Below are 144,179 nucleotides of genomic sequence, written 5' to 3' on the forward strand. Positions count from 1 at the left end.
TTAATTGTGTCAGCAAACCCATGACATGAATATCCATAAAGTGTTTCAAGTTACCCATTAATTAATCTGACTTGATTAAATAGTCACGATAAATTGTGCCTGTGTTCCACAAACTTTGAAGTTGATCACAGGGTGCATGTTGATTCCTGACCAACGCACAACAAAAATAAAAGCCTTGGAGGATATATGTACCATAACTCTGAAGTCAATTATAATCAACAGCGAGGAGGCATTTTTTACATAATTGTTGAAAATTTGAATAATAAATACTCAAATAGCACAGAACTCTTCTGTGCTTCAATAAGTTGACTTCAGAATTAGCATCCTTACTTTTAATTCCCTTCATAATCTTGTCCCACTTGACCTATTTCTCCAGACCTATTTATCTGCACGCGAGCTTGTGTCCCATGTAAATTCTAGCATTGGTCCATCACTGCTTACGTGCCGCATAACCCTCTGCCTTAGCGCCTCCTCCTCAGAGCCTTTCTCTTCAACTCCACCTATAGCCTCCAGTCCCTTTCCTCTCTTGCTTAACACCTACTTTGCCTTGTCCCTCTTCAATGTAAAGTGACTGCAGAGGGGCTCCTTAGACATACAAATAGTTTTTCAAATATCTGGTACTGAAGTGAATTTGTAACTTCCGCATGGCATCCAATGGCTCAGTAGCCAATTGTAACTGTTTGGTGAGATCTGAAAACAAATTGAGTATCGGGAAATGTATGCTTTTATTTTCTTTTTGAAGTGTGTGGGTGAATTGTTTCAGGGCTCAGGCTTTTACATTCTTTCGAACAGCTGCATGGGAACTTCTACGTTGCTGCAGGGCCATGTAATCTTGTAGTTTAGAAGGGGTTTGCTGGTCTGCCAAGATAATCACCAATGCCATTAGCTCAGTTGTGGAGAGTCCCCACTTGGTCTGTGCATGGAATGATTAGCAGTGCCTGTGGGATCATGAGGCACCATGAGGCATCAGATTCAGAAAAGGATGGAAGCAATTGGAACAAAAAAAAGGTAGTGATTATTTCTCATATTCCAGAATAAGAAAGCACTTACCGTAGAGTAGTTTCCGATATTATGAAACACTGGGCGGAATTCTCCACTTGAGAGACCTTGGGCGCGATTCTCCGCTGCCCACGACGGGTCGGAGAATAGCGGGAGGGCCTTCCCGACATTTTTCCCGACCTCCCGCTATTCTCCCCCCCCCCCCCCCCCCCCCCCCCACGGCCGCCCCACGATACGAATCGCTGCTCGCCGTTTTTTATGGCGAACAGCGATTCTCCCCAGGCCGATGGGCCGAGTTCCCAGGCCTTTACGGCCATTTTCACGAACGCAAACACACCTGCTCTCACCGTTTGTGAAAACGGCCGCAAAGTGCAGTTCCGGACAACCATGGATGGCATGGGCCTGCAATCGGTGGGCACCGATCGCGGGCAGCGGGTCCGATACCCGCGCACTCTTTGTTCCTCCGCCGCCCCGCAGGATCATTCCGCGGGGCGGCTGAGGGGCATGACGGCCCGCGCATGCGTGGGTTTGACGCATATGCGTGATGACATCATCCGCGCATGCGCGGGTTGGAGCCGTCCAATCCATGCATGCGTGGCTGACGTCATCGTGCGCGTCAGCCGCCGTTACGCTTGGCGCGCGGGCTTAGCGACGGTCGGGGGGGGGGAGAATCGGGTCCCGGGAGGGGGCGCGGAGGCTGCCGTGAAACATGGCCAGTTTCACGGCAGCCTTTAAGACTCTCCGCATTTGCGGAGAATCGCGCCCTAAGTACTGCGCTGGGACTGAATAGTGGGTGTTTCATGGTCCTGATGGGAGTGCCGGAGCCATTCAGGACAGGCTGACGGGCCTGCACTCACGCCACGTGGAACTAGTGCAATTCTAACGCACGCTGGCGTGTGATCTTTCTGGGGTGGCAAATGTCACTCGAGAGCCTGACAAGCTGCAGCTACATATAAGCACTCCGCTCCCCACACACTCTCTTCCAGCAAAGATGGCACCATGGAGAGCGGCCCCGAGGTTCGCAGACGTGGAGCTTGATATTCTGCTGGATGCTGTCAACTGGGCTTGGCCAGAGGTGGCGGAGGCCGTGAGTGCCATGGGCCTCATGCGAGGATCGGACAACATTGCAGAATGACATTGCACAACCTCCTCAGGGCAGCCCGGGGGAATCACCAGTTCCATGCTCCTTGCACCACCCCCGTCCAAGCACCCCAACAAAACACCCGCCCTGCTCCCTGCCCCCCTCCCAAAGATCCCCACTGATTGGCAGTACTGGGTGAGGATGGGCAGCCTCCAGGCCAGTCAGGGTGAGGAACCAGCTCAGTGCCCTTGACACCACCCCCTCCCACACTCCTCATACCCATCACCACCTCCTGGAGGGTGACCAAAGCCCACCATCGGCAGTCTGCTCACACCCCACTCTGTACCCATATTGCCCGCCATGGCCGGGTGCCCTTCACACAGGCCACTCGCTGAGAACTTGCTTTGCTGCCCGTGTCCGAGTGTCTAACACAGTGCAAGATTTGTCCCCGCAAGAAAAGGTGGCCCACAACCGCCAGGAGTGTAGAAGAGTGCAAGGGACCCACCGGACCTGCGGCCTCTCACCATTGCGGAGCAGGGGAGATGAACCTGGTCAGCGGGGTGGGAGAGCCGGCAGTCGCCGAGGTCGATGTTGCCATGGGACATCAAAGTGAGCCCTCAAAACATTGCGATGTCCCTGTGGCACGTGATTGACCCCTCCCCCCACACCGTGGCTACCAGCGATCTCATATGCATCTTGTCTTGTTCCTTGCAGGGTCATCTCTCCACGGCCAGGCCAGTCCACGGTCTATTGTCACCAGTCGCAACAGCGCGACACCGACTTCTCATCACAGATGCCACCAGCACCCTCCACAGAGACACTCACTTCGATCGGCACTAAAGTGAAGAGCTTCCTGGGGCACCATCTGGTGCTCGACACATACATGCAGCGGTGCATCAGGTAGAGGAAGGAACACACAAGGGGCGGATGGTCGTAAGGTGGGCCCACTGCAAGGACTAACTGCCTTCCAGACAGATCTAGAACTTCTGGAACGGGTGGTCCCGCCATTGTTGGAGATGCAGTCACAGAGCCAGGGACTACATGAGGGGGTGTCACCAACCATCCAGCATATGGAAGTGCTGTTGGAGGAGTTCGACCGCCTGCAGGAGAAAGAGCCAGTGCGAACATTGCGTGCCACCCAAGCTAGAACCGTACTTGCCACACAAGGAGATGGAGTCCTTGTGTGATGGTCACGGCCGTTGGTCAGGATGTCCAAGGCCTGGGGCCTAGTGTGCGGGCCATGGCTGAGGGGTAGGACAGGGTAGCCATGCTACAGGCAGCCAAGTAGCAGGGTCACATGGACATTCCGGGTCTCCAGGAATGGCAATGCCAGGTGACAGCAGAGACCCTGGACCTCAGTCTGGCCGCATCCCTGTCCCAAGGAGTAGCCCGGAGGTTGGCAATATGGGGTGCGGGTGTTAGAGGAACGCACGGGTCAGAGCCCCAGGACAATCTGGGGTAACCCCTGGGGTCACCCCATCACCACTCACCACCCCAGTGATCATGGCCGCCACCGCCTTTGACCCCACCCCTGCCTCCCCTGAAGGGCTGTTTGCCCATGTGATGGAATGGCCAGCGCATATGCAAGGGTCACCCAGGGGGGCAGTGGAATTGATACCAGGGTTGGAGTCAGACTCTGTCAAATGATGCGGAACACCAGGGCTCATCATGGAGCGGGTCATCATCATCCTCCATCCCATGGACCAAACCGGTTGATACTGCCAACCCAGGGACAGCACCCTTTGGTGAAACTGGTAGGAAGCTTGGAGGGTGGTGGAGGTGCTGTGGTTGGGGGGATGGAGTGCAGGAAAGGAGGATGGGGGAGTGGGGCGGTTATGTAGAGCTGGGATGGGATGGTTGAGCTGGCAGTGGTCCAAGCCCACTAATCGGCGAACCGAGAGCCGATCAGGATGTCCAGTGTCCGGTTGCCCAAGTACACGCATAGTGCAGCCTCCTGTGCCTGTCCGGGCCCCGTGTCCTGTCCATCCTGGCCCTCATTCACATCTGCCTCATTGTCGAGGCATGGCGTTCCTCTTCCTCCTCCTCCACCATATCCCCGCCCTGTTGCACGATGTTGTGCAGGATGCAGCAGGCCACCATGATATGGGAGAACCTCCATGGGCTATACTGGAGGGCCCCACCAGAACGGTCCAGGCACCAAACTGTATCTTCAGGACACAGATACACCACTCAATGTTGCATGGGCATCTTTGTAATGGTTCTCCTCATCTGTCTGGGGTCTCTGGATAAACATCATTCGCCATAACCGCAGTGGATGCCAATAGCCAAACCCTCACCCGAGGGAGCATCTCAAACGTGTCGGGCGCCAATGAGTGTCATGTAGATTGCCTGGATACTGGGCACATACGTGCACGATGAACATCTGGTGGTCACACAGCAGCTGCACATTCATCTAGTGAAAGCCATCCGGCAGAGATGTTGCATGGTCTCCCTGTTCAGCCACAGTCGTCAGCGACACGTTTGGACTGGGAGGTCCTTGAAGTACAGGCGCTGCTGACATACCCGAGGTCCGATGCGACGCCTCCTCCACACCTTCTCTTTGGCCTATTGGATGGCCGGCTCTCCAGGCTCACCGGCTTGGCCCTGCTCCTCTGTGCAGCTCCTGTTCTGCAGCGTCCTCCTCAAGTAGCTTCTCCTCATTGCATCCACAAGGGCCAGGCAGTTATCAATGATTCCTAACTAGACTCCAAAATCCATTGTTTGCAGGGGGCAAATGGTGAGTACTCTCGTGCCCACCCAGGTCCAACGGGCTGCATGGTGGGCCTGGCCTGCACTACAGTCCCAGCCCCCACATGCCACCCCCCCCCTCCTCCCCCCATCTCACTCCCACCCCCACCTCCTCCCATTCCCACTGACTCTCTGCTTCTGCCCATGCACCTGGCCCCGTCTGTGCCCGGCACTGGGAGGCCTCTAACCCCGCCATCCTTCCCTGCAGGCAGGGGTACTGGTGGCTGACCTAACCATGCCAGCGACACGCTCTGCGGTCCCTGTCCTGTGCCCTTGTGTGAGGTCTACTGTGGCTGTCCTTCTAGGATGGCCCGTCTACTACCTCACCAGTAGGGTGGCACCTGCTGGTGGGATGGGGGGAGCATCGTGTATCAATGACTGGTGCAATGCTTGGTGGCATGCATGCAGACAGGGTCCACGGAGGGTGCTGGGTGAGGGGTGTGGGCACCTGTTGGGAATGTAGCCTTGTGTCCACTCTGCAATGCACGACATGTGCCTACCTGTTTGGATGGATAGGAGCAGGGTCATAGTGGGCAGGCAGGGCTTGGTAACCCGGTAACCCCATCGAACATCTTTGGGCACTGAGGGCAATTTTAGCATGGTCAATCCACCTAACCCGCACACCTTTGGTCGCGGTCCAGGAAGTCTGAAGTGCAAGATTATAAGATCAGGAAATTCAGTCTACTCAAAATTGGGATCAATCTAACATTCTTCCTGTACATTCAAGGATGAGATTTTGCATGCTTCCTTGTTGCATGACAACATTGACTAACTAGTCTTCAAAAAGAAGAGCTTCGGGAAATCCTGAGGTCATGAAAATGTACTATGTAAAAACAACTTGTTTCATCTTTTTTCCTCTGTAATTCTGCTCGCATCATTTGCACATTTTTGGATCCTTGTCTCTCGGAATCTCATTTTGCCTTGTTTTTCAAAATGTTTCTCATTTAATGACTCCTGCCCTCCATTTTATCTTCCTCTCAGTTTTGTCCCACCACCACATATCCTTCCCCAGTTTTGAACTTGCTTAAAAGCTGTTCCTCTCTAAAATCTTCCTTATCTGATGAAATGTCACCAACCAGAAATGTTGGAGGTGCCTGTAACTGCTCTGTGCCCCCTGCAACATGTCCTGCCTGAAAAAGATGGGACGGGAATTAATTCAGGAAAGCCATCATTAAACGTAAGCCATGTTTAACTAACTCGGTTGAGTTTTCTGATGCGGTGACGCAGGAGAGTATTATGAGGATGGCATCAAGAATGAGAGAGTATAAGTATGTGGATGAATTGGAAACACTGATGCGGTTCTCCTTGGGGAAGAGAAGGTTGAGAGGAAATTGGTAGAGGTGTTCAGAATAATGCTGTTCTTGACAAAGTAGGTAGACAGAGAGAAACTTCCCATTGGCAGCAGGATTGCGAACCAACAGACACCGATATAGGTTATTGGTAAAGGAATCAGAGATAGCATGCGCAAAAACTTCTTATGCAGCGAGTCATGATCTGGAATGCATGGCCTTGCTTTTAAAAGGATATTAGATAATTGCAGACTCTGGTAAAAAGGTAGGAAGTGAGACTAGTTGAGTTTATTTTGCAGAGAGGCAGCAAGGACATGGCAGATCAAATGGTCTCTATATCTATTTGTAACCATTATTTGATTCTATAATTTCAAGTGCAACATAGGCTTGACATCTGGCCCAATTTTAGTGGAGTAATGAAGAGTAATATCATGAGGGAGATAAATGTTCCAGCCAATCCTATGGGGGTTTCCAACCTGGTAATTTAGCTTAAAAATGACTCCTGTTTCTCTCTCTCCACAGTCACTGACTTGTGAAAGAATCCAGTTGTAACAAGGAATTAAATAGAAATCATAGAGACCGACAGTGCAGAAGGAAGCCATTTGGTTTTGAGTCTGCACTGACCCTCTGAAAGAGTACTGAAAGGTCCCAACCCCCACCTATCCCCGTAATCACACCTCGGGGCAATTTAGTTTAGCCAATTCACCTAACTTACACATCTTTGGACTGTGGGAGGAACCCAGGGCATCTGGAGTAAATGGTACCTTAAATGTTGATGGACACCCCAAACATCTCTCTGAAAAGACTTGGATTGTCAATTAGAAATAGCAGTATGATTCCTTTCCCTAGAACTATCAGTTTTGTGATTGACTTTCCATCAAATGTGAATTGCTTGTTCGTTTCTTAATAAACTTTTATATAATTTAGAAAATATATTGGGCCCGAACTAACCGAATTGCAACAGAGTCCCATGTCGAGCACGTTTAGCACATCATAATTGAAGGCTCTTTTGTTTTTATGCCTCCGTAGATAGTTCAGGCAGTGTCCTATTGGGCCCTCCTCCCACCAACACCCCGACTCCCTCCCTCCCCACCGCCCTCCTTTCCCCTCTCTCCCCAACACCCCCCTTCCTTTCCCCTCTGCTGGCACAGAGGCGAGGGTATCTGGTCTCACCAGCGCAAAGTTTAGTGCTTGTACCATTTGTTTTTTGTAGAAATGTGTTGTGAACTTTTTTAATAATCAGAGTATCCCCCCCCCCTCCCCGTACATTAGTACTGAGGGGAGGGTACCCTGTTTCTCCAACACAAAATTAGTGTTTGTATCGTTTGGCCTTGTATATATTTTTTACTGTTTTCATAAAAAGTTATAGCCAGGTGTTTACCGGCGCTCGCAGCGGCGAGAAACATCATACTATCTAACGGGATTTTGTTGCTATCTGGGGTCTCAGCAGCGAACGCCCCACAGAGTTCGCAGAAAGTCCCATTTCCTGAACTGAGGAGCTCCGCTTAAAAATGGAATCCTGATCTCTCAACCCCTCCCGAGGCAACCCCCGGCCCCCTCAAAAGCCCCAACCCATCTATAAGGGAGTGTTCGGACCTTCCCCAGGCCCAAGCCCCAGCAAATGGCAAATACCAGCCTGGCATTGCCAGCCTGGCACTCTGCCAGTTCCCCCACAAGCCTGGAATTGCCATTTAGGCCTCTCAGGTGGCACTTCCAGGTTGCTAGGCTGGCAGTGCCAAGGCAACATCAGCAGTGCCAGGGTATGACTCTGCCCAGAGGGCAACCACCTTGGGGCTCGAATCGCTTGGGAGCATCCCCAAGTTCTGTTCCATGTGGCCCCTGTTGGGACCAGTACTGAATGGCACTCGTCTGAGGCCTCCAAGGTGAAGGGGTTAGATCCCAGGGCCTTGGTAGATCAGACGAGTATATATTAGTGTGAGACTTGCTCTCACTCCAATATGTAGATTTTCTAAATACTGATCCCGCCCACAATGAGCGGGATTCAGATCCCAATGCCTCGCGAGATCCCGTTAGATCTCACGAGGCGTGGCATTCTGGATAGGTCCCGGAGGAGTTCACCCAAATGGGGTGCGCTGCCGCTAGATCGCGCCCATTGTCTCATATATTCTTCGAAATGAGAGCATCCCCTTGCACTCTTCAGTGGAGAGTTACAGTATTGAGGAAAAGTTGTATCAGGATTGTTCAAATCTGGCTAAAACTTGTTAAAAATCTAATCTGGAAGACAATAATGATGTTTGGTGGTTCTGTTCCTCCACGGAGAGTTAGATTGATGTTTCAGATCCATTCAAGTATTTGTGAGTACGTCTTTCTCAAACTTAAGTAAGAATGATCATCCAAGGAGTGCATCTGATCTGGAATAGGAGGATTTTATTATCTAGAAATGTCGATCATAATCCTTGAGCAAAAAGAAACTAGGATTATAATTCACTTCAGACTTGCCTGTTGCATTTTTCAAACATGTCTTGTTTTCATTTCAGATTTCAACCGTTCATCTTTTCCCTTTTGGTTTACTCAGAATGACATCTAGACAAGGTCCAAATCATGATAGAAACGTTTATACATAGCTCTCAAATTAATTGTCTGTCTCTAGCTGGGATTTTTGTCTGTTCAGACTGACATTCAATCAATTTGACAATAATCAGGAACTAGGAAAACCTGCTTGTAACTGGAGTTTGCACACATTCAAATAGGCTTAACTGTGGTTCTTTTATTCAATCACAGCAAATCAAAAAGTCATCAACAAACACCTGGGAATGTGACCCAATTGGAGTGTGTTTTCAGACACATGATTTGAAGCAATTCATTGAACAGATTAATCCACATCACATTAGCACAAAACTTACCTTTGCACCACGACACATATAAACAGTTAAAATAACAGCTGTGGGATTCTCCATTGGCGGGATCCTCCACTTCGCCGGCAGCGTACCCACGCCCATGGGTTTCCCGACGAAGTGGGGTGGCCAGGGGTGGCCATAATGGGCAACCCCATTGGCCGACGGTGGCAACGGGGAATCCTGCTGACGGCAGGGGCATGATGCACCAGAAAACAGGGCTAGCGGGACAGAGAATCCTGCCCCAGAATTTTAGCACACCATTGATCACTGGTTTCCATAGGTGTTACAGCACCTCCGGGGGGGTCTCTCAGGCCATTAGAGCCCTCCGGGTGGTCAGGGACAGAATAGGGTAGTACCCTGGCACTCTCCCTGCCATCCGGGCACTTTGGTACTGCCAGTCTGGGTGGCACTGCTCGGGTGCCAGGGGCTGGCAGTGCCAATGATGTTGGATGCCAAGTGAATAGCGGGGTGAATCTTGCCGCTGCAGCTGCCAAGAAACACCCCTCTAAACCCGCCCGAAAGTGGACTTGGTTCATATGCTGAATTGCGGCCATGGTATTTTTTAAGTACTCAAGTGTTTCAAGGTGCTTTGTAAGAACTTACGAAACAGGAGCAGGAGTAGGTCATTTGGCCCTTCAAACGTGAACTGCCATACAAAAAAGATCATGGCTAATCTGAGACCTCAACTCCACCATTCTGAATTATCCAAGTATACTCTCATTCCTTTATGACACAAACATTTAATCGACAGGTGTCTTGAATATACTCAATTATTAAGCATCTGCAGCCTTCTGGGATAGCAGTCAGAAAGATACTGACCCATTTGAGTGAAGAAATTTCTCTTCATCCCAGTCCTAAATGGCCAACCCATTATTCTGAGACTGTGACTTCTGTGCTAGATTCCCTGGATTCCCCATGGTTCCTCAGCCAGGGGAAACATTTTTTCAGCATCAGCCCTGTCAAGCCTCTAAGAATTTTACATGCTTCAATTAGAACTTCTGTCATTCTAATAAATTCCAGTGAATCTCGGCCTTGTCTACTCTACCTCTCCTCATTGGACAATCCATCCCATCCGAGGAATTGGTCCCTCGGACCTTCATTGTACTTCTTCTATGGTAACTACGTCCTTCTTTTGGTAAGGAGGCCAAAACTTCCCTCAGTACCCGACAGCATTACAGATGTGGTTCGCTAATGCTCTGCATAACTGTAGTAAGACTTTAGACGTGATTTACCCACCACGTTGTGCCCAGCGCCAATCCGGGCGTGCTGAGTGCACCATGGGGAACGTTAAACCGGGTAAACCCTTGCACGAGTCACTGGACCCATGACGCCCAGCACAATCGGTGTCACACCCTCACTGGGCATGATCCAGATAATCACATTTGAATAAGCCATTAGGCTCATTGAAATACGCAAGGCCAATGTGAAGCCAAATTGTCCCGGCACCCAGAGGTCACCGATTGTGTCAGCATGCCTCAAATGGGTGCCAACTAGTACTTATCTCCACAAGCGGAGACCAGTCGTGATGACCATTTGGGGGTCATGGAAGCCATGGAGGCCATTTGAGCCACCCTGGTGCCCTGGAACTCCAGTGGCACCCGAGCACCTTCCCTGGCAGTGCCAACCTGGCACCCGGCAGTATCAACCTGGCATCCTGGCGGTGGCAGCCTGGCACTGTCTGGGTGGATCGGTGACACTGCCAGGGTGTCCGGTACACTGACCTGGTTCCAGGCTGGCAGTGCCATGGTGTCCAGGTGCCTGTTTGGCTCATTCCAGGGCTCACCGTGAGCCATGCCCATGAAAAGGGAATGAGTCGGGGGGGGGGGGGGTTTAAGGGGGTGGTTGGGGGGGGGGGGTTTAAGGGGTTGGTTACAGGGATAGGGTGGAGGTGTGGTCTTAAGTAGGGTGCTCGTTCCAAGGGCTGGTGCAGGCTCTCTGGGCCAAATGGCCTCTTTCTGCACTGTAAATTGTATGATTCTATGATAAAGGTTGGGGGAGTAGAAGGGGTGACCTGAAAGGGAGAGGGTTCTGAAAGTGGGAGTGGGGAGGCCTGAAAGGAGGAGGGCCCTCAGCACCTCTCTGCACATTACGATGGCCCTCAATTTCTCTACGACCTCTTGGCACTCTGCGGGCCATACCACTTTCACTTGCTTCCCTAGCACATTGGTTAAAGGTGCTGCTGTAGTACTGCAGTTTGAGACGAGTTTCCGACAGAATCTGCACATTACCAGGAACCTCATAATTTCCCATTTTGTTTTAAGGATGGGAAAGTCCATCAGTGCCCTGGCTTCACCTTTCTGGGCACCACTTGCCCCTGTCCCACTGCATGGCCCAAATAGGTGACTTTTGCCTTGGCAAACTCGCTTTTAGCCAAATTGATTACGAGACCGGCCAACTCCAGTTGTCTGCATAGCTCCTCCAATTGCTCCATATGTTCTTTCCACGTGTCACTATACATTGCCACATTATCCAATTAGGCCACACAGTTAGGTAATCCAGTCATTACTTGGGACATAAGCCGTTGGAATGTTGTTGGTGCATTTTTGAGTATGTAACTGACCCTCGCTCCACAACCACAGGAGCGGGTGACCAAACTGTCAAAATAGCAACCAAAAGAGGAAGAGGCCCTCTCTGTGTTTCACTATCTGAGACGCCATGATCAATATGTAATCACGAGTGTTAAGAGCTGATTGGAACAATGTAACCTAATGTGTAAGGAATTGATTGAAGAAATGTGATCTAAATGTTTTAATAAGGGAATTGATTGGCTACATGTAAATGAGTACACAGACTAATTCCGCTTTTTGTAAGTGTATATTGAGCCAGCGTAAGCCCTGGCTCGAACGGAAAGGTGTTGCCACAGACCGCGGGGTCGAGAACTCTTCTCCCAGAGTTCTGCAACAATAAATTGCTTCTCTCGCTTACCGGAAAAGTCTATTCATGAATATTTTCACCCTACACTTCCATCCAACTTAGGCACACTAATATGAGCTCCAATTATTCCCACTGGGCTGAATTATGTCATTTTCAAACATATATTGAATGTCTGCCTCTAACTGAGTCAGTTTACGTGGATTCAGCCAATATGGGTGTTTCTTTCTCAGTCCGGAGTTTCCTCTGTCTGCATCATGATCTATTGACGGAGTGCACCATGGGGGTCTCCCCACAAGTCTGTCAATATTTTTCCAGTGTCTTTATTAGATCTTTCCACTGTTCTTCCTCTAAATAGGCAAACTGGGTCCCTTATTGTCTTAAGATGTCTGTATTTGTTAGTCGTACTACCGGATGGTAATTCTGTGTACCATTTACCTCTTCTCCTACCTTACTCATCCCATTACTGTCTTCTTCCACTACTTGTACCACCTGAAACACTTGTCCCTTTCCATCCCTACGATAGTGTTTCTTTAACTTGTTTATTAGGCACAACTGACCCGGCTTCCTAAGGTCTGGAGTACTGATTAAGCAAGTCATCTTACTCACTCTCCTAACCACCTGATAGGGTCCACTGAATTTTATCTTCAGAGGTTCGCCCTGCAATGGCAACAACACTAATATCTCGTCCCCAACCTGGAAGGTTTGGGACCTAGCCTGCTTGTCCACCCACAGTTTCATTCTGATTCCAGAAACCTTTAAATGTTCCCGGGCTACCTGACAAGCTCCTGTGAGTCTTCCCAGAAATCCAAACACATAATCCAACATTGGCGAATTGTCCTCTGGGTTTGGAAACTTCTCCTTCATCAATTTTAAAGGCCCGTGTTTCATGGAGATAAACCAACGCAAAAAGGTGAAACTCAGTAGAATCTCTGGTGGAAAACAGTAAAATTCCAATCCCTTGTCCCAATCTCTTGGATATTCATGGTAATAAGCTCTAATCATGGTCTTGAGAGTCTGTCGATACCTCCACAATGCTCCCTGAATTTGTGGATGATAGGGAATCGCTTTTAACTCTTTGATACCCAAACCACAAATCATGTCCTGGAAAATATTTGACATTAAGTTAGAATCCTAGTCCAATTGTACTTTGAAGAGTAGACCATAGCACGTGAAAACTGCATCAGTTTTTCCACTACTCCTTAGCTGTAATGGTTCACAAAGGTATGGCTTCAGGAAAACGAGTAGTCATATCCACGACTGTAACAATGGTCCTACGCAATGTACGAATACCCAACTAAACGGATCTTCAAAAATTGTATGGGTATTAATGGTGCGGGTTTAATCACATGCTGTAGTTTACCCATTACCTGACAGATACAACAGGTTCTACAGAATTATACTGTATCCTTGTGCAGTCCTGTCGAGGAAAAATGCCTGTTGACTAAGGCCTGAGTTTTCCGTATTCCCAGATGTCCTGCTATAGGTGTCTCAGGAACTATCTGCAGTACTTCCCTACGATCCTTGGGCAGTACATGATGAAGAACCCTCCATTCTTCATCCACAGACCAATGAGGATGTCTCCACTTCCTCATCAGAACTCCATACTTAATATAGTTGCACTCTGGAACTCACTGAGCCTCAACCTCTGTGACAGCTGACTGTGTCAATCTCAGTATCTCTGGATATGTTTTCTGGGCCTCAATTAAGGCATTCCTACAAAACATTTCATCAGAATTATCCTCATTCTCAAGGATAGTTTTGGCTACTCTGTCATTTGATTCTGGTGTGACTTTAATCTTTGGTGGGAAACCTAGTTTAGCCATCGCCCTAGTCACCACACAAGAGGGAAACATCTCTGGAAATTGTTCCTGAAACTGTTCTGTCTCCTTATCATCTATCAGACTCTCTGTAATCATGAGTGAAACTACAACCTTCACTCCTGCCAAATCATTCCCCAAAATTAAGTCTACTCCATCCACTGGTAATAACTCCCTCACCACTGGATCTGACATTAAATCACACTCCAATTGTACTTAATATAATAGAACTGGGATATAATCTCCACTTATCCCAGTCACCAATATGTCTGCTTTCATTAAGCTCTCTGGAGGGAAAACAAATTCCTTCTCCAGTAAGAGAGTTTGAGTAGCACCTGTATGCCTTAAGATAGTTGTAGATTTGACTACATTAGTTGAGGAAAAGGGGGTGATCTTTCCCTTAGACACAATCCCGGCATATCTCTCATCTATGTCATTCCTCACATCTGCTCCCTCAGCAGTTTTCCTCAGGTCTCCTTAGTCTAATTAAAGCTACAATCTGCCCTCTAATACTTTCCACTTTTATTCCCCTTTTGGAATCCTCCTTTTGAACTCCCACCAGCCCTATGGGTTTTCCTTGCAACTCCCAACATGATGAATGAACTTGCCCCACCTTGTTACAATGGTAACACCGAGGCTTATAAGTCTCACCTCCACCCTCAGTACCTTCTTTTCTGGTCTGAGCAACAGATTTCGGGGCATTCCCAGCTATCCATTATCTACCTTGACTAGCTGCCTTCCTTTCACTCTCCCACTTCTTATCCTTTTGAATATTATGGGGGTGACAGAACAGAGGTTTAAATTTATGGATTAGCTCATAATTGTCAGCAATAATTGCCGCCTGGCTAATGATCTGCACACTCTGGTCTTCAACATGGGTTCTTATTATAGAAATTAGGGAATTCTTAAATTCCTTTAAGAGAAGGACATCTCTCAGAGCCTCACAGGTAGTTTCAACTCCCAATGTTCTTACCACCCTATCAGAATTGTTCTGCTTAACCCTTTTGAATTCGGCATATGTCTGTCCCGGCTGCCTCCTTAAATTCTGAAAATTTGCCTCTATTCTTCGGGAACCAATTCATATCCATCATACCTTTTTTTACCTCGTCATAATGCTTAGACACTCACTCTGACAGGGAAGCATAAACTTCCTTTGCCCACCCCATCAATTTACTTTGCATGGGGAATGTCCACTTTTCTCTTGGCTCCTCCATTTGGGTTGCAATTTTCTCAAAATCCCTAAAAAAGATTTTCATCTCCTTCTCTTCGAATTTTGGGAGGGCCTATATAAACTTAAACATATTGCCACTGGGTTCTGTTCTAAGATTAAGCTCTCCTCTAATTTCCAGTGCCTTAAGCTGGAAGTCGCTCTCCTTTGCTTTTTCCTCTCTCTCTTTTGCTTTTCCTCCCTCTCTAATTACCTCACCATTTCCATCTCCGTTTCTCTTCCTTTTTGCTTCGTCTCAATTTCCTTTTGCTGCATCTCCGTTTCTTTTCATTTTTGCTTCAACTCCATTATTTTTCTAGTCTGTTTAATTCCCTCTCAATCTTGGAATGCAATCAAATTCTCTCCAGGTCAATTTCCCCACCAGAAAATGATCTTCATGCTACACTACTTCATAGGCTCCCCTGTGTTTCTGACATCTCTTTCAAGTTTAAATGTTGAGCAGTCACATCAGTTGTCTCCACCCTCCTAGATCTAGCTGGTACCTCTATGTTTTAATTCTCCTGCCAATTCCACCAGTTTGACTTTTGGAAGCTCTTTTAAATAAACTAGAGATAAGGCATTCACCTGAAGAAAACATTTAGCAGTTTCCAAAACATCCTGTTATATTACTACAAACCTGTTTTTTTCAGTTTAATATATAGTGTAAACCAAACATCACCATCTATCATTGCAAAAATCCCAGATGAGCCCTCAAATTATGTCATGGCAAACATGGCTCATACGTGATCAATTCTCACCCCACTTGACCTGGAGTCAAAACACCGATAGCGAATTCACCAGTAATGGTTAGGAAAATGCCGAAAGACCTTTGCTTCCCAATAATTGCAGTCACCAGGTTTGTAAATATAAACACAATTAGCTTTTATTGATAACAATACAAAGAGAGGTGGTAGCGTAGTGATATTGTTACTGGATTAGTAAACCAGAAAGCCAGAGTAATCCTCTGGGGACCCAGGTATAAATCTTGCCACTGCAGATGATAAAATGTAAATTCAATTTTTAAAAATCTGGAATCAAAAGTCGAAAGACGACCATTGTCAATTGTTGTAAACACCCATCTGGTTCACAAAGAAAATCTGTCATCCTTACCTGGTCTGGCCTACATGTGACTCCAGACCACAGAAATGTGGTTGAATCTTAACTGTCCCCTCAAGGGCAATTAGGGATGGGCAATAAATGCGGGCTGTAATGAAATATGCAGAAAATACAACCGGTTAAACTATTATCTAGTTCTTAATCCCCCGTTTTAATTCTCCCCCCCCCACCCTTTACACACACAAACACACACACAAGACAGACAAATACAGAGGGAAATAAAGGGGTAAAAAAAAAATCTGTAAAAGGGAAAAAGAGTCTTTGTTTCAGATGGTTGTTTCCAGGACCTTACTTCTCTTCAAACTCTACTTTCAGTCTGAGGCTTTACTGGAGATTCATTCAGGCCTTTTTAGATTCAGAAATACAGCACTTTCTGGAGAGTGGAAGAGGGTCTTGTTCTTTGTGGCCTGTATTGGTTTTCATGTAGATTCATTCATTCAGATTTCTCTGCAGTTCCAGAGGTAGAGGACCCAGAGCCCTTCTGAAGAAAACATGGAGGAGAGAGAAGGAGTCCTTGTCCCTCTGCTTCCAGGATTCAAACTGAGCTCCTTGGGACTCTGAAAATCATTCCACTGGAACATGATCCATTCACCACCAGCTACCAGGCAGAGTACGGCCTTTTGGGCCAATTCATTGGCCCCAAGCCAATCAATCAAATAAAGTCCCACCTCATCGCTCTCTCTCTGGTGCCGAAAATTCTGAAGCACCTGTTCAGACCAGCAGAGACTAGCAGAGTTTTCTCTCCTGTAACTTCGGAATTCCTCATTCTCTTTTTTTTTTTTTTTTTCGCTTATTGTCACGAGTAGGCTTCAATGAAGTTACTGTGAAAAGCCCCTAGTCGCCACATTCCGGCGCCTGTCCGGGGAGGCTGGTACGGGTTTACTGCTGACTTAAAGGTACATGTCCATTAATCACCTATGAATCACAAATGATAACGGCAAAATTAAAAGAGGAAATAATGGAATAAACAAGAAGGATCGTGTGAGAAAATTAGTTACCAAGTTTTGAACATTAAAAAACTTTTTTTTAAATATTTTATTGGCTGCAAAATATTTTGAGACGTGTCCTGGTCATGAAAGGTGCTTTATAGATAAATGCCTTTTCCTGTAAGAGCAAAAGTAAATTTAATTATAACATTTTAGTGCAAATAAAATCAAGACTGATTTGGAGTACAATTGTCAGAAAGCTAAAATATGACAAGCGCACAGTTATTCAGAAATAATTTACTGACACAGTATCGGAAACAGCAGGAAAATAGCAAATTAATTCCAGTGGTATTTGGTGGGTTTTCTCATCATATTCCTTCTAATGACAACTGATAGCCACTCATTTTGTAAATGAGACAATTACTTGTTTGATGGTGTTTTTTTTGCAAAGCTTGTTCCAACTGTTTCATTAATAAATTATTTTCATTCACTACCACACTTTGAGATAATAAGTATGATTTTTTTAATATTAATTTATGTGATGTGGGCATCACTGGTTAGGCCAGCATTTATTGCCTATTCCTTTTCTTCGTGAACCGCTGCAGTCCTTGAGGTGTAAGTACATCCACTGTGCTAATAGGGAGGGAGTTCCAGGATGTTGCCCCAGCGACAGTGAAGGAGTGGCGATATATTTCCAAGTCAGGGTGGTGAGTGACTTGGAGGGGAACACGGTAGCACAAGTGGATAGCAATGTGGCTTCACAGCGCCAGGGTCCCAGGTTCGATTCCCCGCTGGGTCACTGTCTGTGCGGAGTCTGCACGTTCGCCCCATGTCTGCGTGGGTTTCCTCCGGGGTCTCCGGTTTCCTCCCACAGTCCAACGGCTAGGTGGATTGGCCATGCTAAATTGCCTTTAGTGATTACAAAGGTTATGAGTGGTTATTGGGTTACGGGGGTGGGGTGGAAGAGAGGGCTTAGGTGGGTCAGTGTCCAAATGCAGTGAGTTACTCGCGATAGAAATCCTAGTCTTTGATCTGCTCTGGTAGCCACAATATTAATGTGGCTCGTCCCGTTCAGTTTTTGATCAATGGTAACCCTAGAATATTGATTTTGGGAGATTCCGCAATGGTAATGTCATTGAATGTCAAGGGGCGGTGGTTAGATCCTCTCTTGTAGTAGATGCCCTTTGCCTGGCACTTATGTTGCGCAAATGTAACATGCCATTTGTCAGCCCAAGCCTGGATATTGTCCAGGTCTAACTTCATTTGGACATGGACTGCTTCGTTACCTGAGGAGTCACAAACGGTGCTGGACATTATGCAGTCATCCGCAAACATCCCCATTTCTGACCTTATGATGGAAGGGAGGTTATTGATGAATCAGCTGAAGATGGTTGGGCCGAGGACACTACCCTGAAGAATTCCTGCAGTGATGTCCTGGAGTTGAGATGATTGACCTCCAACCACACAACCATATTCCTTTGTACCAGGTATGACTCCAACGAGCGGAGAGTTGTCCCCCTGATTCTCATTGACTCCAGTTTAGCTCGAGCTCCTTGATGCCATACTCGGTCAAATGCTGCCTTGATGTCACCGGCAGTCACTCTCACCTCACCTCTAGCATTCAGCTCTTTTGTCCATGTTTGAACCAAGGCTAGTATGAGGTCAGGAGCTGGGTGACCCTGGCAGAACCCAAACTGAGCGTCCGTGAGCAGGTTATTGCTGAGTAAGTGCCACCTGATAGCACTGTTGATGATTCCTTCCATCACTTTGCTGATGATCGAGAGAAGACTGATAGGGCAGTAATTGGCTGGGTTGGATTTGTCCTGTTTCTTGTGTTCAGGATACACCTGGGCATCTTTCCACATTGCCAGGTAGATGGCAGTGTTGTGAACTGTACTGGAACAGCTTGGCTAGGGGTGTGGCAAGTTCTGGAGCACAAGTCTTCAGTGCTATTGCTGGGATATTGTTAGGGCCCATAGCCTTTGCAGTATCCAGTGCCTTCAGCCATTTCTTGATATCATGTGGAGTGAATCGTATTGGCTGAAGACTGATGTTGGGGACCTCTGGAGGAGACCGAGATGGATCATCCACTCAGCACTTCTGGCTGAAGATTGTCACGAATGCCTCAGCCTTGTACATATGTGCTGGACTCTTCCATCATTGAGGATGGGGATATTTGTGGAGCCTCCTCTTCCAGTGAGTTGTTTAATTGTCCACCACCATTCACGGCTGGATGTGGCAGAACTACAGAGATTCGATCTGTTGCGTTCATTGCGGAATCGCTTAGCTCTGTCTATTACGTGCTGCTTATGCCATTTGGCACACAAGTAGTCCTGTGTTGTAGCTTCACCAGGTCGACACCTCATTTTTCGGTATGCCTTATGTTACTCCTGGCATGCTCTGCTGCGCTCTTCAATGAATGTGCCCATTTCATAAAACTGGCTCTTGAATCTTATTAAAGAAATGAGTGAACAGAAACTTCAAAGACTTTCCTTCCGCTGTATACTTGAGAGCTAACATCATTTATTAATTTGTTTTCTAAAAAGTGACAGTAGTCTTTTCCAAGCCAGGTTCTGGGATCAGTGCACTATAGTTTCAGCCCATCTATTGGAAAATCAAATGGGATAGAAACTGTTAAGTGCGTGCACATTTGTCAGGTGCAAAGCACACCAGTTTAGCAGTTAGTCAGCCAGTGCACAATCTGTACAAGCACTGGTCTGATGATTAAATCCGTGGAGCCGCCTTTATTCTTAGACCTCCAGAGTGGATCAAGTGTTAGAACCCTGAATAATTAAATGAGGGCTCTGATATGTGAGACAGGTGCACGACAGCCTCAGTGGCAGCAAAATAATTTATTTCAAAAATGCTCATGTGGAGCTAAAGCAGAGGAAGGTGCTCAATTGGGTGAGTTGCCTGTGGAGGCGAAGCAAATGCTGACAGCTTGTGTCAGGTAGTTGCTGAGACTGGAAGGTTCACTTCCTATTGAAACTTGAGCCTTTTGCTTGGGGCCTGCTCTATGTCATCTACACTGTGTCTGGACCTGAGAACAGGCCAATTTGTACCCCAGTGCTTAGACAGCCAAGTGGCACGTGAAATTTGCCATTTGTTGAAAATATCATCAAAATGCATTCCTTCACATTTCATAAGAAATGATTGCCAGGTAAGAGTTGAAAACTTGAAGAAAGGGAAAAAATAGAACAGTGTCTTTACCAATATAATCTATTAGTTTATATTCTTGAATATAGATATCATATTAATAACTCCATCTAACAGGAAGATAGTTTATGAAAAGCTTCATCAATGCACATGCAAACCTATAGGTTACTTACAAAATATAGCCAACACGATGCAGCAAGTATCTACAATAACAAATTTCTAAGTGAAAGAGAGTCTGTTGCACACATGTCCACTGTAACAAATAGTTCCTTAATTTTGCCAGTTGCCTTTAATAGTTTGCATACTCTTCAGTTCTGTTGCTTACGAGCAGACCCCCCCACCTTTATTGTCCATGATTTGCAACTGTCCCCACACTCCCCGGTGTGCTTGTATGGGATCATGTCCATTTTTTTTCTTTCATCGGATGTAGGCATCAATGACAAGGCCAGTACTTGTTGCCCATCCTTCATTGCCTTTGAGGTGAATGGCTGTCAAGGCCATTTCAAGGGCTGGTTTAGCACAGTGGGCTAAACAGCTGGCTTGTAATGCAGAACAAGCCAACAGTACGGGTTCATTTCCCATACTGGCCTCCCCGAATGTGGCGATTAGGGGCTTTTCACAGTAACTTCATTGAAGCCTCCTTGTGACATTAAGCGATTATTATTATTATTATTCAGAGGGTGGATGAGATTCATGTGCTTGCCAGACCAAGATGGCAGATTTCCATCCTGAAGGACGTTAGTAATCAGATGTTTGTTATAACAATCAATGAGTTTTATCATTTCCATTACTGAGACCAGGGCCCTGATTTTCCCCAGGACTGAGAGTGTCTCCATCATGGTAAAAATGGTGGGAAAGGCTGAAAATTCTCATTTGTATCTCGAAACATGGCATTTGGGGATTTTTGCACAGGCACATTCATTCGGCGAACATTTATCTAGCAAAGAAAGAAGAACACAAGAAATATGAGGTGGAGTAAACAATTTGGCCCTTCGAACCTGTTCTATCATCCAACACAATCATGGATGTTCTTGGGCTTCAACTTCAGTTCCCTGCCCACTCCTCATATTCCTTCATTTCCTGAGCAATCATAAATCAGTCCATCTCCACCTTAAATGTATTTAGCAATGGAGCATCAACAACCGTCGGAGAATTCCAGAGGTTCACAAGCTTTCGGGTCAAGTAATTTCCCCTCATCAAAGTCCTAAATGTTAGGCCCCTTATCCTGAGACTCTGCCCCCACATTTTAGACATCTCAACCAGCATAAACAATCTCACATCCACCCTTATCAAGCCCCTTCAGAATTTTGCAAATTACAATGACATTGGCTGTCATTCATGGAAACCCCAGAGATAATAAACCATGGTAAATCAAGGGAACTAAGGATAGCATTAAACTGAAAGTAAAAAGCATACAATGTGGCATATATCAGTGGTAAATCAAAGGATTGGGACATTTCTTTTTAAAAAAACAACAATTTACCAGGACCTGGGTGCAGAACTGGCGAAGAGGAGGGCCGGGTCTAATCGGGTAAAGGCTGCCCTCTTTAAGGGGGTGGAGTTCGGGGCGCTGTGCCCGGTCTACCTCTGGGTGACTTTCCAGAAGCACGAATATTATTTTGGCACGCCAGAGGAAGCGACAATAGACTGGCAGGAGAAGGAGGCTGTTGACCTTTGGATAAGTTTGTGCGACTGTTTCTTTGTTCTCGGGAAACCATTCCCCTTGAAGTATTCCTTTTGTTTTGATGGTGGGGTGTTTGGAGGGCAGGCCCGCTGTGATGGAACATCAAGGGTGAGTGTACTTTTTCTGTTTTGCGGGGGAGCGTGAATGGGGGGTGGGGATGAGGTGAATTGTGGGGTAAGGGGTTTCGAGGCCTTGGGTGGGGGCCATCATGCTAGCTGGGCAGGTAGTTAACGGGAGTGCAGTGGGGAGTTGTTAGGAGATAGACATGGGGGAGGGGGATGGGGTTGTTGTTTTGTTTCGAGGGGGGGGAGACCATAAGACATAGGAGCAGAATTAGGCCACTCGGCCCATCGAGTCTGCTCCGCCATTCAATTGTGGCTGATATTTTCTCATCCCCATTCTCCTGCTTTCTCCCCATAATCCCTGATCCCCTTATTAATTAAGAAAAATGGAGGGTTGCTGACAAGGGTGTGGTTGATGTGGCACAACTGGCAAGGGAGTGATGACAGTGAACATCCAAAGGTGTGCCAGGAGTGTCACGTGACACGGGCTGGGGCCTGGCCCAAAAAGGAAGATGGTTGATCGAAAGGGGAAGAGGGCAAGAAGCCCCCCCCCCCGATCCAGGCTGGTCACATGGAATGAGTCGGGGCTGAATGGGCCGATCAAACAGTCACGTGTGTTCGCGCACCTGAAGAGTCTGAAGGCGGACGTGGCCTTTTTGCAGGAGACATATATAAAGATAGGGGACCAGACAAGGTTGAGGAAAGGATGGATGAGGAGGTGTTCCACTCGGAACTGGATATGAAGACGATGGGGGTGGCGGTGAATAAGCGGGTGGCATTCGAGGTGTGGAATATTCAGGCAGACTTGGGAGGAGGTTCGTATGGTGAGTGGGAAGCTGGAAGGGTTGCCGGTGGTCCTGGTAAATATTTATGCCCTAAATTGGGATGATGTAGACTTCATGAGGCGACCTCTGGGCACGATTCATGATCTGGACCTGCAGCGGTTGATCAAAGGGGGGATTTAATATGGTAATAGAGCCAAGTTTGGACTCGCCAAGCCCGAGGTTGGGGAAGGTGTCAGCAGTGGCGAAGGAGCTGAAGGGGTTAATGGAGTACATGGTGGGGAGGGGGGGGGGGGGGGGGGGGGGGGGGGGGGGGTGTGTGTGGACCCATGGTGTTTTGGGAGCTTGAGGGTGAGGGAATTTTCATATTTCTCCCATGTGCACTTGGTATACTCCCGGACTGACGATTTTGTGGTGGACAAGGCATTGCTGATGGGGTGGTCAACCTGGAGTATTCGACGCACTGGGTGGATTTGTGGGTGGAACGGTGTGGGGGGCCCCAGTGCCCTCAATGGAGGCTGGATGTGGGTTTTTTTGGCAGACGAGGAGGTGTGCCAGCGGGTGAGGCCCACCATTTATGGGCTTAATGACATGGGGGGGTCATGGCCATCACACTGTGGGAGGCACTCAAGGGGGTGGTTCGGGGGGGAGTTTATTTAAATTCGGACGCAGAGGGAGAAGGCAGAACGAGCAGAGATGGCAAGGCTGTTGTAGGAGATCCTGAGGGTAGGCAGGAGGTAAACGGAGGCTCTGGAGATAGGGCTGTTGAAGGAACGGCAGTGGCTCCACGTGGAGTTCGGAATAGTGTCCACGGGGAAGGCGGTGGGGCAGCTATGGAGGGAGTGCCAGAGGGGTAGTATATGAGTATGGTGAGAAATAGAACAGGATGCTGGCCCACCAGCGAAGGAAGCAAGAGGTAGCAAGGGAGACTGGTAGAGTAAAGGACAAGATGGGAAGGGTGGTGTTGGACTCGAGGGGGTGAATGGGGCAGTTAAGGCTTTTTACAGGTGGTTATATGAGTCAGAGCACCCGGCCGGGGGCATGGGAATGCAGCATAATTCCTGGATGGGCTGGAGTTTCCCAGGGTGGTCAAAGAGTTGGTGCAGATAATGGGGGCCCATATCGGGTTGAGTGATGGAGAGTTTTGGGGGGATGCAGGCAAAGGCCCCATGGCCCAGATGGACCCCCGGTGAAGTTTTATAAAAGGTTTGTGGGAGTCCTGGGCCCACTTTTAGTGAGGGCATACAACGAGGCTACTGAGAGGGGGGTCTCCCTCGACACTATTGCAGGCATCCATCTCTTTGATGGTGAAAAAGGATAAGGATTTGGAGCAGTGTGGGTCGTACCAGAGATATCGCCATTGAATGTAGATGCCAAGTTGCTAGCAAGATGTTGGCTTCACTAATTGAGGGCTGTGTCTCGGGATGATAGGTGAGGACCAAATGGGGTTTGGGAAAGGCAGACAGCCGTTGGCGAATGTGAGGAGGCTGCTCAATATAATTATTTTGCCTCTGGAGGGGCAGGAGGTGCAGGTGGCAGTGGGATCGGGTGGAGTGGGAATATCTTTGGGAGGTGGTGGGGCCGTTCGGGTTCGGGCAGGGGTTTGCGGAATTGCACCTGTCGCAAGTGTGCGGATGAACCAAGTGAGTTTGGGATATTTTGGGTTGTATCAGGGGATGAGGCAGGGGTGCCTGTTCTCCACGTTGCCCTTTTCTTTGCCAATAGAGCCACTGGCAATGGCGTTGAGGGATTGGAAAGGGTTTGTGTGGGGGTGTTGAGCACAGGGTTTTGTTGGACGCAGATGACATGTTGATGACCTGTTGTTATACATTTTGGACCCATTGGGTGGCATTGGGGGCATTATGGGGATCTGGAAGAGTTTGGCCAGTTCTCTGGGTTTGTGTGGGCGTGTAAGAGCCCACAGGTCAAGAGGACTTTTTTGGCGCAGGGGCTGATGTTGCCGAATATAATGAAATGCGACTGGGCAGTGAACATCGCCATGGTTAGGAAATGGGTAGTGGGGGGAGGGTCGTCATGGAGGTGGATGGAGGCAGCTTCTTGGAGGGGAACGGGTTTAAGGGCATTGTTAACAGCACCTCTGCCATTCTTGCCAGCCAGGCATTCTCATGAGCCAAGTCGGCCTTGAGGGTGTGGCAGCATCGGAGGCAGCATTTGGGACTGGAGGGTGCCTCGGTGTGGGTACGGATGTATGACAATCATAGGTTTGCACCAGGTTGCTGGATGCGAGGTTTCAGGGCTGGCGCCAGGCAGGGATTGCGCGATTCGGCGACCTGTTTATAGGGGGCAGTTTCGTGAAATTGGAGAACCTGGAGGAAGAGTATGAGCAGCCCAGGGAAACGGTTTCAGGTACCTGCAGGTTCGGGATTTTGTGAGGAGAGATGTCATCTTTTCCTGGGTTACAAGACAAAGTGCTGTCAAAGGAGAAGATAGGGAAGGGGAAGGTGTCTGAGGTCCAGAAGAGCTGATGGTTTGGGAGCGGGCCCCGGTGTGGGATATAAAACGTAGGTGAGAGGAGGAATTGAGAGCGGATGTGGAGGCTGGGACATGGACTGAGGCCCTGTGAAGGGTGAATGAGTCCTCATCATGTGCGACGCTAAGCCTCATTCAGTTTAAAATAATTCCCAGGGCACATATGATGGTAGCACGCATGAGTAGGTATTTTGAGGGGGAAGAGGATAGGTTTTGGTGGTGCGCGGGGAGGCCCGCAAATCACTTCCATATGTTCTGGGCATGTCCGAAGGGTAGCACGGTAGCATTGTGGATAGCACAAATGCTTCACAGCTCCAGGGTCCCAGGTTCGATTCCGGCTTGGGTCACTGTCTGTACGGAGTCTGCACATCCTCCCCGTGTGTGCGTGGGTTTCCTCCAGGTGCTCCGGTTTCCTCCCACAGTCCAAAGATGGATTGGTGGATTGGCCATGATAAATTGCCCTTAGTGTCCAAAATTGCCCTTAGTGTTGGGTGGGGTTACTGGGTTATGGGGATAGGGTGGAGGTGTTGACCTTGGGTAGGGTGCTCTTTCCAAGAGCCGGTGCAGACTCGATGGGCCGAATGGCCTCCTTCTGCACTGTAAATTCTATGATAAATTTTATGATAAAGGAGTTCTAGCAGGGGTTTGCTGAGGTAATGTTCAAGATGCTGGGGGTGAAAGTGGCCCCCAGTCCAGAGGTAGCGATATTCCTGAGGCTGGAGAAGATCAACTTCACCCTGAAGGGGTCAGTTGCTAGGTTCAATCGGAGGTGGAAGCCATTCATTGACTTTTTAAGGAGGATTGAGGAGTCAGCAAAGCAGGAGGTGGGGGTGTAAGAGGGAGGAAGGGAGGGATAAGGGGAAATGCAGGATGGGAGAAGGGGCTTGAGGGGGGAGCGAGGGGTGGATTGGTTGTTGATTATGTATAATTCTGCTTCTGCTTCGATTTGATTTTATGAAAATGCCTGAATAAAATATTTTTTAAAAAACAACAAAAGCTGGCCAAAAAAGAGGGAGAAGATAAACTATGATGACTAGGGTGAACTAGCAAGTAATATAAAATTAGACAATAATACCTTCTTTAACTATGTAAAAGGAGAGAGATCAAGGTGAACAAAGTAGTGAATGAGATTGGGGAAATAGTAATGGGGAACCAGAGATTGACACAGGAATTAAGTAAATACTTTTTGTCAGCCTTCACAGTGGAAGAAACTAATAACATTCCAAAAATGCTAGATCATCAAGGGGAAAAGGCAGGGAGGAAATACAATAACTATCACTGGAGAAAGAGTACCAGGGAAGGCAATGGGACTAAAGGCCGATATGTTCCCTGGGCTTGAAAGGTTTCATCCTCGGATATTAAAGGAAGTAGAGTGGATGCACTGATAGTAATATTCCAAGTATACTGAAATTCTGGAAAAGTCTCAGGGAATAGGAAACCCGACAATGTAACACTCTTATTCAAAAAGGGAGGGTGACATAAAACAGGTAAATATAGGCCAGTTATGCACTTTGGCAGGAAGAAGTTAGGATATTCCACTCCCATTTCTGTTTAGCCGGTTTGCCGACGGGGGCAGAAAACTCATGTGATGTCCAAATCGCATTATATCACGGCAACATATATGGTGATGTTATTGTCCCCTCCCCTATCAACGATGGGGAGCATTTCTTCTATGTGGGGAACATCACTTGAATACACTATCCTCTCATTACCAGGCTTCATCCCTCTCGCCACGTCAGAAAGCCCATTCATGTCGGCATGAGGGGAAACAGAGTAAAACCTGATTGCTCTCCCAAGGTGTGCATCTGGTCCACCCAGAGGAACTCAGGTGAATGCAGTGTTCAGGGGTATGAGGGCCATGCCTGAGCTATGCCCAAGCACAGCACCCTGGCAGTACTATGGGTAGCTGCGGATCTTCCAAGTGAAGTAGCATGTGCTGGGGGGGGGGGGGGGGGGGGGGGGCTTTAAGAAAGCAATCCTGTCTTCAAGGGACTAAGTTACTTGTGCAGAGGGCTTGTCACATCAGCATTACATTGTGGGTCCTACCCCTCTATGGTTTACAGATTAAGCCTGGGATGCTCTGAAAGTGAAAGCGGTCATGGGTGTCGGTGACGTCAATGTTACATTTCCCACCTACTATCACCCTTTGCCGATATCTGGGAAAATTATGCCCAGAGTGTGCATATTAGAACAGGAAAAGGCTGATCTGAACTTTGTGGATTCATTTGGTGAGGTAAGTACCTCTTTGTATATATCCCTGAGACACCTTTGTAAGAGGTAAAGCACCATTTGGGATTACCAGTGAACAGGATCATGTGTAAAAAATACATAAGTTCATTGGAGCTCTCAAAGCTCTCAAAGATCCGGAAAAAATGTCAAATAACTGTCAAAAAAACTATCAAAGCTGGCAAAGGATAATAGGTGAGTTGGTATGGAGGGGGTAAGGGCAAGGGTGGGGACATGGATTGGCAATGAGTTGGCATGGGGGTTATACAAGGCCTTGGGGAATAGGGAGTGTGAGGGGTGGGGTGGCATCAATGTATGAGGAGCCACGGAGGTGGGTAGAAGGGCATGAGGTGGAATAGATGGGCCATAGGGAAAGTCTAGGGGGTGAAACCTGGAGGTTTTTTTGTTTTAATCCTTTTAAAATTTAAATTCAGCACAGTGCCAGTGGACAGAGGCAGGCCTTCTGCCTATCTCACTTCTGAACTTATTCTAGGGCTATTGAGTCCAACTTCAATTTGGCAATTCCTCCCCGGCAGCAACTGAGCATCAGAACTGTGGGTGGCTATTTTTAAAGGTCAGGTTTGCAGAACTGAGAATTCTCCTGTTTCTCCGCTCCTGACCCATGATTGAAAATCCGAGCCTGACTTTCAATTCCAGAAAGTGAATTAAGTTCCGCCAGCTACCATGGTGGGATTTGAACCCCCATCTCAAGAATGTTAGGCTGCTTCTCCAGCTTGGAAGTCCATTGACATTACCACCACACCATCACCTCCCCAATAACTTGCATTGAATAATGGCTTGAGATTTGGTGAAAGATAACACAGGTCCCTGTGTTCCCGGTGGAAGCTACAAATATACTAACAAATCTTGGACCTCAGCAAACAAAATGTTAGTTTTTTATTTGCTTAAACCATAGCTAACTCTCAGCAGCATAATAGTTATGTGTATAAACCTGTCTGCTGTGAACAAGCAGTCTTGAATATGAAGGCATTGGAGGCATCATCAGTTGATGGGCTGAGTGTTATCAGACTCTAATTCATCCTCTATTGAGGAGGTGAATGGTCCAGAGATGCTGTGGCTGTGCAGAGCTCCAACAGCTAGAGGAAGCCATTGTACGTGAATGAGGGGGTGCCATGGGGAAACCTGGGCAACTTTGTCACAGAAAACTCATGGGTGCACTGACAGAGGTTCAGCTTCATTGAGATATCCAAGCAACAATGCCTACGCTAACTGTGTCTTTACTGGGAGGTGTGACGGAGCTATGTGAAATAAGGGGACAGGAATTGAGGCTACTGGGATGTGGCTGCCACCCAATGTGTGTTACCTTAAAGGTGACAATGGCAAGCAATTTCAACTTCAGCAGGCCATTACAAGGATTGTCTGGAGGTCTATGTGACTTCTCTCATCCCATCATTACATGACATATATCATTGAGTTGGTCAATACATCAAGTTCACAGATCAGGCAAGTCAGACTGAGAGGACAGTGGGCTTTGGGCCCGTGGTTGAGTTGCCCCCGGTACTGGGAATCATCAAACCTACACAAGTAGCCTTCAATTATCCCTCACAGCAGCAAGGAACGTTCATTAACAGAGGTCCTGTCATCGTTCAATGCTCAGGCTGTGTGTAAGGTTTCATGAATGTGTGCATGAGATTTCCTGAAAGCTGATGAGAATCCTACCTCCTTAGGCACTGCTTATTACTTCAAGCTACCTGAGAGCATTCGTGATTGAATCCTGGGGGACAAGCAGTACCCACTGAAGACATGGGGGTAGATTTCACAGCTCCCCTCCCAGCATATTTTCGATGCTTGAGCTTCTTAACAAGCCAATTCACCCATATAAAATGCTGTCCATGCTGTAAAATGGTTGTCATAGTCAGGTGGGTGGGAGTGGACAGTTTCTTTTTTTTTCCAAATAACCTATCTAAGATGGAAAGAAAGTAGGGGCACACATTTGGGGTATCTTTTGTGCATGGGGGATGCCCCAAGAAGATGTTACCCTCCCATTTTGATTGTCCTCACCTGGTCTCCAAATGGACAGTCCCCAGTCTCCCTCTCTCAGGGTGCCCGGTCCCTTCCCTTCCAAGACCCCTGAATTACCTGTGTCCAGACACCATGCCTGCCCCCTCCATGTGCCTGCTTGCAGTCCCAGCAGCACCCACTGCTGATTACTGGCACGGCTAAGGCTGCTTGAGCTGCCAGGAAATCAGATTGGATGGTCGCTCTCAAGGCCAGGACTGAGGGATGGTAGTCCTAGAAGTGAATTATGGCTGCGTAGTAGGTTTTGTTTAGGTGTTGCAGCTGCTGACCATGGTGGTGGTGGTTGGGAGAGGGGAAGGGGGTTGGCGGGGGGTGGGGGGGGGGGGGGAGGCGGTGGAGAGACGTACAATGGGCTCCTTCCTTCTGCCCTGTGAAATCTAGCCCATGGCTTCTGACCCCTGTATACTACTCCAATGTGTAGGCAGGAGACAAATATAACTACACTCACAGGGGCTGTTTAGCACAGGGCTTAATCACTGGCTTTGAAAGCAGACCAAGCAAGCCAGCAGCATGGTTCGATTCCCGTAACAGCCTCCCCGAACAGGCGCCGGAATGTGGCAACTAGGGGCTTTTCACAGTAACTTCATTTGAAGCCTACTCGTGACAATAAGTCATTTTCATTTCAGAGGACAAGGGCCATCATTGAGCAGGCCATTGTCACCTAGAAGATTGTGCTTTGAGCCTCAATAGTTCTGGGGAGCCCTGCAATATAGACCCTAAAAATAATTTCATAACATTGCCATTTGCTTTGCATTGCACAACTTGGCACTACAGAGACAAGCAGTGCTGGGAGTCAGAGAAAGATCCTGAGCAAGCTGTGATTTCAGAGGAAGAGGATGATCATGAGTTACCCCAAGAGGTGCCATTCAATGAAGGGAGCCTAGGCAACAGGAGACTGACACAGGTGGCAAGGTATGCAACTTTTTCATCAGCAGGCGTTTTACTTGAACATAATTAGCTGGGGACAATGAGTCAGCACATTTTCCCCACAGACCTATGTTACTAACCTGTAATAGGAAATGCTCATTATCTATGTGTTCCTGTGACTGTGCTGTGCATTCATTAAAACAGATGTTCTTGAGTACCACATCTTTACAGAGCATAATTTATACATCTGTACAATGTCAAATGCTCTGTGGAAATAAATGTACAAATCATTTCAGTTCACAGATCAACAACATTCTCTTTAATTAATCAAAATTAAAGCATTTCTGTGAAATATTAATATCACCAGTGAAACTCAGTGCTAGTCCATGCATCTAGGTGCATGCTTACAGAAACTCCTTTGAGGTGTTCCCTCTGCAGTTTGAGCAGACATGCAGGCAGGCAGGCCTTTCTTGCTCCAGTAGATAGTCATGACTTTCATCCTCCAAGTGCATGACTACTTCTGGGGTCTGGCACCTCTTGTTCCACCTGCATCTTTGCTGGGTTTGACTGAGTCATCTAAGTGGTATCCAGTTCCTCTGTGACAATGCAAGAGACTGAAAATGTGTCTCCAATGGTGGGAGGGCTACCACTGCTGGAAGACTTCCCCTTGCCTGCTCTTTGGGCATCACATAAACTTCCATTGTTGCCTGGATTTGTTGATCTCTAGGCAACGGGGAGACACATTCCTAGTTCATCCTACTCATCCATAGTTCCGTTGATCTCATGGATGTGGCCATGGTTTGGATGTCACCTCACAATCTCTGTATTCAGTTGGTGGTGTCCTCAGTGTGTCTCTCCATGAGGCTTGCCACTCTCCAAATGGAGGATGCCATATGTTCGCATGTCGGGGAATATTGTCATGTAAGATAACATTTAAGAACTGGGTGTTTATTAAATAGTTGTAGTGGATGTACCTTTAAGAAATGGGTGTTTATCAAACAACTGCAGTGATGTCAGTCTGTGGGTGGAGCTGGGCTGGCTGTCTTCACTTTCGTTTTTGAACAGGCAGCTACAGTGTGTTTTAGTTTCATTTTCAGAGCTGAATAGCTGCAGGCAAAGCAAGCAGCTTTATATTGATATCTCTGCAATCTACAGACTGTCTTCAACTCATTTGACAATTTCAAAGTAATACATGTTTCTGCAGAGAATTTAAACCTGTTGTCTTTCTGTAAAAAGGGTCTTATGTCTTATGGATGTTGTTAGGAAAGTTATGATGGGTTACTTATAGAATATTGTATCTGTGGGGATTATTGGTGTTGATAGTTGTTCAGATGTTTACTGTGGGTTTATAAAGTGTTAAATGGATTCATAAATAAACATGGTTTTGCTCTAAAAGTACCTTAGATCTCTGTTGCATCACACCTGTAAAGTAGACTCTTGTGCTCCCCATAACCACAATCTATTAAAGGTTGAGGATCAGGTGAACTCCATGATACACTTTGGGGTTCTCTAAATCCTGGTCCATAACAACATGGAGCCACTAATGTCGTGGCTGGATGTTTCGGCATGCGATTTGAAACATCAAGGCATCGTCACAGTTATGCTGCGTGAGCTAAGGCCTTTTCCAAGTGGCTCATTACACCCCAGGCTGACTATTCGTTTGGAGCTGAGTATCACTGGGCCTCACCTCACTCGCCTGACAGAAAGTGGCTGCCTCCACTCACTTCCCTTGCCCGGCTGAGAAGGCCTCACCAGATGGTGCCACCAATTCTACACGCGCAATATTGCCCATCAAGATTTATCTATGTGCAGTGATGGGGGTGCGCAGAAATAAAGTGACAAAATGGTTGGATTTTATATAGTCCCACCTGATGTATTTTCGGTGGGAGGAAGTATTGAATGGGGCGAGTGCCCAACCCACCATCATCCAATTCACCCCGAGCTCACCCTTATAATACCTATATAGAACTGTGGGGAGACTCTTGCTTTTCTTGCCACTATCTCAGCAACTGCTGTCCACCGCCTCCTCTTGTTTTCCGGATTGCAGCTGTCTAAACGTTGTGCAGTTGCCTAGAAAAATTGCAGCTGCGAGCAAGCTGTCAGCACTGTTGGGCTTGCATCAAAATCGGCAGCTCCAGTCACCATGTTTAAAAAAGTAATTCAGGGTCAATTAAGCTTGTTGGTATGCCAATTGACCATGATAATGTGCTGTTCACGCCATAGTACGACTGACATTAACAGCCGGTTGGTAGTGAGCAGGCCATTTAAAAAAGATGTTTTTAAAAGGGCAGGAAGGAAGGTAGGTAACTTTATAAATTACCTTTGCGCATCGGGGGTATGTCCCCAAAGTTAGTACCTTCTTTCCTTCATACCCACCCGCTCACCGCCCCCCCCCACCTCAGGCACACATGCATCTCCCCCCCCCCCCCCCCCACCCACCCCCATCCCTAAGCTGGCCAAACCCTCCCCACCTCATACCCTGGATGTGCCTCACTCTGGTACCCGTTGCACCTTCTTCTTGGGACTGGTTGCAATCCAGGCACATGTCCACTGCTGAGCTCTTGAACGCTGCAGGTTCTGCTGGCCAGTCAGATTGGCTGGCTGCACTCAAGGGTTGGACCTCTTCCCCATCGGGAGGGATGGAAGCCTCACTGTTAACCAATTTAGCTCGCCCGCAGCTCGTTATGACTGTGGAGCGGGATTGAGCAGAGCAATTCGCCTTCGACCTGACGTCCTTTCCCGGGGTTGGGGTGAACCATTCACTGTCTCTGTGAAGTGCAGCCCCCATGCCTTTTTGGTTAGGACTGGTGACCTCCTCCATCTGACTTGTGGGAAAAGCAGCTGCCTCCTTCGATGGATTGATTGTACAAGCGTTCCAAGAGGGTCACAATACTGAACTGTGGGGCGACTTTTGCTTTTCTTGCCGCCATCCTCCTTCTGCTGTCTGGATTTCTTCTGACCAAATGCTGCACAGGTGCCTGGGACAATTGCATCTGCAAGAAGCCTGGCAGCACGAGGATCCAACTGCTTGTTTAGTTATGCTCTTGACGTAGCATGAGCTGCTTCCTTGATGTGCTCTCTTACAAAGGAAGGTTCAGACTTGCAGATAGCTTTAACACATTTATTAAACTGTTAACGATTCTCCTACTTGGATTTGACTCTCCTGTTAATCCTGCTATAGCTACTCAGGCTGACGAACCAGTCTGCTACAATCCACGTGGTGGGTGTGATGTGTTTCAATTCAACCCTGTGTACTCACTGAGTGTCTCCACTGGAAAGAGGAAGATCATGTGTGCTGTGTCCTTTTATATGGGTGGGTGTAATGCCCCCTGTGGTAGTGTCACCTCTGTGCGTGTCGTGAATGCCCATTGGTCATGTCCTATCTTACTGGTGTTCTGGGAGAGGTGTTTTCAGAACCCCAAAATGTATCATGGAGTCCAACCAACCCCCCCCCCCCCTTTAATGGATTGTTGCTTTTGAAGCACATGGCTTGTTCCCCAGGTGTGGTATTACAATTATGGACACGTGGTTTTTTAAACAAAACAATGTTTATTCCATGAACTCAAATTAACCTTTTAAAATAAACATTGGATCTCTCAACACCCCTTACTTGAAAGATAACCCCGAAAATAATACAACACTACCCAATCCTGCAAACTGTTCTTTTAAACATCCAAAATACTTCAACCCTTCAAAAATAGGAGCACAACAGCTGACATTCAATATATTTATAATCTTTGGATTTGCAGAAATCACCAGACCAGCTCTTTTCCTTCCAGCTGCTCTCTCAAACTTAAACTAAAAACTTCAAAATGGCTGAGCTAAAACCCAGCTCCACCCACACTCTGACATCACTGCATTTCTTAAAGGTACATTGCTTAAACATCCATTTCTTAAAGGCACTCTCACATGATACTGGCCAATTGGTTGAATGTCTGTGTGTCATGTCTCTGGTGCTCCCTCTAGCTAGTGTCTAGCTAGTCTAATTGTATTTAGATTAACCCCTTGTGTATTTACAGTGATGCATATCACCACATCCCCCTTTTTTCGTGTTACATAATTTCTGTACAATGTTAAAGAAAATTGAACAAAAACAGGTAGATAAGTGATGCTATGTACAAGTTATGATAACAGTGATCATTAAACAATAAGTCCAAATCAGATGTATGAGTCCAAAATTAATTAATAATTATGGTCGAGTGTCTTTCTTGTTTGGTTGGTGAGGTGGTGATGTTGATGGTGGCATTGCTTTGTAAACACCGTCAGTGTCCCTGTGGGTAAGGAACCAAGAAGTGGTCAAATCACTTTGCTGTCTGATTTGGAGGTTTTTTTCCTTCCGATGCTTGTGGTAGCGATGTATGCAATCCTTGTTGTCCTGCCATGGTATGCCATTGTACTGAGCTGAGCAGTAACAGTGTCCCGCATTTGCAGAGTCATACCATGGCGTGCCAGTCGTAGTTCCATTGATGATGTTTCTGTTGAGCTTGTTGTCGACGTTGTTTCTGTGCTCAAGGACCACACTCTGTGGATGATACAAGTCCTTCACATAATCACTCATGTCAGTGTGCTTTGTGGCATCTGCTGTTTCCTTGAGCGTGCCATCATTGAGTTTGCAGTGCTCCCCGTCTAAAGTCATGTCCAGCTTACTTGAATCAGCTTTGGCTTGTCGATGCTCCCCATCTAGAGTCTGGTCTGTTTCACCTGAGTCAGTTTTGGCTTGTCGATGCTCCCCGTCTGGAGTCATTGCAGGTTCACTTGAATCTTCTGAAGTTTTGTGATGCTCCATGTCCGGAGTCAAAACGTTCAGGAATGTATTTGCTTGTGGAGAGGCTCGAGCAGATGAGGATTGATTTAACGTGGTGTCACCAGAGTCACCAGTAGTCTCACTGTGATTGTCGAGTGCCTCTGTACATTCCAGATGAGGTCTGTCATGTTGCACATCTGGTATGGGAAGTGGGATGCCGTCGTCACTTGTCGCACATACATTAGATAAAGCCTCAGTGTTTTCTTGTCGTTCACTTGAGCGTGGTAGACTGTCATAGTCTTCTTGCTGTGCACTTGAGTGTGGTAGACTGTCATAGTCTTTCTGTTGTTCACTTGAGCATGGCAGACTTGCATCGTCTGCTGCTGGCTGCTCAGAGGAGGTTGCTAGACCTTCATGGTCTTTTTCATGCAAGGACTGCACTTTGGAGTCTTGCGTTGCTTCCCTCGTGGAGGCTGTCCACGAGCTCGCTGTGGAGGCTTGTGTCACTCCCTCTGTGGCGTCTTGCAGCGTTCCCTGTGTGGAACCGTGCATTGTCTCGCTGTGGCGTCTTTCATCACTTTCTGTGTGGAGGCTGGGACTCTTCGTGATGCATGGACCACTCTCTGTGTAGAGTCGGAGACTCTTCGTGATGCATGGACCACTCTCTGTGTGGAGTCGGGGACTCTTCGCAGTGCATAGACCACTCTCTGTGTGGCAGCAGGCCGCTCTCTGTGGGCTTGTGCCGCTCTCTGTCTCTTGACCACAGCATAATCCTGCACTCACGAGTCGGAATGTCATTTATGCTGGGCTGAGCATTCCCCAATCCGAAGAACTCGTCGTCGGGGTCTTTAATGCACAACACGTCTAGTTGCGGTTCGGATTTGGTACTAGGGTAGCTACCTCCCAAGATTAAATCTTCGTCTGAGTCGTAGTTTTTTATGACCATATCATCACGTTTTGTGTCAGAGCTGGCATTGGGCTCGCGATGTCCAAAGAAGAATTCAAGGGCTGAGTCATAGTCTTCAAGGACTGATCATCTTTTAGTGTGGTGCTAACTGCTTGTTGCAGGGTTCTGCGGAGGTTACTTTCAGCTACTGGTCGCATTTCAGGCAATGTGCTGTCGTTCCAGGTGAAAGAATCTGGTTTTGAGGCTTTAAATTTTTCTTTTCGTGTTTTGGGATATTTCCCCTTTAAGTGGGTGTGGTCCGGCGTCTGACGTCATGAAACGTGTGACGTAGGTCGTAGGAAGTGATTGTGCATGCGCAGATCGCTGTTCTTTTACTTGGGGCCTCTTTCGCATGTGAGGCTTCTCGCTCTTCCGCAAACGGACCTTCCCATTCTGTGCGCTCTTCGCGCAACTGCGCATGTGCAGCACCTTTTCCAAGATGGCTGCAAATCAAAACTGCCATTCGTTGCTGCAAGCGTACCTCGTGGTGAGTATTGGCGCCTCTTTTACCTTTTCTTCTTGTATGTTCCTTGCAGAATTCTTGGAATTTGTCCAGGACTGCCTGGATGTCGTTCTTCTTTTGCCCCTTTGAGTATTTGAAGGTCTGGAAGATTTCAGCTGCTCTTGGACCCACGATGGTAGGTAGAAGCTTTATTTTCTCTGCATCCGCCACGCCATCTAGGTCGGACGCTGCCAGGTAGATCTTGAATCTCTGCCTGAACCAACGCCAGTTTTCACTGAGATTGCCTTGGTACCTGAGCTGCTGTGGAACCAGAATCTCAAACATCATCTTGCCTGGGTGCCGTAGCTGGTTGTCACTGTTTTCTGAGTTGTAACTATATGGATTTAAACAGTTCACTCCTTGGTACCATGTTTTGTTATGCTCTTGACGTAGCTTCCTTGATGTGCACTCTGACAAAGGAAGGTTCAGACTTGGAGATAGCTTTAACACATTTATTAAACTGTTAATGATTCTCCTACTTGGATTTGACTCTCCTGTTTATCCTGCTATAGCTACTCAGACTGATGAACCAGTCTGCTACAATCCATGTGGTGGGTGTGATGTGGTTCAAATCAACCCTGTGTACTCACTGAGTGTCTCCACTGGAAAGAGGAAGATCATGTGCACTGTGTCCTTTTATATGGGTTGGTGCAATGCCCCCCTGTGGTAGTGTCACCTATGTGTGTGTCGTGAATGCCCATTGGTCGTGTCCTATCTTACTGGCCTATTGGTTGAATATCTGTGTGTCATGTCTCTGGTGCTTGCTCTAGCTAGTGTCCAGCTAGTCTAAGTGTATTTATATTAACCCCTTGTGTATTTACAGTGATGCATATGAAATGAAATGAATGAAAATCGCTTATTGTCACGAGTAGGCTTCAATGAAGTTACTGTGAAAAGCCCCTAGTCACCACATTCCGGCGCCTGTCCGGGGAGGCTGGTACGGGAATCGAACCGTGCTGCTGGCCTGCTTGGTCTGCTTTAAAAGCCAGCGATTTAGCTGAGTGAGCTATATCACCACACTGCCCACCACCATCAAGTGGACGGCTTCCCTACCAGCAACACATTAACTTGCTGTTCCTCAGAAAATGCAGTAGGAAGTGCCGCTGTCACCCGTGCATGTTTCCGATACCCGTTTGTTCCCAATGTTGGCATTCTGGCTGAATTATTAATAAACACGTAGATTCCAGAATGCAGGAAATAGTCTTGAGTCCAAGGATTGTTCAGTACTGTAATCTGCAAGTGTGATCAGTTAGTTTGCATTCTGGCTGCTAAATACAGTTCCTTACTTTATGGTAGCATGTCCTCCATTCAGGAAGGATGAAATTGTGAGTGAATCGGCTGGTAATCAGACATGGAGGAACACTAGGAGTGGTGTTATAGTATTTTGCAGCCTACCTTCCTGGCTGAAGCAATGGTGAAAATGTCAGAGTAAATGTGCAGAAAATAAGCATTTATAAAGAAGTGCCGTTTTAATCTTGCGGTGTACAGTACCATCTGTCATTTGCAGAAGTGAGAAAAACTAGACTTTACAGATTTACATTTCCTGCAACCTGTTAACAATGTCAACATCTTGATTAAAAATACAAAAATTCTAGATGTTTGATACATGCAACATTTATATTGTAAAACTTTGAAGAGGCAATGAATATCAACCCTTTTAATATTTGAAGGAGCTCTGGTTTTGGATATTAGGAATTTTAAGAATTTACAGCTGATTTTTAGCTGCTTAATATTTTCAATTTCATGCAAATTGTTTAATCCATTTTTAAGGAGTAGGCTGCAAGACAAGATGCAGTCTATGAGGTGTTTGAAACAAGAAATAATGCACAGTGGGTGTCAGCTGGAAGTACATGACTGAGAATGGTAGGGCAACAAAAATATATGCATTCCATCAGAATTTCAATTCAGGCAAAGCCACATCCATCTCTTGCATTCAAAGCACTCGTCAGCCTTTTTAGACAGTTCCTTAGTCTGGTAAATGTCTCTTTAAGAGCAACCTTACTGTGTAAGTATCATATGGTCTGAACAACCAACCAAGACTTTGTGTGGGCATTGTGTCCTGGGGAGGGGTTTCCTTTGTAACACTGTACTATGGACAAGTGCAAGCATGCAGTTCATAATGCAGCCTTGAAAATAAAGTTATTTTGTTCAATTAAAGAAGTCTCTGGGTGTGGGCAGGATTCTCCCGGTAACTGGAGAATCTCGCACAAGGACAATGGGATTTTCCAGTGCATGCGGCTCGTTCGTGGTGTTCTTGCGGTGGGCGGCATGGGAGAATCCAACCCTATATCTTTACATCTGGTGATGAGAATAAACAATCTTGGCATTGTCTCTGGCCACGAATATTTTTCTTTAACTGAAGTCTGAGAAAATAAATAATATACTCACCAGAATGCCTCTCTTCTGGCGAATAGACCCAGTTGACTCCTCCACAGAGGACTGGACACAAATACATTAAACGCCTCAGGTTGTATTTCCAAGCAAACAAAATGGGTTCAGAAGTAAAGTGCAAAGCAATTCTCCAGAGTACCTGTGGAAGTTAGACCTAGACTCTTATTTACAGTCTCACAGCCCCAAGCGTGTCTGACTCTAAATTATTTTGTGAGCTTGTGGATTTTGTGAAGGATCATTTTCAACTCCAACCATCAATCACACTCCAGAGATTCAAATTTATTTTGAGGACGAGGCAAACTGATTGCATTGCTAAACTGATGCAATAATTGTGATATTGGAGCTGACCATAAACGACCTGCTACAGGATCGGTTAGCCTGTGGCATGAACAACAACACTATTCAATGCAGATTGCTTGTAGAAGTTGACATAAATTGTAACCGAGCAATGGAGATAGTGCTGGCCATGGAAAGAGCTGGAAAAGATTCACAAGCGCTGCAGAAACTATGCCAAACTACGCCATGTTGCAATTATAGCAGGAACCTGCAGCCAGCCATGACGCCAAAACTGCCAAATCAGCCATGAAGTGGGAAACGATTTCAATCACAACAGAACAAAAAGATACAGTGGAGGCAATCAAATAATGTTCCTTAAAGTGGAATCTCACCGATATGAAGGCAACCACGCTCCTGAATCATGTAGGATTAAGGAGACTGAGTGTCATTGTAGTCACAAAAGAACACATTTGATAAAACAGTGCAGGGCTAAATCAAGACCACCGAGTAATGGATCAGCTAAGAAGTTACAAGCTTACAATTCGAAAGAGCCTGGAAGAGTCCTTCCTGTTTACTTCCTTTGTTCCCCTTTCTTTTATTTTAATTTTAATATTTTTGGTCTATGGATCCATAATTGAAATGTGGCTTTAAGCAGAAGACCCAAGCTGAAGAAGTCTGCATGTCACGACATTGTGTTCCCAGGTTTGGAGAGGAGAGGTCAGACTCTTTGGTGCCAAGTTAATCTTAGGAACCAGCTTTGGAGGAAGTTGGTTCAATTGGTTGGCTGGCAACCTGTGGGTTAGCCAGGGACAGTGTTCTGCCTGACAACAGCCAGTGATTGATTCCTGCGTGATGCTTTCTGAGAGAGCTTGGCAGAAGTGATTGGACCTTGGAAGGAAAAGGAATTGTCTCTCTCTCCTTCTACCCTTCTACTTTATTGTCCTAAAACTAATATGTGTGTCTTTGCTGTAAACTTGAAAGGATCCCGAATTTGCAGAAAAAGTAGACAACCGTGCCAGAGCAAACCATTTGACACCTCTAGACCATCGAAGGAAGAGGAGCTGTGTTTTTCCCCTCTCTCTGCTGCCAGTTTCCTGCTGTCTCAGTGAAGATCATTACAAGCTGACAGAAAAGAAAGTACCTGACTGAAGACCTAACCTTGAGAAAGAAACTAACCGGAAGACATCCATCTGAATCAAAGGACCTTATCCTTTTATTTTATTATATTTATTTGCCTCTCAACTACCTTTCTCCTTCTGTGTTGTTTGTTTGTTTGTGTATGTGGAGAGAGTGGGGCTAGTTAGAAAAGGTGCGCGGTGCTGGGAGTTAGATTGTTGATAGTCAGTTGTATTTTTTGCCCTCTATAATTCTAATTGCTGTCAATGATAAAAAGATTACTTGTGTTTAACTTTACAAACCTGGTGACTGCAGTTTATTGGGCTCAGTCAAGAACCTCAGGTATTTTCAATAGCATCTCATTGTACTCATGTTTTAGGGTCAAGTGTGGATGGGATTGGCTGCGCACTAGCCCAGGGAGTTGTGACAAACCTGCCACCATTAACTTGGATATTCAATCTCTTTTTAATCCAAAAGTAGTTGAGTCAGGCCCTACTACCGTGATGCTCCGGTTAAATGGGAAGCCTCGAAGTATGGAAGTGGAAACAGGGGAATCAGCCACTGTGATGGGTGAGCATACATTACTGTACCTGAGAGAGGGAGTCAAACCATTGAACCGGAAGAATACTACTGCCAAGTTAAAGACTTACACAGGGAGAATCAATACAAATGAAAGGCACCACAATGGTACCTGTACGCAATGGGCAGCAGTCTAACCACATTGTGGTAATAATATTGAGAGGTGAAGGACCAAGCCTTATGAGCCATGATTGGCTGAAAGAAATCAAGTTGAAATGGTCCGAGTTATTTTATGCGCAGCCAGAATTGTTAAAAATAATGACAATGTCATCCATGGCGAGTGAGGCAAGATCAAAAGCTTGCATCAGAGATGTCAGTCTTCAGCCAATTTGATTCACTCCATGTGATATCAAGAAGCAGCTGAAGGCGCTCAATACTGCAAAGGCTATGGGCCCAGACAATATTCCAGCAATAGCCCTGAAAACCTGTGCCCCAGAGCCCCCCGCCTCCCCCCCCCCCCCCCCCCCCACCCCCCTTTGCCAAGCTGCTCCAGTACAGCTACACCTCTGGCATCTACCTGTAATATGGAAAATTTCCCAGGTGAATCCAGTATACAAAAAGCGGGACAAATCCGACTTGGCCAATTACCGCCCTGTCAGTCTACAGTAAATCAATGGAAGAGGTCATAAAGACTGCCACCAAGCAGCATTTACTCAGCAATAACCTGCTCACGGACGCTCAGTTTGGGTTCCGACAGGGTCACTCAGCTCCTGCTCTCATTACAGTCTTGTTTCAAATATGTACAAAGGAGCTGAACTGCAGAGGTGAGGTGAGAGTGACTGCCTTGACATCAAGGCAGCATTTGATCATGTATGGCATCAGGAGTCTCAGCACAACATCCTAACTTGAAAGTATATCGCCTTTCCTCCACTGTCACCGAGTCAAAATCCTGTAATTCCCACCTGAACACACTGTGGGTGTACCTACATCACACGAACTGCAGAGATTCAAGAAGGCAGCTCATTACCACATTCTCCAGGACAATTAGGAATGGACAATAAGTGCTGACCGAGCCAGCAAACCCTTGAATGAATAAAAAAAAAATCAGAACCAATTAGGCTTCGCACATTACAACTTTCTGGTCATACCATCGGTTCAACAAGTTGAGGCCATGACCATGTCCCCCATTTTGGACTGAATTTTATGGGACACCATATTCCCACCACCACATCCCCACTGCCTCCTCAGCCCCAACTAATAAGTTGGTATGGAGCCTGCCCACCATAAAACTGGCCCACAACACCATTTTGTACTGGAAGCAGTGTTAATTGACTTCAGGTAACACTTACACCCCTAACTTACAGGGTGAGGAAGTTGGAGAACTGAACTTGAGAAGCCAAGGCGAGGCTCAATAGGTGGTGTGACCATTCAGGGGTGCCCTGCTGTAATGTGCCAGGGTTTAGAGAACTCCAAAGTGTATCATGGAGTTCACCTGACCCACAACTTTTAATAGAATGTGGTATGGGAAGCACACGGCCCACTCTACAGGCGTGCTGCAGCAGAAATGGAAAAGTTTTTTTTAAAGCAAAAATGTTTATTCTATGAACTCAAGTCACCCTTTTTAAAACGTACAGTGAATATCTTAGAAGCCATCAATTCAAATACAACCCCCAAAGAATGCAACACTAAGTAATCCTTAATAACTTCCTAAACAACATCTAGAAGACAAAAGAAACGCCTTTTAACAGAAGCACATCAGATTTACATTCACTACTGAAAACATTTATAATTCTGAATTCACCAAATGATCAAGAGATAGTCTTTTCATGGCAGAGAGAACAACAGTACACCTGCTTTCTCCGGCTTCAGCTCCAACACTGAAAACGAAACCAAAAAAACACAGACACACCCAAGCTTTTCTCAAAGTGAAACTAAAAAGCAGAGCCAGAGCTCAGCTCCACCCACACTCTGACATCACTGCAGTAACATGAGCAGCCAAACATTTCTTAAAGCGACATTCGCATGACACCGGCACAGGCAACCCCATAAAGGAGTTCCCCCAACTTTGCCCGACACATGCTCACCCAGTAAAAGCTGCTGGGCTATCTGCCTGGCCAGGACTCCCACTGATGTGGATAAGCTGGAGAGTGGAAAGGAATGAGGCATTGAAGTGGTCATTAATTGGCCACTCAAGGGTCTCAATAGGCCAAGGGTGGACTGGCCATCGATGTCTTCACCGCACCCTTCCCAGAAAATGGGAGACAGTTTGGGGCTGGTGGGCAGGCCATGCATTGTATTCTACAAGCCCTCCCCACTCCCCACTCCCCACCATCTTCAAACACGCTGGGGTGGCGGGGTCACAAAATACAGTCCTTTGATTCTGCTGTTTTGCTACATGCCAGTACAAAGCATGTTTTTCATGTTTTTGTTTTCAGACAATATTTTGCTATTTACATTTACTCTGGACAAATTGTATATTTCTTTACTATAACCAGCAGCACCCCATTTTCCTTTTGTTCCATGACACCTTTGTCATTTAATCTCTTCTGTTCTCTGCCCTTCCCAGACCCTCCCTTTTGTTCTTCTTCACTGCATAAAACCTATCACATTTCTATATTCCTTCAATTCTGAAGAAGAAGTTCATATTTGACATGAAATGCTAACTCTCTTTCTCTCTCCACAGATGCTGCCAGACTTGCTGAGCATTTTCAGCACTTACCATTATTAGGGTGATTGAGTTAAAAAGAGAGTGAAAAACATCATTATTGGCACTTTTGTAGATTAGAAATTCTTCATATTATTCTGACATTAATAAACTCTGAACTCAGTTCAAGGTCTGGAACTTAAGACATGCATGTGCCAGAATGTAATAAGAAACAAGTCTGATTCAATTACACTTTCTTCTTGTACTTGGAGATACACAACGCAGAGTTCCAGTTAGAAACATAAATCGCAGCAAGACACAAACCTCTTGGTTCTCTGTGATATGGCTACTTGAGTTATGCTCAGTCCTCTAATGTAGCTTTGCTCTCCTTTCATATCTCTGTGCTTCACTGATAAAGGGGCAAGTAGTTCAGTCACCTTTCTGATTATGTCTTGTGATTGATTACTGCTGCTGTGTATGGATCCGAAAGCCAGACAACTCTGACATCAGGATCTTTGGGTTTCAGACGTAGAGAACAATGGTTCCTCAAGTTTCATTGAATTGACTTTATCGTGTGCAATAAGCAATACATTGCAGATGTCGAACAACTTCTTGAAGCAATGAGTTTGGTTTTAAGCAAAATGTTGCCTCATGAATCTTTTTAGTTTGTCGTATCCAAAACAACAGCTGTTATGGCTGCCAAAAATACGATCAAACTGTAGAACAGCTTTTTGGATAAAATTGATTTGGACATTTAATAAAAATTCCAGAGGTACTGGCATTGATCCCAAACAGAACAGAATTACTAATAAATAAAGGTGCACATTTAAATTGTATTAGAAGCAAAGATAATTACCGGCTGTGAAAGAACCTATCAAAATCATGTTCCATTTGGGGAAGAGGTATATTTCATTTGATCCCAATAAGAATTCAAGTAAGTATCACTAATGCTATGTTTAAATATAATCTGTGCTATTTTAAGTAACAGATAAAATGGATCCCTTTGATATAAAATAATGAATAATATTGCGCAGCAATATTGGCCTATGTCAACGACATACCCACACATCCAAAGCTGCACTTGTTTGCATAGCATAATGTAAAATTCAATCCAATAATACCAATCTAATTCAGTGATCAGGTCACTGACTCACTGACACAAGGCCATGTGTGTTGAGTGTCTTTGTTGTTGACTGTAGTGCAATCTGCAGAAAATTGCAAATAACAGTGCATTCCAGTCTGCCAAACATGCGTTGCGCTTGACAGAATAAGAAAGAGACAAATGAATGCCATTATTATTATTTGTTTAGGCTATGTGAGCATAATAATTGTAATTGCTGGTAGTGCCAGCAATTTTTCCCCATTCCTAATTGATCTTGAGAAGCTGGTGAGCTGCCTTCTTGAACCATTGCAGTCCTTGTAGTGTAGGTAAACCCACCGTGCTGTTAAGGTGGGAGTTCCAGGGCTTGAAGAAATGGCCACTTACTTCCAAGTTGAGGTGGTGTATGACTTGGAGGGGAACTAACAGATGCTGATGTTTCCAGGCTACTGCCAACCTTGTTCCTTCAGGTGGTTGCGGTCATGGGTTTGGAAGGTGCTGTCAAAGAGGTCTTGGCAAATTGCTGTAGTGCGTCTTGTGGATGGTACATACTGCTGCCCATGTTCTCCGGTGGTGAATGGAATGTCAATCAAGCTGGTGGTAGGCCACTGGGGATTAATCCATCAGACTTCTCACTTGCACCTTGCAGATGGTGGAAAATGAGAGTTAGAAGATGAGACAGGCACCACAGAATTCCCAGCTTTGAACTAGTCATGTAACTACATTATTTATATGGCTGGTCCAGTTAAGTTTCTGGTCAATGGTGACACCCTCCCGTCCCCCCCGTCCCCATCCCCCATCACCCCATCCCCTGCCCCCGTCCCCCCACCCCCACCCCAACCCCCCTCCCCCCCACCCACACACAAACATACGCCAAGAAATCAATGATGGGGGATTTTGAACCTCAAGGACAAATGGTAGATTTCCTCTCTTTGGAGCTGTGGGGTTCAAAGTTTCTTTGCCACACATCAGTCTAAACCTAAATGTTGTCCAGTCTTGCTGCATGCAGGCACAAGTTGCTTCATTATCGGAGAAGTTGCAATCTTTAGCGAACATACGTCTTCTTTTAAATTTATTTTTCCAATTAACAGGCAATTTAGCATGGCCAATCACCTATCCTGAATATCTTTTGGATTCTGGGGCTGAGACCCAGCAGAAACAGGGAGAATGTGCAAACTCCACCACAGACAGTGACCCGGGGCTGGGATTGAATCCGGGTCCTCAGCACTGTGAGGCAGCAGTGCGAACTACTTCGCCACCGTACCACTCATAATATCTATGTGTCTAACCTTGTTTTGGAAGGAAGATCATGATGTAGCAGCTGAAGATGGTTGGCCCAGCACACTGAGGACCTCTCTTCAGCATCCTGGGGCGGAGACGATTGATCTCAGATAATCAGAATCACCTTCCTTTGAGTGAAGTATGACTCCAAACATTTGGAGAGTTTTCCCCTTGACTGGCATTGACTTCAATTTTACTTGGGCTCCTTGAGGCCACTTTTGATCAAATACTGCTTTGATAGCAAGGGCAGTCACTCTCACTTCACCTCTGAAAGTCAATTATTTTGTCTACGCCTGAACTAAATCTGTAACAAGGTCTGGCATCGAGTCCACCTGGTGGAACCCAAACTGAGTATCGGTGAGTAGGTTATTGCTCAGCAAATGCTGCTTTGCAGCACTGTCACTAATGCTTTCTATCACTTTTTTTTTATTAAGGGGCAATTTAGAGTGGCCAATCCACCTACTCTGCACATTTTTGGGTTGTGGGGGCAAAACCCACGCAGACACGGGGAGAATGTGCAAACTCCACACGGACAGTTACCCAGAGCCGGGATCGAACCTGGGACCTCAGCGCCGTGAGGCGGTTGTGCTAACCACTAGGCCACCGTGCTGCCCACTATCACTTTCTTAATGAATGAGTGTAGAATGATTTATAGAGCTAATTTGACAATGCACAGGACATATCAGAGCAATTTCCCCATTTTATCTGGTGAACATCAGTGTCCTGGAGCAGCTTAGCTAGAGGTGCAGCTAGTTCTGGAGCACCAGTCTTCAGCTCTACCTACCTGTGGATGTTGTCAGGTCCCAGAACGTTTCTGCACCTTTACTGTGGCCTAACATTTTGATACACAAATATGTTGGTGTTGAAATGTGCAAGTGTTTTTAATACAAAGCAACTCGCCTTTGTGTAAAAGAAGTACAACATTACAGCTGGATAACTTAGCTCTTACCCCCCTCTATCACCTTGCTGTTTTGTTTTGCGCTTCATGGTACTCTCGAAACATCAGTTTGCACATTTATTTGCCTTCAGGGAAATATATTCGGCGAGAATTTCTCACAAAACCTAGAGACCTTGTACACGTTTAGCACTTGGGGATTTTTGAAAGTAGTAACATCTACATCTTAGCAACCTGAAAGAAATGTACCCTTTTCAAGTAAAACAATCAACACAAATATTGATTATATACAAATGAATCGGGCACACATATACAAGCATAGAGAAGAAAAAGAAAACAGAAGCAATAACTTCCTTTGGAATGGGGGCATTTATGGGAGGTTTTAATCTGATGTAGGATCTCCCTGTTCACAAGGTTACAATATAACATTTCCTTCAGGCAGCAATGCTTCAACAGACAAATGATTCATTTTGTATCCCATTGTGAGAAATGTGCCACTGTAACATTAATTATATGTTCCCTCAATTGGTGTGTTGTGACACTACATAAATTCTGGAAACATCTGAAAGTTCTTTTCCAAACAGTAATGCTGCAAATAACGTACAAACTACGTTACATTTTGACAAAATCCCCCCTTGCACACAAAAGCAGTATTTAGTGTTTTAGATATTAAACAGAAGTCAGCACATTACTGAAGCTGACTCTACAATGGCTGCCGTTGTACATACTGCTTTGCTTGTATACCCAGATGGCATTCTTGTAGAAATGTCAAGGTAGGAGAGTCCATTGTGCATGCGTGGAGCGCTGCGAATGCAGTTAAATGAAGCAGGGAAAATTTGTATGCTACCCCCATTTGAATTGAACTATACACACTTGTAGCACAATGGGATTTTTAAATTTCTGTGCTGATCTCTTTAAATGTTCCTAGTAGTGCATACAGTATTCTTTTAACCAGAAAGCTAGCAGCTTGCAACGGGATGTAAATTTGTTTCAGGTTTCACAATACTGGGGCATGGGGTTGGTGTGTTGGGTCGCGGTGGGTGGGGGGGGGGGGGGGGGGGGAGGCATGTGGTGGTGGTTGTGGGGAGGATGGGGTGGAGACTGGGTGGCAGACTGCACCATTATTCATGGAATCATCTAGATCTTGGGCACCATTTTAATTCCAATTATTCTGTGACAGTTGATGGAACCATCAATTCAGCGAACACGTGTAGTTGGATCTGAACAGAGTCTTTAATACACTTACAACAGAGCCAGCCTATTTGTGTTGAACTTCAGATGAACTGGCAGGCTAGCTCTAAGGCACTGATCTTTATACATCGGTCCCAGGGGGAGGAGTCCTGGGCGGAGCCAAGGGAGGAGCCCAGTACAAACACTCGCGTACTCCCAGAGCTACTCCCCCTGGTGGTCGGATAGTGCAACTGCACTTACAATGGTGGATAGTGAACATATATACACAGAGTTATATTAGCAACAATATACAGCATTGATCTTACAACGGGTAGATAACGAACATATATACATGGAGTGATATTGGCAACTATATATAGTGTGAATCACATTCACCACAACAGTATTATGGACAAAAGAGCCGAAGCAGGAGGTGAGGTGAATTGTAGAATACCTACTGTGCAGAAGGAGACTATTTGTCCAATGGTGTCTGCACTGGCCCTTGGAAAGAGCGCCCTACTTAGGCCCAAGCCTCCACCCTATTCCCAGAACCCAATAACCCCACCTAACCTTTTAGACGCTAATTTGGGCAATTTAACATGGCCAATCCAACTAACCTACACAACTTTGGACTGAGGTGAGAATGACTGCCCTTGAAATCAAGGCAACATTTGGCCAAGTATGACATCAAAGAGTCCTTGCAAAACTGGAGTCAATGAGAATCATGGGGAGAACTCTCCACTGATTGGAGTCAAACCTGGCACAAAGGAATATGGTTGTGCTGGTTGAAGGCCAATCATCTCAGCTCCAGGACATCATTGCAGGACAATATCCAGGGTTGGGATGACGAGTGGCAAGTTACATTCGTGCCATACAAGTGCCAGGCAATGACCATCTCCTACAAGAGAGGTTCTAACCATCGCCGCTTGAATTCAATTGCATTACCATCGCTGAATCCCCCACAATCAACACCCTGGGGGTTACCATTGATCAGAAACTGAACTGGAAATACTGTCGCTACCAGAGCAGGTCAAAGGCGAGAATTCTATGGCGAGTAACTCACCTCCTGACCCCCAAAGCCTAATAATTGTTATTGCCACAAGTAGGCTTATATATATATTTTTAAAATAAATTTAGAGTACACAATTATGTTTTCCAATTAAGGGGCAATTTAGTGTGGCCGATCCACTTACTCTGCACATTTTTGGGTTGTGGGGGCAAAACCCCCGCAGACACGGGGAGAATGTGCAAACTCCACACGGACAGTGACCCAGAGCTGGGATCGAACCTGGGACCTCAGCGCCGTAAGGCAGCTGTGCTAACCACCAGGCCACCGTGCTGCCCAAGTGGGCTTATATTAACACTGCAAATGAAGTTATTGTGAAAAGGCCCGAGTCCCCAGATTCCGGCGCCTGCTCGGGTACACAGAGGGAGAATTCAGAATGTCCAAATTATCTAAAAGCACGTCTTTCGGAACTTGTGGAGGAAAGCAGAGCACCCGGAGGAAACACGCAGACACGGGGAGGGGGGGGGGGGGGGGGGCGTGCAGACTCCGCACAGAGGCCAGCAGGACTCTGCTTGTCTCTTAAATTCCACCCGACCCACTCAGCGAACTGAGTAGAGTTTCTTAAACAACCCATATTTCTATTGAACAGAATCATCTACTTTTTTAAAAATTCATTTACTGGATGTGGGTGTCGCTGGTTAGGCCAGCATGTATTGCCCATCCCTAGTTGCCCTTCAGAAAGGGCGGTGAATTGCATTCTTGAGCTGCTACAGTCCCTGGGGTGTAGGTAAATATGGGTTGTTTAAGAAACTCTATTCAGTTCGCTGAGTTTGTTGAGTTGGTCGGGTGGAATTTAGGAGACAAGCAGAGTCCATTTTCCTGGATGAGTGCAGCTCCAACAATACTCAAGAAGCTCAACACCATCCAGGACAAAGCAGCCAGCTTGATTGCCCCCCCTCTTCCACAAACATTCAATCCCTCCACCACTGATGTGTAGTGGCAGCCGTGTGTACCATCTACAGAATGCATTGCAGGAACTCACCAAGGTTCCTTCGGCAGCATTTTCCAAACCTACAACTGCTACTATCTAGAAGGACAAGGGCAGTGGCTACATGAGAACAGTGCCACCTGGAACTTTCCCTCCAAGCCTTTCACCATCTTGACGTGGAGATATATTGCTGTTCCTTCACTTTTATTGGGGCAAAAACCTGGAACTCCCAACCGAACAGCACAGTGGGTGTACCTACACCTCAGGGATTGTAGCAGCTCAAGAAGATAATTCACCACCACTTTCTGAAGGGCAACTAGGGATGGGCAATAAATGCTGGCCTAACCAACGACGCCCACAACCTGTAAATTAAAAAAAAAAAGAAATGATTCTGTTCAAGAGAAATATGGGTTATTTAAGAAACTCTATTCAGTTCGCTGAGTGTGTTGAGTGGGTCGGGTGGAATTTAGGGGACAAGCAGAGTCCTGCTGGCCTCTGGTGAAACATTACTGATTCGGCCCTCAACCAAGAAATGACTCTAATTTTTAGCTATTTATGAATTTTTGAATGTGAACAAATTCGTGATTGACCAGAACCCTAGTTTGATGGCTCAGATGTAAAGTGGCTGATATCAGAGAAAGGTACACAGAGGAATAAGGCAAGCAGTGTATCTGTAACATGTAGTTACCAGCAACAATCCTAAGTAATTTAATACAGTATGTCAGCCTGCTAACTGAAACTGGGGGAGGTGAACAACAGAAGTAGAGATTTTTTGAAGAGATAAGGGGTGTTGCTTCCTTGTTATTTCATGTATTGAGGACTATAGGAAAAGATGTAGACATAGATCTAATAGTGGCTAGATAGAGAAATACAGCACAGAACAGGCTCTTCGGCCCACGATGTTGTGCCGAACTTTTGTCCTAGGTTAATCATAGAATTTTGGACACTAAGGGCAATTTTTCATGGCCAATCCACCCAACCTGCACACCTTTGGACTGTGGGAGGAAACCGGAGTACCCGGAGGAAACCCACGCACACACGGGGAAGATGTGCAGACTCCACACAGACAGTGACCCAAGTCGAAATCAAACTTGGGACCCTGGAGCTGTGAAGCAATTGTGCTATCCACAAGGCTACGGTGCTGCCCTTAAGAAGAAGTTAATCTACACTCCATTATTCTACTCTAATCCATGTACCTATCCAATAGCCGCTTGAAGGTCCCTAACGTTTCCGACTCAACTACTTCCACAGGCAGTGCATTCCATGCCCCCACTACTCTCTGGGTAAAGAACCTACCTCTGACATCCCCTCTATATCTTCCACCATTTATCTTAAATTTATGTCCCCTTGTAATGGTGTGTTCCACCCGGGGAAAAAGTCTCTGACTGTCTACTCTATCTATTCCCCTGATCATCTTATAAACCTCTATCAAGTCGCCCCTCATCCTTCTCCGGCTAGTCCTGAGATTTTTGAGGGCCCTGTCAGAACTGCAACTTCTGGGAAGCAGATTTATCCCTCAAATCCAGAAGTTGCAGTTTGTCAAAATGTGCTCTGATGGCTCCCATGGTGTTGGTCAAAATGGGATCTGGCAGCATCTAAACTACAGACTACAGAAGGGAGATAGAAAATTGGCTGCATGGCGTACCGAAAACAATCTATCTCTAAATGTTGGAAAGACCAAGGAACTGATCATTGACTTCAGCAAGCGTAGAACGACCCCCCCCCCCCCCCCCCCCCCCCATCTGCATCAATGGCTCCAAAGTGGAGATGGTCGATAGCTTTAAGTTCCTGGGGGTCACCATCACCAACAGTCTCTCCTGGTCCACTCACGTTGATGCAACAGTCAACAAAGCCCAACAACGTCTCTACTTCCTAAGGAAGCTAAAGAAATTTGGCATGTCCGCATTGACTCTCACAAACTTCTACAGATGTGCCATAGAGAGCATCCTATCCAGCTGCATTACAGCTTGGTTTCGCAACTGCTTGGCCCAAGATCGCAAGAAACTGCAGAGTGTGGTGAACTCAGCCAAACGCATCAGACAAGCTTGCCATCCTTCTACTAAATCTGTCTACACTTCCCACTGCCTCAGGAAGGCAGACAGCATTATCAGAGACCCCTCACACCCAGGCTTTGTCCTCTTCCAGACCCTTCCATCAGGCAGAAGGTACAGAAGTCTGAAGACTCACACATCCAGACATAGGAACAGCTTCTTCTCCACAGCTACTCGATTCCTTAATGCCTCTCCCTCAGACTGATCTGTTCTCTGTGAGAACACTATTCATGATGCCCTACGGTGCTCTTGTTTCACCCTTGTTTTGCACTGTAACCAATTACTATTTGTTGTCGTACCATTTGTCAAGGTACTCTGCCGATTATTCTTTTGTTCACTGTGTACGTACTGTATACGTTCCCTTGTCGCAGAAAAATACTTTTCACTGTACTTCGGTACAATTGACAATAAATATCAATCAATCAGTAAACTTGGGCAGCTACCCTAGAGTTCCACTGGTATTTGTGCCGATTTATTTATGGTGGTTCCTACCGCTCACAGGTATCATTCTGGCACCCAATACTTTAAATCAGCAGAGGTGTGAAAATACTCCTGCACCTCCAGCACCCAGTCCGAGGCAAACCCTGCACTGCTCTCTGACCTCCACCACCCAGAACCCTGCCTCTACTCACCCCAAAACATGGCACCCCCTGTTCTGCTCACCCATCGCTACCCTCCCCCTGCCTTTACACCCTCAACTCTGCTCACCACCTGTTCCCCAATGGTCAGCTCACCCCTCCCCCACCTCACCCAAAAACATCTAGCTCCCCAGTCCGGGCTGACAGGAGTAACACTTATTTGATTGCCTGAAGCCTGACTGCTGATGTCAGCGGAGAGCTGGAGAGAGGGGTGGAAGTGGGGTTAAGGTTCAGGGTGATGGGAGTGGAGCCGTGCATACTGGGGAGGTCAGGTTGGTGATGTGGAGTTGGTTGGAACTGGAGCAGAACCAGGGCTTTGGAAAATGGGTAGGGTGGGGGGTTGGTGGGTGAAGCCATCACAGGAGAGAGCTACAGCTTCAAAATAGAATAACCATAGCATTTAAAATGATTAAAAAAACACTTCACTACCATTGAAGTGAAGGCAGACCTCTTGGGGCATGTCTTCAGCTCGTGCTGTCAAAGTGGATGTGGCATCATTAGAACTAGGCCTCGCCAAGAGGCCTCCCCATTAACCTCGCTGATGGACCCAAGCTGCAGCTGGGAAAGCAAGTTCCTTTTTGCAGCCTTCGAAAAAGATAAGAAAATAGTTTTAAAAATAGTCAGTGGTGTATGCCTCCACTTCACCACTGCGCACGAGATTCGAACCACATATTCTCACTGTTCAGAACTATATCCTGTTTACTCATATTATAGCTAATTAAGTCATTTAAAAATTCACAAGTTTTTTTCTGACTTGGTAGATTGCTTATCCAGTCCGCCATGCTTTACAGAAGACACCATGTGGTGATATATACATTCCAATAGTGGTGCCCAATGTATAGGATGCTGTAAAGTAAAAGGTGTCCTCTGAGCATAGAGAACTCAAGGTCAGCTGATAAGACTGACTGCTGATAACAAACTCCAGAACATCTCCGGGTATCAACTTCAAACTGTGGGAATAACTTCATTATAATGAACGCGATTCTCCGGGCTTGTTGCACTCTCGCTCGAGTGAATCAAGGCCGGTGAATAGCGGGAGAGGCCAAAATCCAGGACAGCTGCAGGCGCCAAACAGTTTGCAATGTGGTCGGCCCATCCCCTTAGGTGACACATGTGCTGACTGAGACGCGGCACCATCAGAGGGGTGGAACTCGGGAGAGCCGGTGACCACCGGTGGCATTCCATGGGACAGGTCCGGGTTGGCGCCCAGTGCCCCCTCCTGGCTGGTTCCCATAGGTCATTGGGGTTCACCTCAGGACAGACGGGAAGCTGGTTCGAACCCCGGCTGCCCATGCATCATCTGGCTCTGCCAGCCCTGGCGGCTCCCCGTTGCCTGCACCATCACGTCGACGCCCTTGGTAATGCTCCTCAGTGATTGGGCCATACTCTACAGTGCCTCAGAAATGCCCACCTGTGACTGGCACAAGCTCCGCAGCGCTTCGGCCATTCCCATATGTGACCAGGACATGACCCGCAGCATCTCATCAAGATCAGCCTGGTACTGGGTCACGTCCCCTGGTGAGTCGGACATTCTGCCGAGACCCTGAACCATGGCCGTCACCGACTGAGCGGCACCTTGGACACCTTCACTAATGGTGTTGATGTCGTGCACCAGGTTCTCCACTGTGGTCCCTACTTGTTGACCTTGGTGCCACGCATTGCCGGCGATCTCCTGTGTCTGTAACTTCTGGGACTCCTCCAATTGGCTGTGGACATGCTGGATTGTCACTAACATCTCCCTCTGAACGTCCCAGCCACACTCTAAAATCTCCATCAACTCTGGGTAACCCTGTACCAGAGGCTTTGCATCAGGCTGGGACCCAGCAGAGCTCCGACTGCTGTCTAGCTTGGGGGTTACTGCCTCCCCCTGATGCACATCAGCAGCTGTGCGGTGCTCACCAGATGGTGCCCCAGAAGCCTGACCACGAACATGTCCCACCGAGGTGTGTGTATCTGTGCTGGTGAAAAGTGGGGATGATAGCTGTAAGGCCTCGATGGTGGCTTCATCGGAGCTCCACTCCGAGGTGGTCTCCAGGGAGGCTGGAGAGGGGGCCACTGGGGATGGGCTGGTGCCATTTACTGGAGGACCTGTGGGAAAATGAACATGTGGTCAGTGGGAGGGATGGGGCAGTCAGTAAGGCAGTAACAACTCACATTTAATGGGTTGAGAGTGGTTGAACGGAGAGGGGGTGGAAGGAGGGTTGGGGGGGTTGAAGCTAGAGGGGGGATGAAGGGAGGGTTGGGGGCCGCATGGAGATTTGGGGAGGGGTGAATGTTCGCTTGCGGACGGAAAGGATCGAGAGGGAGTGTTGTGTCTACTCACTCGTGCTGCCCGGTATAGGTTGTGACCCTTTTTCGGCATTGGAGGTCAGTCCTCCTGGTCAAACTCCCAGAGTTTATAGCCACTGCCACCTCAACACAGGCAGCACTGGCTTCCCTGTGGATCATCTTCTGGGACCCTCGTGGGAACAGAACGGGCTGGTTTTTCTGCCCCGCCGCACCACATTTCGGCCCTCAACCGCTGGCGGGATGCTCCGTTACGCCGGCCAGTCAATGGAGTTTTCCATTGTGGGGCAGCCCCATACCGTCGGTAAACCCCTGGGCGCCGGCAAAATGGAGAAGTCTGCCGATGGAGAATCCCACCCAACATCTTTTCTGGCCTCCACTGCATCTAGGAGTCTCCCCAGGTCCGCATCACTGAACCTTCGTGCCGGTCTCCTCGGCCCCATTGTTGCGAGCCCATTGGGCTGGCTAAGCAAGTGCTGCTTAAGTGCTGCGCGACCTTGTTATGAGGGGGCGGGCGAGCCCGGGGCCGGTGAATTGGCTGGCGAGCCTTCATTTTTGCTGCAAAGCCCGTGGGACCTCCTTAAATGGTCCAATCAATGTTGAGTGGTGTTGCCAGCTTCGCTGGGCCAAGCGCTGGGAAGCTAACAGCAGTTTCTGCACGTGACCACACTTAGAACTCTGTCCGGAGAACAGCACCCAACATTTCAAAATAAACAAAATGCTCTTTGCACATCATTGCAGAGAAGTTTTACTTTGGAAGGAATGTGATCCTGAATCTTTGATCACACAATGTCACTGCACTGTTGATTGAAAAGGCATTGTCCATGCCCAATCGATGCACAACCACCTTTGGACGTGCACTTGGAGCCATCATCTTTATTCCCCCATTGGCAAAGTTTAAAACATTTTTTTTTAGAGTACCCAATTCATTGAAATTGCCCGTAAGGGGCAATTTAGCATGGCAAAGCCACCTACCCTGCACATCTTTGGGTTGTGGGGGCAAAGCCCACGCAAACATGGGGAGAATGTACAAACTCCACACACACAGCGACCCAGAGCCGGGAGCGAACCTGGGACCTCGGCGCCGTGAGACAGCAGGGCAAACCCACTGCGCCACCGGACTGCCTACGTTGGCAAAGTTGCCTCTGTCAGTTCAAAGACACAGGGCGGAATTCTCTGCTCCCGGGAAAAATCGGGAGGGCCGTTGTGAACTCGGCCGAGTTTCACGACGGCCTCGGAGGCCGCTCCTGGCCCCCTATTCTCCTTTTCCGGTGCTCCGTACATCTTGGCCGCCGGGGCGTCCAGGAATGACGCTGCCGGCACGCCTAATGACTTCAGCTGCGCATGCGCAGGTTGGCCGGCTCCACCCCGCGCATACGCGGCTGACGTCACGACGCTGACAGCTCGAACCCACGCATGCGTGGTGGCCGTCTTTCCCCTCAGCCGCCCTGCAAGACGTGGCGGATTGATCTTGCGGGGCGGCGGAGGGAAAATAGTGCATCCGATTGAGACATCGGCCCGACGATCGGTGGGCACCACAGGGGCCTCTCCCCTCCCGAGCACAATCGTGGTGCTCTTTCCCCTGTACTCCCCCCACAAGCCTCAAACGGGCATATCTCACCCGTTTCACGACGGCAGCGACCAGGTGTGGTTGCCGCCATCGTGAAACGGTCGCGAACGGCAGGCCGCTCGGTCGGAGAATCGCCGGTCACCGTGAAAAACGGGGGGGGTGGGGAGGAGAATCGCGGGGGGCGCCAGGGGGGCGTGAATGTTGTCGGGGGGCCCTCCCATGATTCTCCCACGCCGCGTGGGGGGTGGAGATTCGCGCCCACAATGTCAGGTTTTACATCACTGATAACAAAAGAGAATGGGTCTTATTTCTCCACTATGGAGGGAAGAACAGGAAGGTATTTTTGATACACTTATACCCAAGCAAAATAACTGACTCAGCAAAGCATACTCTAACCGTTTCACAACCAAGAAAAATACAGCATATAATTATTGTTGCTTTTTGACACACTACGCTTGGAGCAAACGAGAAAATGGACAAATATTGCAAGCTTTTGAGGTAATTAGCAACAAAATGTTACTTTGGTGATGCTGAGCTTGTTGAACCAGAAATCAAAACACAAATAATGAACTCTCCAGTCAACTACGCTGGAAGGCACTGGAGAAAGCTAGACAGCTGTCAGAGCTGCTGGAGTTAACAAGATCACTATCCCTTTCAGAGACCAATGTTGTGGTGATATGCATCACTATAAATACACGAGGGGTTAATGTAAATACACTAAGACTCAGTAAACACTAGAGGGAGCATCAGAGACATCATGACATGCAGACATACAGCTAATGAACACATAGAATAGGACATGACCAATGGGCAGTCAAGACACCCAGAGGTGACACTACCACAAGGGGGCAACCCGTATAAAAGGACAGGGCTCACATGCTCTTTCTCTTTTCCACAGGCGACACTCAGAGATACAGGGGCAGATCGGAAGTATCACACCCACCGCATGGATTAGAGCAGACTGGTTAGTTAGATTGTGTTACTACAGCAAGATCAGCAGAGAGTCAAACTCAAGTAGGAGATTTGTTAACTGTTCAATAAATGTGTTAAACCTATCTCCCAGTCTGAACCTTCCTTTGTCGGAGATAACATCAAGGAAGCAGCTTATGCAACATGAAGATGCATAACACAACATGGTACCAGTGAGTGCCTGTTGAATCTCTATAGTTCAAATCAAGATCCGTGACGACCAGCAACAGCACCCAAGCAAGATGTTCGAGATACGGTTCTACAGCAGTTTTGGTACTGTGGCAATCTCAGTGCAAACGTCGGCGTGGGGACGTAATCTCAATGATGGAGAATCCAGCCTCCAATGTTTACAAACGTTAACCACAGCAAAGAGAGGTACGTGCATTCTAAGCACTAACTGGATTCCAATCACTCAAGTGTGTGTTATGTTTGCACTGCACTTACCTCTTTCTCACGTGGTCAATGTTTGTAAACATTGGAGTTTCACCACTTCGGCCACTGAACTTTGAAGGGAGATGAATGAATCAAATAGGCAGATGGTTTGTACAAGCTGGCAATAACAGACAACTACTGGAAAGCTATGAATGGTTTGCAGCTAATGGATCTGTGGGAAACACACTCAGTTCATAGCTGCTCTCCTTCCAGGAATGCACAAATGGGGCGGGATTCTCCGACCCCCCCGCCGGGTCGGAGAATCGCCGTGGGTCAGCAGAAATCCCACCCCCGCTGTGCTCCAAATTCTCCCGCCCCCCCCCAAAAAATGGCTCGGCGTGAGTCACGCCGAACGTCTCGGAGAATGGCGGGGGCTCTGACCCCGGGAGGTGCCCCCACGGTGGCCTGGCCCGCGTTGCGGGATCACCGATCCGCGAGCGGGCCTGTGCCGTGGGGGCACTCTATCCTTCCGCACCGGAGGCTGTACCGGTCCGCCATTCCCGGTGCGGAAGCGAATCCCTCTGTGCATGCGTGTGGATGATGCCAGCATGCGCTGGCACTCGTGCGCATGCGCCAACTTGCGCTGGTCGGCGGAGGCCCTTCAGCGCCGGTTGGCATGGCGCCAAGCCCCTTTCCTGCCAGCCGGCGGGGCGTAAACCTCTCCGGGGCGGGCCTAGCCCCTGAAGGTGTGGAGGATTCCGCAACTTTGGGGCGGCCCGACGCCGGAGTGGTTCACACCACTCTGTCCGGCCGTGACCCCCCGCCCCGCCGGGTAGGGGAGAATCCCGTGCATGGAGCTTCAAGGTAATAATAATAGCTTATTGTCACAAGTAAGCTTCAATGAAGTTATTGTGAAAAGCCCCTAGTCGCCACATTCTTGCGCCTGTTCGAGGCCAGTACGGGAATTGAACCTGCGCTGCTGGCCTTATTCTGATGTACAAGCCAGCTGTTTAACCCATTGTGCTAAATCAGCCCCTAAGTGTTACAGCTGTAATTCTTCTCATTTCCCTTGTCTGGACTGCTCTCTAGCTTCCAGACAGGGGTCGCTATTCTGAGGGAGGGGTCTGTGTGTGGAGTGCTGTGGCGGGCGGGGGCATTCCCTTTAGGCAGGGAGTTACCATTGGGGGAGTTACCCCCTTGGCCCACGCAAGATCTATCATGGCAGGGCCATGCTGGTTGAGACCACAAGTGATCCGCGCCCATGTGACCCCCGGCCATGGGGACTGGAGAATCAGGGAGGGCCGGAGCATAGGGTGTCGGGCCCTCTAAATGGATCATTAAGACCCAGGATTTCAAAAGATTTACTGAAAAATATAACATATACATTTCCATAACACCAGGCTCTGCAGTGGACACAGAAAAATAGTTGTATGAAAGACAGTTTGCGATCTCATCAAGATTATGACTCATTCATGGTTTGGACATTACAGAATCTGATCGTCCCCGGCAATAAAACAGAAGAGGCTGCCGGTTCAGATGGACAAACCCCTTCTGAAATCATTATGGAGAGAGAGGTCATGTGACAGAAGTGAACATTTTGGAATATCTTAAACACAGCACACAAGCTGCGAAAGACAGAAATAATCAGGACTCTCGGAAAGCTGCCAATGAAGCATGAACCAGCTCCCTTTTATCTCTCAATCAAGACTCTATCTCTCTTTGGGAATAAATGTGATCGTTCGGTTCGAGAAAACAACTCTCCCAGAAACACACCAGTGAACTGAGATCTTGTAGCACGTCTAACATTTTTAACATCTGATAGCATCCAGGCAACTAGCTAACAAAATTGGCCACAACATTTAAAATCTACACCTCAAAGACACTCAAAGGGCAGTCAAATTGATATTCTTAAACCTTTCCTTTTTGACTCTTATTCCCTTATTTCTGATACATGTGTGTGTTGTTTTCATGTTCATTCATGGGATGTGGGCATCGCTGGCTAGGCCAGCATTCAGTTCCCATCTCTAACTGCCCTTGAGAAGTTGGCAGTGAGCTGCCTCTTTGAACTACTGCAGTCCATGTGGTGTAGTTACACCCACAGGCAGTTCTAGGACTTGGGCCCATTGAAAGTGTAGCTATCTGGGATGGCCACGTCCCGGTTACAAAATGGACACTTTACAAAGAATGCAGGGAAAATGGACAATACTGAGAAAGCAAGCAGGTGCAAGGTTTGTCTGTTGATTGGAGCCGTAGCTCCCAGACAAGACCGACACTGCAAAGCCATTACCATACTAATGAGCCATCTCCGGGGACAAAAGGGTAACATTTTAGTAAACGATACCAAGGCAGACACCTTGGAGGAAATCGATAGGAACGATCGAGAAGCGGCCCAATTAATTGGAACCAAGTTCAAGGCCTGCCCAAAAGCACGCAAAGCTCCTTTTGGGTATAAGAAGAATCCCCCAAGAGAGAATCGTTCTCTTGGCCTTTGCTCTCATCGAGGAGAGACCTACCTAGCAGCTGCACCAGAACAAGTAAGTCCAAAGTTAACGCACGCTACGAGACAGACGCTCTTAACTACTATTCCGTACCAGCTCAACCCCAGCAGCCTCAGAACCAGACAACAGCCAATATTCCTCTGACTGAGTGAGCGCCTGAAGCTAAGTATAGGCTTTAGTAGTAGTGATAGATTAGTTGGTAGAGTTTTGTGCATGAGTATAATTGACTGTGTGTGTAAATAAATGAGCATTGATTTCGAACTTACTAACTGGTATATCGAGTCTTTGATCAGTATTCAGTTTTGATCCTTGTGGCGGTATCAAAAGATACCTGGTGACTCTTGAGCAAACGTAATTAGAATTAAGGAAGGGGACCATATTAACCGCCATAAACAGAGCCAATTAAAGAGAGAACACAATTAGCAACAAAGGAATGGTGTTTTATTTCCAACTTAGGATGGTGTGTAGTTTGGAGGTGACATTCCAAGTGTTGGTGTTCCCATGCATCTGCTGCCTGTGTATTTCTAGATGGTAGAGGTTGCTTGTTTTGAAGATGCTATTAGAAGTGTTTTGGTGAACTCCTGCTGTGCTTCTTGTCGATGGTAAATATTGCTGCCACTGTGTGTCCATGGTGGAGGGAGTGAATATTTGTGGATGGGGTGCCAATCAAGCCGGCTGCATGATCCTGAATGATGTTGAGCTTCTTCAGTGTTGATGGAGCTGCACTTATCCAGGCAAGTGGAGAGCATTCTATCATACTCCTTACTTGTGCTGTGTACACGGTGGATAGGTTTTCAGAAGTTAGGAGATGAGTTACTCATCACAGGATTTCTAACCTCTGACTTGCTTTTCCAACCAGAGTATTATAAGGCGAGTCCAGTTTAATTCCTGGTCAATGTAACCCCCAAGGTATTGATAGTGGGAGACTCAGTAATGGCTATGAATATTATGGGGCCATGGTTCGATTCTTTCTTGTTGGAGGTGGTCATTGCCTGACACATGTGTGACGTGAATGTTACTTGCCTGGATATTGGCCAAGCAAGTCACAAGACCTGGATATTGGCCAAGCAAGTCACAAGACCTGGATATTGGCCAGGTCTTGCTGCATTTGGACATGGATTGAGTCAGCATCTGAAGCGCGTGAATGGTGCTGAACTTTGTACATTAATCTGCAAACATCCCCACTTCTGACCTTACGATGGAAAGAAGGTCATTGATGAAGCAGCTGAAGCTCGTTCGACCTACGGCACTTCCCTGAGGGACTCCTGCAATAATGACCTGGAACTGAGATGATTCACCTTCAACAGGTGCAAAATCATCTTTGTTTGTGCAAGGTATGACTATAACCAGTGAAGAGTTTTCCTTCTGATTCAAGGTGAATCCAGTTTTTCTAGAGCTGCTTGATGCCATGTTCGGTCAAATGATGCTTTGATGTCGGGGGGGGTAGAGTTGGTGGGGATGGGAGTTGGGGGGGGGGGGTGCGTGTGTGTGTAAGTGTGCAATGTGGCATGTAATATTGTTCTTGGGGAGTGATAACTGAATTTGCTATTTCTGTGACTCAGGAAAACTTTGGTTGGCTCCTTACTGTTTACAGCTTAAATATTTAATACATTCTGATTTGGAAATGCCATGTGCTTATCGAAAAGAAACTAAAACCTTTGTTGTGACCAACCGAGAAGGTTGAATTGAGGGGAACTAGTTCATCCTCTCTCACCCAGTCATTACACCATTGCAAATACTGAAGCTCCTACAGAAATGCAGGAACTCTGGACTCTGCTATGACTCAACACATGCAGTAGTCACTTCCTTCCAATGTTATCTGGCCCTGGTGCAATTTGCCAGAATAAACCATGAAGTGAGGGTACACTAAATTACACAAGCAGGTTGCACACCAGATCAAACAAAGGACACCGATAAGTTGCACAAATATATATTGTGACCTTGAGAACACTACCCAAGTGGTTGTGGAACAAGCCCGGTTGGCTTATGTGCAGTTCTCATGCAGAAAGATAAGATAGGTAACCCATGGATATGTTGCCATGGCAAGCAGTTCGCTAACACCAATAGAGAACCATTATTCACAAATAAAGAGAAGCTCTCTTAATCACTTGAGGTATCTTACACTTTCATCTCTACTTTTATGGGAGCGAGTTTGAAGTCATAGCCAATCATAGACCACAAGTATGCTCAACAACCCACACAGTAAACAACCTACTCCAATAGAGTGTTGGGTACTCAAACTACAAGAGTATGAGTTTCATCCTGATTATCAGCAGGCAAGCTCAACCAGCAGACTATCTTTCACGACATTCATTGCTGACAGCCACTCCTATTAGTCATGAGGAAAAGGTTGCTGAACAACACTGTAACAGCATAAGCCAAAATGTGGTGCCAAAGTCAATAAAACCAGCTGACATCAAAGCGGAAACAAAACAAGATGACGAGCTGCAACTATGTATGATGTCTGTGGAATCGCAAAATGAGAAAGATGCAATCAACAGTGTCTGCAAACAACATTACTCACACACTACAAGGTCTTCACAATGTTAGAGTCATAGAGTCATGGCATTTTACAGCACAAAAAGAGTTCCTTCCACACATCGTGCGTTTGGCAGCCATCAAGCACCTATCCATTACAATCCCATTTTTCAGCATTTGGTCTGTATCCTTGTATGCTATGGCATTTCAGATGCTCAAAACCCCTCTAAATCTTCTCCCCTTACCTTAAATCTATGCCCCCTTTTTATTGGCTCCTCTACCGAGGGGAAAAGTTCCTGCCTGTCTACCCTATCTCTGTCCCCATAATTTTGTACATTTTGATCGGGTCCCCACTCAGCTTTCCCTGCTCTCACGAAAACAACCTCAGCCTATCCAGTCTCTATTCATAGCTGAAATTCTCCAGCCCAGTCAACTGCCTGGTGAATCTCTTCTGCACTCCTTTTGATGCAATCAGATCCCTTCTACAGTGTGAATCTAATGTTCAAACTGAGCTCACCATTGCAAACACATCTGATCCTGCGTTATACAACAACTGTATTTTTATTCTGAACTCCTTGAGCCTGGTAATAAAGTTACTAACTAAATGCACACAACAAATAAATACAGATAGGAATAAAATATACCTATAAAAATGAAATTCAGCTCAGACCATTGTGTGCTCATAGTTTGCAGGTAAATTGGTGGTTTTCTGGAGTAAAAGGTTGACATTGAAGAATTGCGTTCATCAGTTCTGATGGCATCTGTAATTTAACAATCAGAGGTTTTCCTGATAACGTAGACTCAGCAGGTCGGCAGGTTTTTGGGAGATAGAGAAGTTTGTCCATTCCTCATTAATTCTGAAGCTGTATCTCAGAGTCCTTCCTGCAGGGTTTGAACCCTGCCACATAAGGGGCTGCATATGGTTGCCCCACTGGGTGTGTTTCCAGCAGGTTGGTTGTAAAATATGGTTGTTGGGTGCCCACCCTACCACCTGCTCCCCTATCACCTTGCCCCACCCACCATTGAGCTCACCCCCCACGTGGTGCATTGGCACAGTGGTTAGCACTGCTGCATCACTGCGCCAAGGTCCTAGGTTCAATTCTGACCTCGGGTGACTGTCTGTGTGGAGTCTGCACGTTCTCCCCACGTCTGCGTGGGTTTCCTCCGGGTGCTCCAGTTTCCTCCCACAGCCCAAAGATGTGCAGGTTAGGTTAATTGGCCATGTTAAATTGCGCATAAATTAGGTGGGGCTAGGAGTGGGGGATTGGGCCTCGACAGGGTGCTCTATCGGAGAAAGGGCCGGTGCAGACTCGATGGGCCGATGCACTGTAGTGATTCTATGATTCTATCAAAACACAAGGGAGTGGGTGGACACTCAAACTCCTGGATTTTATCAGAACTGTCCACTCCCAATCCCGTCTGCTTTAAGAAGCCAAGGTGGTTTCTTACAGCCTCCTTTAAAAAGTTGAAAAACACAAAAATTTGCTGTCTTGTTAATTTTCAATAAATAATTGTCTTAGACAAACAACAAAGTTATTGCATTGAGGTCCTTTCAAACCCCTTCCTGTCTCCTGTTACCTCAGGCGCCAAAGGGTTATCACACATTTTAAAAGATTCAGTGTGCACCCGCAGAGGAGCTGTTGTCGCCAGCTCTAAGTCTGACAAGGTGTGAACAAACACAGAAAGGTGCCAGGTGGTCTGTCCACAAAATCATTTGGAAAAAGGAGTTTGAACTCAATGTCAAGGTTTGAAAACAGCTTTGTACTTTTCAAACAGTTGCCTAAAATATGAATTATCATCATTACCTCATCCTCTCAAGCTTCAGAACCGACTCCAGGACTATGAATTGAAGTGAGCATTGATTTTGCAGATTTCCCCACTGGCGAACACCTGCTTGTTGGCACTGACGACTACAGCAGGTTCCCATTCAAAGAAATAGCTTCATCTACTTCAACAAAGCAGTCACTTCAAAGCTTGAATAGCTTTTCACTTTCGTCGGAGTCCATCACATGGGGAGATGTGAGAATAGACGGCCATTCAATGGCAATGAGTTCAGTAAGTTTGCAAACTACCTGGGTTTCACTCATTGAGCCAAGAGCTGATGGAGTAATCAAGAGACTTGCATACTTTAAAAAAGTGATACATACAGCTGCAGAGCATGCCTCGGAAGTAAGAATTGTATCACTTCTTTCACAATTACAGAGCAGTTCTTCACTCAACTACTGGTAAGCTTGAAGCTACGCTCATCTTTGAACGCCCTTTGGGGATGAGCCTTCCTGAAAAACCCCACAGCGCTAATGATCAACATGTGCAGAATTATAGTTAGAGAACTGTAGAATCGAATGCAAAGCGTGCCATGATATTCAGAGATGCACTGTTAAAGTCAGGAGATAAAGTTCTTGTGGACCTATTGGAAAGTGTGCAATTCCCTATGACATCCAACCAATTGTTGTGACTAACACAATTGGATCAATGGTCATTGTGAAGCATGGTTCTTAAATCATCACATGAAATGCGCCAATCTTCAGAGTGCTGAAAATGCAATTTTCATGCATTGAATCTGAATCCAACATCAACGCATCAGATGAAAAGCATGAGCTAAATGGGACCTGATGTCAGACCATATTCTAATCCTGAGAGAGAACATCCACTGTAATTAGGTGATGATGTTGTGAAGTGAACTATTTTCAGTTGGTGAACACATGATTCATCTTAATGTACATTGCAGGAGCATTTTCTCAGGCTTAAGTATTGAGCCAGCCTTAATGTGGGATTTGCCCCCATTGTTAAGCCATAGCTGAATAAACAGAGCAGTTAAGATTGTTAACACAACTGATTAAGATGGCTATTTATTAATTTAACTTGGTTTCGTGTACACGGAGATGGACCTGGATAATGACAAGATCGATCTGCTGAACACTAATAAAAACACATCAATAATACAATTTCCAAAAATCACTAGCCATCTGTAATTGATAATATGGAAATATGTGTCATTTGAAACATGGAAGTCTGGCAATATCTGGTCTGATTTAAGAAACATGAGAGGATACAGGCAAAGATCCCACAAAGGGTGAATAGCAGCTGCAAAGAGCAGGACTGTAAAATGCAGATAGCCTTAGTCAAGCAGGCTTAGCAAACACACATGATTTTTGTATGAAGCTAAAAACAATGGTTCATACCTTCATTGAAATTAACCATCTTAGTGAGCATCTGGAAAAGCATCGATGAGGGTTTCAGTTGAGCTAGGTGATAAATGTAAACCTTTCAAGTTATAACCAAGTGGATTTTAGCATACAGCTAAAAGCAATATTTCACACTGTCATTGAAGTTAACTATCTTAGTGAGCAGCTGGAAAGGAAAGGATGAGGTTTAGTTGAATTTGGTGACAATTCTAGGTGTGAAATTCTGCTAACACCAGGTAAATTTAAATAAAATTGGAGACTATCAGTCTTCAAGAAACATAACTTAAAGCCAAAATCAAAGTCAAAATCATGAGCTGGGGTCACAATTCGAAAATAAAGCTATAGAAATGACAGGAACCAAACCAAAATTCACACCTCTATTGAAACCAAAGCATTTTTGAATATCACAAAGGAACTTTGAACATCACAAAGGAAACAATGTAATCAGAGACCTGAGAAGTGAGGTCATGTCAAAATGAACACTTAGTTGTCTTAGAATGTTTAGATCAAAGATACTTTTTACAATCAAAGTGAAATAAAAGTTACTTTACAGTAAAGTCATAAAAACTTAATAACTGTTAGAAAGAGAATATAAACCCAGAGACCAGAGCAGTAACTGCCATAACCAGAGGGAGGGAGAGAGAGAGGAGAGAAGCAGAGAAGGACCAAGAGAAGCAAGCAAAGTCAGCTTACGGTCAGCTCGGTCATGGGAAAGATAAGACATAGCAGCCGAGCTAAAACAGCTAATACATCTGAGGAAGAAAAGAATTTAAAGAGGAGGCAGGGTCAGCTCAGAGTCAGCTCAGAGATAGCCAGCAGAGTCAGCTCTCACAGCTCGGTACATGGGAAAGATAGGACATAGCAACCGAAATCACCAGCAAATACATCTAAAGAAGACCAGATTTTAAAAAGATTGATTGTTAAGTTGGGCCTGAAGGTCCCTTCAACCAACCAGAAGGATCCAGAAGCAAGATATTTTTTATCTTTCTGTAAAGAAAGTGATTGCAGCTTTTAAAAGAAAAAATATAATAATAAAATAACTTAAAAAGTTTTAACCTAAAACAATGGTTATTCCAAAGTCTACTTTACTTACTTAGCAATGCGGGACCCAGGATTGATGCTACTAAGTGGTAAGTAGATTAAATCTTCTATGAAGATATGGGTTATACCGAGGGATAACTTGAAAATATAGTTTGACCTGAATGGCACCCACCAAAGCCTGCATAGGAGTCGGGGAGTGAGAATCCCTGTTCACCATTTAGAATATTGGCCCTTTTTTGGTAGAGGGGTCGTCTAAAAATAGTGGTGAGTTTTCAACAACATACCCCTGTTGGACTCGATCCAATCCCTGAAGCTGTCATGTTTAAACTTTATCCAATAAAATTACGATCAACCCATGATTGAGCGTCACCCTGTGACCTGTGTTTATGAAATTCTTTATGTCAATCTTAAGTTGTTTTCCCCATCCTAGCATCCTGCCGACCCTTTGTTCAGTTAAAAACAGGATGGCAGAACTGGCATCCTTTTTACTCCATGGATTGTTTCAGAGAGCGAGGATATCAGGATTGGCTTCCTTTTCACTTCCAAAGGATGTTGGGGTCCACTGATAAAAATTTGCTTACTATGTAATCTGTTGATCACACATCTCCTGTGTCTTGAAAACATGGGCAAGTTAGCTAGCCTGAATCCCATCATGCATTGTAGCTACTGCTTGTCGTCAGAGTTTACATGATTATCACTGCTATGTCCTAAAATACAAGTTTAATGGTTAATAATTTTATCCAGTATACTTTCTATAATTAATGTCAATCCTTAACAAACTAACTTATGCAAAACTACTCGAGTGGCATCCTAGCTATTCAGTTTTAAGAGGTCTCATCGCTGGACACCCCCTTCATACATAACTGGGTGCACTGTTAATACAGAAGTTATCATATGTATTGGTGTTAATGGTGAAGTTGAATTTTCAAGTTATGTTTAAGTTTATTATTTTGGAAACAAACTATTGAAACGCGCTGTGCCACATTATCAAGAAGGGGATGGATGTAGTGTTTTGAAAATTGCATTGTGCATTTTGTCCACAAAAGACTATATACTCATGTATGAGTTGAGGGAATCTAGAAGCAGAACAAAAAAATTCACTTTTGAACAGCACATACTATTTTGATTATGAATTCTCCTTGCCGAATCTTACTGTTTCTTCCCAAGAACTTCACAGTGCCCACCAAAAATATTTGTTCTCCCTGTCCAACCTAACTAGGCAAGGTGAGCAATTGGACCATGATACTTTGGAGCATGTGTAACTAACTTTGCTTTCAGCAATTCATCTTACCACAAATAATGTGTAGCTATACTACATTTAATAGCATTCAAATGTTTAAAAGGAATTAGAAATAGCAATCCAATTAGTTCCACTTCCATGTACTTTTCCCAAATCTTTACAAATCTTTCAAGTATGTATCTAATTCCCTTTTATGGTCTTCTACCACCCTTTCAAGTGGTGCAATTCAGTTCATAACAATACTTTTGTGCAGGATTCAAATAAATGAGAACAAAGTCCCATAGCAAGCACTTTTTGCTGTGTTTCCTAGCGCTCACATGCTGAGAAACACATGGCTATACAGTGCGACACGTATTGTGGAATGGGCCTCAGCGGGGAACGTGCGGCCAAGGCCGCACAAAGCCCCAAAATGCACCCAGTGTAGCGAGAGGTCGGGACCCCCCAAATGACCCTCGACACCCCCCTGCCTGAACACTGCATCTCACCCGCCATCCCCCGCCCAAAAACCCATGCAGGGCGCCCCCAGCCCGAATATATGTGCACAAAAAATGCCAGCTTGGTACCTTGGCAGTGCCCTGGCTTTCTAGCTATGTCCATGCCCATGCAAGCTGGCAGTGCCACTTGGCACCTTTGCAGTGCCAGGTTGGCACCCAGGTGGCACCAGCAAGGGTGCCACTCCCAAGGAGCCATATTGGCACTGACAGGGTGCCCAGGTGGCACTGACAGCACCAGATCACCACCCTCCTCAAAGGGCATGTAGCTGTGGGCCTCCATTCCCTTGGGAGACCCTCACAAGTGCCGTTCCGTCTAGTCTCCACTTCTGGAGACCAGTGCTGAAGGGGAAGGGGATGAATGCAACAGCCTCAGGTGCCTTGGGAATCTGCTCATTAGAGTGAGACTAGCAGACTCGCTCTAATACGTAGGTTTGCCAAAAAGTAATCCTGCCCGTAATGGGAGCGATTACATCGCAGCGTCTCTGTTTGCGAGCCAGGTAGATTCCTGGAGTGGGTCTCCCGGCTTTAAGCGGCTACGTGGCCCATAACTTTTGGTTAATTTGTTACATTTAAACTTTAGGCAGTCTTTTAATTTTATTTCCGTTTTACAAGCTCCATGTATGCACTGAGGTGATATGCATCACTGTAAATACACAAGGGGTTAATGTAAATACACGTAGACTAGCGCGACACTAGAGGGAGCACCAGAGACATGACACACAGACATTCAACCAAAGGCAAGGGTTGAGAAAGTGAGATCTTCATGAATCACTTCAGCAAGTACAGGAATTGAACCCTTGCTGCTGGCTTTGCTCTGCATCACAAACCAACTGTCGAGCCAATTAAGCCAGGCCCCAGCACACCTCCGGTCATGCACCATTTGATGAACTGGAATTACATTTTCAAAGGAAATCTTTTTCCGTAGTGGAAGCGCTTACATTTTTGCCAAAAAATAAATTGTTCAATTCCAAGACCCAGAGTATCAGGTAGACTAAGTAACAATAATCTTAAGATCAAGAATTATAAGAGAAATACTGAATAAAGTATTTGAGTTCAGCAGTGCGGTTGCATGCTGTGCCATGGACAAAATAAAGCGAGTTTGCATTCCTAATCTCACCCTTGCCAGCTGGGACAGCAAGCAGGGGGCAGATACTTCTCCACAGGAAGGAATAGGAAATTGGCAAGAGATCATTGTGTTCTGTACTCACTTCCTGAATGTAATCCTTCAAACTTCAACACAGAAGACAGTTACTCAGTTCATTGTGCCAAAACCAGTAGTATTTCCACACCAGAGGTTTCTGCTCGAATGTCATTGCCCCGCACCCTTTTTCAATCCTTTGATACTTTTCTTTAACTGTTTGTCAGATTTGTACTTAAAAATCAGGACTGACTTGATTTCATCAGCCATTAAAGCAGTGATATTCGTGTTCCAATAGCTCTTCACATAAAATCAATTAATTTGGCCTCCCCTTTATGCTTCTAGTCCTAGTCCTAAATTTATGGACTCCTGTTACCAGTTCACTGACCAGGACAAATTAACATTTATTAGTGTTGCAAGCAGGCTTACATCAACAATGCAATGAAGTTACTGTGAAAATCCCCTAGTCATACACTCCGGAGCCTGTTCGGCTCAACTGAATGAAAACGTGCAGACTCTGCACAGAAAGTGACCCAAGCCAGGAATCGAACCCGAGTCGCTGGCACTGTGAAGCAACGCGACAAACCACTGTGCTACCATGCCACTCATTATTATATTTATTATTTACTGTTTCAAATTTTTAAATATTCTATTCAATTTCTCTCTTCGTCTTTTTGTATGTGGGGAACACACTTTGGGCGGGATTTTCCGTTGTGGAGACAATGGTGGCAGGCGGGTTTCACAGATCAGTTCCTGCTAGGTGGTGTTGTAGCCACCTGAGTTGGCCACTTCCGGACACAAAATGGAGAAACTCAAAGACAGCAGGGACAATTGGACAATCCTAGAGAAACAAGCAGTTTGCAGACTTTTCCTGTGTATTCTGGCTGAAAAGAAAGCAGACAGCACTGAATACAGCAGTTATGCATATTGATGAGCGATCCCGGGAACAATAGCTACAATGATTAGCTACATTTAAGACATTCAATAGCAAGTCAGACTCCTCGGCGCCAAGGGGAGTCCGAAACAAAGGAGACAACCAAGCCAGAAAGAACCGCCCAGTGATCAAGAAACGGCCCCAGTATTGGGAAATTCAAACCAATCGATTGGTATGGGATCTAATCGATTAAAAGTAAGCTCGGGGTCCGCCCAAAAGGGCGCAAAGCCCCTGGGACCTATAAAAGACAGGTCCCAAGTTCAGTTCGCTCTCTTAGCCAGCCCTCCCAGCAGAACATCTTAGCAGCTCTCAAAGAACTTGACCGTAAGAAGGAGAGGCCTGGCCAATTGCTGTACCACCAAGTAAGTGTCATACAACGCACGCTACGAGATAGACACTCCTGACCCCTTAGTCCATACCAGCTGGAAGCCTGCAGATCCAGTACAGAGCAAGAGGCCATTGTTCCCTGATCCGGCGGGTACCCTTATCCAGATAAGTATTGGCTTATTAGTGGTAGGAATAGTTTAGTCTTTTAGTATTATATGCATGAGTAGCGAATAACTGTGTATTAATAAACGTGTCTTGTTTTGAACCTTACTAATTGGTGTATTGAAGTCATTGATCTGAATTTGAACATGAACCTCGTGGTGGTATCATAAGGATACCTGGCGACTCTAGAGCTGAGTAATAAAACAGAGCCAATTGAGTGTAAAGCGCACTCACCAGAACGAGCAACAATGTGATGGAAATTCAGGACTGATTTTACATTTGCGAGCTCTTTGATTATGCATCGGGTGAGTAGCTCTCCAAATAACACAGTGGGGACAGGCACTGATTTGTCCATCCATTATCTAATGGAGTTGAAGGTCTGGTTGCCATCTTTAAACACCACCCAAACACACACATTATTTTCAGCAGGCCAGCTACGTGCAGGAAATTTATTGAAATGACTCCACTGAAGCAAAAAAGCCTCTCTAGGTTTAGCAATGACTCCCTTGAGGCCCTTACCCAGGAATCCCGCCAGCACCAGGGTGTCCTCTACCTGAGAGATGGCTCCAAGAGCCCCATCAAACTCACCTTACCAGCCTGGGAGGCATTTGCAAATGAGCTCAGCACGTCAGGCACCCTCTCGAGAAATGCCATCCAGTCCTGTAAAAGGATGAATGATCGAATAATTTTATTAGTATCACAAGTAGGCTTACAAGTAGGAACCAATGTCCTGGGGGGGGGGGGGGGGGGGGGTGTTTGCTAGAGCTGTTGGGGAGGGTTTAAACTAATGTGGCAAGGGATTGGGAACAAATGCAGGATGTCAGAAGGTAGTAAAACAGGGACAGAAACAAAAGGCAGTAAGTGGGAAAGTGTAAGGCAGAAAAGCCATAGTCAAAAATCAAAAAGGGCGACAGTACAAGGTATAGTGACTGAGGGGTGCTCAGTGAATAGGCCCAGTAATACTAAAAGGAATAAAACAGGAAGCAAAAACATAAATGGTAAGCGACGCAGCAGGTTGTTACATGAAGATATGGGTTCTACGACAAGGAAAATTAGGATAAAAGTTAGGAGGAAATGTAACTGAGGAGAGGTTACTGATTGAGTAATAACCGAGTAATAACCTGATAACCGAGCCCCCATGGAACTCCCCTACCCCGATAGAACATCCCCAATCCCAGTGAAACCCCTCATCCCACGGAACACCCATGCAACACCCCAGCAAAGAACATGCATGCGACAACCCTCCATGGAACACTCCCCCTGGGCACTGCCTCGACACTGCATGGGCACTGACAAGGTGCATTACCAGGGGAAATGCCAGAAGCAGTGGCTAGAGGGCCATGCCAAGGGGCAGTGCCAGCGTATTGCATGGGAATGACCCTCACTCCCCAGGGGATGCTCTCACCTGAACTCCTCTGGTGGGTTCTGCTCACCAGATGCACACCCAGGAAGATCTGTAATGATTCCATCTCAGCTTTCATGCAAATTCTATGTTCTTTTGCGTTTTTATATTTATATCCAAATTTCTATCCTTGTATTATATAAAACTGAAACATGAATAATATTAATTTGAAAGGCGTTTCGTGCTACATGTAACTGTGCTATTTTGCTCATGTAATTTCCCAAAAGGTCAGCGGATTTTAAAAAAAGGGATAGGTGGGCAGTACTCAAATTCAAATCCATGGAGAACCATTCAGAGGCTGACCATATTAATGCTTGCGTCAGAGTATAAATATATTCAATTTGATCACCTGAGCATAAACAGTCATTAAGCAGTAGAAAGACGATGAAAAAGCAATAGTTTTTTGCAATGCAAAGGATAATTGCTGCCTGTGCTGGACTGGAATCTATTGTCAGACAGCTAAACAGAATCATAAAATGCATTTTAACTGGAATAACAACGTTGATGCTGAGACAAGCAAGTGGCTGGTATGCTGAAGAGATAACGATGATAATTATAATTTAGTTGACCGCAACCATGGTATAAACACGTTTGAATTATACTCTGGATAAAAATAAAGCATTCAACGCGTATATGAATTGCTAATAACAAATCACATCCCAAGGGAGTTAGTAAATGAATAATGAACAAAATCCCTAGAAATGCTCAGAGTGGAAGATGTTTCTTAAAATATGATATCCTTGATGCCCTGCAAATTATTGAAATATCTGTATGTGTGAATCCTGAGGAATGAGTCTATTATGGTCCCAAAATTACTGAGATTTTACCGTGTGTTGAAAATTCCTATTTTTCTGGGAAGTGATATCAGTCTGTTTCCGGTTTGAAGTTAATGGCTCACTAACAGAAACTTGAGCTCTCTAATTGCTGAGAAAACAATGTAATTAGTGACTGTGAAAAATTGTCAGCGAGTCTTGAGGCAGGCACAATAATGATGTTGTATCATCCCTCAAGCAACTGATCTGCCACCTATAAATGATATAACTGTCAAAGGCTTCCTTCACCTCTCTTTGAAGGACGCAATTATAATGAAAGTGAGCTGAACACTGGCAGAGAAAATCTCAATCTCAATTTTACTGATGGCCGAACCTTTCATGGATATCCTTTTTTTTTGCAACACAGTGCCATGCAGTCATACACTTTTGGCGCGATTCTCAGCATTGAGAATGCCGTCGTGAACTCGGCCGAGTTTCACGTCGGCGTCGGAGGCAGCTCGAACCTTTGGCGCCATGTTCACGACGGCAGCGACCAGGTGTGGTTGCCGCCGGCGTGAACAGGTCGAGAATGTCAGGCCGCTCGTCCCATCCGGGCCGGAGAATCGGCAATTGCCGTGAAAAGCAGCGAGCGGCGATTCTCCGAGTGGGGGGTGTGGGTGGGAGAATCATGGGGGGTGCCAGGGCAGCATGCCGTGATTCGCCCGGCCCTCCCGCGATTCTCTCACCCGTCGTGGGGAGCGGAGAATCGCACCCAAGGACCATCCTCTGAACATAAAAGGAACATGTCCAAACCTTTTGTAAAAAATTAGCTGCATGCATAGGGAGGCCTTAGATTCCTAAAACTTTCTCCAGGGCCATAGTTTGGGCAAACAAACTCAAATTTCCAATGAAACAGCACAGTTTTCTCCTGGAGCATAAAAAGTTCTGAAATTTGGTACCCTTGTGTTTGTCCTGATGAGTGCAAGATGAAAAGCTTTGGCGACTTATCTCTCTTTTTAGCAATATTAAAGTTCTCTTTTTTGTAGTTCGTAATTCTACTTGAGATGGACTACAGATAAAGACAGTGGTAATTGGCTGGCGGTGGGATCTCCCAGTCCCGCCGACAGCGCACCCCTATCATGTATTTCACGGTGGCGAGGGTGCATTTAATGGGAAATCCCATTGACAACAGAGCAACCAGAAGATCCCTCCACCGGCCAATTTCACAGAAAATCCCACCCAGTCGATGGGATTTACCAGTCCGGGAAAATTTGACAGACCAGCAAATGGTCCATTGACCTCGTGTGGGAGTTTTGCAGCAGGCAGGACTGGAAAATCTTGCCCAGAATTTCTTTTGTCCATTAATTCAGTTTCCACATTGTGCACCCAACCCTGAAAGAACAGCATAAAGAAAAATCAAAACTTACCATTCTGAGTCTCTTTGGGCACCAGTTCACTTCCTCACTGGACTGGCAAAAACCCACTATTACTTCTGCTCGGAAAATAAAGGTAGTTTTAAGGGATTATATTTGTGAAATAAGGTATCATTTTATGTGGGTTTAATTCAACCTTTCTGTGTCTAGAAGGTACCAATAGTTGGATTCATGCTGGACAAAGGTGTTTGTGTGTGGGGCGGGGTTGGTCAAGTTACAACTGTGATAGAAGCAGCTGTGGCTTGAAGAGTAAATATATTTGCTGGCAACTAGAGGTCCTTGTAAGGTAAATACTTTCCTTTGTTCTTTAATTTTTTTAGCTTGAAGCTGCAGCAGTTGGAGATAGGCAACTAAAGAGGGAACATCTCTCAGATTTGTTAGAAGAGAAAACATACAATGGAGTTATTGTTAGGAAAGCTACTGTCAGAAATTTAAATGACAACTGTTTAAGAAAACCAGAGAAATGAAGAGGTGTTTCCAGGGAGTTTGAAGTTAAAGGAACAAAGCCAACCGGGAGCAGAACAGGGTACTATTCACTTCAAGTCACAGAACTGTCAAGGAGCTTGTTAGTGAAACGTCAGAAAAATATCGGAAGTTGTTCTAAGTTTTGTGATCTCTTACTACAGTTAATGAGAGATTAATTAAAATAATTGTGAAGCAATCAGTGGGTAGGTATTCGAATGTGTGTGTGTGCGTGGAAAAAACAGTCAAGCCAGAGAAATCCTAAAAGGGGTTGGTGTAAAACCTGGATTGGTTTCACTGGAAGAAGCAGAGCAGAAGTTCTGTTCAAAAAAGTCCATTGGAAAACATGGAGTAGATTTTGGAATGCAACCTGCTAATGGAAAACCTTATTATCAGTGAAGATTTTAACACATGTTTATGGGAGTAGAGCTTGGAAACTACCACGTAACAATCATCTGGGGTGATTCTGAGGAAAAGTCTACAGGGACCAACTTGGGTTCAGAGTGGAGAGTGTATTTGACCACAGCCAATTGATGTGTTTTAAAAAAGGATTTTGTGTGCTAAAGAGCCCATTGTAGCTTCCAATGTGCTGTGTTATCTGTGTTAATCTTAAACACTGTGTTTGATTCTTAACCTAAGATGGGAGTAAAGGAGTATTGCGTATTAAAATATGTTTTCATGTTTATTAATTTTTTGTTGTTGTTGTTAAAACCAATCAGTGGTCCTGTGACTCTTTTCCTCCCATGTTTGATTTAAAAAATGTTGTGGTCTTTTGAACCAGGGTTCCATTCTGGGATCTTCCCGTCCAGTTCCAACACCAACTGGGATCGTCATACTGTTCACTCAATCTGAATAGTAAAAATTGTGGTTGTGCTTCGATGACGCCATGTTGAAAATGATTTTCAACAAACGCTGTTATAATGTCAGGAAATATGACTGCCAATTTGCACATGGTTAGGTTCCACAGTTTGCCAAGAGATAAAGACCAAATGACCAGTTTTCAATGATGTTACTTGAATGCTGAAAGTTTACCTGGGCACCTTCTAGTTCTTTAAATTGTTGCCGAAGATCTTTTAGGTCTACCCAGAAAAATACTCAGGACTTTAGCTTAACACCTGACTTCAGAAATTACTGCCAGTATTTGACTATCAGATCATAAGGCATAGGAGCAGAATTAGGCCATTCAGCCCATCGTGTCTGCTCTGCTATTGAATGAGATCATGACTGATCTGATGTCAGAATTCTCAACCCTACTTTCCCGTCCATAACCCTTGATTCCCTTACTGATTACAAATCTGTCTTTCTCAGCCTTGAACATACAGACGTATTTAATACAGGCAACAGAGATCTCGCCTGTCGGCGGCTGAGCTGGTGAGAGGCCCGTTCCACCTCTTTTGAGGGAGGTCCACTAGTATAAAACTCCCCGAAGATTTGCCGGCCAATCGTACGCCAGAAGCTGTCCATTTCAGGCAGCACCAACAAGAGCGGTGGCAGCTCCCGTCAATGCACCCATGGGAAGGCCGAGGAATGCGGAGGGATGTAGGCCACAGCTGAGCGAGGGCGGAATGGGTGTCGCAGAACTGGAAGGTGCCCAGGTAAACTTTCAGCATTCAATTAACATCATTGAAAACTGATCATTTGGTCTTTATCTCTTGGCAAACTGTGGAACCTAATGAGGTTAGCGGCAAGGGCTCAAGGCGATAATGTTGACCAGATTCTGTATCCATCAGATTGAAGGATTATGCAAACATGGAGGTAATATAAATTGGAATGAGTGAGAGAGAGGGAAAGAAAGAGAGCGAATACCAGAAAAAAAGAGTTAAAAAAAAATATATTTCTTAATGTTTTAATTTTTCAAATCTCCCATCTCCCAATCCAATGAATTTTCAACGTTGGTGAGGTTGTTTTGCAGCAATTAATACTTAACCTAGTTTTGTTCTCAATATTCTTTTTTCAGAAGTTTGATAGAAGATTTCGTTAGGTAACTTTCCCAAAAGAGTGTTAGTGGATCAGGCGCATTTAATGTCAGAAAATGCTGGAATACTCAGCTGGTCTGACAGCATCTGTGAAGAGGGAAATAGAGCTAATGAGTGGGATTATCCATACGCCGCCTCCCCTTGGTATGTTTTATGGCTGCAGAAGTAGCTCTCGATTGGCCAATGGTTGTGTTTTTCCAGCATTTTCAGTTTTAATGTTTTAATTTCAGATTTCCCCCCTCCACATTATATGACTTTGTTTTAGCATTTTTATGGCACACCATAAACTTTATGCTCCCTATAAATGATACGAGTTATTCCGAGGTGATTAATGGTAATTAGCCAGAGTTCGCAAGGGATCATGAGCATCTCTGCCCATTACAGAGGGACAATTGATTATGTGTATCTTGAGAGGCACCCCTCTGCGAGCATGGGACAAGGTGAGGAGACAGGCCTTCATAAACTGTCAGTTACTCCAAACTTTTTCAAATTACTCAATTCAAACTCCCAACTGCCATAGATTGTGCTTGAACTCATAGATCCAGATTATTAGTCCAGGCCTCTGGAGTGTTGGTTCCGAAACATATCACTATGATGCTATAGCCATCCTTGCTGCAGCTTATTACTCTTCATTACTTGTCATGCACCTACCCCAATTGCACTTCCCCACCTCCCTGCAACGTACCAGTTGGTTGGCTGTGGTGGTGTTGTATTGCGAGGTGATCGACGAGGCAGTGATCAAATACAACAGAGGTTTATTGAACAAAGAAGAATTATATACTCAGAACAGCACAACAATTAACCAGGTCTGATTCCCGTGACTGCCGGACTAACTCTGACCAAGACCCAACAAGCAGGTCCATATTTAAACACCTGATAGGTTAATGTCCGCGCGCGCCCTCCCCATTGGCTCAGGGCCCATCATGTGGCCCACGAAGTATCACCTCATAAAGGGGCCACGCTACCACATTCCTAAAGTTCCCTTACAAATCTCTGAAATACAGAAACATTAATACTGTTATTCACAGTTATATGCAGGCAAAGAGAGTTACAGCAAGGAAGTTCAAAAAAAAGTTCATACGGTAACCTATCAGGTGACTTCCTCACTCTTGCCGAAAGTCTCAATTTGGCCACTGGATCTTCCAGATTAATAGCATCTGAGTCTCCATCAAGGGCAGGCATATCGGTAGAGTCTAAAACAGGGATAGTATTGACTACCTCTTAAACTCCTTCTGTGGCCCCTGATGGCTCTTGAGAGGATCTCGGTTCTAAAAGCCCCGTCTCGGCAATGGTATACTGGATTGGGTCCACCTGGCTCTTTTGGGGATGCTTGTCTCTCTCCTTCTCAAACGATCAACCTGTTTTCTAGCCTCAAGGCCCTGTGGGTCTATAATAAAGGTTACCGGCCCAGTCCTGGCAGCAATTCTCCCAGGTAACCATTCTGGTCCTCCACTGAAGTTCCGCATGTACAATAAATCAGCTGTTTGAAACGACCTGCCCTTCTTGGTTGTGTTTGTCAGACTTGCTTAGCTTCCTCCCTCCCTGACAAATTTGGAAAAAAAAGGTCAAGTTAGGTCCTGAGGTGCCGGCCAATTAGCAACTCAGCCGATGTGACCCCAGTGGCGGTATGCAGGGTGGAGTTGTACGAGAGCAAGATATCCGCTGAGTAAAGTAGTTGTGGCCAATTAGCTTGTTTTTTCATTGATGCTTTGAAGGTATGGACAACTCTTTCGGCCTTCTATATTCTAACCCATTTGAGGGGGGGGGGGGGGGGGGGGGGGGTGATAGGCTGCCCTTACGTGTTGGATTCCATTGGACTTAACGAACAGTGGAAACTTTTCGGCTCTGATGGCAATATCTTTGTCTGAGATAATCACCTCAGGCAAGCTGTAAATGGCAAAGATTTGGTGCAGCTTGTCCAGCATGGTCTCTGGACAAACAGGCTGGACATACACTCTCTTCGAATGGGCATCTACGACAATAAAAAACATCAGACCCAAAATGGTACGAAGTCTATGTGGAGTTTCAACCATGGATGCTTCATGGTGCAAGCATGCTGCAGGTGACAGGTTGTATTGAGACTGACAGTGGTCACATCGATTGACCATGCTTTCTTTGGCCTTGTCAATCCCTGGCCAGAAAAAGTAACTCCTGGCCAGTACATTTTAGTTTGCGCTGTCTAATTCCTGAAGAACAAACTGCCACCCTAGGGGTGGCACGATCACTCTGCAACCCCACAGGAAAGTCCAGTCCTCACAAGTGATTTTGTCCCTACGTTGCATATAGAGCCTTATCAGTTCGGACTTCTCAAAATACCAGCCCGTAAGAACCACCCCTTTAACACTTGACAAAACAGACGCTCTGTTGGTCCATGCTTTAATGTGGCCGGATGAAATAATAATAATAATAATAATTGCTTATTGTCACAAGTAGGCTTCAATGAAGTTACTGTGAAAAGCCCCTAGTCGCCACATTCCGGCGCCTGTTCAGGGAGGTCAGTATGGGAATAGGTAAGATATCAAGAAAATTTAGAGCCAGGATGCTCTCCTGCGGAGTGGGAGGCTGATAAATTGTTTGTTAGGGTGACAGCCTGCTCAAAGCATCCGCATTTGATATCTGGGTTCCCAGTCTAGCTGAAAGGTCTACGAATAGGCAGCCAAGAGCGGTGCCCATCTTTGCACTTGGACTTATGCCATTGGTGGGATGGGTTTATCTTCACTGAAAATGCCAAGGAGTGGTTTATAGCCTGAGACATGTGAAGGGTCAACCGTAATGAAATCTTTTACTGGCATAAATGACCGCCAGACTTCCTTTGTCGATCAGGGAATATTTACTTTCAGCATCTGACAGCGTTTTGGATGTGAAGGTAACAGGCCTTTCCACACTATCTTCCATTTTGTGTGAGAGTACCACACCAGTGCCGTACAGTGATGTATCGCAGATAATCAAAATAGGTTTATCCGGTTGAAATGGACCAACAAGGTCGACGACTGCTGGGATTGCTTGACCTGATCAAAACACTTCCTCTGGGAGCCTTCCTGTGGTGATATGCATCACTGTAAATACACAAGAGGTTAATGTAAATACACGTAGACTAGCTAAACACTAGAGGGAGCACCAGAGACATGACACACAGACATTCAACCAATAGGTCAGTAAGATAGGACACGACCAATGGGCTTTCACGATACACACATAGGTGACACTACCACAGGAGGGCATTACACCAACCCATATATAAGGACACAGCACACATGATCTTCCTCTTTCCAGTGGAGACACTCAGTGAGTGCACAGGGTTGATTTGAAACACATCACACTCACCACGTGGATTGTAGCAGACTGGTTCGTCAGTCTGAGTAGCTATAGCAGGATTTATAGGAGAGTCGAATCCAAGTAGGAGAATCGTTAACAGTTTAATAAATGCGTTAAAGCTATCTCCAAGTCTGAACCTTCCTTTGTCAGAGTGCACATCAAGGAAGTAGCCTATGCTACGTCAAGAGCATAACAAAACATGGTACCTAGCAGTGACCTGTTGAAACCCTATAGCTCAACTTATCAAAACAATTACAACCAGCAACAACACCCAGGCAAGATGTTCGAGATTCTGGTTCCACAGCGGCTCAGGCGCCATGGTGATCTCAGTGCAAACTGGCCTGCATTCAGGCAAAGGTTTGAGATCACCAGCACACAGCAGGATACTCTTCAGAATTTTTGAAGAGTAAACTTTTAAAGAGAAAGAAAAAATTTTCCTTTCTCCTTTTAAAAATTTTTAAAAACATTTTTTGGAAAAGGGAGTTAAGAGGGGGAAAAATTGTTAAAGTAGAGAAGGGAGGGGGGAAATAAAAGGGGAGAAAAGAAAAGGGAAAGGGGGGCAGGAAAAAAAAGGTAAAAACAAAATGCCAGAAGATAGCCAAAACAGAGGGAGAAAGAGCACCAGAAGCAGAAGGGGCAATGAGAGAGCCCGTTCAGACGAGCTAACCGGTACACGAAGCGGCAGAACGGAAGGAAAGAACTGGGCAGACAGGAGCTTTTTCCCCTTGGGCCATGGGGTACTGGAACTGGAAGGCAGCCTTTGCTGAGGCACTGAGGGAACATCAGCAGGAAAACAAGGCAGAGGCTAGGGCAGACATGGAGGCCGAGGTGCAGGGAGCAATGGCCAAGGCCCTGGTGGAGGTGCAGCTCGCTTTGGGCAGAGCAGAGGAGAGACTGGAAGCCAAAGAGGAGAAACTGGAAGCCCAAGAGGCGACCATTAAGGAGCTGGAAAATGTCGCGACTGACAAGAGCGACCGGATCACGGCCCTGGAGAAGGAGGTGGCGAGACTGGTTACAATGAAGGGGAGCCTGAGGGGCAGAGTGGGCGATCAGGAAAACAGCTCAAGAAGGCAAAATGTCAGGATAGTGGGCCTTCAAGAGGGGATTGAGGGTCTAAACCCCACAGCAGACATGGCCAAGTTGCTGGGTAACTTAGTGGGGAGGAAAACTTTCTCCAATCCACCAGAAATGGACAGAGCACACCGGTTGCTTCAGCCAAAGCCCAAAGCAGGGGATCATCTGAGGGCAATTATAGCTAAACTGCACCGGTACCAAGACAGGGAAACAATCCTGCACTGGGCAAAACAGAACCTGCAAATAGGAAGGACACTTCATTAGAGTCTACGAGGACATTGGGGCACACCTAGCTAGGAGATGGGCCGAGTTCAATAGCGCGAAATCAGCTCTTCATAAGAGCAACGTGCGTTTTGGTATGCTGTAACCAGCAAAACTCTGGGTCACATACCACTTCTTCACACACCCCACCAAAGCAAACAAGTTTGTCGAGGAACACGGGCTGGAAAACCAACAGCAACGGTAGAAATAATGGGTCCCTGGCAAGGGGACACAGCATGCCAATGGGGGGAAGGGGGTGAAGGGGTGAGGCAACACCAAGCCCACCCGTCACACCCCCCGCCATGGCAAGCGCGCCCTGAACATAAAGCACCCAAGGGACCGCTTCAGGTGGGAGACCAGGCCCCTGCACAAGGGAATGAGAGCAGCAGAGAAGAGAGAGCAAGCAAGAGGAATGCAGGGAAGGATGGGGGAAGAGCGGGCACAAAACCGTAGAGGTCGGGTGAGGGAGAAGCGAGACAGTAACCCTCGAGGGGGAGCCACCGCGCTAGTAGGAAAGCTAGCGACAGAGGCATGTAACAAAGCAGGGTCGCACCGTGCTCCCAACAGGGGGGACGGCGCCAGGCAAGGTGGGGGGGGGAGCACTCAACAGAGGCGGGAGAGCAAACGGGGTAGGGATAGAGGAAAGAGGGACAAAAGAGAGGTATACGGGACAGGGGAGAAAAACGGGGGGGGGGAAGGGAGGGTCCGGGGGTGGGGGACACAGGGAAGGAGGGACAAACAAGGCTAGAAAAGGAATACCAATAGGGCTACAAAGTGCCACAATCAAGGGCGCGGAACAAGAAATCGCTGCAAGCAACCACCAGGTACGGTCTCTGGGCGAAGGGAGACTCCAGAGTGCAGGGAACCCCCCGCATGGCAGACGCACAGTGGCGGCCATGTCAGGTGCACCCTGGACAAAGGGAAACCCCAGAGCGCAGGAACCCGACCGCATGGAGAGAGCAGTGACAGCGGCCATCCTGGATGGCCCCCTAAGGGAAACCCCAGAGGGCAGGGGCGCACCACCAGTTAAGTATGGTTAATCCCACAGGAGCGGGGGGGACAAAGGCCCCCCCCCACCAAGATAGTCACCTGGAATGTAAGGGGACTCAACAGCCTAGTGAAAAGATCCAGATTCCTCACCCACCTCAGAAATATGAAAGCCGACATGATCTTCCTCCAACAGACACACCTGAGAGAGCAGGACCGACTGCAGGTAATAAAGGGCTGAGTGGGGCAGACCTACCATTCCTGCTATGGGACGAGAGCCAGGGGGGTGGCAATACTGATTAGCAAGAGGACGATGTTTATTGAGTTTTTTAAAATAATTTTTATTGAAAAATTTTGTATTTATGTAACAACAACGGACCGCAATAAAATACCAACAATAACAATAATGATAACAGTCATAAACATTCGCCCATCCTCAATGAACAACAAAACATATTAACCACAACTTAAATTAACACAATATTAAGTTAAATAGCCATAGAAAAAAAAAATAGAAACAATAAAGAACACTCTCCTTCTCCCCCCCCCCCCCCCCCCCCCCCCCGGGGGTTGCTGCTGCTATTGACCAAGATACCTATCTTTGAGTCAGAAAGTCCAGAAAAGGCTGCCACCATTTATAGAACCCTTGTACTGATCCTCTCAGGGAAAATTTGACCCTCTCCAATTTTTAATGAATCCCGCCATGTTACTGATCCAGGTCCCACACTTGGGGGCCTCATATCTTTCCACTGCATCAAGATCCTCCGCCGGGCTACTAGGGACGCAATGGCCAGAACACCGGCCTCTTTCACCTCCTGCACGCCCGGCTCCACCGCAACTCCAAAAATCGCGAATCCCCAATCTGGTTTGACCCTCGAACCAACCACCCTTGTCACCGTCCCTGCCACCCCCTTCCAGAATTCTTCCAGTGCCGGACATGATTCGCTGGACTCCCGAACACCTGGTGCACCTGTCCTCACCCCCAAAGAACCTACTCATCCAAGTCACAGACATATGGGCCCGATGCAGCACCTTAAATTGGATGAGACTAAGCCTCGCACATGAAGAGGAAGAGTTGACTCTCTCCAAGGCATCCGCCCAAGTCCCATCCTCTATCTGCTCCCCTAGTTCCCCCTCCCATTTAGCCTTCAGCTCCTCCACTAACGACTCCTCCACCTCCTGCATTACCTTATAAATGTCAGACACCTTCCCCTCTCCGACCCACACCCCCAAAAGCACTCTGTCCATCGCCCTCCACGAGGGCAGCAAAGGAAATTCCTCCACCTGTCGCCTAGCAAACGCCTTTACCAGCAAGTATCTGAACGTGTTCCCTTGGGGGAGCCCAAATTTATCTTCCAGTTCCCCCAGGCCCGCAAACCTCCCGCCAACAAACAGGTCCCTCAATTTACTGATGCCCACCCTATGCCACCCCCTAAATCCCCCATCAGTGTTCCCCGGGATGAACCGATGATTTCCACCTAATGGAGCCTCCATCGAGCCCCCTGTTTCCCCCCTATGCCGTCTCCACTGTCCCCAGATTCTTAGGGTCGCCACCACCACCGGGCTCGTGGTATACCTCTTAGGAGAGAGCGGCAACGTCGCCGTTACCAGGGCACCCCAGGCTCGTACCTCTACAAGACGCCATCTCCATTCTTTTCCACGCCCCCCCCCCCCCCACCTCCATCACCCATTTACGCACCATTGACACATTGGCCGCCCAATAGTACCCCAAAAAGGCGCCAGCCCACCTCCATCCCTCCCCCGCTCCAGGAAAACCCTCTTCACTCTCAGAGTCCCATGCACCCATACAAAGCTCAAAATACTGCTAGTCACCCTCCTAAAGAAGGCCCTGGGGATGAAGATGGGCAGGCACTGAAAGAGGAACATGAACCTCGGAAGCACCGTCATTTTGACGGACTGCACCCTCCCCGCCAACGACAATGGCAGCATGTCCCACCTCTTGAACTCCTCCTCCATCTGATCCACAAGCCTGGTGAAATTATGCTTGTGAAGAGTCCCCCAGTCCCTGGCCACCTGTACCCCCAGGTACCTAAAACTCTCCCCTGCCCTCCTAAGCGGGAGCCTACCAATTCCCTCCTCCTGGTCCCCAGGGTGCACCACAAACACCTCACTCTTGCCTAGATTTAGTTTATAGCCTGAAAAGGTCCCAAACTCAGCTAGCAGCTCCATCACCCCCGGCATCCCTCCCACCGGGTCCGCCACATACAGTAGCAGGTCATCGGCATACAACGACACCCTATGTTCCTCCCCACCCTGCACCACACCCCTCCACCTTCCTGAATCCCTCAACGCCATCGGCAACGGCTCGATTGCCAATGCAAACAACAAGGTGGACAGGGGGCAACCCTGCCTGGTCCCTCGATAAAGCCGGAAGTACTCCGACCTCCTCCCATTCGTGGCCACACACGCCATCGGGGCCTCATATAGCAGTCTCACCCATCTAATAAACCCTTCACCAAATCCAAACCTCCCCAACACCTCCCATAAGTACCCCCACTCCACTATCGAAGGCCTTCTCCGCATCCAGTGCCACCACTATCTCAGCCTCCCCCTCAATCGCCGGCATCATGATGACATTCAACAACCTCCGCACATTCGTGTTCAGCTGCCTTCCCTTAACAAAACCTGTCTGGTCCTCGTGCACAACCCCTGGCACACAGTCCTCTATCCTGGTGGCCAGGATCTTTGCCAGCACCTTGGCATCCACATTAAGGAGAGATATGGGCCTGTATGAACCACACTGCTGGGGGTCCTTGTCCCTCTTTAAGATGAAAGAAATCAGCGCCCGCGACATCGTCGGGGGCAAAGTCCCCCCTTCCCACGTCTCATTAAGTGTCCGCACCAGCAGGGGGCCCACTAGGTCCACAAACTTTTTATAAAACTCCACCGGGAACCCATCCGGCCCCGGCGCCTTCCCTGACTGCATCTGCCCGATCCCCTTAACCAGCTCCTCCAGCTCAATCGGCGCCCCCAACCCCACCACCTGCTCCTTCTGCACCTTCGCGAAAGATAGCCAGTCAAGAAAACTCTCCATTTCCCTCCTCCCCACCGTTGGCTCCGACCGGTACAGTTCCCCGTAAAAGTCCTTGAAGACCTCATTCACCTCTACCCTCTTACGCACCACATTCCCACTCTTATCTCTCACTCCAGCAATTTCCCTAGCCGCATCCCGCTTGCGGACCTGATGAGCCAGCATCCTACTCGCCTTTTCACCATGTTCATACACCGCCCCTTGTGCCTTCCTCCACTGTGCCTCCACCTTTCTAGTGGTCAACAAATCAAATTTAGCCTGTAGACTGCACCTCTCCCCCAACAATCCCTCCTCTGGTGCCTCCGCGTACCTCCTATCTACCTCCAGGATCTTCCCCACCAGTCTATCCCTCTCACTCCTCTCCCTGTGTGCCCGGATGGATATCAGCACCCCACGAATCACTGCCTTCAGGGCTTCCCAGACCATCCCCACCCGGACCTCCCTCGTATCATTCACCTCGAGGTACCCCTCAATACTTGCCCGGACCCTCCTGCACACCTCCTCCTCCACCAACAACCCCACATTCAACCGCCACAACGGGCGCTGGTCCCGCACCTCCCCCATCTCCAACTCCATCCAATGCGGAGCGTGGTCGGAGATTGCAATGGCCGAATATTCGGCCTCCTCCACTCTCGGAATCAGTCCCCTACTCACCACGAAGAAGTCTATCTGAGAATAAACCCTATGTACATGGGAGAAGAAAGAGTACTCCCGTGCCCTCGGCCTCACAAACCTCCATGGATCCACCCCTCCCATCTGGTCCATAAACCCTCTCAGCACCTTGGCCGCCGTCGGCCTCCTACCCGTCCTTGAACTGGACCGATCCAGTGAAGGATCCAATACCGTATTGAAGTCCCCACCCATAATCAGACCTCCCGCCTCTAGATCCGGGACAAGTCCCAGCATACGCCTCATAAAGCCCGTATCATCCCAATTTGGGGCATACACACTAACAAGTACCACCTTCTCTCCCTGTAGCCTGCCCCTTACCATAACAAACCTACCCCCCTTATCCGCCACCACCTCAGATGCCTCAAACGACACATTTTTCTCCACGAGAATCGGCACTCCCCGGTTCTTCACATCCAACCCGGAGTGGAAAACCTGCCCCACCCACCCCTTCCTCAGACGGACCTGGTCCGCCACCTTCAGGTGGGTCTCCTGAAGCATTGCCACATCTGCCTTTAGCCCCCTCAGATGAGCAAGTACCCTAGACCGCTTCACCGGCCCATTCAGTCCTCTCGCATTCCAGGTGACCAACCGGATCAGAGGGCGTCCCGCCCCCCCCTCCCTGGTCGACTAGCCATAGCCCGGCGACTGCCCGCCCAAGGCCAGCACCCCCCGCCCGACCCAGTCCCCATGGCGACAACACCTCACTTCTGTCCCCCCGGCCCACACCAGCTCCTTCCTGACCCTGCCAGCAGAAACCCGGTATTCCCCTTTCCCCCCCCCCCCCCTTCCCCGGAAGCTTCCCAGAAGCTAACTTCTGCTGACCCCGGAAACTCCCGCCAAAAACCCGACCCCTCCCAAACTGGGATCATCCCCCATCCTGTCACCCCTCAAGGCACCGCTCCAGCGCGGGGAGGAACCGGTTAAGGCCCCGTCCCCCCCTTCATCATCTCCACCACCCCCCCCCCCCCCCCCCCCCCCTCCCCCCCCCCCCCCCGCAAAGTGGAAAGCGGGAAAAAACGGCAGCAGCTCCTCAGAAAAAACAGGGGAAGGATTCCAAAATGGCGGCCGGCGGAGCACCAGAGGAGTGGAGCTGTGGGCGCAGGAGCAGCAAGCCGCTCTCCTGCGCTGTTTTTCAGATTTTAAGGCTGAAGTGCTGAGCTCTCTGCAGGAAACGAATAAAAAGCTTTCGGAGATTCAGACGACCCAGGGTGCTGCCATCCAGGCGTTGCAGGCGCAGGCCGCTGAACGAGAGGAGGAGCCCCCCCCACAAAATACAAAACTCAAACAATGTACCCCAACAAAAAACAGAACAACACCCCAATAAATAACCATATCAAAATTACAAAAGTACAAAAAAAAACACAGCAACAGCAGAAACCAGCAATAAAGCATTACAACTGACCCCGCAACCCCCAACCCCTAGTTCGAGTCCAGCTTCTCCGTCCGCACAAAGGCCCACGCCTCCTCCGGGGAATCAAAATAATAATGCCGCTCCAAATAAGTTACCCACAAGCACGCAGGCTGCAACATTACAAACTTTATTTTCTTCTTATACTGTAGAGCACCTCCTTCGTCCGATTAAACCCGGACCGCCGCTTAGCCACCTCCGCACTCCAATCCTTTCCTTTTTTTATAAATTTAGAGTACCCAATTCATTTTTTCCAATTAAGGGGCAATTTAACGTGGCCAATCCACCTCCCCGGAACATCTTTGGGTTGTGGGGGCGAAACCCACACAGACACGGGGAGAAATGTGCAAACTCCACATGGACAGTGACCCAGAGTGCACTACCCCATTCTCCCAATTGCTGCTCTTCACCCTCTTGGCCCAGCGCAGCACACACTCCCGATCAGTGAACCGGTGGAACCTCACCAGCACCACACGCGGGGGTTCATTCTCCTTAGGCCTCCTGGCCAGTACTCTGTGGGCTCCCTCCAACTCCAGGGGCAGATGGAAAGATTCTGCCCCCAGTAGCGAGTTCAGCATCATGGCCACGTAGGTTGTCAGATCCGACCCCTCTAGCCCCTCCGCAAGGCCCAAGATCCTCAGATTCATCCGCCTCATGCGGAGATCAAGCTCCTCGAAGCGGTTTTGCCACTTCTTATGGAGTGCCTCGTGCCCCTCCACCTTGCTCACGAGGACCACGGCCTCCTCCTCTCGTTCAGCGGCCTGCGCCTGCAACACCTGGATGGCAGCACCCTGGGTCGTCTGGATCTCCGAAAGCTTTTTATTCGTTTCCTGCAGAGAGCTCAGCACCTCAGCCTCAAAATCTGCAAAACCGCGCAGGAGAGCAGCTTGCTGCTCCTGCGCCCACAGCCTCCACTCCTCTGGTGCTCCGCCGGCCGCCATTTTGGAATCCTTCCCCCGTTTTTTCTGGGGAGCTGCTGCCGTTTTTTCCCGCTTTCCACTCCGAGTTTGAGGCATTAAATGTGGATAAAGTTGATCACCACACCTTCTCCCACCGGGAGACGTCGAAAAAATTCTGTTTTGGGCTCTAAAAAGAGCCGAAAGGTCCGTTTGAATCGGGAGCTCCCAAATGTGCGGCTTCCTACGTCATCACCGCCACCGGAAGTCAAGAGGACGATGTTTAGGGCGACAAAGACTTCTTTGTTCTCCTTCTTCTCCCCAGTGAACAACGTATACAACAGGACTTCTTTGTGGTGGGGAAAACGGTGCTTCCAGGAATAGACAAAGTGGAATACTCTGCAATTGTGACATCCAGCCATGCTCCACACTACATGAAAGTGAGGCTAGAGACGGGGAGGGCCCAACGCCCCACATGGCAGTTGGACATTACCCAACGAGCAGACAAGGCCTTCAACGAAAAGATATCGCAGGCCATAGTAGAGTACACGGAGAACAACCAAAACGGGGAGGATCGCAACACTGGACGAACTGACAGAAATTCCAGCTAGCCAGGGAGAACACCAAAGGAGATCGTCTCCCTAGACACAGAAAAGGTCTTCGACAGAGTCGAATGGAAATGCCTCATAGTGTTTTGGAGCGGTTCGGGATCGGAACAGGGGTTACCTCCTGGGTAAAACTCCTATATAACGCTCCCATGGCGTGCGTACGGACCAACAACATCAACTCCCGATATTTCCAGCTGCACAGGAGCACCAGACAAGGATGCCCACTGTCCCCGCTGCTGTTCGCTCCAGCGATTGAACCATTAGCAATTGCTCTCAGAGCAGCAAAAAGCTGGAGGGGGATCCAAAGGGGTGGCAGAGAGCACAGAGTCTCACTCTATGCAGATTACTTACTCCTCTACATTTCGGACCCACAAAGGAGCATGAATGGAATCATCGAGTGGGTGCACGCGGAAGAGGCCTCCTGAAAGAGGACCTCCCTCTGGGTCCTTGCCACGGTAGCACTCCCATCCCCACCCAACAAACAATCCAGCAGCCCGTGGTGATAGTCACCCTTCAGTCCTGGAACCAACTACGGCAAAAATTTGGCCTGACCAAAATCTCGGACAAAGCTCCCACCTGCAACAACCACAGGTTCACACCAGCGCTGACTGATGTGACCTTCAAAAAGTGGGGACAGGACAGACGGACATTGACAGTCAGGGACCTATACACAGATGGCAGGATCGCAACACTCGACGAACTGACAGAAATTCCAGCTAGCCAGGGGGAACGGGGGAAGGTACCTGCAACTCAAAAACTTCCTCCGAAAGGAGAAAAGGACATACCCACAACTGCATGACAGATATTACTGGAAGAGCTACTGGACGCAAGCATGCTAGATAAAGGGAACTGTGGCGACATGTATGACCGATTGGTGGAAAGGGCCGACACCTTACTGGACCCAACAGGAAAGAAATGGGAGGAAGACCTGTGGATTAAATAGGGTGGGGACTCTGGAGTGAAGCACTGCATAGGGCCAACTCCACCTCCATGTGTGCAAGGCGCAGCCTGACGCAACTAAAAGTGGCACATAGAGCCCACTTAACAAGAACTCGTATGAGTAGGTTCTTCCCGGAGGTGGAGGATAGATGTGAATGGTGCCAAGGAGGCCCGGCCAACCACACCCACATGTTCTGGTCTTGCCCCAGACTTGCGGGATACTGGACAGCCTTCTTCAAGGCAATGTCCAAAGTGGTGGGAGTGAGGGTGGAGCCATGCCCGATAGTGGCGGTCTTTGAGGTATCAGACCAGCCAGATCTATTCCTGGGGAGGAGGGCGGACGCCCTTGCCTTTGCCTCCCTGATCGCCTGCCGTAGAATTCTGTTCGGCTGGCGGTCAGCAGCACCACTCAAAGCTGCAGACTGGCTGTCCGACCTCTCAGAATCTCTCCAAATGGAGAAAATCAAATTCACCATCCGAGGGTCAGACGACGACTTCCACAGAATATGGGAGCCATTCATGCAATTGTTCCGGGACCTGCTTGTGACCAACGAACAAGCAGAAGAATAGCCAGGTAGCCATGAATCAGGGGAAAGTAGCTGAGGTGGCTGAGGGAGGGATAGACGGGGGGGGGGGGGGGGGGGGGGGGGGGATAGCAGCTAAACCTAAGAGAATAGAAAGACGAAAGACGAACCACAGGAGAAGTAGAGGGGGGGAAGGGGGCAGAAGGAGAGGGGAGAAGAGGGAGGAGACAGGGAACAATAGAGGGGAACCAGAGAGGTGGGGGGGAGGCAAGGGAATGACAGCCGGAAGGAGGGCACGGGAAACGATTACAAACTTGGCATCTATAGGAGCAGAGGACAAGGAAAATCCGTGCGAAAGACGGGACAGACGGCTGAAGCGGAGGTGATCACGAGACAACAACGGCAGCGAAAATCATCCGGGAGAAGCAAGCAATAACACCAACACCAGATCCATTTGCGTATTGCCCTCTGTAATTGTTATGTAATTGTTACCCCGGCGACCAAATGTATATGTACCTCCCCAGTTTCCCCTCCCCCCACAAACAGATGCCTACTTATGTGCTAAAAATAATATTGCCAATTGTACAGAGCTGCTGTTGCTGAGCTAGCACATAATACCCTCCAAGTTATTTTATTCTAACTTTTCTTTTGTATGTTTAGATTTTGTGCGTGCTCCCTTCTCTTCTATGTATATATATGTCTTCTATTTTGTGTACATAATGGTAAATATACTTTGTTCAAAAACCCAATAAATAAACATTTAGAAAAAAACTTAGCATGCAAATCTTCCGTCCGAGGTACAGGATATTTATTTACTTTAGCAGTCCTATTTACCATCATCTTATAATCACTGCAGATTCGGACTGTGCGGTCCGACTTCAACACTGGTATGATAGGTGCTGCCCATTCTGAAAACTGTACTGCGGCAATTACGCTGAGGTCTTCCAAATGCTTCAACTCCACCTCCACTATTTGGTATGGAGCATAAGCCAACGGTCTGATACGAAAAACATTTTATGTTACTTCTGGCTCCATTTAAGTCTTTGCTTTCACATCTTTGATGCATCCGGACTCTCTCATGAGATTTTCTGGTATTTCCCGAGAAGCTCCTGGAAACCCTGTCAGAGATACTGAATATTTCCATCCACTTCAATTTGATTTTCTTTAGACAATCCTGCCTCATGAGGCTTGGACTCTTTCCTTCCACAATGATCAATGACGACTGGGCTGATTGCTTTTGGTCTAATACTGGGGATGCCGTCCCCAATATCTTCAGTGCCTCTCCAGTATTGGTGGCTAAGGTGGCCGATGTTTTGCTGAGATTCACAGGCTGCAGCCCTCCCTGCAGATACTGAAACATTTGCTCACCCGCGACTGTGGCAACCGCTCCTGCATCAATCTCCATTTTAAGTGGAGGTTCATTGACGTTGAGGATGATCTCAATGTTTTACTTAATCTCACCATATTAAGCTAGCATATGTCTGATATCTCTTCAGGGTTTTCTTCAAGCTTGTTGACTGGAGTCGTCATTTGTTTTTGGTACATTGTAGTGGACTGTCTGCCTCAGCGTGAGGCTTGCAAATGGTTTTTCTTATTAATTCTGAAACAGCAGAATTCTTTACATCTACATCTGTCCTTGGAGTGTTCTCCCCACAACGGTAAGAAACCTCCCAGCCTTGTGACTAACAGTCACTTTTCTTCTTTTTTGGCTCCGCAGCTCCCTCGCTTCAGGAACCTCGAGCAGAAGAGGTTTCCTGCTGTAACTGGTTCACCTCGGCCTGCAGGCTTTGTAATTCAAAAATGCTTTAGTCAGCGCTTTCACCCGGACCTCTGATGGCTGTATGAAGTTTGTAGCGGACCTCTGATGGCTGTATGAAGTTTGTAGCGCTACATAATGATGGAGGGTCAGAGTTATAATGGTCCTTCACTAATTGCGCCAATTGATCAAAGGACTTGGAGTCTGCAGCCTGCAGAGATGTTGGGCACGATTCTCCCGAGTCACGAAAACTTGGGAAGCTGGCGTCAAAAACGGGCGCGTTTGACGCCAGCCTCCGCCCCCCCCCCCCCCCCCCGACCGGGAACCGATTCAGCTCCCTGGTCGGGGCTCGCATCGCGCAGCCGTGAACTCCGGCATCGCGGGCTTAACGAATTTCATTGGCGGAGGGAGAAAGAGTGCGCGGGGTAAGTACCCGCTGCCCACGATCGGTGGGCACCGATCGCGGGCCCATGGCACCCTTGGCACGGCCGTGGTACTGCCGTGCCAATCGGTGCCATGGTTCCCCAGATCGGGACTTTGCGGCCGTTTTTACGAACGGTCAGACCAGGTGTGTTTTACGTTCATAAAAACGGCCGTAAAGGCCTTGGAAATCGGCCCATCGGCCAGGGGTGAATAGCTGCTCGCCGTAAAAAAACGGCGGGCAGCGATTCGTGTCGGGAGGCGGGCGTGGGGGGGAGAATAGCGGGAGGGCATCGGACCAGCGTGTCCGCAAAAATTTACGCTGCCCGCTATTCTCCGAATTTTCGTGACCGCGGAGAATTGCACCCGTTAAACTTGGCATGAGGTCGTATGCTTGTGGGCTGCAAACAGTCAGTGACATTTCTTTCTGTTTTTCTTCTGCCATTATTTCATTGACAGTGAAAAAATTTTGAAGCCTTTTGTCATATTAGCCCCAGTTTTCAATTTCCAGATCAGGTGGATCAATGTTACTGAATGAGGTTACGATAGTCCCCATCTCACAAAATATGACACAGTGTATGGAAAGGCTCAGTAAACCAAGGTCCACCACACTAAGAAAACAAAAAGGGACAGTCAATAGGGAATTAAAGGTGCTATATTTAAATGCCCGCAGTGTACGGAACAAGGTAGATGAGCTTGTGGCCCAGATTGTGACTGGCAGGTATGATGTGGTAGGCATCACAGAGACGTGGTTGCAGGGGGTTCAGGACTGGCAGTTAAACATCCAGGGATTTACAACCTATCGAAAAGACAGAGAGGTGGGTAGAGGGGGCGGGGTTGCCTTGTTAATTAGAAATGAAATTAAATCAATAGCACTAAACGACATAGGGTCAGACGATGTGGAGTCTGTGTGGGTAGAGTTGAGGAACCACAAAGGCAAAAAAACCATAATGGGAGTTATGTGCAGGCCTCCTGACAGTGGTCAGGACCAGGGGCACAAAATGCACCACGAAATAGAAAGGGCATGTCAGAAAGGCAAGGTCACAGTGATCATGGGGGACTTCAATATGCAGGTGGACTGGGTAAATAATATTGCCAGTGGACCCAAAGAAAGGGAATTCATTGAATGTTTACAGGATGGCTTTTTGGAACAGCTTGTGATGGAGCCCACGAGGGAACAGGCTATTCTGGACTTAGTGTTATGTAATGAGCCAGAATTGATAAAAGACCTTAAAGTAAGGGAACACTTAGGAAGCAGTGATCATAATATGGTAGAATTCAGTCTGCAATTTGAAAGAAAGAAGGTAGAATCAGATGTAAAGGTTTTACAGTTAAATAAAGGTAATTACAGGTGCATGAGGGAGGAACTGACGAAAATCGACTGGAAGCAGAGCCTAGTGGGAAAGACAGTAGAACAGCAATGGCAGGAGTTTCTGGGAGTAATTGAGGACACAGTGCAGACGTTCATCCCAAAGAAAAGAAAGGTTATCAGAGGGAGGATTAGGCAGCCATGGCTGACAAAGGAAGTCAGGGAATGCATCAAGGCAAAAGAGAGAGCCTATAATGTGGCAAAGAGTAGTGGGAAGTCAGAAGATTGGGAAGGCTACAAAAACAAACAGAGGATAACAAAGAGAGAAATAAGGAAGGAGAGGATCAAATATGAAGGTAGGCTAACCAGTAACATTAGGAATGATAGTAAAAGTTTCTTTAAATACATTAAAAACAAACGGGAGGCAAAAGTAGACATTGGGCCGCTCCAAAATGACGCTGGTAATCTAGTGATGGGAGACAAGGAAATAGCTGAGGAACTTAATAAGTACTTTGCGTCAGTCTTCACAGTAGAAGACATGAGTAATATCCCAACAATTCAGGAAAGTCAGGGGGCAGAGTTGAATATGGTTGCCATCACAAAGGAGAAGGTGCTAGAGAAACTAAAAGGTCTGAAAATTGATAAATCTCCGGGCCCAGATGGGCTACATCCTAGAGTTCTAAAGGAGATAGCTGAAGAAATAGTGGAGGCGTTAGTTATGATCTTTCCAAAGTCACTGGAATCAGGGAAAGTCCCAGAGGATTGGAAAATCGCTGTTGTAACCCCCCTGTTCAAGAAGGGAACAAGAAAAAAGATGGAAAATTATAGGCCAATTAGCCTAACCTCGGTTGTTGGCAAAATTCTAGAATCCATCGTTAAGGATGAGATTTCTAAATTCTTGGAAGTGCAGGGTCGGATTAGGACAAGTCAGCATGGATTTAGTAAGGGGAGGTCGTGCCTGACAAACCTGTTAGAGTTCTTTGAAGAGATAACAAATAGGTTAGACCAAGGAGAGCCAATGGATGTTATCTATCTTGACTTCCAAAAGGCCTTTGACAAGGTGCCTAACGGGAGACTGCTGAGTAAAATAAGGGCCCATGGTATTCGAGGCAAGGTACTAACATGGATTGACGATTGGCTGTCAGACAGAAGGCAGAGAGTTGGGATAAAAGGTTCTTTTTCGGAATGGCAACCGGTAACAAGTGGTGTCCCGCAGGGTTCAGTGTTGGGGCCACAGCTGTTCTCTTTATATATTAACGATCTAGATGACGGGACTGGGGGCATTCTGACCAAGTTTGCCGATGATACAAAGATAGGTGGAGGGGCAGGTAGTATTGAGGAGTGGGGAGGCTGCAGAAAGATTTAGACAGTTTAGGAGAATGGTCCAAGAAGTAGCTGATGAAATTCAACGTGGGCAAGTGCGAGGTCTTGCACTTTGGAAAAAAGAATAGAGGCATGGACTATTTTCTAAACGGTGACAAAATTCATAATGCTAAAGTGCAAAGGGACTTGGGAGTCCTAGTCCAGGATTCTCTAAAGGTAAACTTGCAGGTTGAGTCCGTAATTAAGAAAGCAAATGTAATGTTGTCATTTATCTCAAGAGGCTTGGAATATAAAAGCAGGGATGTACTTCTGAGGCTTTATAAAGCACTAGTTAGGCCCCATTTAGAATACTGTGAGCAATTTTGGGCCCCACACCTCAGGAAGGACATACTGGCACTGGAGCGGGTCCAGCGGAGATTCACACGGATGATCCCAGAAATGGTAGGCCTAACATACGATGAACGTCTGAGGATCGTGGGATTATATTCATTGGAGTTTAGGAGGTTGAGGGGAGATCTAATAGAAACGTACAAGATAATGAATGGCTTGGATAGGATGGACGTAGGGAAGTTGTTTCCATTAGCAGGGGAGACTAGGACGCGGGGGCACAGCCTTAGAATAAAAGGGAGTCACTTTAGAACAGAGATGAGGAGAAATTTCTTCAGCCAGAGAGTGGTAGGTCTGTGGAATTCATTGCCACAGAGGGCGGTGGAGGCCGGGACATTGAGTGTCTTTAAGACAGAAATTGATAAATTCTTGATTTCTCGAGGAATTAAGGGCTATGGGGAGAGAGCGGGTAAATGGAGTTGAAATCAACCATGATTGAATGGTGGAGTGGACTCGATGGGCCGAATGGCCTTACTTCCACTCCTATGTCTTATGGTCTTAATAGTGGTATTGCTATTCGACTGCAGACGATCTTTAGTATTTTGAGTGACTCTTCCCCCTCCTTCCAAATTTTCAGGATTTCTTTCCACTGGCTTGATTTATTCTCGTCGCCAATGTTGTATTGTGAGTCGATCGACGAGGTAGTGTTCAAACACAAGAGATTTACTGAACAAAGGAGAACTGTATACACTGAGCAGTACAACCATTAAACATGTCTTGTTCCCTCGACTCCTGGGCTAACTCTGATCAAGCCAGACCCACACTTAAACACCTGATAGGTTAACGTTTACACGCTCCATCCCCATCGGCTCAGGGCCCATCACATGGCACATTGCCCTTTAAACATCCAGGCAAGTGTGGAGCGTATTCCATCACACTCCTGACTTGTGTCTTTGAGATGGCGGACAGGCTCTGGGGAGTCTGGACAGTGTACCTCACTGCAGAATTTCCAATCTCTGACTTGCTCTTGTAGCCACTATATTCATTTATTTTATACATTCATGAGATGTGGGTGCTGTTGACGAAACCAACACTTGTACCATGTTGGTAATTGTCCTTGCGAAGGTAGTAATGGTCTGCCTTCTTGAACTGCTGCAGTCCATGTGCTGTAGGAACACCCACAGTGGTGTTTGGGGTGGCACAGTGGTTAGCATTGCTGCCTCACAGCGCGTGGGACCTGGGTTCAATTCCGGCCTCATGTAACTGTCTTTCTGGAGTTTGCATATTCTCCCTGTTTCCGTGTGGGTTTCCTTCGGGTGCTCCAGTTTCCTCCCACAATTTAAAGATGTGCAGGTTAGGTGGATTGGCTGTGCTGATTTGCCCCTTAGTGTTCAAAAAGATGTGTAGGTTATATTAAGGGATTAATGGAATAGGGCAAGGAGTGAGCTTGTAAGAAGTGCTCTTTCAGAGGGCCGATGGGCTGAATGGCCTTCTTCTGCACTGTAAGAATTCTATGAAAGAGGTTTCAGGATTTTGACCAAATAGCAATGAAAGAATGACAATTATAGTTCCAGGTTGGAATGAAATGTGGCTTGGAGGTGATCTTAACTCACCATGAAGGTGATGGCTAATCCAGTTAAGATTCTGGTCAATTGAAATCCCCCATGATATTGATGGTGGGGTTTTACTTGAATGTCAAGTGGAAATGGTTAGATACACTCTTCTTGGAGATGACCATTGCCTGCCACTTGGGTGATGGAAATGTTACTTGTCACTTACCAGCTCAAGCCTGAATGTTGTCCAGATCTTGCTGTCTGCCGGCGAGGAATGCTCCAGTTTTCTGGTCCTGCCAGTGGTACACCCCCACAGTGGGTTTCCCAGTGGTGAGGTGTGCAGTCAACGTGAAACCCGTGAAACACGCAACGTGTTGCGCGTAAAGTCCTGCCCAGCATTTGAGGAGTCACTGAACACTCTTGGCACTTTCTGCCTATATTTCACAACTTCTTACCCACCATTTCTTGCTGATTTATGATTTTGAGTTGTGGAACTTGCAGACATAAAATTATCTGGACCTTCTCCAAATTCTAATCTACTGTGAAATACATATTGAATAGCATTAGCTGCCGCAATTATTCTTGTGAGTATCATTTTTTTTTAGATACTATCTCACTGAATATAGATTCCATTGGGAATGTTATTATGGTTTGTGGATTTACATGGGATAAGGTAGGTTAATGGTTACGTTGTTGGGATTTTCAAAATCAAATCGTAGTTTGAGACTTTGAAGTCCATTAAAAAGAATAATTTTGAAGCTGATGTCAGTAAAAGTGATCACAAACTGCTGAACTGAAGTTAAAAGCAATTCAACTGATATACTTGTGTTCTTTCGAGAAGGTGTGGCTGACACCTGACTTCACTCCCACACTAATGTAGTTGACTCCTGGCCTCTGAGGTAGCCTGGCAAATCTATCAAACGTAGACAACTCGGGATGGACACTAATTGTTGACATGCCTGCAACAAGAATGAAAATAAAGTACTGTACAACTGTTTAAATACTTCCTGAAATCTTGTACTAACTTAACTGATTTTAGCATATTTCATCAAGTGTTACAATTGAAATAACTGATAGAGAAGTGGATTCCTGTCTGGGCTAGTTTTGGTTAATATACAACTTAAAGCACTTCCCTTTCCTCTTGAATACAAGCTTAAATTCAACTCATGGTTGAACATCACTTTCTGAAGCTGATCTTTCTCTGGTCGTCAATGTTTACAATTGCATTAAAATAAAATTATCTTGTACATATGGCTAATCCACCAAACTCATTCTGAAGGTTGGGGATGGAAACCTCGTAAGTACAACTGGCCCAAATCTTCCAATGTCTGGAGCTGTGCAATCTGTGTTGTGGGTCGGGACACTGCGGAAATCTTGGTCAGCTCACATGCACTGTAATTAACCAGGAAGTTTAAACTTCCAAAATACTAATTTGGACTGCACTGGACCCTCCGTGAAAGTCTCAGACACTGACCGCAAGGTCAGAGATGTCGGCCAAATACTCAGGGTCTTATCTGCAAGCTTCCTGGAGAAATGTTACACTGTTTAATACCTGGTCTAACTCAGAGATTATCCAACATAACTGAACAATAGCACCATAACCCACACCACCCCCGCACCCCACCACCCCCGTCCACCCATCACCAGCACCCTTCCCCCCACCAACTTGACCCGACCAGATTGTCTGCCACCACCACCCTGCTACCCGACTGCCTCCCTGCCTCTTCCCCCTCACCCACCCTCGACCGAGTATATCTGAATTTTAAACAACAAAACTTATAACTGCGAATTAACATAAGCAAATTGCTCTGAATTATTGTATCTTATGGATCAGCTCTATCTATATAAAGAAATATTCATCTGTTTGTTTTTCAAAGTGTCACTGCCCTCCATTGTGATCTGGCAACTATTTTATCTATAAAAGTACAACAGACTTATCTTTACTGCTGAAATGATTTGCCGGGTTCACTATTGTTAAGTGGGTAACAGCAATGGAAAGGAAGAGGAGTAGCAACTCTTAGGAAAGCTGGATTTAACACTAGAAGCAATAAGATAAAGGCAATTGTAGAGAGGTGTTCTATGTTCTATAGTGTTGGTCAGATAGGCTTCAGATGGTTTCACAGGTCGGCGCAAAATCGAGGGCCGAAGGGCCCGTACTGCGCTGTAATGTTCTATGAAATCAGAGTAAAATGGAATGTTTTCATTGTGTTTTGGAATGGATACAAAATCTATACTGAGGTAATTGAAAATTATATAATGTAAAGCTAAATGTGCAATACAATTAGTGTATTTAGGGAAATGGGACAGATTGCACACTGACCTTTCACCTTTGGTAATTGGGATCAAATTCAGTCCAGATCAATGGGACAAAAGTTTTTGCTGGTTGTAATAAGTTTGGGAATCTCAATCCAGTTCAGATCAGAGAGAAACCGACAGCACTAAACTCCCAAGTTTCTCATTAATTAGGAATCTGATTAATAGGGTCAGGAAACATCACAAGCATATTAAGGTTGCGCATCTGAAGTTCTGATCTGGTGCCTGTTACTGGGGCTAGGTAGAGGAAGCTGCACTGTGGATCTGATTTTGCATGTGTGAGCTGGGAATGCTAGATTACTGACATAGAAGGGGCATCTAAACTGGAGAGAGTGCCATTCTACAAATTGATATTTCACTTTAAAAGTTATTTTTGAAAAAATAAAAGCCCAAAAGCATAAAATGCAATACATAAATAAATAGATTTGGGAGAACTTACAAAATAGAATAGAAGCAAGTTAAAGTATTGGTAAGGGAATTTCATGGGCGAAATTGTAAAATATTCTTATCTTAATTCTCACAGTAGAAATTGTTGACAGTCCAATTGTTGCTGGAAATGTGTCCAGTCATGGAGGAAATAGTGTTAAATAGTTGGAAAAAGTTCGAAAGTTGAATTGTTTAAATATTCAAAAGGCACTGAGACAAGATAGAATGTATTCAAGTGTACTGAAAAGAACTGTACAAGAAGTACAAATACATTTAGAACATAGAACATAGAACAGTACAGCACAGAACAGGCCCTTCGGCCCTCGATGTTGTGCCGAGCAATGATCACCCTACTTAAACCCACGTAACCCGTATACCCGTAACCCAACAATCCCCCCATTAACCTTACACTACGGGCAATTTAGCATGGCCAATCCACCTAACCCGCACATCTTTGGACTGTGGAAGGAAACCGGAGCACCCGGAGGAAACCCACGCACACACGGGGAGGACGTGCAGATTCCACACAGACAGTGACCCAGCCGGGAATCGAACCTGGGACCCTGGAGCTGTGAAGCATTGATGCTACCACCATGCTACCGTGAGGCCCCCAACAATTTCTTATTGTTGCCTGCCGAAAAAAGCTATGGACACTGAGGATTTCACAAAGGCAATGTTATTCCAATTGCACGAAAATTCAGAAACACAATTCTCAAAATGAGCTTGTCATTAACACTATTAAACGTGACTTTGCCTATGGAAAGAAATTCAAATGTTTCTACTGAGGGTAAGGACTTTAATTACAAGCCGATCTACAATTGTGAAAGATCTTCTGGTTCCCCCGAAGGCTCACCCCCCTCCTCCCGCCACACACCCGCCTCGGGCTTCCCAGTTGCGTGGGGTGGATTCAATGGGAAATTTCATTGACAGTGACAGAACCATAAGATCCTTCTGATGGCCAATAGCGCGCCACCTCCCTCTACTGGGAAACACACTGCATGGAGACCAGACGGTTTTGCGCAGTATGTCCTGGAAATTAGATTAACTGGATAAACAATTGCATAGGGTGGCACCCATGTTGTACACACCTAATCACAAGATCACAGGGACCAATTAATATTGGCTCTGACAGCTTATTACAACAATTCATATGTGTGGCCTGGCCAACACTAATCATGCCACTTAATATCTGTGTAATACCTCACACGAGACCTATAGTGTGGGAATGCTTGTATTTCCCATGCTCCTTGTGGAGTACGAGCTCCCCCATTATGTGCGGGTATCTCAATTGTCCAGTGTATATAAGGTTGGCCAGTAAGGCACTGATGAAGCAGGTACCCGGTAGGGATCTATTGGGAAGGGTAAATATATTGTTTGTAAATAAAACTTTGTTCTTACTTTCAGTCGGTGTGTATAGGGGAAACCTAAAGATTTTAAGTACCATGATGACACCAGTGTCATATCAACAACAGTTGGTTCAGTTATCCATGACCATTGTGGAACGATCAGGGCTAAGCTTCATGGGACGGGATTAGCTGCATCAAATAAAGTTAAACTGGCTAAAAAAAATTCAGTATATCAGATGGTATTTTCCAACAAGTCCTGTGCAAGTACAAAAATGTGTTTTAAAACATACTTGGTTGAATATGAGAGATAAAGGCAAATATTTATGTGAACCCTGAATTCACTCCAAAATTCTTCAGAGCTTAGCCCATCCCATATGCTCTACACCAGCAAGTAGAGGCCAAGTTGGCATGCTTGGAAGAACTAGGGATCATTAAACTGGTGCAATTCTCTGAATGGGTGGCTCCTATTGCTCCTGTCTTAAAACCTGAGAGTTCTGTTGGAAAATGCGGGACTAAAAATCAAGCAGCCCGACTCAACAAGTACCCAATCCCTCGGATAGAATACCTCTATGTGAAGCTGAAAGGGGGCCTAACATATACAAAGCTTGACTTATGTCTACAACTGGAGCTGGACAAGGACTCTAGAAATGTTTCCACCATCAAGACACACAAGCAGCTTTTCCAATGTACCAGATTGCCTTTTGGGATATCATCTACTTTGCAAGTTTTCAACGGATGATGGAGAATCTGTTACGAGGAATCCCAAAAGGTTGTGGTGTACTTGGACAACATCTTCGTGACAGGGACTTCACAGGAGAAGCATCTGGCCAGCTTGAAGGAAGTCCTTAAAAGGTTTAGAGATGTTGGGATCAGATTAAAAATAGAAAAGTGCATATTTCAGGCCAGTGAGGTCAGGTATTTGGGCTTTAAGGTGGACTCAGAAGGCTTGCACCCTTTGGAGGGCAAGGTAAAGGCAATCAAAGAGGTCCCTACAACAAAGAATGTTGCACAATTTAAATCATATCATGGCATGGTAAATTATTACAGTTGGTACACACCTAATTTGGCAGTTACGTTAGCCCCACTACACCTTCTGTTAAAAAGGCAGCAACACTGACATTGGAAAGACCACAAAAGCAGCCTTTCCATCAAGTCAAACAGGTCCTACAGCTTGACTGTCCATTTCAACCCAGGCAAACTCATCATTTATACCTGTGATGTTTTGCTCTATGGTACAGGGACAATCCTGCCCACAAGATGGTGGATGACTCTCGAACACTCACCGATGCAGAACGATCATATGCTCAAATTGAAAAAGAAGGCCCAGCTGTGATACACGGCTGGAAAAACTTCCATCAGTATGTGTGTGGCCACCAATTCATCATTGTAATTGACCACAAGCCACTACAAGAGCAACTTTGTGAGGACAAGTTACCAACAGCGCGGAACTAACCACCTATTGCCGGTCGGGATGCTGGTGTGGCTGCTGCGGACTCAGTCCGCGGCCGCCCTGGTAGGGGGTGGGGGATCGGACACCGAGGGGGGGCTTGTAGGCGGCTGAGGGATAGATCTGCGTGGTCAGATGCACGAGTGCACGGCCAATCGAGGGGGGGGGGGTCTCGTTTTTATGTGTGGCTCTGCGGTCCGAGTCCGCCATGGTCTCCCCTGTAAGTTCATCAGGTATGAGACAGGACCAGATTTGGCCTCAATTTTTCCAAGTATCCAGAATGATCCAGATGCAAAGATTCTTACAAAAATTAGGTCATAGGTTTTAAATGGTCTGTTGCATTTCCTGAATTGTGATACTTCTTTTGAGAGGTTTTCCTTGCCTCCACCCTCCCTGCCAACTAGACAAAACAAAGTGAACCAAGTGTGATGGCAACAAACCATTAGTAGCTCTGCTGGTGTGACCCCCCAGTAGTGATATGAGCGCTGGTATTGTGTGAGAGGAGGAAGTGAGACAAACTGAGGTGCAACAGTCAATTTACTTGTTTTTTCACAGCAGGTTTAGAAGTTTGTGCTGCTCTTTCTTCAAGGCCTTTCAAGGCCAGTAAGGGACGATTCGTATATGACGGATGCCATTAGCCTGCACGCATTGTTGGAACTCCTCCCTTGTGAAAGCCGTGTCAGTATCGGAAACCATTGCCCCTTGAAGGCCATGAATGGTAGAAATGCGCTTCAGGGTTTCGATGGTGGCCGCTGAGATTGTGGACCTCACCTCCTGTATATCCAGCTACTTGGAGTGAGTGTCCATTCATAACAAAAACATTCTTCCCAGGAAGGGACCAGTGAAATCAATGTGTAACCTTGTTTACAGATGACTAGGCCACTCCCATAGATGCAGATGAATGCAGGCAGCAAAGATTGCTGTAGCTGACAGAAGTCACATTAATGAATCAGGTTCTCAGTATCTTTGTCAATACCCAGCCACCATATGTAGTTCCTGGTCAATATTTTCATGTTAGTCTCCAAGGTGCAGCTCTTGCAGCAGTGGCTCTCTTGCTGGGTTTGGTACCACCATCCGGGAACCCCAAAGTAGAACTTCACAACTCAGCTGAAATTTTGAGACTTGCAATCGTCCGATTTACCCTCGCCGCCAATGAAAAAAAATGTCTCCCCAGGTCACTGATGGCCAAATTCAACTTATACCACTGCGGTATAATGGTGGGTCTGGCGTTGAAGTGGTCTTTTACAAGTGTCACTGTCTTGTTATGCTCTTGGCGTAGAAGCTGCTTCCTCGATGTTCACTCTGAAAAAGGAGATAACTTCAACACGTTTATTAAACTATTTACAACTCTTCTACTCGGATTCACCACTACTGTTAATCCTTCTATAGCTACTCAGACTGACGAACCAGTCTGCTACAATCCACGTGGTGGGTGTGATATTGAATCAACCCTGTGTCTGTACTCACTGAGTGTCTCCACTGGAAAGAGCAAGATCATGTTGTGCCGTGTCCTTTATATATGGGTTGGTGTAATGCCCCCTTGTGGTAGTGCCACCTCTGTGTGTATCGTGAATGCCCATTGGCCATGTCCTATCTTACTGACCTATTGGTTAAGTGTCTGTGTGACATGTCTCTGGTGCTCCCTCTAGTGTCTAGCTAGTCTACGTGTACTTACATTAACCCCTTGTGTATCTACAGTGGTGCATATCACCACAGTCACGAGCTGGTTAAATGATTTTATGTCTGGGGCCACAAACCACTAACAAATTGACCTTTTGCTTATCTTCTCCTATGATCACAGTGGTGTTAAAAATATTACCAAAGCCTCTCAATATATTCATAGAACATCGAACATACAGTGCAGAAGGAGGCCATTTGGCCCATCGAGTCTGCACCGACCCACTTAAGCCCTCACTTCCACCCTATCCCTGTAACCCAATAACCCCTCCTAACCTTTGTGGTCACTAAGGGCAATTTATCATGGCCAATCCACCTAACCTGTACGTCTTTGGACTGTGGGAGGAAACCAGAGCACCCGGAGAAAACCCGTGCAGACATGGGGAGAACGTGCAGACACCGCACAGATAGTGATCCAGCAGGGTATTGAACATGGGACCCTGGAGCTGTGAAGCCACAGTGCAATCCACTTGTGCTACCGTGCTGCCCGCACAGTAGAACAACATTCGTTTCAGTCTTTGCCCCCCCCCCCCCCCCCCCCTGCAGTCGAATGGATCTAGTTTCCATATCATAGGCATTGTTTCTCATTCACAGTTTTTCTGCCGACCTCACTGTCTGTTTCTTGGGGTTTTTCAATGTAACCCCTTCCCCCACAAATTTCGGAACTTGTGATCATTGTCCAATTTACTTTTATCACCATTGTAGTATGGCAAGGTATTGTTGAGGAGGCTTCTTTTGTTTAAAAGAGGTTTATTGGAACCAACAACAAGACAAACTATATGCAGACACAGAGGTATCACATAAAGGTCTTCACTACACGACTCCCATGTTCACATTGCCCAGGACCCTGCCAGCCTCGTCTGTCACCCAAAACCATGCTGTCACATGACCTCCCCTAGTTGCTAGAACCTGTTGTATTTCATGTGGACCAGAACACAGGTACTTTTCTTTCTAGCCCCTGAAAAGAACAGTAACTCCAGGCAAACAGCCTGCCACTGTCTACCATCTTGCCATTCAGCAGGCGAGAGCAGGAGGAACTCTGTCCCTCATCTACAGTGTAAACTTCTGGAATATTGCAACTTCTGCATTCAACTCTAATTCAATTCTATATGCCTTTTCCCATTGTGGAGGTTCCGCTTCTGGAAAGATGGATCAGCCTGCAACAGTCAGCCAATCTCCCCTCTGAAGAAACGTTCCATTAGATTTCTGATTCTGGACTCTGGACACATATAGAACCCTGACTTGCACTTTTACAATGGTCCTGCACTGAACCAGCTTCTTTTCCCTTATCCCCTTTTTATTGTGTGAATGCAAAAGGGACGGATGTTGTGAAACCCCTCTCCACATTTTGCGTGCATGTGAGACAGAAACCAACCCCTTTTGTTTTAACTTACCTTGAGTTTCCTGTCCAAGCTATTCATAGAGGATTAGAATGCTCCAAATTTAAGGATTGGGGAAACATGCCAAAGCTCATAAAAGGGAGAAATCAATAATCAAAAATCACCTTCCTGTTTTAAGATAGATAGTGAGAGGAGGAATCAAGGTTGTTTAAATTAATTCCTCCCCCCTCTGCCCATAACAGAAAGCATGGCAGAAGTTGGCTTCATGCTTGCAGTGACTGGATGGCTCGCCTTCTAAGTCCCAGGAAGCTGTTGAGAATGTTGGGTTATCAAAGGTATATGCCTTAAACTGCCCATTTACTTTCAAGAGAGAAAAGAGTTGGGATCTATAGTTTAACTAATCAGCGTTTCTACCTGGATATAAGCGCCATGTGATTCACATTCCCATAGATGTGGGCTTTGGCATGGCTGAGTTGATAGGGAGCCATTTGTAGCATTGGGTTACAGGTTTTCTGAAAATATATTCCTGAAATTCACAAAAAGGTTAGTCTGCCAGGATCCAGCAGACAGAGTAGCTAGAAGGTAAACCTCTCTATGGTCCATTGTGTAATTGAGGTTTGAAACTCACTCAGATTGAAAAAACCAAATTCACATGGATTTGAAACGAGACTGGAAGTTTCGCCCAGCTCGTACAAAGGAGTGATCGCTGGGAAAAACCCTCATTGTGAAAGACAGTTCTGGGATTGAAAATGACCAATCTGGGGAAGGATAGGTACAGATGTAAACCCTTAAGTGCCAAGAATCACTTTGGACTGGGTTCAGGAAAATCACATGATTTGTAAGTGCAAGGAAAATGTAAATTAGACTTGTGAATTTATTGTCTATATTAAAAGTAAAAGTAAAAAGTACAATCCGTTCATGTGCTAATAGCTTGGAGTTAGCAAGACTATTGATGGGGCTTTGGTCCGGGACCCAGTTACAATTGATCTTCCCACATGTGGTGGAGAGGGTGGAGGCACAGCAGGTCTCCCAGAGAAAACAACCCACTTGACAAAACGGGGACAGATCTTTCCAAGTAGGGGAACCAGGTCCCTGTGAAAAACTTTGCCTCAGGCCCACTATGGTTCTGTCTTTCAGTTGAAGGTGTACGTTGTCTACCAGATAATATTTAGTCATGTTGCTTTTAGTTTGTTTTTTTACAGTGAAGTTTCTTAAAATTTTTAATATTGTTGTGTCATCTTTTCGGCTAGCAAGTGAAAGTTCACATTTATTTTTTGTGAGTTATCGTTCCCTTGGAAATCAGGAGTAAAGGGAATGGGGGCCTGAGCATCTTCTAAATTCATGATTTATTTACGTTATGGTATATTATAGATTTCTGTAAAACATGTGATGATTATTTGCATCACATTCTGGAAACTTAATACAATGCATTCATGTGCTAATAGCTTGGAGTTAGCAAGACTATTGATGGGCCTTTGGTCCTGGACCCAGTTACAATTGGTCTTCCCAAATGTGGTGGGGAGGGTGGAGGCACAGCAGGTCTCCCAGGGAAAACAACACACTTCACAAAAAGGGGACAGATCTTTCCAAGTAGGGGAACCAGGTCCTTGTGAAAAACTTTGCCTCAGGCCCACTATGGTTACCTGGCCAATTGGGCGCCAGTTTGGTATGTCGTGGACTTGGGCTGCACGACTGTAAGAAATCACATAGACCACGTGAGAAGATGGGGGACCACATCCCCAATCTTGGAACAGTTGAAGCCGTAGCACATGCTCCTGTGGTGTACGCGGATCAAAGGGGATCCAGAAGGACCCACTGATGACCCAAGAGCAAACTACATATGGGAGTAAACCTGTGGGGTTGGTTGACCCCCCCCCCCCCCCCCCCCCCCCCAGGAATAATCTTCTGATTATTTCACGCTTTGATGGACTGTTTGGACTCTATTCCATTACATTCCCCACGCAGACACGGGAGCTTTTACCTGGTAACTGATTTTTCCCACATTGTGCTAATGCAAACCATGAAGCTGGAGTGTGTTCTTCAGGGCACAGGCCTGAGCAAATATTGTGGAGAGCCAGCAATCAGGAATCAGGGACTCCCACTCTCAGCATTGCTGGTATTTTCCAAAGGCTAAGATGAAAATAATTCTATTTAGTGCCAGCTCTAAGTCAGGACTTGCCAAGAAGTTGCCTGATAGCGAATTATCTCTTATGAGATTTCACTCTGGACCCTTTGCCTTCTATGCACATGAAACATCCACACGTTAGTGGGACTACCATACCTAGAGATCTGGTTCATGGGTACCAGGGCTTAAGCATGTGCTGGAGGGAATGTATGGCACATGTCTGGGAGTCACCCGTCATTTAGGCTGCATCCATAAGGCACTTAGTTTATACATGTTGCCACGGAGAAGCATTACTTACGGTTTACTGATAAAGGGTCTAAGTACTACCAGTAGAGGTTTAAGCACTTGACTATTTTTGCAATGGTTATATTGTGAGCCAGTAGTGAGAGCTGAAAGCAAGAGGTGGCAAGCAGTGTGGCTACTATGTACCAACCATTGCACTAACACACTTGTATCACATCAGCCAGAGACACACCAACTCTTCATTTACCCTTGCTTAATTAAGAAGCTTGCTGAAATGCATGGGTTCATTAGTGTGTGGATGTAGAAAATGAAGTGATTTTAATGAACAACATCATGGTTCAACAGCTTGATCAGGAATAACAACAGCTGAACTGAATGGCAAATTTGAACAACTGTTTAGCAGGTGTTATTAATATTTTTAGATTTGGATAACTGATCGTGGAATAGAAACAAATAATGAAACTTTTGGGAGTTAGTTTGAGGTCGGTTATGGAATTTTACTCAGAGAATAAAACTTGATAGGGAAAACAGTTTGAGATGTGATCAGAGGAAAGTGAGGTGCCTTGCCTAATGAACAACTGTCCTATTCACAACTTGAAACGTGGACTACATTCAGTATAAAATTTGAAAATGGACATGAACAAGGCAGTTAAGATGGCTCCTGGATGGCCCGGTGACTTTTGAAATTTAAATCATGTCTTAAAATGCCTCTGGAGAGTTCTGAAATTCAAATCGAATTCTCAGGTGAAAAGCCCTGAGAGGATCAGTACAAGGGTTCTCTAAACGGCGGCAGCCTTTTCTGGACTTTCTGGCTCAAAGATAGGTATCTTGGTCAATGGCTGCAGCAACCCGGGGGGGGGGGGGGTTAATATGCACTCAATCAATACCTAAAGAGACCAATAAATCAATGAATCAATACATCAATAACCTAACATTTCCCCCCTTTTAATTATTCTAAGCCAAATAGAATAAATCAATTAAAATAAAATAAAATAATGAAAAGTAACGCACAAATAAAAATACAATAAAGAAATAAATGCTATAAGAAACACATTCACAGTTGTCTTTGATGATCCCTTTGTTTAGGAACAGCCTTCAACATGTGTGGAGTCTGCACGTTCTCCCCGTGTCTGCGTGGGTTTCCTCCGGGTGCTCCGGTTTCCTCCCACAGTCAAAAGATGTGCAGGTTAGGTGGATTGGTCATGCTAAATTGCCCTTAGTGTTCAAAAAAGGTGAGGTGGGGTTACTGGGTTATGGGGATAGGGCAGAGGTGTGGGCTGAGGTAGGGTGCTCTTTCCAAGAGCTGGAGCAGTCTCGATGGGCCGAATGGCCTCCTTCTGCATTGTAAATTCTATGGTCCTATGGTTCCAACACTGGAATGGGCAATTCTTAAAAGAGTTACAAATGTTTAAAGTTAAGAGTTAATTTAAAGCATTTAGAGTCATAAATAAGCTAAGAACCCTTCATATTTTGTAAAGGTATTTGTGAAAGCAAATATACATGTGCGGTTTCAGGGCTTATTGACATTTTCTTGCCACACGATAGGCTTCGGCGAGGGCCCTTGACTTAGTTTGTTGGGCTGACATCCCTGAGGGCAAACTTCCCTTTGCCATAATGATGTGCAGGCTCGTGACTGCCCATCCCGCATTCCGAATGCCATTTACAACAAAAGAGGACCCACCTGTAAACAAAACTAAGTCTGGGGTTTGTAATAGATCTTCCTCTATCAGGTGCATCTCCTCCATTTCCTCTGTCATTTCAATACAGTCATGCTTTTCTTCTCCCCTCTTTTGTTCCTCGGGCAGCGGGAGCAAACATGATGCGTTTACCGGGCGTGCCTTTTGAAAATGAAGGTTAGGGGCTTCCAAAGCTGTTGTCCATTCAGTCCACCTGACTTGTGTGACTCTATTAATTGAAAGTAACTTATGAACTATATGAGGATATTTAATGGTCTGTTTCTGGTCGAGGACAATCCTTGCAATGACTGTTACAGCTTTATATGTGGCCTCCACGGCCCTCAGGCAATATCTCCATCCGAGGGCTACTGCGTACATTTGGTCTCTGTTGATCCCTATATTCCTGTGTTAAAATTGCTGTCAGATATCCTTATTTCTCATGAACAAATAGGGTAAATGGTTTGCCACTATTTGGAATTCCTCAAGAACATGGTGTGTTTTAGATCCGCAAAGGTTTTTTCCTGTTCTGTTGTAAAGATGATTTTCTCTTTTGATTTCCAATTTCCCTTTAAGAGGTCATTCAATGGTTGTGCTGGGACTTCCGGTGATGACGACGTGCTGAGCCGTCGCACGTTAGGTGGCTCTCCTCCCATGCATCCGAGAAACAGCCACGTTTTAAAGAAACGCACTAAAAAGACACAGCAATCCAGTCCCCAACCTTAATATGAAAAAGAAAGGAAGAAAGCGAGAGACCAGAAGCAAAAATTCCCGAAAGAAACCAAACTAGAGGTAGAACAGACACCAGGAGCAGACACGAGCTGCGCCTGAAACCCAAAGCCAGGGAGCAACCAAGGGCAGTAATAGCCAAACTGCATCGGTACCAAGACCAGGAAACAATCCTGCGCTGGGCCAGACAGATCAAAAACTGCCAATGGGAAGGACAGAGCAGAAGGATATACCAAGATCCCCAAGGACTTTATCAAATCACTGGACAAACCCCCCCACTAAGGACTGCCCCTGCACACTTGCCTTCCAGGTCCCGCCGTGTGTGAGGTGATTAATCCACGCTGGTGGGACCTGGCAAAACTCGGCAGTCATTCGGCCCATCAGGGTCCGGAGAATCCCCGGGGCGCCGCTGTCAATGGCCCCCGACCGGCGCGGCGGGAATCCCACCGACACCCGAAAAACGGCTGTGGTGATAATTTCTTGAATGCATCCAATGCACCCGACTCTTCTTCAGGTTTGTATATTAACTGTGGCTGGTGGAGAGGAATAGGAGCAGTGATGGGAGCAGGGATAAGCGGAGTTGGAGGCATATACATCGGCTCTTGGTAATACATCCCTTCGGGCAGTGGCAGTGGGCTATATGGAGACACTGGGTGGGGCCTGTTGTTTATCCCAACATGACCTGGCCCAATGCCCTTCCTTTCCACAATGGTGACATTTTCCCTTTATGAATTTCGGAACATTTGAATTAGGACACATTGGCTCAAATGATATACCTTTAGGCTGTACATCAATCTGGAAAGCACGGATCTCAGCATCCATATCTCGGTCAATTTGAATACATCAATCTCCTAATATCCCATATTAGTAATACTTCTTAGTTAATACTCAGTGCCATTCAATTTTAATGCATTAGACAAATCCACCCCAGCAACAAAGGCAACCTTCAATGGCCCAAGAGTATTTATGTCCCAAGACTCCAGCCCCTCCAACAATTCCTTTCCTGAGGGCTCCATCCATACTTTCCTAAACCTTTATTCATAGTCTGATACCTCCTCTGTCTTCTTCTGAAAACAAGCAGTAGTCTTTGTCCAATCAGTTTTTGGCGGGTTATATTTTAACAGTCATTGCTTAATTACAGTCCACCCTCTTCCAGCTGACTTTCTTCATCCCCTCGTGCTTCTTTGACATCTATAGAAAGTGGACCGCTTTCTCATCTAGAAATTATTACCATCAAAACCTGAACTCCGTCCTATGGGTGGAGATTGGAAATATGTTGTAATTGCTCGAGCCCTTCCCATGTTCCCATTCCTCCCTTCTTGGGTTTAGGTAATTCAATATTTTTTTCCTGAATCACCTGGTTCGTGGACTAACCTTAGGCATACTTAGCTCGAGTAACTCGTTTATCCCTGTCCGAAGAGAGTATTTGTACCATCTCGGACGTATACTGCTTTGACTTTAAAGGAGCTAACTACCACTTTGGCTCTTCGGGATTTAGTTTTTTTCTTTCTTATAATCTGTTCAGCAAAATCACAACTGGATTCCAAAGATTCTGAAGATTCTGAAGATTCTAAAGATTCAGATTCAGTAACTCACTCGGATTCTGGGGCTCCTTTTGAGGTTTTCTTTTTCGAATGTTTTGGTTTAACTATTTTTTTCTTTGGAATGGGATGGAACTGCTACTGAAGGGCTTGCAGCTGTGATTGGCTTTTTTCTCACTGGGACGGTACGTTTTACTTTGGGAATGGCCTCTATTACCTCACAGACTGGTAGAGGCGGAAGCAAGGGCAGTTTCATAGAATTTACAGTGCAGAAGGAGGCCATTTGGCCCATCGAGCCTGCACCGGCTTCTGGAAAGAGCACCCTACCCAAGATTAACACCTCCACCCTATCCCCATAACCCAGTAACCCCACCCAACACTAAGGGCAATTTTGGACACTAAGGGCAATTTCTCATGGCCAATCCACCTAACCTGCACATCTTTGGACTGTGGGAGGAAACCGGAGTACCCGGAGAAAACCCACGCAAACACGGGGAGGGTGTGCAGACTCCGCACAGACAGTGACCCAAGCCGGAATCGAACCTGGGACACTGGAGCTGTGAAGCGATTGTGCTATCCACAATGCTACCGTGCTGCCCCAGTTCTATGGTCTAGTCCCTCATTTACTCTCATTGGTTTCTATTTCTCAGCTGAGACCACCTGGTTCATTCAAATGGATGTCTGCCACTTAGAGTGCAATTTATTAATAAAAATGTGGCCATAACCTAAGATTGACTGGTATCTGTCTGGAATCATTTAGTGTCGACGTGCACTGCCTTACGAAAAGAGGATTCTCACGCCACGGCTAGCCATCAACCTTGCTGTAACTACTTAATTGATACATTCTTATTACTACATACACTGGAATACAGTGTTCTATTCACTGTATGAAACATTTATTGAAACAAGTATTTGAATTTCGGCAGACAAGACTCCAAAGTTCAATAGTTTATTCATTATCTGAAACAATGACAATCTGTTCACAATCATGGCCTTTGAATAATTCCATTCTCTAGCTATGCACTCAATCAATACTTAAAGACCCCAATAAATCAACGAATCAATAACCTATCAGAATGAAAATAATACATTTCCGTAATGCTTTTCTCTGATATAATGACGCAGAGTAGGCTGGCGGTAAATGTAACCTAAATTTATTTACAAGTATTTAGGATGGTCTGCATAAAGCAGCATCTCACTCCCAGTGCAATCCTATCTGGGAAGACTTAGCTCACTAGGCCCTGATCTGGGCCTGCTTTTAACCTTTGTTCATAATTGTTCATTGGGGCAGCAGGGTAGCATGGTGGTTAGCATAAATGCTTCACAGCTCCAGGGTCCCAGGTTCGATTCCCGGCTGGGTCACTGTCTGTGTGGAGTCTGCACGTCCTCCCCCTGTGTGCGTGGGTTTCCTCCGGGTGCTCCGGTTTCCTCCCACAGTCCAAAGATGTGCGGGTTAGGTGGATTGGCCATGCAAAATTGCCCGTAGTGTCCTAATAAAAGTAAGGTTAAGGGGGGGGTTGTTGGGTTACGGGTAGAGGGTGGATACGTGGGTTTGAGTAGGGTGATCATGGCTCGGCACAACATTGAGGGCCGAAGGGCCTGTTCTGTGCTGTACTGTTCTATGTTCTATGTTCTATAACAAGCCCCAGGTGGGAGGCCTCCGCCCCTTACCTGGGGAGCCCGCACTCCACGAGTCCCATGGAGAGATCAATAAAGGTTCCCCCTGGCCCTTGTGGGGGTGATGACAACAGACATTAGTAATTCAAAGTACTTTACAACCAATAAGGTACCTGTGTATTCACTGTCGTAATGTAGGAAGAGCAGCCACCAATTTGCACACTGCAAGCTTCCACAAACAGTAAGGTGATAATGGCCAGATAATCTCTCTTGTTTTGTGATGTTAATTGAAGGATAAATACTGGCTTGTACACCAGGGATAACTCCCCTACTCTTTTCGAAAATACTTGCAAAGGATCGTTTACATCAACACAAGCAGGCGGGATGGAACATTGGCAGCCAATACTACTACTGGAGAACCAGCCTTGAGTTTTGTGCACAGACCCTGGAACTGGACTTGAACTGACATGGTCAAAACCTGGAGGAGTGGAGTATCAACACGATAAGGCAGAACCACGCTTCAGCAATGTGCCCTTGCAGGTGGTGCTCTGGGTTGTACGGGCCCACATGGAGAAACATTTCCACCTCTGAAAACAAGAAATTGTGGTTGCAAATGTCAGAGGAGGTCAGCAGTAGGAGTGCAGTGTCCCATCCCTGGATACAGTTTCTCAAGAGGTTCAATTGCTTATTCAGAGCAGGAAATGTGACTGGCATGGATTCAATGAGATAAATGGCATCCTTTCTCTGTTTTAATGCCTTCATGACAAAATGACTCTGAAGATGCGCAGTGCCTTGCCGCTGCTTAAAGCAAAATTTGGAGTATTGCCTGTACTATTCAGTTAAAGATATTGTTGTTGAAAATACAGAAAAATGTGCCATTTGAAACATGAAAGTCTGGCAATATCTGGTCTGAGAGAAACATGAGAGGATACAGGGAAAGATCCCACAAAATGTTACTAGCAGCTGCAAAGGACAGGATTATAAAATGCAAATTCTTTCTTACAAGCAGGCTTATCAAACACATAGGATTCTTGTATTAAGCTAAAAACAATGGTTCACACCTTCATTGAATGTAAATATCTTAGGAAACATCTAGAAAAGCATGGATGAAGGTTTCAATTGAATTAAGTGACAAATGTTTAAAACAGGCAGGTCTTTCAAGGCATAACCAAGTGAAATTTTAGCATACAACTAAAAGCAAAGGTTTCACATCTTCATTGAAATTAACTCTCTCAGTAAACAGCTGGAAAGGAAAGGATGATGTTCAGTTGAATTTGGTGTCAATTCTAAGTGTGAAACTCAACTAATACCAAGTAAATTAAAAGAAAATTGGAGACAACCTGTCTATGAGAAACATAATTTAAAGTGAAAATCAAAGGCAAAGTTATGAGCTGGGGACAATTGAAAAATTAAACTATTGAAATGACAGGTATTAAAAGTAACACCTCTATTGAAACCAAAGCATTTTGAATATCACAAAGGAATTTTCAACATTACAAGGGACAATGTAATCAGATCTGAGAGGTGAGGTTATGCCCAAAATGAATAATTAGTTTTATTAGAATGTTTAGATCAAAGATACTTGTTAACAATCAAAGTGAAATAAGTTAATTTACAATAAGGTAATAAAAACTTAATAATTGTTAGAAAGAGAATATAAACCCAGAGACCAGAGGCAGAATCAGAACTCAGAGAACTCAGAGAGAGGGTAGAGGAGAGAAGCATATTCAGCTCTCACAGCTCGGTCATGGGAAAGACAAGACAAGCAGCCGAGCTTAAACAGCTATACATCTAAGGAAGACTAGAATTTAAACAGGAGTCAGAGTCAGCTGAGAGATAGCTAGCAGAGCCAGCTCTTATAGCTCAGTACATGGGATCGACAAGACACAGCAACGGAGCTAACCAGCAAATACATCTCAAGAAGACCAGACTTTAAAAAAGATTGATTGTCAAGGTGGGCCTGAAGGTCCCTTCAGCCAACCAGAAGGATCCAGAAGCAAGATATGTTTACCTTTCTGTAAAGAAAGTGTTTGCAGCTTTTAAAATAAAAAATATAATAACAAAATAGCTTAATTTAACCTGAAATAGTGGTTATTCCGAAAGTCTACTTTACTTACTTAGCAATGCAGGACCCAGCTCATCGATGCTACTAGGTTGTAAGTAGATAAAATCTTCGGTGAAGGTATGGGTTTGACCTGAATAGCACCCACTGAAGCCTGCATCAGAGTCAGGGAGTGAGAATCCCTGTTCACCATTTAGAATGTCGGCCCTTTTTGGTATAGGGGGAATTCTAAAAATAATGGTGAGTTTTCAAAAACAATATGTTTCGATGTGATTTGGAAATAGAGCACATTGCTTTGAAAGAAATTTGCATCCAATGTAACTCTTTCTGTGAAATGGGTATGGCTCAGCAGGACAGGTACTGAAGAAGTCATAAATCCCCGCAGTTCTGTACAGAGGGGGAGGTAACATTGTCTCAAGAAATTGTGGTGACTCATACTTATACTTGCTATCAACTGTTACGATAATGATGTGTTCTTTCCTCAGAACATATTCTTTTCATTTGTCTCCACCATTGCACATTGAGCTATACACTTCCCCGTATCATAGGATAACCCACCTCCAGCACCTTCTGTTACCAGTGCCTGAATGGTGCATATTTCTATCTTCATAATACCTATGGCGAGACCCTTGATGCATGGCTGTGAAAGGTTCTATGCAGTCAAGCAAGACATGCTTCTGTAGAAGGTCGTATTAATTGAGAGGGAAAATTTTACACCGAGAGGAGTTGCAGGCATGTAGCATTTTGTACGGATTAGCAATGTGTTGAATCCGCGATAATCAGGACGCATGGACAATAGGTAGAAGTTAACAAACAATGTTTATTATGATACAAATCCAAACTCCTCCATCCCCTGAGAATCTCCTTCTCTGAACTGCACACAGGTTGGGGTTTTTATGTGTGTTGGGGCTCTCCCTTAAAGAAGCAGTTTATATTCCTGGGAGGTCATGGCAAACCGCACGGTCCTGATCCCGGGACCTCCATTGGGGCATTGGGGTTATAACATCATGAGCTGGATTCTCTGACAGTGGGGCTAAGTGTTGACACCGTCGTGAAAGCCGTGGAGTTTCACGACGGCGTAATCGGGCCCCCAGGTGCAGCTATTCAGCGGCCCAAAAGGGGCTCGCATGGGCAGAATGTGAAGCACCCGAGGGTTTGGCCGCCGATATGTGGGTTGCGTCATGATTACACCGCTGCTGCTGAAAAGCCATCGCAGGCAAGGTGGCCACAGGTCGAGCAGCCCCGCGTTCAGGGACAGTGAGTTGGACACCCTCCTGGACTCCGTGAAGGAGAGGAGGCAGGTGTTATGCTGTGGACCAGGCCGCTGGGCAGCAAGCACCATCGTTTGCCATGTCGGGGCAGAGGTGGCCACCTCTGTAGCGCCGTCAGGTCAGTGCCCAGGACCGGAGACCAGTGCCGGAGGAAGTTGCACGACATTATTAGGGCAGCCAGGGTGAGTACCCAGCACTGTTCCCCTGGCACCAACCGGCCTACCTTCCACATGTGACCCCCCCCCCCCCCACAGGGGATGGTCCCAACCCCACCCTGACCCACATGGCTGCACCCACCCATGCCAGCCGCAATGGTCATGTGCCCTGTGCACTGATACCAGCAGAGACCCAACTCCTGGGCTGCATAGGTCGGACAGTCTAACACTGTTGCCGTCTGTGTTTGCCCCCCCTGACCCCCCAGAGTATTCTGGGAGCGGGAGAAGATGAGAGGGGGACGACCAGAATTGCGGCCCCTCACCGTCCCGAGCTGACGGCACTGGACATCGTTGGCGGACCCGAGGGGTGGGAGGTTGCCGATGCCGAGATCGGAGGAGTGCCACCAAGTGAGAACCCACTGGCGGCCTGCTACTCTGCTGCGGTCTCTGCTTCCTCTCCGAGCCACATGTGCTCACACTGCCACAGGGCTGCATGCAGGGCAATGCCCCCCGCCATGGCGGTCAGCATTGCTGGATGGTTCCCAAACATTATACTCTGCAGGGGGTGAAGTCACATGTTATCATGGCGCACACACCCGTACACAACCAGCTGCCATGGGCAACATGGTGGCCCCGGTTGGCACCAAGCACCCTAACCATGCATGCCCCCCACCCCCACCCTATCGGTGCCCCCACCCCTGACGCCCGTCCCTGCTGCCATGGCCACCGTTTGATGGCACTGCCCTCACTGGGGGCTGCCATGGGTGTGGGCCTGGGTGGTCCCCGGTGGGTGTAACCGGTTGGGTGGGGTAGCTTGGGAAGTGGGCGGCACCCACCCAAATGGCCGTTAAGCCTGTGTTCACCCAGCTCCCGGGATGGGTGGCCAACAGGATGGCCGCCGTAATGTCTCCTGTTATGTGAGCACCACCCTATCATGTCGGGGAGTCCCCGACTGCTCGGATCAGCTGGCATGACGGCTTCACGATTTTTTATATGTGGTTAGAACCACGCCATCAGGACTTCGGCCCACCAGCCGCAGAATCGCTGAGGCCCTGGAGAATCAGTCATCTGGACATCCAATACGATTCTCCAGGCCGTGCGGCAGGCGCTGTGATTCCGCCGTGTTGGCGGATCCGGAGAATCGGAAATCGGCGCAAAACTGACGTCAAAGCCGATTTCGGAGTCGGAGCTGATTCTCTGGCCGATCACGTTTCGCGATTTTGGAGCGGAGTTGCGAAGAATCCAGCCCCATGCTTTTATAAAAGGAAGTAAGAAATGGAGAAGGCACAGTCCAGTGTCAGGTTCGCTTTCTTTCACAATCCTTCCACTTCTGCTACAAAAATCACTATTGTGAAAGCTCCATGTCAGCCTTTTGGTGAAGGCCGCTTGGTAATAATGAGTAGGAGGAGGTGGTCAAGGAGGACCAGGGGTAACCTGACTCAGACTGCCATACCACTGCACTTGTACTGCAAAGTCACTACCTCCTTGGAGAGGATAGCTAAATTGCTTGTCTGAACGGGCAGCACAACTGACAGGGCTTCAGTACTGTTACTGTTCTAATGAGGTCTGGTCACCCAGTTCAGAATGTTCACGATAATACAAAGGCGAGAATAGGGACTTATGTAGCCTGGAAAAGGATAATGTTACTGCTTCTGTTGACCTGTGCTTTGTGTAAATTGGCTACTACTCTTGCCTATACTGAATCACTAACTACACGCATCATTTGGATGTGAGGTGCTTTCGGAGCACAAAGATGTGATCAGTTCTCATGAATACAAATTTGTGAAATTGCAGTTATTATTGTTATATAAAAGAGACTAGATGCTTAATTAAAAATGGATGCTAGTCATGTCTGGACAATCCTTATTTTTTATTAAGCGAAGAATACCTCCAATTGTGATGACTTATATTAATTTTAAGGGTTTGGGTCGCCATCATGCATAGATAAGAGTTTCACAGTCCACCAAAAAGATCAAATAAAATCCAGACAAAAATGAAAAATGCTCAACCGGAAAAAAAATGCATTTTAGGAGTTGCACTTTTGTGAATGTGTTGGCAGAAGAAATATTGGTAACTCCATTAAAATCACGCTTCAAGCTGCTCAGATGAAGACTCATAACACTGCATCATATATTGTTTGTCACAATCTATTACAACGCCACATTGAAAAAATGCAAATAGTCACATTCCACCAATGTCTAGTTGACTGCATATGAGAAGTTGTACATTGCAAACAAAAATGTTGGATGCTAACTACAGATGATTATTTTTACGTATCTTGTAAAATGCAACTTTACATTTTGCTGCCTTTAGTTAAATATTTAAATCATTTTGTTGATCTCCCTTGACATTTCACATGGGTAATTTCAGGCATCGAGCCTAACAATTTGTGTACGCTACTTGTTCAAAGTTGATCTTCGTGCTTTCATTTTCATCAAAGTCCTGCATTTGACTTGTTGCTCGTTTTGGGGAGTGTGCTTTACACTCAATTGGCTCTGTTTTATCACCTTGCTCTAGAGTCACCAGGTATCTTTATGATACCACCACGAGGTTCAAGTTCAAGTGCTGATCAATATCTCAATACACCAGTTAGTATTTATTATATACACAGTTAATCGCTACTCATGCATAAATACTACAAAACTAGACTACTTCTACCACTAAAGGCCAATACTTAGCTTTTGGAAAAGGAACCCACTGGGTCAGGGAACAATGGCCTCTCGTTCGATCCTGAGACTGCAGGCTTTCAGCTGGTATGGACTAAGGGTTAGGAGCACCTATCTTGTAGCGTGCATTGACTGGACACTTACTTGTTGGTGCAGCTGCTAGGCAGGTCTCTGTCAAGGGTTGTTTTGAGCTGCTGGGAGACACTGCCAAAAAGAACGAGTTGAACTTGGGCACTCTACTTTATAGTCCCCAGGGGCTTCGCGCCCTTTTGGGCGGACCCCGTATCTGGCTCCAATTGATTGGATCATGTTCCCAATCAATGGATTTGATTTCCCCAATACTGGGGCTGTTCCCTGATTGCTGGGCGGTCCTAAAGTGTTCGTTGGCTTCTTTTGTTTTGGACTCCTGCTGGCGCCGAGGAGTCTGGTTTTACCTCGGTCATCTCTAACTGTTTCTATTGTGCCTGGGAATTGCTCATTAATATGTAGATTACTGCTGGTTTCAGTGCTGTCTGCCTTCTGCAAATCGAATACACAGGAAAACTCGGCAAACTGCTTGTTTTTCTGAGACTGTCCATTTTTCCCTGCGTTCTCAGCGAATCTCCATTTTAAGTCAGGAAGTGGCCAACCCAGGTGGCTACAGACTCCCAAGTTCTTTGTTTATCTCATGCTTGGGTTGTTGAATATGGATTCATATTTCCATCCTTTGTTTGGTTTAGCTAGAAAATGGGCAATAGAATGATGAATCTCAAATCTGTCTTTGACAATATTAAAAGTTGCATGTGCATGTTGTAGATTATTTGTGATTGCTGCTGGAACATTCAGGTTTCAATTAGTAAATGAATAGGAATGATGGGAGACTTTTACAGGTCTAGCAACTGGACCATTGTGACTGGTTTGGACGTATTTGAATGCCTGACAGTATAAAAAGGGTGGTAGTGAAATTGCAACTGGAATAGATTAGAAGCATTGTGAAATGTGAGGAGGATAGTGCAAAAGTTCAAAAGAACATAGGCAAGCTTGCGGAATGGGCTGACAAGTGGCAAATGAAGTTTAATGCAGAAAAATGTGAAATAATTCACCTTGGTAGAAAAAACATGGGGACATTAGAAAATAAAGGGTACAATTCTAAATGTGTTGCAGTAGCAGACGGACCTGGGTGTATATGTGCATAAGTCATTGAAGAAAGTGGGACAGGTTGAAAAAGTGGCTTATAAAGCATACTGTACCCTCGGCTTTATCAATAGGGGCCTAGAGTGTAAGAGCAAGGACGTTATGTCAAATCTATCTAACACATTGATTCAGCCTCAACTGACATAATAATTTTGTTCTAATAACCAAAGCAACTCATCTGCACATTGAATACATTTGAATGAATGTGATGTCCTTTAATTATTTTCTCACTGTAACTTCCCAACATGAAGTAAAATAGATGGAATAAAAGCTGCTTCTCTCTTTCACCATTGACAATTAATGAGGAAAATAACATTTATGTTTGCCAAGGAAATCAAAATAGCCATAAACAAAGCTAATAATCCAAACATCAAGCCTTTCAAGTCACAGAGTAAATAAGGGGCGGGATTCTCACAGCCCGGGGTGAGGCCGGAAAATCCCCAGGGCCAGGCCGGAGAATCCCCGCGATTGGTGCGAATTGCGCCATGCCGCCCCAACGCTGGCACGTGATTCTCTGCAGAGCGGAGAATCAGCGCCATTGGCACCGGCGTGGTTGGCGCGCCGCCGGTCGGGGGCCGCTATAGGCAGCCGGCCCGCTGATTCTCGGTCTGGGATGGGCCGAACGGCCGTCGTAAAACCGCCGAGTCCCACCGGCGCCGTGAAAACCTGCTCTCAGCCGGTGGGACCTCGGCGTGGAAGGGTCGGGGGGGCGGCCTGTGGTGGGGGAGGGGGTGTCCGACTCCAGAGGGCGCCTCTGATGTGGCCTGGCCCGTGATCAGGGCCCACTGATTAGCAGACCGGCCTCTTTGGCTGGGAGCCTCCTTTCCTATGAGTCGGCCCCTGTAGTCCTGCGCCACGTTGCGAAGGGGCCGGTGCGTTGAAGGAGGCCACTGCGCATGTGCGCGTTGGTGCCGGCGCCGCTGTGCATCTGCGTGGTGGCGCACGGCGCATGCACGGATCCCATGGCACACAGTCCATGCCAGGATTGGCAGCTGGAGCGGCGTGAACCACTCCAGTGCCTTGCTGACACCCTGGAGGGGTCAGAACCAGTCCTCTGCTCAGCCCGTTCACGCCGTCGTAAAACGCGATGACGTTTACGACGGTGTGGACACTCTGCCGCGGGATAAGAGAATCCCGCCCTGGATGTTTGATTTTAAATAGATTGGAATTTTTTTTTAAAGTATTCAGTTTTTCAGGGCAGCACGGTGTCACAGTGGTTAGCATTGCTGCCTTCGGCGCTGAGGACCTGGGTTCGAATCCCGGCCCTGGATCACTGTCCATGTGGAGTTTGCACATTCTCCCCGTGTTTGCGTGGGTTTCGCCCCCACAACTCAAAGATGAGCAGGGTAGGCGGATTGGCCACGCTAAATTGCCCCTTAATTGGAAAAAATAATTGGGTACTCTAAATTTATTTTTAAAAAGTTATCAGTTTTTCTAAACATATGTAACTGCTTTGTGTTTCAATGCAAAAATAATATTGCTCTGATCTATGCACATGTACAGATGGCAGAATAAAGGGTTCATCTGTGCTCTTAGTGATAACCGAAGATTATTTTTGTCTGCACTTTCCACTGCTTCTACTTATCCATTTCCTACCAAGGGCTGCGATCATGAATAATACATTCCAACATGGCATGAAAAATTCATAACACATCCTTCTACACCAATTTACTCTTCCTAGCAGGGAAATGAGCAGTTTGAACAGAGACAGAGGCTGGAATACAGCTCTGTGTAATGGCCTTTCCCTGTTGTAATATGTAAATCAATAGGGCAAGATCCCAAGGAAGGTTTCAGGTGGCCAAGACAATCAAGGACAATTCAGTCAATTAATTAGACTGGGAAACTTGGTTAAACTGCAGTCCTGACTGAATATATTTCCAAACAGGTTATGATGACAGCGAATTGGATTAACATAAAACATATCTAAATGCTGATGAAAAGGTTAAGATAAATATAATTGGGATTAGAATTGTTTGTATTAGAAGAGGGTGTATTACTGGTAGTTGTGAGCTCTCAGAAGGATTACTGCAAATGGCAAAATGGAATGCAAACTAAATTCACGGTATCAAAGGATCATTGAGTTATCACACCATTGTCATGGCCAAAACTTCTGACTTTTGTTGTTTTGCCTCATATACTGTATAGCGATATTGTTGTTGTGGGAATCCACCAAAATTCTCAACTGCAGTCTCTTTAAAGAGTTCACTAATCATGCCACCAGCCAGCTGAGTAATTCTGAATCTCACTTGATTTCAAGTGCGCATAATGCACGTGTAAAATAGTGTATTTTAACCAAATAAACGTAAACTATAGCAAGTTTAAAAAACATTGTCTAATTTGCCAGCTGGAATTCCAATTAAATTGATTATAATAATTATATCCAATATTTGGGACAGCTGGTGGCCATTAAGCTACTTATATACTCTTCAGAACAATAATTTAGCAACCATGTTTTGCCATTACATTGACTGTTATCTTAGCACTGTACAATGAGCAAGACATGGCCATTACAAATAACCTGACGCAGCCTTGGACACTGGGGTAGATTCTGCAATTCATAACATTTTTGTCTCCATTATTATAATAGCAGTAATCTAAATTATGCATGTTTCTCAGTGGGCTATAACTGCATGTATAGCTCTCGTAATTTTACTAGAAGTCAGAAACAAGATGTAAAAAACAAAAAATAGGCACAAATAAATACATTTAAAAAGAGGATTCTGCAACATGCGCCCAATCGTTATTTAAATACAATAATGAAGCACTTAAATGACTCTGCCAAGCCCCTTGGAAGTTCATTCATCTCATAAGGGTGTGTGGAATCAAATATCCAGTTCCTCAACCCCTCAATAAAGCAAACAGTTAAAGAATTTGTATACTTAATTCAGCATTTTTATTTCAAAGCCATAACTTGAGTTTTTTGTAAAATACAGGGCCCTATGTTAAACCATATGAAAGCATGATTCAGAAAAATTTGAAAGCCTTGCTTTAAACAACAAGTACTTTGAGATAATTACATTATTTAGAGTGTTAACATCATCACATTAATTTCCTCACACTATTATGCTTTTACTTTAGCATAATGCCAATATTTGATGACCACCTAAATAACTGTATTGTTCCGGACTTTAAAGCTGCAGAATTCTGCCACGGTTACACCTGGTGTAAGCCATGGATGCTGACCCTTGTGAATCTTCCACGTTCTGAGCAAGATTCCTCACTTGCATTCTAATTATGGACGTTCCCTCGGTGAATAAATGGATATCTTCCCCAAAAGCTCCAATATTGTGTCTTGCCTGAGGGAATGTTGGTGATTCTCCTGGAAAGAGAAAACAATGCCCCTCTTCTGTGAGGAGGGTATGTTACAATTTAAAATCGGCTGCATCTTAACTCTTCAGAGATCTCAGTGGCAATCCTGGCGCAGCCTTAACAAAATGGAGATCCCTCTGAGGGCCAGAGATGCAGAAGCTCCCTGTATGAGGAACCTCTGGTTTCATTCCCTTCTATATTGCTGCTGTTATAAAGGGGCACTGGTGGTTCCATGCTTAACATAGAACATAGAACGGTACAGCACAGAACAGGCCCTTCGGCCCTCGATGTTGTGCCGAGCAATGATCACCCCACTCAAACCCACGTATCCACTCTATACCCGTAACCCAACAACCCCCCCCTTAACCTTACTTTTTAGGACACTATGGGTAATTTAGCATGGCCAATCCACCTAACCCGCACATCTTTGGACTGTGGGAGGAAACCGGAGCACCCGGAGGAAAACCACGCACACACGGGGAGGACGTGCAGACTCCACACAGACAGTGACCCAGCTGGGAATCGAACCTGGGACTCTGGAGCTGTGAAGCATTTATGCTAACCACCATGCTACCGTGCTGCCCCTAAGGAAACGTTGATAAGGAAACGTGATTACCCAAGATTCCAACCGAGCTCATATTGAAGTGGAGTCTGAGAATTTTCCGCTCCATGAAGTGGAATTCATTAGAAATTAAATTTTGGCTCAATTTAATCTTGAATTTTTAAGTTTAACCATTTGATTTTAGATTGAATTTGTCCAGGTAGAAATCTGCTGTAGATATTACTGCATGAAATAAAGAGCAGGGTAAAAAATAATTATTACCGAGCCCCTACAATGACTTTTTTCTTAAGTATTTGGCACATCTGCTCTATTCTTAACTTTTGAACGTAAGAGATCTGACAATATAGCTACAGGAATATGAATGTCAAATTGAAACTGTCTAGTTATCCTGACTTATTCAAGGATAATAATGCTGGTATTCTCACAGAGCATCCCAGTTTTAAAGTGGGTTCGATGCACGAACTGTCAGTGTAGACAACAACCTTTTCACTCAAAACATTTCCCTGATTCACGACACACTTGTTCATTGAGAAACAAATTTTTATGTTATTATTGCTCGAATACAGTAGAACTTAAAAATGAAAAATGCTTTAAAATGTTCAAATCTGCTAATTGCCTTTAGTGATGACGATGCAGACCATTTATTAGTGTCTGTTTCTGTTGACACCGGGGAAGGATTAGTCGACTTCTGCGACAGCAAAACTGGTGCCGCACCTGGACCAGTTCACCAACTGTTATGGGCCTAGCACCGGTACCACGTGGAACACATTCGGTCCCAATGAGAAATGGTGCGGGTTCTGAGTTGGCAATAACAGCGGGTCTGGTCCATGGGATAGAGGATGATGACAACCCTCTCTGCAACGAGATCTGGAGCTCTGCATCGTTTGGCAATGTATGATTCCTGCCCACGGTAACACTTTCCACCGTCCATCTGGGTGAACCCTGCATGCGAACTGGCCATTCCTTCATACAATCCCACCAAACCCCTGAAGTGGTGGAGGTGGGGACGAGGAGTGGACGTTAGCTGTACTAGGATCTGTGGCCCAAGGTCCCTCCGACCCTCCACCCAGTACTTCACCCACCTCTAGTGCCCTCTTTGCAGCCAGCCCAGCCCATCCCTCACACCCTTCTGACTGAGCACCGAGGCAGGTTGTAACGCAGTGAAAATGTGTCTATTGTGATCATATGTGCCGAGGTTTGTGCCCTAGCCCCTATCGCTATCTTATGTGCTGCATCCATTCCAACTTAAGTGGTGTGTACCTTTCTGGCCTTTCGGGCCCTAACGCTATGTCTAGGTGGCTCCCCAGGTGGTACATCAGGAGTGAAGGTGGCCGACTGCAACTTCTCTCCTGTGACCTGGGTTAGGGTTAGGGTCAGCGTCAGATCCAATGGGCTACATCATTGCCCTGGTTGGCACTTAGGACCATGCCACTCATGTCCATCCACTCCCCCGCACCCATCTCCACACCACTGGCCCTGTTGATGCCTGGCACCTTGGGGGCCTTTGGTCCTAGTGCATGTCCCTGCTGCCAGTGGTACAATTGGCTGGCACTACCCTTGCCAGAGGTACTCTCTGAGGCCCCTGCCCGAGGCCCCCTTGCAGGGGCTACTGCGGGCATTGCCCTTGGGTGGGGAGCATGGTGTCCAACCGGCAGGTGATGGCTGTTTAGCAATGGGTGTGGTGGTATAGTGGAAAGTGAGGTGCGGGGATCATGGTGTGAAGGGTTGGGGCTGGGGTGTGGGGGTTGGCAGGTGGGGGTATCCATATGGCAGCATGGTAGCATAGTGGTTGGCACAATTACTTCACAGCTCCAGGGTCCCAGGTTCGATTCCCGGCTTGGGTCACTGTCTGTGCGGAGTCCGCACGTTCTCCCCATGTGTGCGTGGGTTTCCTTCAAGTGCTCGTTTCCTCCCACAGTCCAAAGATGTGCAAATAGGTGGATTGGCCATGATAAATTGCCCTTAGTGTCCAAAATTGCCCTTAGTGTTGGGTGAGGTTACTGGGTTAGGGGGATAGGGTGAAGGTGTGGGCTTGGATAGGGTGCTCTTTCCAAGAGCCGGTGCAGACTCGATAGGCCAAATGGCCTCCTTCTGCACTGCTTCCTAATTTTTAAAAGCACAAGTGAATCTCGCCATTGTGAATTCCCCTGGGCAGGGGTGGAGGATCGCAGAGGCCCTGGGGAATGCCGGGTGAGGCCCACTAATGATATGTGAACAGTGCTTACTCTACGTGCGGAGAAGAACACATTGATGCCGCTGTCGAGGCACCGTAAAATTGCGCTTAGCCGTGAACACGGCACCAACCACGATTTTGGCGTCAGGGCCGATTCTCCGCCGAATCGTCTTTCCCGATTTCAGCATTGGCTGACACAGATTCCTGACCATGGAATTTGCTTTTATAAAAGCACCATTGTTCCACTGTGTTTAACGTGCAGCAAAATATTTTTACACCAGTAACTATTGTAATGCAAAGAAACACGGATGCCAGTTTGCATGAAAAGCTGAAATTGCACAAACAACAATAAAATAAATGAGCAGTTATTTTTTTGAATTGATGGGGATGTTAAATGTTTACCAGGGTATATGGATAATTCTCCAGCACTTCTTTCATTGGTGACATAGAGGCACGGTATTTTCAGGCCCCTCCCACCAGCGGGACCTTCCAGACCTGCCGAAGACGACACCCCACGACAGGTTCCCTGGCAATGGAGCAGGTGAACCATGCGAAAACTCGTGGACCTCCTGCGGGATTGGACGACCCTGCTGGCTGCCAATGGCTCGTTTTTTCTGCCACACGAAATCCCGCCATGGGGATGGAGGGAAGAACATTCCATTTTTAAAATTATTTTTAAAAATAAATTTAGAGTACCCAATTCATTTTTTCCAATTAAGGGGCAATTTAGCGTGGTCAATCCACCTAGCCTGCACATCTTTGAGTTGTGGGGGCGAAACCCACGCAAACACGGGGAGAATATGCAAACTCCACATGGGCAGTGACCCATAGCCGGGATCGAACCTGGGACCTTGGCGCTGTGAGGCAGCAAGGCTAATCCACTGCGGCACTGTGCTGCCCTGAGGGCAGAACATTCCTGCCGGGATGTTTCACATTCACCCGAGGGTGGTTGGGCTTCTGGTTGACCATGTGATCAAAAAGACAGCCTGGTAGCACAGTGGCTAGCACAGCTGCTTCTCAAGTCCAGGGTCCCTGGTTCAATTCCAGTCTGGGTCACTGTCTGTGCGGAGCCTGCACGTCCTCGCATGTCTGTGCGGGTTTTCTACGGGTGCTCCAGTTTCCTCCCACAGTTCATAAATGTGCAGGTTAGGTGGATTGGCCAAGCTAAATTTCACTTAATGTCCAAAATGGTTAGGTGGGTTTACTGGGTTACAGGGATAGGGTGGAAGTGTGAGGTTAAGTAGGGTGCTCTTTCCAAGGGCCAGTGTAGACTCGATGGCCTCCTTCTGCACTGTAAATTCAATGATCTATGACAGTCCAGCACTCCGTCAGTGCTGCATAGAAGTGTCAGCATAGGTTATGTACACATCAGAAGCTCAGCTTGAATGCACAGCCTTCTGATTCATAAACTTGATTGCTGCAACTGACATACGGCTGATAACTGGGGAGGAAACAATGGGAAGGAAACCTTTCAGCCGAGACTTTCCGCTGCCATTTTGATCTGCAGAGTTCAGCGATGGGAAGAGTAAATATCACATGAAGGTCGAAGTCACATTTTACGATGGCGGGAAGGCTTGCTGCGATTCTCCCCTTCCCACCCCACCATCAGTGACGGACAGTGTTTCCTGCCATTGCATGGCAGGAACCTCATTTCCATTCATTTGGATCTTATTATCAGGCCATTATGAGGGAATCATTCCCCCGCATCGAAACGTCCACCCACAGCAGGTGATGTCATGACATCGTGAATCATGACTGGTTTCAAAAGGTGTGCACCTCACGAGCAAACCTCCGAGGGGGCTTCAGGGGTAAATATTACACTTGCGGTGCAACTCCGCTCATTCAAAGGGGAGAGGAGGCAACGAGAGAGGACTTGGGGGTGAGGAGCCATGACTCAGGACTACCGGGTTCTGAGTTGGGGGGTGAGCAACCTTGAACTCGAGGCAAGCTGGGGTAAATCTGCAAGGACACCGGGGGAGATAAACCTGGAAGGTTACTGGAGGGAAGGCTGAAAGCTGGCGGGGGAAAGGCTCCAGTTTAATGGGGGAAAGACTACCAGTGTGAAAAGGAGGCTGCCTTCTGCTGCTGAGCCATGGGTCTCTTGGAAGACATAGTCACGAGAAGCCTGGAACACTGCATGTGAGTGGCCAGCCTCACGGATTGATGAATCCACTCAAATCTTGGGTGGTAGGTGCTTCGGAGGTGTATTATTGACAAGGGCCAAACTAATGGAAATACATGTCAGTAATAATCATTCCATTGCAGTTGAGATCATTCAACTCAACTGACATGCTTGAAGTTTAACTGCTCATGCAATTATTCTCACTTAAGCATCACTTATATGTGTGAGTGCCTCTGACTGCTGCTGAGCATTTACCCCTCAGAACACAGACCTCCAAAATCATTGACTGCTGTGGTTTCCTTACACCATTGGTCAACTGGTCAAGCAAATACTCGTGGAGAATTAGCAATGGCACACTGTCCGAGGACAATGCTCTGAACTCTTAGCAGTGTGCTGAGATGCATTTGACAAGTGTTCTCCATAGACCGGGCTGCATGCAAGGCTTTGGAGTGAAGCTTTGGACATTGCCTGTGCCTGAGATGAGAGCTCAGGAGGCAATAGAGTGGCTAAAGTTGTGGCCATTTGGTCATGTGGTGTGGGGCAAGGGTATGTGGGGCCTTGATCATTCAGCAAGGGGCTGTAGGACTGAGCATGAACGTTCTGGTCAGGACATAAGTCACAGACCTTTGAGAAGCAGCTTCCGATGATGAATAAACAAACAGTGCAAATTAGGAGCCAACTGCTAACCGCCAAGTCTTTCTCTTTGATATTTCAATGAGGAGAGCAAAGGAGAGATGGAGCCTATTGAACTGGCAATCATCCTTCTGGCTCATAGACAGGAGAGAAGACATCAATGGAAGTGTCTGACTCACTCAAGTAAAACCCTGAAATGGAAGGGGATGGAAAACGAAGCAAGAAGTCGGAGGGAAGTAAAACAGGGCCAGAAACAAAAGGCAGTAAGGGGGAAAGTGTAAGGCAGAGAAGCCATAGTCGAACATCAAAAAGGTACCGTGGCGGTACAGGGTACAGTGACTGAGGAGAGTGTGAAAAGGGAGGTGGTCAATGTAGGATTGAGGGTGTTGTACCTAAATGTGCGCAGTATACGGAACAAGGTGAATGAACTTGTTGCGCACATTGAAATGGGCCGGTATGATGTGGGCATCACAGAGACATGACTGCAAGGGGATCAGGGCTGAGATCTAAATACCCAAGGATATGTGTCCTATCGAAAGGACAGGCAAATGGGTAAAGGGGGCGGGGTTCATTGTTAGTAAGGAATTAAGTTAAATCAATAGCAAGGAGCAATATAGGGTCAGAAGGCATATAATCTCTGTGGGTAGAGTTGAGGAATCGGAAAGGTGAAAAAACCCTGATGGGAGGAATGTACAGGCCTCCTAGCAGTAGTCAGGATGTGGGGAAGAAAATAAATCAGGAGATAGAAAAGATATGTAAAAAAGGCAATATTACAAAAATCATGGGGTCTTCAATATGCAGGTGGACTGGGAAAATCAGGTTGGTAGTGGATCCCAAGAAAAGGAATTTGTGGAATGTCTAAGAGGTGGTTTTGTTTTGGAGCAGCTTGTGACAGAGCCCACTAGGGAACAGGCAATTCTGGATTTGGTGATGTGTAATGATGCAGACTTTTTTAAATCGCTTATTGTCACTAGTAGGCTTCAAATGATGTTACTGTGAAAAGCCCCTAGTCGCCACATTCCGGCACCTGTTCGGGGAGGCTGTTACGGGAATCAAACCATGCTGCTGGCTTGCTTTGGTCTGCTTTCAAAGCCAGCAATTAGCCCTGTGAGCTAAACAGCCTCTGTAATGATGCAGACTTGATTAGGGAACTTAAGGTGAAGGAACCCTTGGGGAGCCGTGATGACATTACGATAGAATTTACCCTGCAGTTTGAGAGGGAGAAGCTGCAATCAGATGTAACAGTATTACAAGTAAATAAGAGTAACTACAAAGACATGATGGAGGAGCTGGCCAGAGTTGTTTGGAAAAGGAGACTAGCAGGGAAGACAGTGGAACAGCAATGGCAGGAGATTTTGGGGCTTATTAGGGAGGCACAACAGAAATTCATCCCAAGGAGGAGGAAACATGCTCAGGGGAGGACAAGACATGGGCTGATGAGGGATATCGAGGACAGCATAAAAGCGAAAGAAAAAGCATAGAAAATGGCGAGGATTAGTGGGAAGCCAGAGGATTAGGAAGCCTTTAAAAGCGAGCAGAGGACAACTAAAAAAGCAATAAGGGGGGAGAAGATGAAGTATGAGTGCAAGCTACCTAGTAATATAAAGGAAGATAGGAAGAAATTTTTTTTCAATATATAAAAGGTAACAGAGGCAAAATTAGACATTGGACTACTGGAAAGTATGGCTGGAGATATAATAATAGGAAACAAAGAAATGGCAGACAAACTGAATAATTACTTTGCATCAGTCTTCACGGTGGAAGACACCAGTGGGATGCCAGAGCTCCAGGAGAATCAGGGAGCAGAGGTGAGTGCAGTGACCATTACTAAGGAGAAGGTTCTGGGGAAACTGAAAGGTCTGAAGGTGGCTAAGTCACCTGGACCGGATGGACTACACCCCAGGGTCCTAAAAGAGATAGCTGAGGAAATTGTGGAGGCATTAGTGATGATATTTCAGGAATCACTGGAGGCAGGAAGGGTCCCAGAGGAGTGGAAAGTGGTGAATGTAACACCACTGTTTAAGGAGGGAGGCAGAAGACGGGAAATTATAGGCCGGTCAGCCTGACTTTGGTCATTGGTAAGATTTTAGAGTCTGTTACTCAAGATGAGATCGTGAAGCACTTGGAAGTGCATGATAATATAGGACTGAGTCAGCACAGCTTTGTCAAAGGGACGTCATGTCTGACAAACCTGTTAGAGTTCTTTGAGGAGGTAACAAGGAAGTTAGACAAAGGAGAAACAGTGGACGTGATTTATTTAGATTTCCAGAAGGCCTTTGACAAGGTACCGCATAGGAGACTGTTAACTAAGTTAAAAGCACATGGTGTTAAGGGTAAGATCCTGGCATAGATAGAGGATTGGCTGACTGGCAGAAGGCAGAGAGTGGGGATAAAGGGGTCTTTTTCAGGATGGCAGCCGGTGACTAGTGGTGTGCCTCAGGGGTCTGTGCTGGGACCACAACTTTTCACAATATACATTAATGATCTGGAAGAAGGAACTGAAGGCACTGTTACTAAGTTTGCAGATGATACAAAGCTCTGTAGAGGGACAGGTAGTATTGAGGAAGCAAGGGGGCTGCAGAAGGATTTGGACAGATTAGGAGAGTGGGCAATGAAGTGGCAAATGAAATACAATGTGGAAAAATGTGAGGTTATGCACTTTGGAAGGAGGAATTTAGACAGAGACTATTTTCTAAATGGGAAATGCTTAGGAAATCAGAGGCACAAAGGGACTTGGGAGTCCTTGTTCACGATTCTCTTAAGGTTAATGTGCAGGTTCAGTCGGCAGTTAAGAAGGCAAATGCAATATTAGCATGTCAAGAGGGCTAGAATACAAGATCAGGGATGTACTTCGGAGGCTGTATAAGGCTCCGGTCAGACCCCATTTAGAGTATGTGAGCAGTTTTGGGCCCTGTATCTAAGGAAGGATGTGCTGGCCTTGGAAAGGGTCCGGAAGAGGTTCACAAGAATGATCCCTGGAATGAAGAGCTTGTCGTATGGGAAACGGTTGAGGACACTGGGTCTGTATTTGTTGGAGTTTAGAAGGTGTGGTGAATGTATTGCTGTAACAATTCACCATATGATTATCTGTATTTCGCTGTTGCCCATGTGGGCTCCACCTATGGAACATTGTATGATACTACCTATAATGTAGCATGCTGGGGCCTATGTGGGCTCCGCCCCTGACTCCACTCCTTGAGGGGAGGTATAAAGAGCAGTCGCCCTGTAGACGGCTCCCAGCAGCCAACCAGTCACAGGCAGGCATTGTTCTAGTTGATTAAAGCCATAATTTATTTCTACTCCTGGTTTCGTGTGAATTGATGGTCGCATCAGAAGGAATAAGGGGGATCTTATTGAAACTTACAGGATACTGCGAGGCCTGGATAGAGTGGATGTGGAGAGGATATTTCCACTTGCCGGAAAAACTAGAATCATAGGACACCATCTCAGACTAAAGGGATGATCCTTTAAAACAGAGATGAGGAGGAATTCCTCCAGCCAGAGGGTGGTGAATCTGTGGATCTCTTTGCCGCAGAAGGTTGTGGAGGCCAAATCACTGTCTTTAAGACAGAGATAGATAGGTTCTTGATTAATAAGGGGATCAGGGGTTATGGGGAGAAGGCAGGTGAATGGGGATGAGAAATTATCAGCCAGATTGAATGGCGGAGCAGACTCGATGGGCCGAGTGGCCTAATTCTGCTTCTATGTCTTATGGTCTTATGGGTGGCAGGGCCTACTTACCAGGCAGAGGAGGAATCCCAGAGAGCAGTTGCACGGAAGCATCTTGCGAGTATGAGACAGTGCCCTGCATTCCTGAAAATGGCAGGAAACCAGTGTCGCTGAAGACTTTGCATGACAAGGGAACTGGGTGCTCACATTTGCCACTTTCTGAAGGATTTGGTGCTACAGACGTTTGGAGGGCGAGTGTTGCGGAAAGTCACAACGACGCTCAGTTTTCACACCAGTGACTCCTTCGAGGTGACACCTGCAGCATTTTGCAAGACTCTGCACACAAGTGCATCGAGGAGGTGACAGACGTATTCTTTGTGAGGGCACACACAACTTTGTCCATTTTTGGTGCTAAGTGGCATATAGTAGGGTGTTAAAAGGGACCATTGCCAATAACAGACTAAATGTCGTTTTTCCCGCCCGTTATCTGGCAAAATCCCAACGTTACTGTTAAAATGGAGCCAAAATTTGATATAAAAACAGCTGTGGGAAAGGAAGGTGATAGCCATGCTCATATAGATTTTTCTTGGAAATTGTTTGGTTGTTAAAACTCTATAACCTGTAAATTTCTGAAGGTTGAGTGATCAGAGTAGAAAAATCATTGCTTAAATTTGGATTAAAGTATATTAAACTTGTTTAAAAAAAGAGCTGGTTTTATTAAAAAATTCTGCAGAGGAATGTTGATTATTATTTTTACATGCTCCCTGAGAACCAATAATCTGCTCTTGTGTCCCAATCTTAGCCAGTTGAGTGAAGTATTTTGTCTTCATTATAACTGAGCAAAAGGTGACAAAGGATTTCAGAGGCAGGGGAAGGCATTGGGGGAGTCGAGGGAGGGGTGAGGGGGAGCATTTGAAGGCTGACAACGGGAAACATTTCCTTGTTGTGACAAAGTAACAGGTCGAAAAAGAAACACAGAAAAAACAGTCGGATTAAGTTACCTAGTTTTGGACACGTCAATCATTCTAAGAGTAGACACTCGTTAGGAGTTCAACACAAGGACACACACCTGCTCTCCCTGTCCACCTGTCAAACTTTGGGACGACATCATCTGCTCATGACACCTGACAAAAATGTCAGAAAACGTTGTCACAATGCAAGAAACAGAATTCCAACTAATAAGAATGTGAAACTTTGAAAGGTGTGCTGTGGAGGGCCTGAAGCCTCCCTTGGGGTGGGGAAGGAGGAAGTGCAGAGAGAGAGGGAATGTTGTAGCAGGTCAGCAATCATGAACTGCCGAGGTCCTGCTGAATTCAGTGGCTTGAATTTGCATTCATTTTATTCTTCAGTTTCTTGTCCAGCAGTGAGCGGCCAAGGACAGGAGGCACCAGCTGAGTGGGGGTGGGGGGGGGGGGGGAACCAGCCAGCACAGGTTTAGATAGTTCCTGACAAGCTTGGCTTTGCAGTGGGTGTGAGGGGAGCAGAGGGAGGATATTGGTGGATGTCCGAGTCCAGGAAAATTGCCTGATTACATTTAATCATCCAACCCTTTCCCAGGTATCTTGACAACACAAAGGCAGAAGTCTGGCCTTCAGGAAAATGCACGACCAATTAAGACTGCTTTCTTTGTGCTTGACATTTCCTGCACATAACAACCCTTTGAAATGACCAATAATTTATTGGATGCTAATCAAAACTATGCCCTAGTTCAGTACTGTGCCAAGCTTTAACATAGCTGCCCAGAACCTGCTTCTTCGCAATTGAATAGATGTCCAGCAGATAAGTACTCCCAAACATAAAGGATGGCTGAGGATGGACTAATGATATTGCAGGAATTCTTGATACAATTTATTTTTATTCTTTCACAGGAGGTAAGCATCGCTGGCGAGGCCAGCATTTGTCTCCCATCCCTAGTTCACCTTGAAAGTTGGTGGTGAATCGTCTTTTGAGCCAGAGTGATCCATGTGATGTTCCATAGACTAGAATTCACAGGATTCCGACAGTGTAAAAGGGGGCCATCCAGCCCACTAAGTCTGAACAGACCCTCTGAAAGAGCACCCTATCCAGGCCCACTCCTCATAACCCCATGACATCTTTGGGAGAAAACATGAGCACCCGAAGGAAACCCACGCAGACACAGGGAGAACGTGCAATCTCCGCATAGTCACCCGAAGCCAGAATCAAACCCCTGTCCTGGGCGCTGAGAGGCAGCAGTGCTAACCACTGTTCCACCGTGCTGCTCATGTTGGTTCACTCAGAGTGCTGTGAGGAAGGACAGTGAAGGAACGGTAATACAGTTCCAATTCAGGATGGTGTGTGGCTTGGAGAGGAACTCACAAATACTGGTGTTCCCATGCATCTGTTTCCCTTGTTTTTCTATATAGTGGAGGCTGTAGGATTGGAAGATGCTAGCAAAGGAGCCTTGGTGAGTTGCTGAAGTGCATCTTGTAGGTGGTGAATGGAGTGAATGCTTAAGATGGCGGATGGGGTGCCAATCATGTATGCTTGGATGGTGTTGAGCTCCTTGAGTATTGTTGGAGCTGCATTCATTCAGGCAGGTGAAGTGTATTCCATCATACCCTTGACTTGTGCCTTATGGGGTGGCCAGGCAGGCTTTGGGGAGTCAGGATGTGAGTTCACACTTCCTGAGAAAGATGGACTGTGGACCCTCAGAACAGCACGTGAAAAAGTGGGTGTGTGGAGCTTCTACCATGCTGACCATCACTCTGCATGGGCCTCCAAACTCTGGATCTTCAAGCTACAATTGGTCGGTTGTGTGAGGTACTATTGGGCGGTAATGGTCTGTGCTGGGGTGGGAAAGGGATTGACAGGGAGGTGAGGATTTAAGGGGAGAGACATGTGTGGAAGTCTAGGGTGGGGCAAGGGATGTTGCGGGTGGTCGGGGAAATGGAGAGATACTGTGGGGGCTGTGGAATGGAGGAATGACAGGGTAGGGCATGGGGGGGGGGGGTTGTCTTAGTGTGAATGGACCTGGGTGGAAGTGGAAAAGGGGCTCAGAGGGAGGGGGTTATGGTGTCAACTGATGAGCTCTCGGGGCATATTGAGGAACTGTTGCTACGAACGGATAGTGAGAGTTTAAGGGGGCAGTGGCATCCGGTAGGGTGGAATAGGTGAGGGTCCTCCGATGATGGTGAAGGGATGCTGAATGTTATTGGAGGACACATGGAAGTAAAGCTTAAATCTGGAGATCAGCAGGGCGAGGGGTGATTTTCTATTGTCACGGGCTGGGTTCCTTGGGAAGATAGGGGATGTGGACACTCACCTACATGGAGGATGATGGGGGAGGATTGTAGGGTCACTGTGGGGTGTTCAAAGGTCACACCAGGAGAGTCAACAATTTTTTTTGGGGGGGGTCATTGATTATAGGGGGAGGTTGTTAGGTGTTTGACTGTATTTGAAAAGTAACACACACTATAGCCACTTGCATCTATCCAGGGCCTCAAGGTGGAGATGCCCAGATGCTGCATGTGAGTTGAATCAGTGGGGGTGGGCGGAATGGCAGGTCAGCTCAAACTGGACAACTGAAGGGGAAGCCTAGCATATAGAACCAAAAATGTTAAGACATCTGAAGAGGTGGCGACTAGGGACTTTTCACAGTAACTTCATTGAAGCCTACTCGTGACAATAAGCGATTTTCATTTCATTTCATTAGCTCAGTGTGCACGGGCAGCTTCTTGCACAAGGTTTATAACGACTCTGGCAAAGATCCTTGCATCCCTGCACATTAATGCTTCCAGGGACATAAACCCAGGATGTCCCCATGATGATGGGGGAGCAGGGAGAGATGTGGGAGAGGGGTGCACAGGCTTAACAACTATGAATTGCAATTAAACCTCATCAGATCTCATTCAAGTATGTGTGGACTATTTATAAAAGTGTAAGAGCATTAACAATCATAGTGCATCCAAGTAACCACATGTGAAATCATATCTTCTTAAACTTTTATTTCTGAGAACTTCGAGGTGCTTCCTTGACATTAGCAACAGGCTGAGGAAAACCTGCTGACCAGTTTGCTCCCTTACCATGGATAACCTTGGCGGCTGTCTCCAGGAGCCCTGAGGCCTGGAGGGCCTTGACTTACTTATCTGTCCTGCTGAGGGGAAGCTGCTGCCTATTCAGTCACAGAGGATGAAGTGAAGGGATAACAGGTAACGGAAATTCAGAAGGGCTGGACACCGTCAAAAAGGCCTGAGCGGCGGTCCCTGGGTGTCCAACAGCTGCTCCTCCTTCCTTCGGATGCTGGAAATCCTTTGCCAAACTCCTTGAGGATAGGAGACTCCTGGAGGGAGGTCCATTCTCATCAATTTGCTCTGTCGCTGATGCGACCATCAATTCACTCAAGACATGAGTAGAAGTAAACGTGGCTTTAATCAACTTAGAACAGTGCGTGCCTGCGACTGATCCAATAATGAGAACCGCCTACAGGTCGACTGCTCTTTATACCTCCCTTCAAGGAGAGGAGCCATGGACGAGGCCCATACAGGCCCCAAAATGTTCCCCTATGGATAATGCCATACAGTGGCCCATAGGAGAAGCCCACAAGGGCAACAGCATAGCACAGATACAAATACAAGGGCAACAGCACAGATATAAATACAATGGTGGATTGTTGGCATAATACATTCACCAGAGTAGCGACTTCAGGACTTTCTTGCATCTAAAAGCCTCTCAGCTGGGTAAAAAGTTCAAATGTGGTTTGTAAAAGCACACAAGTATACAAAACCAAACCGAGAGTAAACAAACCCCAATTTACCTTGAACTGAAATCAAAGATTAAACCTTAATGAAATCCTCAGTAGAGACAGTTATAACAACGGGCTATTAGTAGGTGCTGAAATCAGGGGATGTTCAAAATGAGGCACTTGAGCACCTACAATCTTTCCACAATATTGTAGTTGGCATGCACATTACGGTAGATTAGAGGCTGGGGAAAATGAGGTCAGCCGCCTTATGCATGCACTGGGTCAGCAATGAAGGGAATGTTAACACAGCAACTGCAATGCAAACGTCTGTGGCTGAGAGTCTATGTAATGCATCATCTCAAAACTCTCTGATCCAAATACCCAAAGAGATCAAGCTCAGCCATTTTCAAAGAGAGGGTGCAGTCAGCCACAGGGAAAGTTTTCTCTGAATTTATGCAAATACAGTCATTCGTCATCAAAACAAATCACCAGTATTTGTGATCAAATGTCAGCCAACAGTACAGAGACGTTAGATCTCAGGCCAGGTCCCATTATCTGATGTCAAAGAGAGTTGGCCACATATTTTACAAGCGTTCAACTTTCAGGCTATTATTTGCGGCACTTTGGTCTGGTATTACAATATCACAAATTACTTTGTCATTCCTTAATTCCTAAAGCGCCACTGTTACTAAAACAGGAACAGAGTAGATCAGCACAGCTACATATCCACAGGATTCTGAAGGAAGCCCATAATACTGACATGGTAGATTATTCATCGTGTATTCACAGAACAGTGCAAATTGATTTTAAATTGGACATGTGGGTGACATCTCCATCTGATATGATGTGCGCCACACAATTGCCTTTTGGTATCATTGGATAATTAGGCATGTTACCAAGGTTCAAACTTTCATCTTTGAAGTAACGAGTGGCGAGTATTGCAGTGGGCATTAGAAAAGAGAATCTTAGCTTTCTTGTGCTGCATTCTGATTCACTTTGAAAACAAATTACCGGTTAAAAATGGAGGAAAAAAAATCAGGTTTGCAAGAAAGACAGCACTGTTGCAAAATGGGCTGCCTGCTGAATTCATCTTCTGTCAGTGCACGGTTACTTTTTCAAATTGTTTTATTTCCTGTCAAATATATCGTCTCCTACTTTATTATTTTATGATATATATGTTGTCACTTGTTTTGTATGTGGTGCTGATTAGAGTACAGAATGCAAGAGAGAGGAACAAGCTTGGGATGAAAGGTAGCTGGAGGAAACACTGACAATGTGGTTATTTGTTGATGTAGAAGGGAAGAAGGGAAAACTGCTGCAAGGTAAAAATAACTGGCTGAAGAATCCGACTTCTCCACTGCAGAATAAGATTAATACGATGGTTGAGCCTCGATGTGGATGAAAATCGATGCAATTGTTAGCAAAGTTAAAGAAAAGAAGAGTAAAGTGATTAACATGGCAGTGGGGCCAAGAGATGTGAAACAAAAATTAAATGAAAATCACTTATTGTCACAAGTAGGCTTCAATGAAGTTACTGTGAAAAGCCCCCAGTCACCACATTCCGGCGCCTGTCCGGGGAGGCCGGTACGGGAATTGAATTTGCCCTGCTGGCCTTGTTCTGCTTTACAAGCCAGATGTTTAGCCCATGGTGCTAAACCAGCCCCAACCAGAGATGTAAAATGTATTGGTGCAGAAGGTTGGATGGTATACTTTCGAGTGACTCCTGCTTTCCTTCAAAACTTAAAAATGGATACAAAGGTTACTGCAAGAGTGTGATTGAAACTTTGGGTGTGCTGAAGCTGTAGTTACTTAGAAATGTCATCCCTACAATGCCAAAGGAGGCCATTCAGCCTATCGGGTCTGCACTGATCCTCCGAAAGAGCACCCGACATAGGCTGACCCCCTGCCCTACCCCTGTAACCCCATCTAACCTGCACATCTTTGGAAAGAAAATGGCAATTTCCCCTGCATATCTTTGGACTGTGGGAGGAAACTGGAGCATCCAGAGGAAATCCACGAAGAGACAGGGAGAACGTGCAAGCTCTATACAGACAGTGACTGTGAGGCACCAGTGGAAGTTTAGTCTTCATATCTAGAAAGCACCACTCTGCAAGCCTCTGGTTCGACCGTATGGGGTTCCGGGACCCACACTATGGAAATACTGACCTTGGAAGTGCTACATCATAGGTTCACCAGAATGTTAGCAGAGCTCGAATGTTTAGAGCATAAGGAGAAATTCCACCAATTAGACTTGGGCCAGAGTCTTCTGATCCCATAGGTAGTGGGCATCATGGCAGGTAGGATGGGAAAATGCTGCAGCCAAAAGGCAGTTTCCCGCTGGCACAAAATAAGTTTGTAATTTCCACTTAACAGTGGGTCGGTTGCCAGCTGCACCACATCAGGAACCGCATTCAAATATATTTTCAAATCATGAATATTCATTTAAAAAGCAGCTCTTGAGAATCACGCCCCCAACTCCGAACCAATGACCACGTTGGTGGCTAATTAGACCAGCGTAATTCACGACGGATGTTTTGCCTCTGGTGAGAAACCACGGGTGAGCACTCACGACGTCAAAGTATCTTCGCCTACATTTCATAGTGCTGTGCTTGCGGCTGCTACTACTTCATGCCAAGGCTGCATAGGTAAGACCAGCGGGAACCCAGGGAGGCTTACTATGGGAGACCAGCGAGAAGACAGGGATTGGGGTAGAGTGGGCTGACTTGGGGGGGGGGGGGGGGGGGGGGGGGGTGCGGCAGGGTGAGACATGACAGAGGCAAGGAAAGGGATTGGAGGGGAAAGGTTTGGCTGGTTGTGGGCGTGACACACAGCCACATGCTGTAGTGGGGAGGAGGAGGAGGAATTAGTCAGGACCAGAAAGCAGAGACAGTCATGGGCAAAAGAAAGTTAACCAAAAGAGAAAATGCTGTAAAATCTCAGCAGGTCTGGCAGCATCTGTAGGAAGAGAAACGCTAACGTTTCGAGTCCAGGTGACCCTTTGTCAAAGCTCCTGGGCAGTCATGGGCAGTTGTGCAACTTGTAATCGGGATCACTAAGCATAGCCACTGCTGCAGATTTGCACCATAACTTACAGAGCTGTGCTTGGTATGCTTGTCCTGGTCCCATTCCATCCCACTTGTGGTGGTCTTCAGGGTGTCAGAGCATCCAGAGCTCTCCACGGGGAAAGGGGCAGACGCCCTGGCCTTCGCTTCACTGATCAGCCAGCGGAGACGTCTACTAGGATGGAATTCGGCAGGGCCACTCAGAGTCTCAGAGTGGCTCTCAGATCAGGGGACAGATGGGTAGGGAGGGCACACGGGGGGTGAGGGGAGGGGCGGCGGGAGATGGTAAACCACCAGGGAGAAGGGAAATACACGCATGACACAATGGAGAGATGGGGTGGTTGGCCCTACGCCTGGAGGGACTCTGGCCCCTTCCACACGTAAAAAAACGGGAAAGGAGAACATCCTACTTAAGGGTTCGACACAGCTCTTCCCAACATACAAAATGTAAATAAAATGTTTTTCTGTGTAACTATGTACACTGTTGTAATTAAGGAATCCTGATTATGAAGACTATGGTCACAGACGCAGTGTTATATAAGCTGTTGATGTGATTGTTGTTCAAATTCTATTTCTTTTTATTATTTTTCTGCTGTGTAAATTTTGATATTGATATTGAGTGTTAAAATTCCAATATAAATATTTTTCAATAAAAAAATAAAAATACCTGTAGCAGCAGGCATTGACCGGGAAAGTAAAAAAAACACGGTTATGTTTATTTACAGTATTACGCTCTCCATTCCCAGAAGGGTTTCCCAGGTCGGGGTTTTTTATACTCGAGGTTTGCTTTCCCCAGTTAAGGGGAAAACGCTTGGTACCGGGAGAGCTCATATTCAGAGGACGTCACCTGGAATCTGATAGTTCTAATACCGTGACCTCCTTGAGGGTTATAACAACACCCAGGTGCTACAGATCCTCAAAGCCCTCAGTGTATGAAGGGTTAGCTCCTCGATGGCAAAGGCTATCCGGAACGAGCGTGGTTGATGACGCGCGTTCATCGGCCACAAAGTGCCTCAGAGGAGAGTTAAAACACTCCTCATTCTGCAACAGATTGAATGAGCGGATCATTAGGATCTTGAAAATACATTTTTGATCGTCATAGTGTCATACAGTACAGAAGAGGCCCTGCGGCCCATCAAGTCTGCACCGACAAAACTACACTAAATCTACACTAATCCCCCTTTCCAGCTCTTGGCCCATTGCCTTGAATGTTATGAAATTTCCAACGTTCAGCCATATCCAGGTTACCCTGGGTCCCATGTGCATTTACCTTCTTTATCAGTCTTGCATGTGAGACCTTATCAAAGGCTTTGCCAAAATTCATGTGAACTACATCAACTGCCCTGAGCTACACACATTATCACCTCCTCGAAAAATTGATGCCTGGGCAGGTCAGGTGGCGCTCTCCAATTATCTCCCCATGGGGTCTCTCGCCTCAGCGTGGTTTGCTGCACTACACAAAACCTGGCACTACAAAGGGAAGGATGTCCTGCCAGACAAGAGATAAAGGGGCTGCACGCCTCTTCCAATTATGAGGATGTCTGGAGAATTGAGCCCAATGAGGGCGAGGAAGCTAAGGCTCCAGAGGAAGAGGCCATAACGTGGGCCAGACGAGGCAGACATGGGCATGACAGGGTCATAGTCACCAAGTTCCACGAGAATGATGACTAGCTCATACTAGCATCTTTCACTCGTGCTCTCCATGCTGGGTCCACTTTAACACCTTAGTTGTGATCCTAATCAGGTCAACAGAGCACATCCATCTGTGAATCAGGAATGACAATCTTACTTCACAATGCCCTCATCCTCGGAATGTGAGGCAGCCTCTGGAACATGTGGTCTATTAGTTATGGGATAATAACTGCAGCACCATGTTTTGTAAGCAGATGGTGTGCTGCCCCTTTAAGCATCTCCCTAAAATTCCACCACCTACATTAGCCTTCAAGAGACAAGAGATGTCCTACAATCGTCAGTGAACTCTGGCGGCCTGGTGGCGTAGTGGTTAGCACTGCTATCTCAAGGCGCTGAGGACCTGATTTTGATCCCAGCTCTGGGTCACTGTCCGTGTGAAGTTTGCATATTCTCACCGTGTCTGCGTGGGTCTGACCCCCGCAACCCCCAAAAATGTGCATGATCGGTGGATTAACTATGCTAAATTGCTGCTTAATTGGAAAAAAAATAATTTGTGCTCTAAATTTATATTTTTAAATAATCCTCAGTGCACTCGTGGCAGTATGCCTGCAGTCTGGCAAGATGCCTCAAGGAGGATAATTATCACTCAGCTGTTCTCACCTTTCTGTCAAAGATTCATTCTGAATCTGCACTGTGTTTGGTCCACACAAGCAATCATTCAGGCAAGACAAGTGTTCAAGCTTTATCATCATCCTCATTCCCCAGCATTAGATAGTTCTTCAGGACACAGTCATCTGTAACTCTCAGTAATGGATGCAAGGCTGCACTGCAGCTCACCTCTCAGTGGACTACAGAAGCCTCAGGAGCAGCTGTGCAACCA

This window comes from Scyliorhinus canicula, chromosome 2 (assembly GCF_902713615.1).
Source record: "Scyliorhinus canicula chromosome 2, sScyCan1.1, whole genome shotgun sequence".
Classification (NCBI taxonomy): Eukaryota; Metazoa; Chordata; class Chondrichthyes; order Carcharhiniformes; family Scyliorhinidae; genus Scyliorhinus; species Scyliorhinus canicula.